This window comes from Falco rusticolus, chromosome 2 (assembly GCF_015220075.1).
Source record: "Falco rusticolus isolate bFalRus1 chromosome 2, bFalRus1.pri, whole genome shotgun sequence".
Taxonomy (NCBI): Eukaryota; Metazoa; Chordata; class Aves; order Falconiformes; family Falconidae; genus Falco; species Falco rusticolus.
The window spans coordinates 22,178,241-22,322,419 of record NC_051188.1 but is presented as its reverse complement, the minus strand read 5'-3'; the positions used below and the strand labels follow the sequence as shown (position 1 = coordinate 22,322,419).

Below are 144,179 nucleotides of genomic sequence, written 5' to 3'. Positions count from 1 at the left end.
CTAATGTATTTTTTTCAGAATCCCCTTGTTTTCCTCACTTTTCCATTTTTACGTTTGCTACATAACACTGTGTCTCACAGGCTGCTGTTTACTTAAGGAGAGATCGGTGTATTTTGCTCCAGAACACACCGCTACTAGGAAAAGCCACAGAAGCACTAGCTGTGGGGGAAAAAAAGAATCTCTAACTTAAAATCAAGCTGTGTAATGAATCTCCATATGAAATATCTATGGAATTAATTAAACATGATAACAGAATACTGAAAGCTGCCAGCTGAGTCATCAAGTAACAAAAGATGCCAGAGGCCAAGAGTGAGGATAACCTCCATGATCACCTAAACCAGATGTTACCTTCCCAGCCTCCTTGCTACCCTAATACATGTCAAGAATTCACAGGGTAAAATCTGCCTGAAAGCTTAATTCCCCCTCCTGTCAAAACTTCCTCAGATTCTGTCCTCTCCAAGCCACCATAGCCCCTAAATTCCTTGAGCTATTCTGTAACCTGGCTGAGCACATCTAGCATTCAGCTATGCATGCCCAACTAATGAGCAGGTTTATAAAAACCTGCTGCACTGTCATCTCATCCCTCCTCACACACACCACCTGTTTGCTGGCTCATCTGTTTTTGGGTTGTTTTTCCCCCATCCATCTGTTATGCCTTCCGCTGTCTTCACTGTCAAGCTTTGTGCTACATCTTTGTATGGTAACTAGCCAAAATGACAGCTGCCAGCACTGAGGTATTAACAAATTTATCAGTAGAGTGATAATAACAGCACCCTGGCCCAGTACAATTTTCACCTATGTCAGTTGAACTCACTTACCTAAAGGAAACAAAGGCTGGTACTCCAGCCTTTTCCATGTTCAGGATTTTTATTCATGGCACAATTAACTATTTCTACCATTAAAGAGGGCTGAATGGTTTTATTTGCACAGCAGTACATCTTTCCTGCACTAATCAGTAAAGCACTGACCTCTTGGTCGGTAACAGCAGACAGGCTTGCTTTTGCTCTGTGGTGGTGACAGCTCCCTGCAATGCTCTAATAAGCATGCTGTGACAACCAGTAATGACACCGTCCAGAAGACAATCTGAAAAACACGACGGTAATGTTAAAGTGAATGAAATATTTCACCCTGTAATCTCTCTACAGAGAACATAGCATTGAACCCACATCCAGCTGCATGCAGCTGTACAGGGCTGGGCTGGGTCAGTGCCTACTTTGGGTGTGCAGAATGCGGCAGGAAGCGAACTGTGTGTGAAGACTGGAGGTTTTGGTTCCTTCTCTAGCAAGCAGAAGAGTATACCACACACAATGGTATGCCTACACAGAGATATATTTAAATACGTCCACACAGGCGCCTACCTCAGTGTAAAGTAACTGGGGAACCAGCTGCCTTTCCTCCATCTCTCCCAGTCAAGTGTACATCAAACAGCCAAGGTGCCAAGTAAGCAAGGAGAATATTTATAACCCTTTTATCTAAAGGAGCTTAAACTATTGATATTTTCTTTCTTCTATACTCCCATGTTACATTTGCAGGAAGGAATTTCTCCTTCCCTGTGTCTGGGAGTCTTTGATTTATGAGGTAGCCATTTCTCTTAAATTTGACCTCAATTCTAAAGAATCTGACTGTTTGGACAGGGCTTGAAAAAAGCTAGAGAAGAAAACTCAGCCATTTCCTAGAACCAGTGTCCATCTAAGTGTTCCTCACAGCATTGGCTGTTGGTACAGCCAAGTAAATCCCAATTACTCCCTTACCAGCTCAGGAATGTATCCTACAAAAGCTGCATGATCAGGAAAATAACTATGACTGCCATGTTTAATGTCCTCATCTTGTACATGCCCATCCAAGGCACTGAATGCCAACAATCTTAAAAATAAAAAATATTCATTGGTTGATGGGTTTGGAGTTCTAGGGCAGCACTTCACAGGGGTCCTGCTCAAAACAGAATAAAGTGAGGGGGTGAAACAAAGAGCCTTCAGACTCCAAGGACTGGGTGAATTTTCCCTTACAACAATGTTGTGTTACATGTTTACATTTTTCACATAGAGCTATTGGCACTTTTGAAGTTCACTTTACCTCTTGAGAGCTCCAGGGTAGTGCTGCAGAACAAGAGAAGCTGGGTGAGTCAGGGCCCTCTCTCAAAGTCCTGGTTGTTTCAAAAAATTTTTGAAACAAGTTATAAAGATATGGAATGCTCCCTTCATGAAATGTTGCAGTGCAGACCATTTCCTTTTGATTAGTGAGAACATACAGCCTTTTAATACTTTCTTATTCATTCCATCTTGTTTGTACCACAGATTTCTATCACTTTTCTTATGAACCATGGCTCTAACTTAAACTTCTGTTTTCAGCACTGCTTTCATTCTCATTGTAAAGGCAAAAGAACAGATTGGTCTGTAAGAAGATGCACATGAAATAAAATGTGTTTTCCCTGAGTCACAGAGCTTTTTCCATGGAAAAAGTAGCTAAAAGCTTCTGACATTGCCTGTAGGTGCCTAATACAAAAGAGAGTACACAAAAGAGAAGTAACCTGCTCTACAAACTACTGGCACAGATACAGGTGTTATTCTGTGCAGGTATCCAAAATGCAGCACTAGGGTCAAATCCATATTTGCCTGCAGCTTTGCTAAAGTTACAACAGGAATGCTTTTGTCTCCTCTGTTTCCTTTAATTAGTGTCACATCCATTACTGAGCTGCAGCAATACTGACATTCCAGGAAACAATGTCTGGTTCTTGCTAATCAGTAAGAAAGCTGTAAATCTTGCAAGAAGATACTGGGTTTAATTTGTACCTATGGGATTCTGATGTCGAAATACTGGCCTTAAGTATCTGTTCCATGGGAAGCTACTGCTGCACACTAATCCTAAACTTATCAGTTGTTTAGCTGCAATAAGACAAAAAAAGCAAGAAGTGACATAATGCTAAGTGACATAGCACCCGGAATGCCATACCATATGCAGGAGTGCACTCACCCATGAAGCGCACACCAGTATTCACCCCCTACACAAAGCCTGTACTATTCCTCTACCAGATTCAGACAGCCCAGCTTTCCTGCAGATCTGCTCCCACAGACACAGAGAAAGTTATATGGAACAGCAACACAGTCTTTGAGAGAGACTTTTGAGGTTATCATCAGCTTTGTCACTTCATATATTATTTTCCTTGGCTGCCATGATTCATACTGAGACATTTCATTGAGTCATCTTCCATGCAGTCTCTTAACAAAAAAAAAAAAAAAAAAAAGAGAGAGATTAGATAAACTTAGGAAAGTTTTCTGCAGTACTTCCCCACAGCTTAACACATTTTTTTGATTATGCAGCTTCCTATCTTTGTTGCAAGGTGACGTGAGGTCATCACGGTCCATTCAAGCTGTCCGTGTTTTACCACATTCACTGCTGGAAACGCAACTCCAGAACACATATGCCCTTCAAAGTCCACGGTCAAGAGCAAAACCTCATACTGTATTTTGGAAGTCTCATTCCCTTTTTGATGTGGCCCCTCATACTGGGACTTCCAGGCTGCTCAGAGAGGTTGTTGGGTCTCCTTCTCTAGAGACATGCAAAACCTGACTGAACGTGATCCTGTGCAACGTGCTCCAGGAGAACCTGCTTTAGCAGGGGGTTGGACTAGATGATCTCCAGAGGTGCCTTCCAACCTGTGATTCTGTGACTCTTCACAGGGATGTCTGTAAGATGGATTACTGAGTATTTTTTTAAACTGCAGTAACAGAGTTTAGGAGCATGTCCTTTCCTTAGAAGTCTCAGTAAAATATATACCATTACATTTTGGTTTTTAAATAAGCCTGTAAAAATCTTTCCTATATCAATATGTAAAGATAGATATTTCCCATATTTTGTATGTAAACATCTTTCTAATATCAATTTGTTGGAAACTTATCTTTGGTAAATGCAAAAGTACAAGGAAGTCTCAACTGGACAGAGATAGAAGATCTCCTTTTTCCATGACATAAATCTTTATATTCATATAACTTCTATCACGATTCATTAATATCTCATAATTATATCCTCGTGGCAGCTTCCTGAGGCATGGTAATGCTGCTGCATCCACATTAGAGAGAAGGAGCTGAAATACTGAAAGACTGAGGATCACCTCGTTGGACTTTAAGTCACTTTGTCTAAAATCACGAAGAGAAAGAGAAGCAAGCACTTTCAAAGGGTCTATTCCTTCCTAAGACAAGTAAAATGAAATTACTCACAGGGATTACCTAACCCTAAACTAGATACAGAGAGAAACTGGATGGCTGGGAGATGCAAACACTAACTTTGCTCCTGCACATGGGGAATTACTTAGATTATAAAGACAGTATGCAGCAAAACATGATTTTGAGCTTGTATTTCTCAAAAGTGAAGCTCACATATTAACTACTGAGGAACATAAAATAGTGGACCAGACACTAAAACACGCATTTGCCTAAAAGCTCCTTTGATGGATTTGATGCAATAAGGAAATTATTAAATGAGTTTAATCTATCAGTAATTCTATAACACAGCTATCACAGATGCAGAGCAAAGTAGTTTGAAAGTGCTGGGTGGGCGCAATGAGAAAAATTATTACATATAAAAATGGTAAAACTAGTGGCAATTCTGAATACCACAAACAACTTTTCAAAAATATAGGTAGAAAGTCATCAAACATGTAGATGGATCATACGGCTTTTGAATCCACTAGAACAAAAAGTCAAAAACCAAGGTCAAAACCAGCCTGGGTTTTTGGACTAAAATGTACAATCAACTAATACTGCATATTTAAGGAACCATCTGGTTCATTTGTTAAGCATAATTTCACTTGTTTTCCTTTACTTTGCTTCTATTTCCTAAAAATATTCCTCTGTCACAAATCTTTCCTGGAGTTTCTGTATGAAATGTGGCAGCTTTCAAGTAACACAAGGGCAGGAGAAAGTGAGCTAGCATCTGAAGAGAAAGGAGAGAATGAAGCCACAAGAGTACAGTTGGGTTTTAAGTATGTTACAGCCATCTTATAAAATTCCCATCAGTTTGGCTAGTTACACTGTGGTTTTTCCATAATGTTTGAGTGGGGTTTTTTTCCAGAAGAAATGAAGTGTAATACCGTGGATTGTGTTCAAAATCAACTGCTATCACTGATTTCAGTGGAGTCATTTGGAATGTAAAGCTAGTGAAGAATTTTGGTCCGTCTTGTTCAGCTAAATGAAAACAGGTGTTTAGAACAGACAGAAATGGGGTGGCCAAACCATAGGTCTATTCAAACTAGTATTAAATGTATTCCACATTCTGGAAACCAAGTTGCAGCCAAAGTGTTCTGGGTTTAACATAGTAAGTGATTTTATTTATTTCACTTTTGCAACAGTTTGACAACATCCAAGGTATTTGGTCATGAATTGCAGATAAAGTTCTGGTTTCTGCTGGGCTTGTTTTTGTGTGCTGTGCTGCGGCTGGGAAATCTATGAGGAAGATCCTTTCCTTTTCTCTTTTTTTCTCTTTTCTCTTTCCTCTTGTCTCCTGTCTCTTCTCTTGTCACTTGTCTCTCATCTCTCTTTTCTTTTCTTTTCCAAACCTGGATGTTTCCCAACATTTGTATTCATTCTGAAATCAATTTAGATTGATTCACTTCTAATTGGCCCACTCATATATCTACTAATTTTAAAAGGAACTGAAATACTTTAAAATAAATATATTCCAAGCATTACTTCACTTGGGTAACTGGTTTTACATGTTGCCCAGGCAATGAAATGTCAAAGCACTGAAAAAAAAAGACCAAAGAAGCCAGTCTGTGGAATCAATACACAGCTACACCACAGCAGCTACAGAGCAAAAAACAAGTAACAGCAGAGTGCTCCTATGGTTTTGATGAGTAGTTGCAGGCAGTATGTCAATACACTAGCCATACAATCTCTTACACTTGTTTTAACAAGACGGAAAGCCATACAAGAATATTTAGGTCAAATAAATAATATATATCTCATGAATAGTACAAGTCAGTGGGTGCATACTTGGAGGTTTCTCTTTAATGGACAACATTTGTTTCCTGAAAATGGATGCAAGTGTGTTTTAACGATTTATATCAAGATGTGCTGGTGTTGGCTGGGGTAGAGTTAATTTTCTGCATAGTAGCTAGTATGGGGTTGTTTTGGATTTGTGCTGGAAACAATGTTGATAATTCAGAGATATTTTAGTTACTGCTGAGCAGTGCTTACACAGTGTCAGGGGCTTTTCCGCCTCTCACCCCACCCCACCAGAGAGTAGGCTTGGGGTGCACAAAAAGTTGGGAGGGGACACAGCCAGGACAGCTGACCCCAGCTGACCAAAGGGATATTCCACACCATATGATGTAATGCTGAGCATAGAAATAGGGGGAAAGTTGGCCAGGAGCTGCTGCTCAAGGACTGGCTGGCCATCAGTTGGTCGGTAGTGAGCAGCTGGTTTTCATTTGCATCACTTGTCTTTCCTTGGTTTTCTCTCTCTCTCTCTCTCTCTTTCTCTCTTTTTTTTTCTTCTATTTTCCTTTTCATTACTACAACTACTACTACTACTATTAATATTATTATAGTTCAACCCAGAAGTTTTATCACTTTTATGCTTCTGATTCTCTTCCTCCTCATCCTGCTGGCAGGCGAGCGAGTGAGTGGCTTTGTGGTGCTTAGTTGCCAGCTGGGGTTAAAATGTGACACAAGAGTACCATTAATTTATATTATGTTCCTGATCTTTCATATACATATCTAGAAGGATGCACTTAGCAAAAAACTAACCAAACAAAAACACCAGAAAAAATAAAAATCAAGGAAACATATTCCAGGCATAAATTAAAATATACTGGGTCAGTTGCTGGTTGTTAGATATTTTTCATAAGCAGGGCTCTTACCAACTCTTGTCTAGCTACTGAACGGTGCAGGATTTTCCTCTTTCACTAGCATCAGCTCCAAATTCATCCTGAAACAAAGACTAAACTTAAGACAGAGTCATCAATTAAAGAAGAATATTCAGAAGACATTGCAAGTTAGGAACCAAAATGCAGAGAGGTGGAACCGTCCAGCAACCCAAGTCCAACAAGTGTGCATTCCAGGTCCTATTGAATATGTAATTATTGATTCTTTACATTACATCATACATTTTCCTATATGTTATCAACCACCTACTACCAGGGATGACCATGTGCTCTCTAACTCACTGCTTTGCTTAATAATGCATTTACTCTATCTTCTCGTCTCACTTACTACACTTGTCACATTTCAAGCAGCTAATTACAATCATAATTGGGGTGCCTTTCAGACCAGTATACATGCCTCATGTTTGCCAGATGGTAGATCCAGAAATCCCTGTCTTGTGTGTACTCAGCAAAAAGACAAAAACACAGCCTACCCATTTTTGAAACCCCTTGTAGATCAATGTTGCATCAGCATGTCACTGAGAACTGCCTTGGTCTACATCAAGAGAAGATAATTCTGTTCAACCTATTTTATCCCAAATTTCCCCAAAAGCTTCTCTGATACCAAAGACCTCAGACAAAACAATACAGGCATTATAACCCACAAGAAGTGTTTTCTTCTGCAACATACCTATCTGAATTTTAAGAGTGTTATGACAAGCGGTGGCAATTACAACTTCAAGGTCCTGCCATTGGATTCACCACTGAGGATGGACACAGATCTAAAACGTGTCTGCAGCTCAGAGTTTCCCAGCTCCTGTACTCACAACTTGTCCTGCTTAGCACACAAGGTAATCATGGAGAACCAGGCTGGTCTCAAGCTGACAATGAATATCCATAAAACTACTCAAAAACATTTAAGTGGAAGAAATGCTTAAGCTAGAATGCCTACAGTTCATGGCTTGGAGCATTTCTGCCACAGGAACACTACAATTGCAAGGACATAAACAAAGGTATGTTTACTTTTTTCATACAATAGCCACCATACAGGAATCCAAAATCTTCTTATGTTGCAGTTGATCAGCACTGTACTTTTCCATCTGGCTACTTAGCTGTCTTCTGTCCTGTTTCATGCACTATAAACCATCACTGTGCCACAAAGTTTAGAAAGAAGAAAATGGAAAGAAGAAATCTATCAGTCATTGCATCCATAAATGGAGAGAGGATTATCATAGCTTCTCTTCAGACCATTTCTGAGGTGGTTATTGGCACCTATAGCAGTTCTCCTGGGATCAGCTGAAACCTAATGGGTTATAGCAGCCTTTGTAGCAAGACTGTTAAAAACAGAGCTAAACAAAGAGACAAAGATACAAAACACAAAGGTAGATTCTTCAGTGCTGTGAATGGGTTTGTTACAGAGTGTTAAGCTATCAGTGTGGACTAATTTTACACAAAGGCACTGGAACAGGATTACTCTAGATTCAGAAGTGGTGCTTTCCCCAGGGAAGGCTCCCAGGAGAACCACTTCCGATGGCTTTTGTCCCACCCTCTTCCGTCTCAGCCCTGGGAGGGAGTGCTATATATCCACTCCTGCCAGAGAGAGAAAAATGAGAGAAAAATCATTCTACCACGCTTGAAATCCCCAAATGCTTTTAGTGGTTGTGATTTCCCCAGTGAGCAATTTTTAACAGAATGAGTGGATAAAATTACACCACAAACCATCAGACTGAAGGATAGAACCTTCATCATAATCAAGCACCATTCTTGCAACCGTTTCATCTCAGGGATTCCTTGAATATTCATTCCTCTTAAAGGCAAGGGACAGAGATCTCTGAAGGACTCTAAATACACACTGTATGCAAGAACTCCATCTACACTTTATAATAATATTGTAATAGAAACACTGGCTATATTTACTGAGCGAGTATTTACTGTTCTATTAGGGTAAGTCAAGGCAGCCCAGTGTTCTCAGTTACATGTGTACAGCAGCTGTACAGTTGCACTGTTACACCACCGCTGTATCAGCCCCGAGTCCCCTACCAGAACTGTGGGATAATTAAATACCAGTCAGACACTGAACCCAAATATGTAGAAGTGACATCAAGAAGTTGTAGATTTATAGTTGTATAAATGAAATCATGATGAACCACCAGCTCTGCTCATCACCCTTTTCCCCCTGATCCTGAAACCTTCTTTCTAGTGTTATTTTTTATTCATATGACTGCTGTGAATGATGATTGCTCTTATAAATCTTCACAAGTTCAGATACTTAATCACACACCTCCTGCATCTATGACCAGGGTAGCAGCCCTATAGACCTGACTTTTTAAGGGCAGCTTTCAATTATCAGCTCTATGGTTGCATATTTTACCATCCCTCTTTTCTTTCACAGTTTCTAAATGTCAGATGTATAAAACATTTGACATTTAGGGAAACACTAGCAATATAACAACTCCTCCAAGTTATGACCATGCACTAATTTTTAGACAACACATGCTAATAAGCATGTGATTTTCAAGCCTTAATTTCAACCCAAATACACATAATTTAAAATCACCAATTTAAAGCATTTAAAATTTAAATGAGAACTGTTGCTAGTACAAAAAAATTGAATTATAAGCAGGATCACTGAACCAAAAATATGAGTGAGTATGTAATTAGCGTGTGTGCATATAAATGCCATGGTAAGAACTGACACCGGTTACAAATAATTGATTTGTGAATAGATATATTCTCTGTGAACTTCAGAAATTTGTAACTCAAAATCACTGTCATTACAGAGACTGGTCATCTTAGCTCAAAATATTTCTATGGATGAATGAGCCATGAAAATTAATCACTTCTATGGCCACAGAAAGAGGTTGTTCTGGGTCACTGTGCAGATAGTAAAATATTAGAAGCCTGTGATCTACTTTATAATTCATCATAGGTTATAGTTAGCCCTACAGATATTAAAAATCATTTTCTTTCTCTTCCTGAAACAGAAATTGCTCTAGAGACCTCTGCAGCTACTGGAGTTTAAATGCCGTCCAATAATTTCATTAGTATTTGTCTGTAAATGAGAAAAATTTTGAATAAATTGTTTATTAGTATTTGAGATGGGCATCCCAAAAGAAAATGCATCAACAAACCTAGGTCTTAAAATTTCAGTATTGCTGCAATCACATGGAAATTCAGCATAAGTTAATCATTATCCGTATGACTAACAGTAGAATTATTCTGAAATACTTGAGTCCAGCAGTGTACTCCATGGATATGCAGTTCTTTAGCAAACATCAGTGGATGTTGTGATAATGCAGGAAGGCCACAGTTAATGTCTAAAAGGAGGGCAGAATTTAGCACGTAAACAAAAATCAAATCACAAAACAAATGTGCCTGTTAACTGTTTTGCTTCAAGAGACATGAAAAGAAACATGAATATCAAGTAATATATCAAATCATCTCCTCATATAAATTAAAGGTTCAATCAAGTTTAACACATAAAAATAAGTAACTAGGCAGATAAAATTTCACTGTCTTTACTTCTATTGTACATGACATGCATTAAACAAACTTCATTATGAATACATCCCTAATCACTGCATTTTTAGGCCTGTGCTAAAGGTATTACTGTAAAGGCTTTTCCATGATTCTAAACAAAAAACCAAATTATTTATTTCTCAATGCCAAAAAGTTATTACCAGTGCCTTCTATTTTTTTTACCACTTGGAACAATAACAAAGAATATTTTCAAGCAGTGAAAGAAACCTAGCAACATTGACTTATTTACCATGCTACAAAGCAATATAATATTGTCTATTACAAGTTCTTACTAATTTTTATTATGTTTTTTCAGTACTTAACTCTAGCAAAATCCCAGTTCATACATTTGTTGCCCAAAGAGTCAGTGGAATCTCCATCACTGGAGATACTCAAACTGGACATGGCCCTGGGTGACCAGCTGTATGTATCCGTGGACCTGCTTTGAGCTGGGGTTTGGTCTAGACACCTCTGGAGGGCCCTTCTAGCCAATCTGATTCTGTGGCTGATTTCAAGGTTTCTAATCTCATTTTCTGACAAATTATTACCATTAACAAGTCATCAAATATCTGTGGAGCTGCCCATGCAATCGGTCTTGGACCGTGAAAGATGCAAGATGATGCTTTAATTCTTTTTGATCATAAGCTAAATTAAGTCACATACCTTCTCACCTGGATCTAAGAACAGGGATGTGGGCAGCTAGTGCATCTCAACTGACGAACAGTAACTTGACAAACTGTTGCTTGATCATGGTTCTCTCCTCTCATAGACTGTTGAGAACAAAGACAACTGCACAGCAGAAACACCAGTTATGAATAGGCAAACAAGACAAAAGAAAATGTCATACATAGTATTTTTAAAGGGAAATTAAGTTAGGGATTCAAACAGGAGGGAGTTGTGGTCAAAGCATCAATGAAAAGTACATTAGTAACATTATTCTACTACCATTTGTTTGACAGAAGGGTGGAAGTGATGAACATAAGATCAGTCAGTAGGAAACAGCTACTCCTTGTTACTGCACCTTTGCCTTTGAAATAGAGTTCTGGAATTAATCAAAAAGTTAAAAACCCACATGCTGGCATTTGATTATTTGTCACTGGGATCATGCTCTGCTGTCTAACGTCCAGCACCATCAATAATAGTTCTGTCTAATTTGGTCTGTACTAGCCAAATGTGAAGATGCTGCCTAGACAGTTAGGTAGTAAAAGCAGTCAGAGGAACAGGAGGATTCTGAAGAGGCTATTTCATTAGATGCCACATTAATTTTGTGAAAAATACAGAAAAGTCTAATTAAAAATTGATGCTTTATAGAAAATAAGAACACTTTTGGAAGCATGATACACCAAAGTTAAACATAACAAGTATATTCAGCTACTTAAGTGGCAGGTAGGGAAAAAAATGCACTCACAGCACAAAGATCAAGTAAAACTCAGAAACTTTTGAGATTAATAGCATTTAGGACCTAAAGGTATCTTTGGATCAACAAGTCTGAACTCTGTAAGACTTCATCTAGCAATTCTTATTGTTATTCAAGTCGAATAAATCAATCAACAGCATTAACAAGTCATTAGAAAGGGGATAATGAGGTGGTGACATAGATGTTTTATGGGAGACATCCGCCAAGTGCCAAAAGGAACACTGGAAACTATGTGTAGTCAATAGGTAGCAGAGGTGAGCTCCAGAAGCTCATCAGAGGTGACAAACTTTTCTCAGTTCTAAATGTAGCATTTCCTAAAGTAGTTTGGAAGAGAAAATAAGTCTCTCATATTTGAACTTTGAGAGGCCAGAGTCAGTGGAGGGTTGTTAAGAAAGGATTAAATCATTCTGAGCACTGCTCTAGGAAAGTGACCTCTGCAAGCAGCATTCTGGATGGATACCAGCTGGAGAAGGCTGCATTTGTTGAGCTTGGATAGAATCATGCTTCAGTGATGAGAGACTAAGCAAGATCCATCACCATGCAGGAGGTCAAGAAAAGTAATATCGTAATCTAAAGGCCAGATTGAGTCTGAATGCAAGGAGACAAAGAGGTCTGAATTAGTTGGAGAATAATCTCAGAAAAATAGGTGGGATGGTGATCAGTGACCAAGACAGGAAGTAACTGGGAAAGTCAAGTAAGGAGTGGAGACTGGATGTGTCAGTCTACAGCAGTTTTATATCATTACTAAATGAGCTTCCTTTTAATAAAGTGGGCTGAAAAGTTTCTGCTCCTGTGCAGAATTCTTTCCTTCACACATACAGACCCTAACAGATACACACACACGCACGCACACGCACACGCACGCACACTCACACACACACACACGTACGCACGCACGCGCGCACACACACAGACACACACACACATACACACGCTCTCCTTCTTTTCAAAATGAGTAGGTGAAATAAAGCAGATTTTAAGTTGTCTTTGTTGTGATGCCTTGACAGAAAACTTAAAAGCAGTTCTTCTACTGTTACTCTATTAATATGCTCATATATGGTATCCATTGCTGGTATGACAGTAAAATTATTAAGATTTGAGAGGTCTGGCTAAGTTTATTCTAACTAAAAGATCATTCCTTTCAAGTAAAAGCTAATAGTGATTGTTTCCAACTCCTCACTTCCCCACATCATTAACTATGATTGTAGTTAATAAAGCTTGTCTGACCTGTCCTAAATTGTACTTGCATTATTACACACTTGGAGTCCTCAGTCTCTGACACTGTTATTAGCAAATAAGCAATACAGAAAGGTGCTGTCATTCAGAGTGTAACTGCAAACTTTTTATTTCTAGTGGATTTGTCCCAGAAAAAAATCTTTCATATGATTACATGGATTAAAGTGGAGCATCCCTTTCATACATATGATAATTCTGCAAAAGACATGTTGGATCCGTGAAGAACTTCTGAGTTATTTTCCTCTTTGACACAAAAAAAGCTAGTCAAACTCTTCCATCTGATGGATTCTTCCACCAACCAAGCTGATAGTTAAACCCCTTTTACGGAGCATCACATGTAATACAAAGCAGCCATCAGACAATAAAGCCAGTATTTCTGCATGAGGAGTGGATCTTGTTGGACAGCCCCACCTATCCAACCTCCTCACACAGCTGACATTTCCCATGTCATGCACTGCAATACATTTCACTTGGATAACTTTTTTAATTACATTTTTGAGTTTACAACCGTTTCAGGGGTACCATGCTCAGGTCATAAATGCGTGTAGCTCCCATTTCTTTCTTTTGCAGCCTGATCATCATAGGGATTACATAGTTTCTTAAGACACCATGACAGCATTGCCTGCAACAGTTGCCAGTTCCTACATTCAAATGTAATAACATATCCTTAAGCATTGTTACCACAATTTCCACCAAGGTGCAAGTGTGAGCATCTAAACCATCATTTATATGTCACAGCAATATAGTCACTTGGCCTTCTGTCAGGGAGGTTGGTTGTCTCATCTATTATAACTGAACACACTTTTCAGAAATGTTCTCAGAAATATTCCTCATGCTTTTAAAAGCCATGATGCCCATTATGTCATTTAAAATAACTAGAATTATCAACATCCCTTGAATCATTTTCAACTGTGGGATATTACTTTGCCGGCAAACAGAGCAACCAAATATAGCTGCAAGCCAGCCTTTCTACTTAAGCATGGTCAGGATAATGGTTTGTAGTACAAACATTTCCCAGGATAAAATACACTTTTTAGCATTTCTTCATTACGTTTGTCTTGTCTGTTCTAAGAACTCTGAGAAGTGAGCACACTGCCAGTGTCCTCTGTGGTCTTTTGAAGAACTTCAAGTACTTTGTGGTGGCCTAAAGCAGCTCAGTGCCTCTCACATTCATCTCACGCTTTATTTCTAGTTAATAAATTAAGACTGTTACGAAAGCACTTTTTGTAGATGTAATCAAAAAATATCCAAAAGCTGCACAAAAGCAGAAACAAAGTGCACTGTCCTTGGTTCCAGAATAATCCAGCCATGATAATTCATCCAAAAAAAAAAAAAGAAGAGAAAAAAGTTACTTAAAAACATATGCAGAAGAAGTAAAAAAAAAATCAGTACGTTGTGTGAAAGGAAGCAGGAAAGAGACAAAGTAGCTACCAAGAAAGCATGAGATTTATATGCAGGGAAACATCTCCCCAGTACAATTTTGACAACCTTGGATATTGAGCTATTTATCAAACAGGAAAGAAAGAAGCTCACTAGCATAGGACAACTCCTCAGAGCAGCCTTGGCTACTGAGAGAATTTGGCACCCAAGGGAAAAAGATTTGTTTTCAAACATCTAAGATCATCACTGTATCATGTTATTTTACCTGAAGGATTTTATTCTGGCTTGTATTTGATAAGGGCATCTTCTAAAATGGTATTAAGAGGAAATGGAATCATTACTTGCCCTGGATGTCTTGTTCCAGTGCTTAACTATCTTGCTATTAAATGTTTGAGCTTAATTTTGAATCTGAACTTCTCTAACTCCATCTTCCAGACGGTACACCTATTTCTGTTAGATTCAAGAGCCATGCAAAACCCTGGTGAAAGTGTTCTGTAATCCAGTCATCTTTTGATGTTCTTTTAGACTAGCGGAACAGAGTAACTTCTAGAAATCCTCCACTCTGAGACATTTGACGTTTTATCATGTGTTCAGCGTAATTTCTGTGACTCTTTCCTGCATTGTCTCTTATTTTTTGGTACCTTTTAAAACCATGCTGGCCTGAACTGTATCCAGCTTTCAAATATTGATCTCATCAGACTCCTGTGCACAAGTAATACTACTTCCCTGTTTCTGTTCATGATTCACCTTATATCACAGCAACCTTCTTGGTTACAGCTCTGCACAGGGAACTCATATACAACCAACTGCTTCCTGTGCACAGTCAATGCTTTCCAGTACTCAGTCTCCCATGATGTAGGTATGACTACATCATCTCTTCTTAGAAATACAGTTATACGTTTAGCTGCATGTATTAAAAAATAAGTTGTCCGAACAAGCTGTGTGACCACAAGGCTCCCTTCTCAGTGCCTTGCCTTCCTCTTCATTTACCATTACATCCATCTTTGTAACATGTCGATGCTTTGCCAGAGTCCTGTGGGTTATTGAATAACTGAAAGTCTGGCACAGGCTCTGTTGGAAGCTAATGTTTTAAAAGGTTGTAGCAAAACAGGTATTAATCCCCCTCATAAGTATTTTAATGAAAATCGGCATTTGTGTTATAACAACATATAAGTACCTTTCCAAAAACTGTTGCCTCTGTGGAGGAACAAAATATATCTTCTGATTGTAATAACATCATGTCTGTGTAACGACTTATATTCTATTAAATTGATATAGATTGGCAAGTATTCTTTTATTCACAGTTGTCTTCCTTTATTTCAGAAATGGACAAAGCACTGATTTCGGGTAACAGAATAAACTCAGATCACTCTCTCTCTAAGCCTTACTTCAGTTACTCTCCTAATTGTTTTCAGCTTGCCTAGCATTTCAGAAAAAAATGAGTGCAGACTTCAACACTTTGTTCACCAATGGGAGAAAAAAAGCTTAAAAAAAAATGGCAAAGAGGAAGGAATTAAAAAGAAGTGACAAACACATTTACAGAACCTCAAGTCACTTCTCACTTTGCAGGAGAGAATCCTTGATTAAAGGCAGGTGCAAGCTAGGCAGATGCATTCATAGAAAAGATGGATGCACATTTGATAGTGAAACTTACCCTATTTTTATTGCTAACTAAAATATTTAATGCTCAGCGATAGATAAATTACAGAGAAAATTTCAGGAACAAGGTAACTGGGCTCTAAGTACTTTAGCACTGTGTATAACTCTCTCAGTATAACAGAAAAAATACTGTAATTATTCTTTATGCATTTTCATATAGAATTCAATCTATATGTTACTTTGCTGCTTTACTGGATATTTGTTTCCCAACAGATTTTATGCTTAATAATTTCATCTTTCAAAGTTTTTAATATTTTTCTGAAATTTAAAATTCATATTTAATACTACTGTGGATATTTAAAGAATAGTTTAAACAAAAAGCCATTTTCAAAATGCACACAGGCTGCTGCCATATATTTGTGTTCTTCACACTTCCTTTATACAGCTAATCATTACTACCTGCAAGACTTTTTACTAGAATACGAACTTTCTTAATATTTTTATTTAAGTTGCTATGAGACTACGTATGGACAAAAATCCAAAGGAAGAATAACTCTGGGTAAGAGTTTAGTGAGGACTGTCACTTGACTAGGTGCCACTTCAGGGTGGTTTTGGTTACATGGATTAAAGCCTAGGAGCCTATAAAAAGGGATTGAGAAGAGAGGGTGCTCAGGAAGGAATAAGAGAGCCATGGGCCCTGCTGGATTTTCTGAAGGAAGGCCTTCTAGCTGGTAAGGCCCCAGGTGAAAAATACATTAATGTGTTACTTAAGGATCATTTTTTCCTCTTTGAATTGGCTGTTTGGTTTATGTGGACAGCTCTATACTTACTCACTAGGTAAATCAGGATGTGTCCCAAAGCCTTGATGCTCCTACTGTTCAGAACAGGAAGTCACTGGGCCAGGTGATGCTTTGCACCCCTCGGCTGTATGAACAAGCTTTCCGTTCTTGGCACATGGGATCCTGGAAGCAGACTTGCCACTCAGGACATGGCTGGGGCACAGCCCCGGAGGAGCAGTCCCCACGTACTGCTAGTCACAGCTACCTGAAGGGAAGAAGTGCACATGCCTGAAGTCATCCAGACCTCCTGGACACTGCAGGCCACAGACTGCCTGAAGAATGAGTAACTTTCAAACTATGCCCTGAGACAGATAACAGCACTAGACTTCACAGCCGATGCCTCAGCATATGCCAATATTATGAAAAGTCATATTGTGTTACCTGCGATAGGCCAGAGTATCTTTGCTCATCACCATGACAGTCATAGCATCAGACAGGGATCCTAGCTCGGGTCCAAAGCCAGCACAGCCAGACCTCTGCTTCCTGTTCCAGCACCAGGCTGTTCTGTGCTAGCTTGAGGGCCAGCAAACATCTGTATCAATCAGCATGCTCACAAGAGAGAGACAGAAATCAGTAGCAAGACAGTGGTGCAAGAGCTCTTTAACTACAACCCATCACTAATTTTTGCATCTGTTAATCTTCACAGTGCCTAAAAGGAGATCTTCCTCTAAATTACAACCGTTCTGTATTGCTACAGGGTGAAATCCATGCCAATGCCATCTGCCCTAATGATGACAGTCCACTATCTCACTAAAAAGCGACAAACTGGCAATACAGGATACAAACATTAGCTTGTTTATAATGTGTTGTAATTGGAACAGAAATCATTCACAAATTAACTAAGTGAATAAACACAGCTCTCCAAAGTCCTAAATTGAAATATTTAATTGAAATGCTGGTTTTTCCTATTTGTGAAACAAATAATAAAACAGGATGAAGAAAAGCTGTTGTATTTTTTAAAGCAACTGTTCTAAATGTAAGAGTGAAAGATGCTGAAACACACCAAACATAGTCTAGATCACATGGAAGTAATTGTTACACTGTCACATAAGAAATCAGTAGATAAATCAGGAAGGCAGTGACCAACAGCAAGGTGATAACCGTTTTTAATCCTTGTTATAAAGCAGGAGGTTCACCAGAGATATGAATGAATTATCCTGAAGCATCCAGCAAAGTTTCCCAAGGCTTAGCACAATGGCTGAGCTAGACCTCAACGAAGGATGGCACCACACAGGCTTGTTGAGAGCATTACTCCACAATGGAGAAGGAAATCGTCCCTGTAGATTCCAGACATCTGCCAGGGTCAGATTTTCCACAGTGCTTTAGGTATATAGCAGTGTAAATGACGCCAAAGCAAGTTTTCTTAAAATTGCCCAGGCTCTTCTAAAGACCAGCTCATCCCACTATTCTGACATGTCCTGGAGGACACATTTCTCTCCACTGACAGTATAGGGGACCTTGGGGAACCATCTTCTGCATACAAACACCTACGTCTGGTGTCTAAAGCTGTTTGGTGTAATTCGCCTGACCCAACGACTTCTATGCAAGTTCAGTTTCTAACTCACTAGAAGTCCCACTGGCCTGCCTGCACTATCCAATATGTAAGAGCTTTGCAAGTCTGGCCACATGTCCCTAATGTCACCCTCTGAAGATGGCAGGCATCCCCATGCCCAGGCTTCTCCAGCAGGCTCTCTGCACGCTGTCAGATGCTACCTGCTCTAGATCTGATACTGTGCATTGTTCCCTTAAACATTTTATACTATATTTTCATTTTCATATGGTTATTATGAATTATAACCACAGATTCACAGAATGGTTGAGGCTTTAAAGCGCCTCTGGAGATGGTCTGGTCCAGCCCTGCTGTTTGAAGTATGGTTAGAGTAGGTCACTCAGGACTGCGTGTTTTTAGTATCTCCAGCGATGGACACCCCACAACATCTCTGAGAACTCACCGCTCGATCTCATAGTACTGGTAATTTTTACTCAAATCATTTTTAGGAGGCCCTGCTGCAAGCGAAAAGCCAGCTGATGACTGGAAGACCAGCAAGGGGCTTGGTGGGCACAGCATCGCTTTATTTCATGGCTTTTACTCTGCGACCACCCCCTCACCAAGGTGCACAGCTGCTGTCAACATTCAGCTGCCACAAATTAGAAATAAGAGTCAGGAACGCAGGGCTGAAGGGAGGGCTTTAACTTACACTCGTACCAACACCCTCGTCGCCCAAACCCTCCCCAAACCCCCATCGCCCCCTTCAGCACCTCAAACCCAGGGGCAGCCGGTCCCTTCCCCCGCCCACCCCGCGGGGAGAGGCCCGGGTGGGCTGAGGGGAACGATCGCCTCAGGGCGGCCGCGGCGGTACCTCAGGGGCGCTCGCGCGCGGGGGAGGGACTTGCGCAGGCGCGCGCGCACGAGGCGAACTCCCCCCACCCCCCCACCCCCCGCATCCCCCCACACACACACACCCTGCGCGCGCGCGCAGGGGGCGCGCACCTGCGCTGCGCCCTACGGCCCCGCGCCGCGCCGTGAGGGCGGCCGGTCCCGCTGCCGCCTTGAAGGGACCGCGGCGGCCCCTCTGTTCCTTCTCCTCCTCCTCCTCCTCCTCCTTCCTCCGACCCGCCGGGGAAAACCCAGGTGACCGTCGCCGGGGGTGCGTGGGGCGTGTGGCGGCGGCGGCGGTGGGGATGTGTGGGGGTGTGCGCGTCGAGTTTGTAAGTTCGCAGAGAATATTCCCCAACCCCCCCCCCCTCCCCCCCCCGCCCTCAGCCCCAGCCCGGGCGGGGTTTCCTCACAGGGGGTCGGTGAAGGATGTCCCCCCCCGCCCCCCCTGCCCTGGCCGCTCCCGCCATGACCAGAAATAACCCCAATTTGAAATCGTGGTTGCTGAATAAGGGGGTTTCCACCGCCCTGCAGCCGGCCCCCACCCCAGATGGCAGCGCTTGGCGGGGGGTGGCGGTGGGGGTGGCTGTGCTGTGGGCTTCCCCCCGTGCCTGTGCCTTCTTCCCTGTGCAGGTGAGGGGAATTACCGTTAAGATCACCCAGCCTCCATGTGCCGGCCCCTTGACAGATAATCTCGGGCAGTTTTAAATATGTTTTTCCCCTCTGTTATTTTTTTTTCTTCTTTTTTTTCCCTATTGTCACATTTATGTAACAAGTGCCTGTCTGCACGTTAGATTGGTGTTGCCGTCTAGGGCGTTGCATGCTCTGGGGGTGCTGCATCCAGTGCTGTGTCTGAACATTAAAAAAAATGTCTTTCCGTTGAAGAAGACAGGGGTTAAAATGAATGAAGATCTGAAGGTTAATTTGAGCTGGCTGCCTCAGGATCATGTAGAAGCCAGCTCTACAGAGAATGCCTCAGCCACAGGCTCCTCCCTGGTTCCTGTCGTAGACCCAGAGCCAGAGCTTTTGGTAAACCCCTGGGACATTGTCTTGTGTACTTCAGGGACCCTTATCTCCTGTGAAAATGCCATTGTGGTTCTTATTATTTTCCATAATCCCAGTCTTCGTGCCCCCATGTTCCTCCTGATAGGCAGCCTGGCGCTGGCAGATCTCTTAGCGGGCATTGGATTGATCATCAATTTCGTTTTTGCATACCTTCTGCAATCAGAAGCTACGAAACTGGTTACGATTGGACTGATTGTTGCCTCTTTTTCAGCATCTGTTGGCAGCTTGCTGGCTATTACTGTTGATCGTTACCTCTCCCTGTATTATGCTTTGACTTACAATTCAGAGAGGACTGTCACTTTTACCTATGCCATGCTTATATTGCTCTGGGGAGCATCTATCTGTATTGGACTGCTGCCTGTAATGGGCTGGAACTGCCTCAGAGATGAATCCACCTGCAGTGTTATCAGACCACTCACTAAAAATAATGCAGCTGTCCTTTCGGTCTCTTTCTTGCTTATGTTTGCCCTCATGCTGCAGCTCTACATTCAGATCTGTAAAATCGTGATGCGCCATGCCCATCAGATTGCCTTGCAACACCATTTCCTGGCCACTTCCCACTATGTGACCACCCGAAAAGGCGTTTCTACTTTGGCCATTATTTTGGGGACATTTGCTGCTTGTTGGATGCCTTTTACGCTCTATTCTTTAATAGCAGATTACACCTATCCTTCTATATACACCTATGCCACGCTCCTGCCAGCTACCTACAATTCCATCATCAATCCTGTAATATATGCTTTTAGAAACCAGGAGATACAGAAAGCACTTTGGCTCATCTGTTGTGGCTGTATCCCTTCTAACCTGTCTCAGAGAGCAAGATCACCCAGTGATGTCTGATTGGCAGCTAGGAGGACGCTCCTTAACATGTTACTTTCCAGACATTCTTGCGATGCTGTCTTTGGTTTAGATGCATTCATTAAATGGTGTGTGATGGGTTCATATAAAAACCACAGGATGCACTGACCTTTTTATAAACAGAAAACCCCAGTGACAAAAATGAATCAAGCGGTTTAAGGGAGATTTCCAAAATCAAAATAATCAGTGTTCTTACAGATTTATGGTGTTGCTCAGGGCCTTTTGTTACATTACCCAGACTTTGCCATGTTTGCCATGATTTTACATTAAGTTTTCAAATTAAAATCAAATGGAAACAGCATACCTCCTTTGAAATTGTTTATGTGATTTTGAGTTTAGTCATACTGCATGTTACAGTCTGTTGTCAGGATATTTTTTCCCTCTTTAATTCTTTTTAAAACCAGAAAAGAAAAAAAAGAAGAAAAAAGAAAAGAAAACCCAAGTCCTGTTACCCCATTTGTATATCATCAGAATACTCTTCAAAATAATGGCCAATTGTACTGATTTATATGGTATTTATTGTAATAATCTCAGTGCACCAAATTTGCTCTAAGTGAGGAAGTACTTGTATAGCGTTTTATTTCACATCTCGGTATGAATTAGCTTGATAATTGTTTTAAAGGGTTACCTGTTCTCTCCTGAGTTCTGGCTGGATGTTAAAACAGAAGATATGCTTTGCCTTCCTTTTGAAAAGTCAGCCATATGTTTTCACTTAGATATGGGACATCAGAGCTCATTATACTATTAATTTTAAAAGGAATTCAGGGGGGATCTTCGAAACTGATGAAACAATGTGGCCTCTTTTGGCTATGCATTTGTAATAGATACAACACTAACTTTCTCAGCCAAGTTTATCTTTTCAGAAGTGCATAAGAAAATATCTAATAAAATAACATACAAATTGCTTGCAACATGTTTTTAGCATCTATGTGAAATGGTTTCCCTTAAGTTTGTTACCAAGTCAAAACTATTACCACTTGCTTTCAGCGTTCTGTGATATAATTTAAAATACTGACATTTATAAAATCTCAGAGCATATCTGGTTCATAATTTTATGCAACCAGGGCTGCAACATGAAACAATATTTTCTTTTCTGTCAGTTTCATCCATTACAGATTGTGATTCTTCACACTGTACACATGTCAGTTCGTTATAGGGTGATAGTTCTGGTCTGAAAAGCAGAGCTTCCTCTCATGAATGGTTAAATTTCAAACTGCTTCTAACCTTTGCTGAAGCCACATTAGAATGCACTAGAAATAAAACATTGTTTTTTAATTTGAAGGCTTGATTGTCAGAGAGAAAATCTTCCTGGCAGATGTTGTCATGAAACTTAAGGTGTACCCCAATGTCAGTGCATGGGAGTTTATAGTACCACTTCCATTAGTGTTGATGGGAGCTCAATGTGTTAATGCCCTGGCGTCAGTAGGAGGTTATGTTCTCTTGAATGTCAAAGTCAGCATACTGTATTGTTGCTTCAGTATCTTCCATTACAGTTTTAAAAACCCCAACAAACTCAAGTGTAAAACTAGCAATATTTACAGTTCAATGAAAAGAATATGCCTGTATAGTGTAGATAGTAGAGACAACTGTGTTGCTGGTCTGAATTTTTCCAAATGGAATCTGTCCTTTTCACATGGACATTTGGATGACTGTAGCTTTTTGTGGCAAAGTTTCTGTGACATTAAGAATCGTATGCTATACACAAAGCTGGATCTCAAATGTGAATGAGTTGTATGTAAACAAGGCTCTGTAGAAAATTTTATGAGCAATAATTGATTTTAGTTGCAATGCTGGGCTCAAATTCTATTATTGGTTCAACCTTCATGATATTTGGCTCATGCTTTGTAATCTGATTAGTTTAATAATTGCATGGCATGGTCCAGTAGAGCTGTGAACTTGCAGCTCCCTTGGCTTCACTGCAATTTACAGATGCTCAGCACAGTTAGACTGTGACCCCTGCTCAGTATAGGATATTGGTGTTCTTTATCTACTTCTGAATGCTAACAAAACTCTAGTCATTGCATTTTATTATGAATTTTTGTATAAGAAATAATCACTTCTTAAATAGCCATGCTATATGTATATGTGCAATTTTGCAAGTATGCAAAGCATTGAGAAGAAATACCAGTAAAAGTCATCAGCTGAATAATGTAGAGAGGCTGAATACTGTAGAATGGCACTTTTAAAAGCAAAAGATAGGTTAGTCATGCAGAGTTTACACCACACCTACCCCCTTTTCTCCCCCATTTATTCTTCTGTATCGAATTGCTAAAAGGTGTGATGAAGACAAGCAGCTACAACTGTGTCCAAAATTGAGTCCAGAGGGCAACTCCTGTTTTGCTTAAGTAGACCTGTTCTCAACCTCTTGGATAACCTCACAGGCACTAGTGTCTTTCTCTCCACAACACCTGTGTGGGCAGGAAGCCAGAAAAAAAATTATATAGGGAGAGATAGTGTCATCCCCTCTGCTCATGCTGGTTTACCCATCGTCCTTGTCATCTTCCTTGCTCTACAGGCTGCTCAAATCCACAGAGGCTCTCCAGAGTGCTGGGAGAGCTGACCTTTTCCTTGTGGCAGAGCAGAGAGATTTGTAATTGGAAGCTTCTCTCCTGAGGAGCAGTGTGAGTCAAACAGAGGAAAGAAGGATTAATTATAGAAGTCCCACAAAGCTAGCTCGTAGGGATGTGATTTGCCCTTGTTTCAGGAGTAATGCATGGTTACCTTTCACCACAAACAGATGACAAACGCAATTTATGCCTCCCAAGCTACTGCTGTGACTTCTAGTGAGGATGTTGTCTCTTCCAGAAGTATGTTCTTAAACTGAGACTCTGCATCATAGGCCAGAAGACCCTTGTGGAGGTCAGTGACACAGGTTTGCCCACAGCTGTCAGGCAAAACTTCTAATATGGTTTGCAGTACTGGGCAGATGCTATATTACACCCCCGTGAGTTCTTGGGAGCAGGGGCAGAGCTGTGGGTACAAAGCTACCTACCTCACTTGCACAAAACAAATGCTTGACAGACAGCCACTTCTCCGACCCTGCAGAATTAAGCAATTCTCTGTTGTCACCTCAGAATTACAGTGTAGCTCCTGGTTCTGTATGATGAGGTGCCAGTATCCATCCAAGATACCTCTGAGACTGGCAGAAATCCAGCCAGCTTGCAGGATTCTGTCTTTTTGTTGTCTCATCAAACAACACCTGTGTGTAAGACTAGGGCTGTTAGATTCACAGCTCTATGTACAGTGAAGTATCTTTCATATCTCCATTGTAATGGCAAAAGAATGCGTAATTTAGTTTAAAGAATTGCAGTTAATTTTTATTTATTAACATGCTTGAACCAAAGTTAGTAACAGGTTATATCTTGATGGGAAAAATATACTGTAGTCAGCTTTTTCATATATTCATCCTCAAAGCTTGAGAGAGAATTTTAATTTTTTTCAATTATTATTTTTGACCATTTCTCCTAACAATAAGATTTCAGCAATAAGAAGAAATACGTATTTAGCACAAGAGCAATAAAGTCCTCCATGTTGCGGGTACCATAAACTGCTGAGTAAACTTAGAGCAACAGAGAGGATGCAATATATTTTTTAGACAAAAAATAGTAACTTGCATAAGGACTTAAAGTAAGCAGAAGTCTTCCCTTGTTAAGTAGTTGCTATTGGACCAATGTGGGACACTATTTCTGGTTGGTTTGTGTTAAAATTATTGAGTTCCTGAATGGGATTACTGAGCAATAATCTTCTACCTTAGTTCTTGGATCCTGAATTCATGTTATTTGCAAGAGGGACTTAGGTACTGCAGTGGAGATTTTGATTCTTTCATTGTTTGGCATTTAGTTGTGCAGCATTCTATGGATGTATTTGTTGCGTTCCGGATTTTCAGTTGTAGCTTAATACTGAGAATACTCTTCACCAAACAAAAACTGAGAAAATCCAAATTTGTCATGCCCATCAAGATGGATATGATAAATGGTGATAACCCATTCTGAAGGCAGCTTTGCCTTTAAAAGAGCAAGATTATGGTGTCATAGAAGAAGACCCTCACCAATACCAAGGGTATTTGGAAGCAAGCTGAAAGGCCTGCTATTGCTGCTATATCTTCCTACCGTGGACACTTAGTAACCTAGGCAGCTGCATCCGTCCTCTGTGTTCAGGGGCCAGCTTTGAGGCATCTTGGAGTCACTAAAATTCCTCCATGGACAGCAGTGAACTTTGACTTAGACTAGCAGCTGTTCTGTTCCCAAAGGGTTATTTTTCTGTTGCCTCATTTTCTTAGGGATTGTTTAGCTTTTAAGAAATGAATCCACAAGTACCTTATTTTTAAAAGTGATGAGCAACCTGCAGAGTGACTGGAAGTTGGGATTAAATAGCATCACTACAAATCAAGTCCCTGAAACATAACCACACACTCATTACTTACAAAAATTATATATAAAAAAAATGGTTCTTTAACATTCAGAACCATATTTGCAAAGTCTTGACCCTGACTTTTATGAAGAGAAAGTATGCATGGTCTGGTTTTTATATGTACAATAAATAAAGGAAAATAAGAATTGGATGGAGTAGTCGCTACTTAAAAAAACACCAGCTATTCTGTCACTTTAACTTTATCTGAGATACCAAATGGTCCTTGAAATGCCAATCAACTCTGGCAATTTTCTAGAAATTCCTGAGTACCTACAAGTCAGTGTTAAGCTTTGTAGCTAAAGTAAGAGGGCTAGCATGGTTGCCAGTGCAAAACAATTTGGTGTAACAACTCTGCTGTGAGTGAGCAGGAATAAGAACAATATACCTGCACACTAGCTGTAGACAGATCAAGTCCTAGGTGTATAGGAATAGCATTACTTTAAATTGTACTGCTGTAAGACAATACCAGATAGACTCTCACTGGATATGGATCCTATGTTGTCAGAAATCAAGAATCTTTTAAAGTGCTACTTGCTAACTATTCAGGAAAGGGTGTTGTGGTGGTGTACTTTTTGAGAGGGATCAAGAATGCAGCTAGATTTATGAATGAAGTAATTAAGGATTATGTTACCTACATGTAGATTCATCCCATCTCTTTGGGAGAAGGTCTGAGAAAAATTTTAAGGTTTTACTTGGCTGCCTTTGGGAGCAGCCAATTCTAGAGCAAGAGGTTGCTCCAGTACATACATTCAATGCAGTAAATAATCTTATCAGTCTTTACATATTTACTAAAAGGAGCAAATAGCTCTTTTCAGTCAGAATTGTTGATTGATAGATCAACATCTTTTTAATAATACTGTAGGAGACACTTTGTGAAAACTGATAACTTAAGTGGAAAACTTAGAAAAACAAATTTTTCCTATGCTTAGTGTATTGCACACTTACTGTATTGCGTGTTAGCAAAAAGCCCTGTAACTTGGCATTAGGTGGCAAGGCTACTCAAAAGCATGTGAAATTCAGTGCTTAACCAAAAAAAAAAAACCCAAAAAACCAAAAACACAAGTGCAGATAACAGTGCATTACTATAATTGGGAAACACAATTTTAAGTAATATTTCAATTTCCTGACTTTTTTGTTCTGTTTTTTGAATGCCATTATATAAAGTGGTGGTTTACTTTCTCAGTGCCACGTTTAGTTTGGCTTGGTGGTAGTCCAGAGATGTGCAATGGAGAAAAAGTAAGATATCTCAAATTCTGCTTATAGAGAGGGGGACTAAAAGGAAGGGTCATGATTTATATGTCATGGATAAGTAGTAGTACAGAAAAGATACATTAGGTGTGTGAATCTCTCACATCTGTCAGTAAAAAAATGGTTGGATTCACAGTAAACTTGAAAGGTCTCGTTTCCGGAAATATTTTTCCAGTAAAAAAGGAAATTACTCCATAAAACTGGGTGTGCTCCTGGCTTCTTCAGATCAAGAATATGCAATTTTAATGGATCAGAAATCTGGATCAACTGCAAGGATATCTGCTTTCATATTAGGTAGATGATGAAAGATGAGAATGGAAGTCTTTATGGTTTGGTGAATCAGCCAGGTACACTCAGTGCCTGACCTTGGATGGGAATGATGCTTGAATATATGCATCCCCTGTGAGAAGGTTATTTTGAGCTGCCCATTTTGAACCTTACCCGATGTGCACAGAGTAGCTGAGAGGAGCCCTGTGGCTCCTGTTGTTCTGGGGTGTAGTGCAGCAGTCCTGTGTCCCTGAGGCTGGCAGTATTGCTGTTCCTGTTGAACGGTGTCCAGAGAAAAGAGAGGAGGAAATATGCACAGAAGTGAGGTCCTGCTTCCTTGAAAATATGACCTCATATGTTTTATTCGGAGTATTACTTGTTAGCACAGTCTTACATGGTTCCACTTGAAATCAGAAGAGGTTTTTTGTGGAAAAATACTGAAAATAGAACCAACAGCAGATTATTTTACAGTAAGTCATTATGTATTTCTGTTTTTTCTGAGGACCAGCTGAGTCTGTAACTTTGCAGTAACTGTTTTTTGAAAACAATATACCTAAACTAAAAACTAAAACCAAAAAAAGTCCATGCTGCAGTTTATTCACAAAATTATTGTAATCTTGTAAGCCAGACAAGAGGAAGCAGTTGCATATTTCACCATTACACAAATTTCTTCTAGAAGAGAAGGAAAAAAAAACAAATCGGAAGGGAGGTGAGATGAAACCATATTGCAGTTAGATAGTGCATCACTGCTGTGATGCCAACTAACTCAGAGTAATTGAGAGAATAAAAGGCGATTTTCCAGTGGAGGTTCTTTGCAAATGGGTTGAGAGAGGAAGACTCATTTTAAAACAAAGGTCAGTTAAACTTGCCATCCCAAACTCCTTGAACTGGCTTTTAAGGAAATTGTCCTCACCTCCCCAAACCTTTTGTTTTGGAGTCTATGTATGCCAAGGCAATTTTTACAAACTTGCTGACATGCTAGATGTTTAACTGGACAAGACAGTGTTATGGGTTTCCTCCTCTCAGGGCTTATGTCCCAGAACTAGTGAACTGACTGATTTAACTGATATCTAAGTAAAACAGACCTTTCTAAAAAGCATTGTACTTATGGACATTCACTGCATGTTTAGAGGCTTCATGAAATTACTGGTATAGAGTAATTCAGCTGATGCCTATACAATTACAGGGTTGTGGGGTTTTTTTCCTTTCCTTTTTTTTTTTTTTTAATCTTTTTTTCTCCCCAGTAGTAGGATGCCTGGCACAGTCCTTTTTGTTTCAAGACAAACACTGGTTTATGGTTGGACTCTGATCTTAAAGGTCTTTTCCAACCTAAATGATTCTATGATTCTAAGAACCTGCCTCTCATAAGTACAGTGCTACATTCTTAGGTAAAACCTTATTTACAAAGGTTTTAATAGTTTGTTATAACCCTTTCAAATCTATCAGCGGCACTTTTTCGTTGAACAACTGTGGTGAGCCTTTGCTTTACACTGGAAATTTATGAGATGGAGGGGGGAAGCAAGTGAACTGCTACCATTTTCTTTACACTGGTGGTAGTCTTTTTCCTCAACCCTTTGATCCCAACCATAGGATCTACCATAATATCTAAGCACAGGTCTAGTCTTGGTTTCTCACGGAAAAAGCAAGTCAATACTAGCTGCACATGCTGAAAGCTGCATCCTACAAGGATTTACCTTAGAAAATGGAGGGGCCTTCCACTTTTAAGGAATAGATGCCAACAAAATAAATTTGTTTTTTAAAAAGCATAAACTAATTCTTGAAAGGAAATACCCATGTGCAGGTTTAACTTAAAGAACTGAAGTATAGTTCTATTACATGCTCAGTGGAGAAACAGTTTCTTATTTGCTATGCCATTAAGTTCATTATTATGAACTATTATACGTAAATAGCAAAATTAAATACTTAAATATAATACATGTACCTAATTATTATGATTATTTAGTTTACTTTTTATATGCATGATATGCTAGATACCATGCTGTCTATCTTCAGTGTTGTCATGGTCAAAGTGTAACCTCTCTGCTGAGGCAGTTTCATATGATTAAAGAAAAGCATTGCCAAACTTGTATGAAGGTTGCAAACACTGAAAGATTCAGTGATAAGTAATTAATATTTCAACAAAGACAATCCAGAGGTTTTGGAAGGGAGGTGAATTCTCATGTCTTTAATTTGGACAAATCCCACTGCCAGCTTTGGGATTAAAGGAATGTGTTATATGGCCACATATGGGACAGAATACAAGCAACATATTTATCCTAGTGTGAGACTATGTAACAGTTACATGTTCCTGCACACACTGTTCCCTATTCTCTCACTCTGTCTCTCTCTCTCTCTCAGGTGATTTTGTAACAGGACTGCACAGATCGTGAGTCTGAAGAGCTGTCCACACAGTCATATGGCACAGGTGCACCTTTTGCACTGGCTGATGCTAACCTGGGGAATATTAAAATATCTAAAAAATCTTACGCATTTATTTTTAGAGGGTACATGAAATACACATATGCTTCAGGGGAATTCTAGGAAAAGGGACTAGGACCTTTAAGATTTAGGGCCAAGTTATGGAGCTTTTAACGCATTGATTACTTATGGTCCCCACAGAATTTTCCTTTTACTTCAGTGTTTGCTAAGGTAAACCCCATCAAAATAATCAGGAATTCAGCTTCTACTGCTTTTGGGGAAGAGATATTTCATAATATGCAAAGGAAAGCAGCATGGCCTGGCCCTTTGAAAACTGAGATAACCACCTCCTGAAAGGGATGTACTGTTGTGTACCCATGGAGCACAGCGAGTTGTGCCCTGTCCATGGGGTTTTGTTTTGCTGCTCCTTGGTTGCCCTCTGGCAATGTACTCCCTCAATATATGAGCAACACTCCGACCACCTTGTGGTGCCTCTGCTCCAAAGGGCTCATGAGAAAACAGCACAGAGGTGAGGCTTTTCTACAGTGTTGATTGCAGGGTGAAAGCATGCTGGGTTTGGAAGGGTGCTCTGCTCTCAGCAGAGAGCTTTCTGAGGACAAGATAGAAAAAAAGTGAGCCTTCTTCAATCATGTTCCAACCAAATTTCAGCTCCTTTCTTTTGTATTTCCCTTTCAATGTAAACAGAGACTCTTAGCTGAGGAGGAGAGTAACTCATTGCTAGGACTTAGCATGCTCCAGCGTGCAGCTTTTCACATGGCAGCTGTGCCAGAGCAGAGCTGCTGAACATACAGTAGTCTGCTTCTGAACTCAGGGCTGGTCCCACAGGTTAAAATGTATAGGAGGAAAATGCGGTTTTCCAGAATGTGGAAACAGTATGTGTGATTTGTGCCAAAAGTGTGGAATGGGTATTGCAGCTGAAGAGGCAGGTAAATTGCCTAGATTGCATATACAGCAAAATACTTGGGCAGTCTCTAGGGTTACTTGCCTGTGCTCAGATGCGTTTTCTGTTGAGGCGGATAGCAGTCCCGTGTATGTATGGAGCAGGAGAAGAATACAGACTTTTTTGTTTGGCCTCAGACGGAGACCATCAAAGGAAATGGGCGTTCTTATTTTTGTCATTATTTCAAAAAACAGCCATATTGAACCTCTATCCATTTTGCATGTCTACATCTTTTTACTCTTTGGGGCTAAAATCTACAGTCATGTTGTCCTTTGTTTGGTCTCAGCTTTACTGTCTCACTAAAACCTACAAAAGTTGATTGTAAAAGTGTTTACCAAAAAAAAAAAAAAAAAAGACATTTCATAGAATAAAATGTTATAACTGTGTCTCTGAAATAAAGCTATAAAACTTTGCATTTAACTTTAGGCCATGAAATCTGGAATACTGTGGCCTAGTAGAACCACTTGTAATTTTCTAGACTTGCTACTAGACCCTACATTTTTGAATTGTCAAATGCAATTTGAAATAACCGGTGGTTTACCATGGTCATCTCATGAAATTCTCAGAGAGAACTTTTCCTAGGAAACATTGTACAATTCATGTAAACTCCTGATACTACTGACTGCAGTGTGATTCCATGCTGAATTCTAAAAGCTTTAGCAAAAGCAGCTGCATGGAGGTAGTTCTTATGCTACACATCTCATGAGGAGCCAAATGGCTTTAAACCAGTGATTTAAATTCTGCATGTTGTGCTTTTCATATGAGAACCAATTACTGGTTTAGTACATAAAAGCCTGTGGTTATTTCTTATACTAATTTAGGACGGTTTTTTTTCATTTAACTGTGGCTGAAGTTTGAACCATAGCTTGCCAGTATATGAAGTAATTTTAAAAGGAAGTGAAACATCTTTGCCTCAGTTTCCCTTAAGCTTTGGATTGCAACTACAGAGTTTCTTGTTGTATACAAGATAGTCATTTAATGCACTTTATTTAAAAAAAGGCACAAATTATTTTGTTTATAAAATGTTACAATTGCACTAAGCTGTTAGAATCGGTTACTAAATATAAACTGTACAGTTTTGTAGTCAACATTGTAAGTGTTTAGTCATAAATGAATGAAACAATTACATGTTTCAGTTAAATGTTAATTTTCTATGTGGTATATGTAACCATAAATAAATTTTCCTTTCTAAAAAAGAATGGTTGTCTGCTTCATTTCATTTAATTTCATATTCTATTTCAAATGATAAAACAATATTCTTTCTATAAATATAAAATTAAATATGTTCCAGTGCAAAGAGATGGCAGATGACACTAACTAAACTTGGGGGATTAAATTCAGGTGCAAACTTAAGTAGATCCTCCACATCCACTAACACCGCAGAAGGATACCAGGCACTAGTTTTGTACAAAAAGTCTGAAAGAAGAGCTAACAGGAATTCTTGAATGAAGAGTTATTAATGAAAGTCAGGGTGCCCTTCCAATCTGCCTTTCTTGTCCCAGTTAATTTACCTCTACTGTAATCCTCTTCTAACACACGGCAATGTATTGTCATTGTATATGCTCAGTTTTGGGGAACCAAGTTGACTATGGATATACAAGAGAGTCTGCACTGGGTCTTGCTAAATGGATGTAAATATTTACTATCTGAGTTAGTGATCATTAACTGGGAGAGGTAAGAGTTGAAAGGAAGTATGTTAACCTGGATTATATATTTTTTTTTTTTAGAAGTTTGGTCCTGATCCTTCTATTAAGTAACTGCAAAATCAGATACATCATCAGAGTTCTGTTTTTCTATTTGACTGTTATAGACAGGCTAGAAGAAAATGGTGGAACATCTCAGTTTCCAAACTAATTTTCTTTTTAAAAAACTGTGTATTTTTGTTCTTATGAATTGTTTTCTTGAATACCCAGCTTATTTTCCAAGCATACAAATTGGTGGAATGAGCTACATCTCTAACTGTGAAACTGACTCTTCCATACTGTAGCCAGTGAAAATACGACTTCTGAAAGAAATTGGCCAGCGACTGACAGATAGCCAGGTGAGTAACAGAGAGTGAGGCTGATTCCTTTATACTATGCAGGACTACAGTCCTGCAGCTCAGGTGTATCCTGGAGGAGATCTTAGTAATGTTTACTTCTACCAGACACAGCTGTCTTCTCCACCTCTCACATCAGATATTTAGGCACCAGCCATTTTATCTAGAAAAGAAGAAATTGGTATTGTGGTACATGGGCAGAGTCCCAGTTTGTGTCTCCGCAGTTAAACTACAGTCAAAAGGACTACAGCACAATGGTGATCAGGATGTATTTGATAAATGGTTTTTGCTTAACTAAACATGAACTGCAATTACACAGTATAGACCCTTAGGAACTATAAGCCGTCCAGTCTACTAAGCTGGAAAATGAATAAAAATTAATGGGAAAAAACAATAGAGAGGGAGGGAAAATAAATGTTTCACCTAATGGAGAAGCCAATGTTGAAGTCATGTGACCAGGACTATTTGGGGATCTCTTTGGGCTTAATTGTGGGAGCCTAAAGTAGGACGATCAGCTGCACCTGTTTTAACCATATGATGTGTGTTTAATGTAATTTTGCAGTCAGGAGAACCAGGAATGAGCCTGGAACAGGAGAGGCAGAAAGCTCAAACATCTTGGTGTTGCTGTGTTGGTGCCACTTCCACACCTGACAGTGTTGGCATCAGCCTAACAGCTTCCTATAGAAATATTGCTAAGAAGGCAAAATGGCTGGCCAAATCAATAAGTAGAATAGTAAAAACCTGCCAAAACTAATGGTACTGAGCCAGAATTCTAAAGAAATTCCTTTTAAAATGGTGGCAGCATTAATGGCGTTACAGAACTGGTAGGTATCCTGGCTGAGTTTTTGTTTAGTGCAGATAACGTCCTGCTTACAAAGCAATCCAGCGGTATCACAAGCTCAGGAAACAGCAGTGTTACTAAAAGAAGTGTTTTGGATTAACTGGGAACTTCAGGCATTGGCAATGCTTAGACCACCCAGAAACAACTAGTTTGTGCCCCCTGCCAAATGTATAGCTCTGTATGCACTGTGGTTGGATATCTGATGTGTCAACTAAGTTTGGAACTAAGCAGAGGGTAACAGCAGAATTTTTAATAATGGATATACAACAGAAAACTTCTGTGGCCAAAAATAAATGTTCAGTATATTTACAAGGATAAAATAATTGAAAGCTGTCAGGACATGAAATAATTTCCATACTACAATAAGCAAAAGAAAGTTTCTTTGTATGAGGCCCACAAGCAGAAATTAAGAGTGTAGTCCAGTGTTATTCTTTGGCGCAAGGAGGCTTGGCTGGAGCATTCCAGGTGCATGTGCCTGTTCTTGCATTTTTAAGTGTCTATAGTTCATGTCAGAGATGAGCTGCTGGGTTAGGTGGTCATTTGGACACAGTGCAGTGTATCTTACCTTCTTACTAAATTCTTATGAATAATCTTATTTATAGCAGGATATCGAAGAGTGTCTACAATCTCATTGCTGTTCTATAGCAGGAATCTTTGGTGTCTATGCAAAGTGTGAGGCCTGTGCAGTTAACGAATATTTTACATTCATCATTAAAAACTGTATAGGTAATACCATCAGTCTGGCATGTATGACAAAGACAATTCCATTTGCAGGTACTCAGGCTTTTGAAAAACTCCAATTTATATACACCTTTTAAAGATACTTTGACATGGTCTAGGATCATATGGATCTAAATAAATTTTTTTCCTCTAGAATTGCTTTTGAAGCTGGCAGCTCAAACCTATTTTTTTTGTTGTTTTTTGCTTTTTGTTATTGAAATGTCACCTCATAACAGAAATGCGCCCTGGGGTTGTTACACTGCATTCCTCTGACTTGGATGCGAGCTGAGCAAACCCAGTGCTTTACAGCACATTACAACCGATACTTGGTTATTACGTGGCAATCAGCTTACCTGAGCAACTTGCGCTTGTGGATTTTATTGGGATTTTGTTCTTTCATATCTGCCAAAGTGTTTCACCCCCTTATTTTGTGCTAATTGTAAAGATGGTGGCCTTTCAATGGAGGGCATCCTTTATCTAACATCAAAAAATATTGTAATGTACCAGGACACTGTCTTCCTGTCAGTGGCCTAGCAGAGTGGGTTTCATCTTCGTTTTTTATCATGATGTATGGGGTTTAAATGATGCTTGACAGAGAGCCTATATAAATACGTTTTTAAGATGCATTGAGTTTGCCATCATCGTCAATTTGAGCTGTCAAGTTCAAAAGCATCTCTTGTGATTTCCAGAGCAAGGATCATCACACTCCAAATCATTCAGCTTACAAGGGGAGTGCAGACAATGTGGCAAGCTAAGGTAGGAGAGAGCCCGTACAACTCCAGTTTCGGGCACTAGGTGGGTCTAATTGAGAGAGAGAGGATTTCAAAATTTCAAACTAACCTAAGGATTCCCCTTGCTCCGCTAGATATTCTTACTCTGTCACCTTTGCAAGAGGCGTGACAAAGAGGAGGCTGGTCAGGAAGCCTTTGTGTTCCCCTCTTCTCTTTTACATGCCATCCATTGCTACAGCCTCCAGTTCTCATTTCGCTTTTTCCAAGAGCTGGCCTTTCTCAGTGGTGCCACTGGTGGTGCAGTGCAAGAACATCCATGGAAGCTACTGTTAGCCAAACCACGCATCTCCAAGGGCATCAGGCAGGAGGAGGAAGCATTTGCTATTTGCCAGTTTAAACCAACAGAAAAGTATGTCGTTCCTGACATTCCAAGACCCACTGCTCTTGAGAGACAAGCGAGGGCAAGCTGCTTCTTCATTCCCGCTGACCAAGATGCAGGGGATTATTGCAGAGGAGGGGCCAGTCCCTGCGCTGCATGGCAAGGTAGTATATGCTACACTGAGCCAGGGCCACGCAGCAGCAGCTCATCTCTCTCAATGCTTTGGCTCCTTCTGCAGCCTAGTTTCTTATGGAAAGAGATTCCAGGATTTATTGTCAATGTTGGGTTCCCAGTCCTTTCAGACAGCTTTCTGGTGGTGCTGCTGGTGGTGATGGTTTTATGTCGTGACTCCTTAATGCTTGGTTCATTTCATTCATCATGCTCTTTCTGGACAGTTGTTAGTTTGCCTTCTATCCAGCCACAGCTTATGCACAGCCTTTACAGAAACACTGTTAGCCTTGCCAATAGATGCTTCTGGTCTTAAACCTGCAAACCCCTGTGCCTGCTATTACAGTGTAGTTCAGGCTGGTTCAATTTCAGCAGCTGCATGTCAGCTTTGGGACCACTCTCCTAAGCCTCCCACTTCCCCAGGAGCAGCAGCAGCCCTCCTCAGACGGCGACAGCAATCCACCTGTGCACCCTCCAGAGCTTTTGCTAAAATTGGCCATTTCTGCCAGGAGGCCAGAAGTTCCTGGGATGCTGGTTGCTGCTGCTGTAGTTACCATATCCCTGAGGCCTGGGAAGAGTGGGGTGTGAGAGGCAGACAGCAACAGGCACTGGTCAGGGAGGCTGATTTTTCTTGCTTTGTGATACCAAGTTGCAAGCAGGTGCAGGAATAGATATTTACTTGTCCAGGATATGTTTGCTGCTCAGACATCCATGGTGCATCTCCTAGAGGGAAGAGTCACCAGGCTTGTTGGGTATGTGTCATAAGCTAGACTTGTCTCATGGATGTGCAGCTAGGCTGTGCTGGTAGGAGTAGGGCCACAGCAGACAGTCATCAGCATTTTGGTTTCCAGTTTGCATCAATTCAGTGGTTTTTTTTCACTTTACACTGAATTTGTCTTACTAGGGAATGCTGTGTTCTTCAGAGATGAAATAAAGCATCCGTCAGAGCCCGGTAGTTTTCCCTGTTCTCTTCAGTGTTTTTCTGCTTCTACTTGATTCTATTAGAGGCTGCTTTAATGAGCAGTCATTAAACGCATGCGTCTCTCTCTCTCCAGAGATCTAAGCAGTGGAATCTCCATCATTTCCGCTGCTTCAAAAAATGATGTAGTGCTTTGTTTTAGTCAAGTTAACAACAGAACAAAATGCTTCTCTGTTTTCCTTTCAGTCATCTCCCCTTCAGCAGTCATTTTCAAAAAGACTGTTGCTTTTTCCTCTGCTTAGAAGTTATTTTTTACACCATTTAAAAGACAGATTAATCATATGATAAAGGACTTCCCTAAGCACAGGTCTTTCCCATGTGTCAAAATATCAGCAGATTCCGTATTTAACATCAGACACAGCTGCGCTGGAGCCATAGGTGAAGTTTCCTCTGTGAATGTGATATTATATCACTGTAGAGAGTGCTTCCTTTTGGAAAATTGTTCTGAGACAAAAGTCAGCACGGCTCTGACCCCCGCAGTGGAAATCAGCAGCAAAAAATCCTGAAGAGCAGCTAAGTACCTGTAAAGATGCTGCTATACATGGAAAGGTAGGGCTATGTATAGAATAATTCAGGCCATTTATGATAAAGTAAAAGTATTGTTTTCAAAGATACAGAAGCTTTGGCAAACACATATAAAGTACTTCAAAGCAGATGGCAATATGAGCAGGAAAAGGACATAGCATGCACACAGCAAATAATACAATGTCTGCTGCTCTTCCTTCTTGCTTCCCTGACTAAATGCTTGCTGTGAGAATGGGCAGATAAGACTAGTGCTTTCTTTCACTGTGAATTTGCAGGATTAATGCCTAAAAGAAATTACAGTGAATTTAGCATCTTAAAAGTTCTGAACGATTTCCACTCCTGCCAAAAACTAGGTTCCATCACATTACCTGCATGTCTCCCTGACAGTAGCTTATATCATCTGGAAGAGTGCACCACCATGTCGCGGTTGTAAAGCTTAACATAAAATTACCATGTTGTCAAGCTTACAGTGTAAAACAGGCTGGCATCAGCCTTCTAGTGATGCAGAAGCAAATAGTAGCATAAAAAAGAGCCGGTAACTTGAAAGGCTTCCAGTTACAGGGTAGGGGAAAGGTACAGATACTTCATGGATTCTGTGGAGCTGTCAGGCCTTGTGTGCCATCTCCCCTTGTGCACTGTAGACATGTCGCCAATCTGAACCAGTGAAAAATCCAAGGGGAGATGCAGCAACTGGGAGTTTGTGGTTAGTGGATCAGGCTATTAGAAGCCCAAGGTTTACTCGACCCATTGAAACTTACAAAACCCCTCATCTCTAATAGGGTTTTACCAGATGCTTGCTAACACAGATGAAGAATGGCTTCATTTTTTCCTGGTGAAGACAGAACCCAAGAGGTGTTTTGCAAGCAGCGTCCATTGGTTCAGCTGCAGCAGAGGTTACTATTTCATGCAGAAAGGTCACAGGCCATCTGCAGCCTTCTGAGTCAATCCTTAAAACTCCAGCTAAAAACCACCTAGCAGCTGTATAAAGGACTGTAATTGCCCCCGGGTTGCTGCTGACTATGAGAACCAGAACTAGAAACAAAATCCTGCCCAGGAGAGATTACGGGTTTGTGGCTGATGGCAAAACCAGAGCAAATGTGTGAGTAGAAGAGCAGGACTGTACTTCACGTGCACAGCATCATGGCTAGGATATGGTTTCAGGAATAAATGGGGCTGAGCTGGTGCATGTATTATGTGAGTGTACATCCTCTATACGGTGAACATTGTAAAAGAGCCCATGCAGTAACGTGGAAACCTCGTGATAGCTTTGCTTTCCCTTAGTTCGCCATCAGAAGAAACAGAGATCTGGGTAGCTAGCTGGTGAGGTACGGAGATGACATTTGAGATGACTGTGAGACAAACAGCTGGGGGGCCAGCAGGGCAGCTGAGAGGGACCTGGCTTGGACCAGCCTGGAGGGAGAGGTTTTAATTCTGATGCCTGAGCTTTGAGCTAGAGGGAGGGCAGACAGGTGGTAAGAGGAGGGCACAGTCCTGGGGGTGCCAGTAGCTCAAGACAACGTCTTACCAGTCAAATTTAGCAGATGAGATGAATAGAGAGGAGCTGATGGGAAGCCTCTGACATTTATGTAAAATGTATAGACATCTGTGCTTTTATTTTACAAAGGCTTTTGAATATTCAAATTGTCATCAAGATAACTGGCCTAAGACTGCTCAACAAATCAACATCACCTTCTGCTGCATTTTGTGAGCACACACCTGTGTGGAAAGGTAACAGTACTGGTAAGTCATAGGGGGTTCCACAACAGCCTGTGAAGAGACACGGGGGGAGCTTGGTTTATTCAGCCTGGAGAAGACATGGCCTCACAGGGACCTGGAGTGCCAATGGGGAGATTATCAAGGCGATGAATCCAGTATATTCAGTGGTGCGTGGTGAGAGAATGAGAGACAACAGGCATAAGTGAACCAAGTGAGGTTGAGGCTGGGTATAAGGAGAAACCGTTTCCCCATCAGGACAGTCAGACAGTGACATAGGCTGGCCAGAGAGGCTGTGCAGCCTCCCTTGGACGTTTTCAGGACTCTACTGCACAAAGCTCTGGGCAACCTGGTCTGACCCTGCTTTGAGATGGAGATTGGACTAGAGGCCTCCTGAGGTCCCCTCCAGCCTGAGTTATCCTATGGTCTTCATGGAGAATGAGACACAGCTGTGGGTATCCAACCCTCTTACCATCAGTCCGTGGAAGGCAGACCGAGGTATAAAACAAGGCAGTTTTTTGGTTTGTTTTGGGTGGGATTTTTGTTGCAAAGTTTGATCCAAGCTGTCCCACAGCGTCCTAGTAATCTTGAGTCAGAGACCCATACCACGGTCCAGAAAGTTTAGACCATGACAGAGCAGTAGTTCTAACAAGGAGGCAGAGGTGAAATATGTCAAAATGTCTACCCCCAAAACCAGTGCTTACAGCATCACAAAATAACTTGGAGTGGGTGCAGTGCTTAATGCAGTGCTCCAGCTGCATTTTCAGACCGGCTAAGTCTGAAATACTGGAAAGTATTCTCTAAGGAGAATAATCGCTGCTGGCTGCGCTCTTGCTAATGCTACCCTCCATGTTACATCGCTTCACAGGCCACCGCTGCCTCACATTCAGCTTGCTGCCCACCGGGACCTTTCCAGCCTGGGCTGATGCATGGATTTATTCCATACCAGGTGTAGAGAATTTGCATGAGGTTTCTGTGAGTCTGTTCCCCCAGTTTACCAGCATCCGTGTGAACAGCAGCCCTGCCCTCCAGCTTACCCATCCCTCCTCCGAGTTTGGTATCGTTTGTGAGCTTGCATGGATCCTGTCCTGGCGTTCAGGTTACCCATGGCAGTATCAGCCGCAGTGTCACCCTCTGAAGAATAGCTCTTGTCCTTAGCTGCCGGCTGGATTTCAAATTGATGAACCTTTGAGCCTTCCTGATAGTCCTTCCACTTTTTCCACCCACACTGCATGTCCACCTATCCACTCCCACTTCCGTGTCTGGCCACTAGTATCTCATGGGGAAACACCATTGAAAGCCTTGCTAAAGTCAAGGTAAATAGCTTCGCTGCTCTGCCTTGTCCCCACAGCCAGTTTTTCCACCATGGAGGTCATTGTGACCTTGCTAAAGCTGTGCTGGTGGTTCCTGATCACCTTCTGGCCCTTCACGTGCCTGGAAATGGTTTACACAGGACTTGGTTCAAAATCTTCCCAGGGACTGAGCCTGTAGCTCCCCATGTTACTGCCCTTTTTGAAGATGGGCATAAAAATTGCTTTTTTTCTAGTCACTGGGAAACTCCCTTGATTGCTGTGGCTTCACAAAGATGTTAGAGAGCATCTTCATGCACTGACAGAAGCCTCAAATTTCCTCGGCACCTGTGGGTGCCTGCTGGCAGGACATCCTTAGCCCTGAATTCCTGGAGTCTGTAGCTCGGAGTTGATACGAGGACAAGGCAGACAAATTTAAATGGTGCAGCTTGACACAGTGTGCCAGATATTACTGCGTGCCAATACCTAGTGAGTTTCTATGCCACCCGTATGATGGCAGGGTGCCTGTGCACACTGCAGGGCATGAGCCCAGGGGCTGCAACACCGTGCGATGAGCCCAATGGATGCAGCTCTTACCACCATGCTTTGAACCCAGCTTCTCTTGCAAGTGTGAAGATGGAGAAACCAGCCCTGGGCAGTAGAAGAGCCAAAGGCTTTTACCCTGAAGCCACACTTCAAGAGTCCCACAGCAGCTGCAACCCTTTGGCCAGATCAGAGATACTCCTTTTCCAGACAGATGCACAAACACTGTGCCCCAACAGCAAGTAACGCAGCATCACTAGACAGGCTGCAGCCCCAGCAGAGCTGCCCCAGTGCTGCTGTATGTCACAGTACCTGCTGCACAACACCTCCTGCCCCTGCTCTGAGCCAGCCCTTCAGGGGCAGGTTTGTAACACAGAGCCTCTCTTGTCTGGGAGTGACCTTCCGCACGAACAAGCTCTTCTTCCCTCTTTCTCCTTGCTCAGCATGGCTGCCCAGCTCTGGCAGGAGGTGATTCTGATGATGTCTCTGGCAGGAGGTGATTCTGATGATGTGACACAGTGTGTGCAGGTCTCTTGCTCCTTTAGAGCAAAACCTAATCAGGCTTTTAAAAAAAATATTGCCCCAAATGAAAAATTCAACTAAATTTAGAGCAAAGCTGTCACAGGAGAAATACGGCTTGGTCCTCCCCAGGGCCTGGAGAGCTGCTTCCCACCAGTCCCTCAGCAGTGCTGCTGGCTCTCCCATCCTTCTCTCTCCTGCTTTCCTGTCACCAGCCAGTGACAACAGAGGACATTTGATTTGGGCCCACGGGTTACATCCGTGCATCAGTGTTCAAAGAAGGACACACTTCGAGAATGCCCCTGGACCAGGTACCTCCAGCCACTTCTTCATAAGCCGAGTCCTTGAATGGGAGGTGATCGTGGCTTTTAGTTTCACACTGCTGAGATGAGACGAGCCCCAAATATTGTGACCCAGCCTGTTCCCGTGCTTGTAAAAGTATGTTTTAACATAGTCTGAAAAAGAACATTTATGGACAGTTGGGAGGCCTGACAACGCAAGTTGCTTTGCTTATCCAAGGAAAGCTGAAAAGTGACATGAATATAGCATTATGGGAAATACATTTGGAGAAAATAAGATAGATCAGAACAGCAGAAAGATCAGTTATGGCATGAGGCAACATTAACATTTGGATTCTGAGTGGGAGAAGTCTCTCAATACCATTAAAAGCGTATCCTTTGTGAAACCAAATGGCTCACGGTCACTCAGCTCCAGCCCAAGTTGTAGGCGTAGTTCAAGTCCTCAGGGCCAGATCACCTGGAAGAGTTAAGGCCAGGACTTTGTGTCTTCAGGGAACTTGGCACAACATACCCTGGTCTTCACCTTAGATTCATAGATGGCCTATGCTTAATACAAATAAAAACCCGTAAAGATCAATCACAATTACCAGTTCACCTTGATTTATTTTTCTGCTTGAAATAATCCGGGGATATCAGTCAAGTTGGTGGTGCCTGACCCATAATGGCTCTGACATTTGGCTCTCTTATTCACAGACTGGAAAAGAACCAAGCACGTGTAAGTAACTTAAAGACCTAAGGCTGAGGCACAAGGAGAAGTTTGCACAATTTCTGGATAGAGTGAGCCTTCTAGTCTCCAGGACTACCAACATGACATACTCAAAACACTGAAGTCATGGGGAGGTGGGGGCAGAAAAAGGAGGAAAAATATCCTACTACTGCTAGCATTACCGATCAAGCACTAATGTCTATGAAATTAAAATGTTCTATGGCAGCTGGTGCTTTGCTAAACTAATATATATTCCTTAATACTATTTTCCATATTATCTCTCTAAGTAGAATTTTGCTGCAATAATATAATAAAATAATACACATCCACGGTTTATAGAAATTCCTGTTCCCTGCTCTAGCTTGACAATGGATCAAACGACCTGAGTAAGTGAAGTAACAGCCCATTTGTCACTGTCCCAGACGGCTGTATAAACCACCTTCTAGGAGTCCTGTTGAGAATGCTTCTGTATCGGATCTTAGGCTTTTGTCCTGTTGAAAAGTTTCATTGAAAGCCTTGACTCTGCAACGAGAAGTTGTTCCTGACTTGCGTTATGTGCATTTTTTAGAAGTTTTCACAGTGAAAAACGTCTGATGGATACCTCCACGTAAGCCACCTGGACTGATTACAACAGGCCCACCACCATCCTGCCCAGCCAAAACCTGCTCACCTGGCAGCTCCCATCTCCATCACACTGGGAGAGTAACATTTCTGCAGGTCATCTGCAGTTTGTGACTAAACCCTGAGTCCCAACTCCTGAGTGACGTTAGCCCACTCTGAAGCACAACAGAAGTTGCCCTACACCAAACTCTCAGCAGCTTGCCCTTGGAGGGGTATGCAGCTGCTGGAGAGGTTCATCTCTCAGCCTGGGGACGGGAGGAGGCTTGGCCTGGGTTATAAACTGTGCCAAGTTTCACTTTAAAACAAAAACATTCCTTCCTAACTTTTCACGTAGAAAAGAAAAAACCACACACACAAAACTAAAAAATGGCCCTCCCTGCCGTTGAAGCCTGGGCTGTCTGACCTGGGTTACTCTGCTGGCCACCAAACCTCTTTTGCTTTGGGTAGGAGGGAAGTCTCTGTGAGGATGCAGAAAGTGAGACCTGGGGTGCGTGTGCTCACATCACTCTGTGAATACTTGTGGAAGTGAAAGTGTGTGGAGAGTCCCATCCTTGTGTCGTGGATTCCACAGCAGAGACTTACCAACAGAGAAAACGTGAAGATCCAAATGTACCAGAAATAGCAGCGCGCACACATTTACATCCGTCCATAAGGTGAAGGCCATCCATCACCATGCTATGCCTCAACAGGAGCTAGAGCAGCTGAGGAGGAGTTCCTGAAGGAGCCTGCTTAATACTGGGTTTTCCACAGGTTGTGTCTATGCAACAAAAAGAAGTATAGCTTACATACGCCCAGCAGAGTTGCGTATGCACTAGCTGGGTGTAGCGTACCTGCTTCCTACCTCTGGTATAGCATGAAATCTGGCATGAGCTAATACACCCTGCCAAGAAGCTGATCTTAGGATGCACCAGAGCATATTCTCACTTGAAAGACAAAGAAACTAAAATAAAGGAAGAAGATTTGTCTTTATGAGTACGGCTCCCAGGACAGCAGGGCTTTTCCTCAGCTCTACAGCACCAATAAAAAGGAATTACAGAAACTACATTACTAAAATTATCTTAGGTGCGTGCATATTCCTGCAAGAATTATGAAAAGATTAAAACCAGAGCAGCTAGTTAGCAGCGCTCGCTCATCTAAAAGATTTGCCTGCTGATGAGAGACAGATACTCTTTGTGTAATTCTCTCAAGCAGAAGCCAAGCACCGGGGGCCGAAGGAGCCCGAAGCTGCTTTGGGGCAGTCCTGGCACGAGCGCTGGGGCAGAGGCACCCTGACCACTGCCCAGGAGGACTGTGCAGGACAAGCTGTGGTGCCACCTCCCTTTTAGTCCTGGTTTTCTCTTCTTTGTCCGTGCTGGCAGGTATTCTCTTCTCCCTTGTTTCTGCTTGCTCTCTGTCTCCTGCCAAAGTAGTTCAGGAATTAGCAGGGGATGATTTTTGGCCTCCTTGTCATTACATTTAATTAGAAGACACCCTTATTTGCTTTGCTTTCACTCTCCTGCCTGGCAGAGTAATTTGAATTTCACAGGCCTTGTTGAACTTGCAGAATTTCACTCGGGTCTTGTTGAACATCTCCTACCTGAAGTGAGCAGCACAGAGAGTCACGCTGAATGGCTTGGCAGCAGCAGCTGTGGCACAGCCAGAGCCAACAGCTGAAATAACACCTGAAAAGTCTACAGGATGGTTAAAAATTAACGAAAAAAAGAGAAATGCTGAACATGCGGTTAGGCTTGGGCTGTCAAAGTCAGTGCAGACAGGGAGAGAATCATGACTAGGTGGCACACAGAGAACAAACCAAAGCCCTGAACCCCTCTCCAACGTAAAGTGGTAAGAAATTTATAGCAGTGGTACCATCTACCTTTGTTCATAATTATGTGTGTGCCTGAAATATCACTTGCCAAGGAGCTCAGTTCTTGAATCCCTGCCTCCTCCCTGAATGGTGCAGCAGTGAGGCAGCAGTTCAGTTTCCACACTCCATCATTGCGCTTTGCCAGTGCTGCTACCCAGACTGATAACTTGTACTGGATCCCCTGCTGGATCTCCTGCAACTTTTTGGGGTTTGTTGCATATTTGCGACGCCAATATCATAACAAATCACCTGCTTTCAGAGACCAGATAGCTTTGCAATGCCATTCCCCTTGCTAGCAAGTTAATAATACAGCAACTTTAGGTGCTCAGATGAAGATGATTACAAACACAAAATGTGTGAAATAAATCGGGTTTTTCAGGAACAGTTACCTTGTCAGTGAATTCTGAATGCTAAAAGCTTTTCAGATCTTTGCCATAATAGTATGGATCATGTGGTACCGTTTCAGTTTGCTCTTGACTTCACTTTTGTCCACGCCTATTCTTAAGCCATGCTTCCATGGCTGAAACTTCCAACCTTCAGTAGTTACAAGTGAAATTTGATGCACACAAGCTTTTCTTCGGTCCACTCCTAAACTGATCCCAAATGATGAAAATTACTAGAGGGCCAGGAAAATCCATACATCATCAGATGTGTCAAATACACCCTCTGTGGCAGGTGTGTACATGTGTTCACCCAGCACAGGGCAGCCTCTCAAGATCAAGAAAGTGCATCTTCACTAGAAGTGAATGAAAATACAGCAAAGCACGTACACATCGAATCCTAGAAGAGATTCATTGCTGAAAAGGTTATTTAGGAACAGAATGATAAAAAGAAGCCTGTCTGCTGTACTTTTTGCCACCTGTTCACACAAGGTTTTTTTAGTCTAGTTCACTTCAAGAAACCGCACTCATCTAGCACAGCTGAAATGCAAATACAAATTAAAATGTCAGCCCTGGAATTTGTTTTGGCTAGAGATCTACAGAGATAGGAAGATACGATAATTGTACAATTTTCAGACTCCAGGCACTTCAATAGACTTATCCGTGGATAAAATGCAGTAAATTGCCTTGAAAGAAATAATTCATTGAAATAACTAATTAAATGGGCTGCATCTTTAAAAAAAAATAATATTACAATCTGTTTTCTTTTCTATAAAACATCAATCTGTTTAATCGAATTTGCAGTATCTAAAGGTTTCTTCCATATTTTATTTGCCTAGATAGGTCACAACCAAAAAATCAAAGGACATCCCCATTACGGTATGAGAAATAGGGAATGCAAAGTAGACAGAGGCTTTAAACGCTGCAGCAGAGACACAGTGTTACAGAAGAAACAGCCTGTCTATACAGGCATATGTATCTGCTGTACACACAAAAGCTGCATTACAGGTTATTAACCCAGCTGGCTCAGGACTTTAATTTCTATTCTCCAAGAAATTCTGAGAAAACCTTAGTCTAGAAAAGTCACAGTTCTGAGTAATTCACTTAGAAACCATTATAGGTACTCTGAAAAAGGAAATTTTTCAAGCTATTAAAACGGCCTGCCTGAAAAGCCTTCCAAAATTTCATCGTGCACCCAGCACTACCATCCCAAGGGCAAGCCCCACTGAACTCTCAGTGTTCTTTATAACGTGAGCTAGCGGACAACACACAGCAACCCACAGCCGTCTTTGATTCAAGTAAGACATGGAGAAATGGGCTCTGCCTCGGGTTCCCAAGACCTTTCCCAGCAGTAGAAGAGCTCTGGGGTTCCACTTCAAGGCATAGCAACGATTTGTCTAGGAGGCACAGACACCCCTGCCCATTTCCCTCACGCACTTTGCCCACCTTCTCCAAACCATGCTTGCCCTGCTTGCAGCTTGTCCTTTAGTCGACTGTACCAGGTTTTTCTGCTTTTGGTACCAGCAATCCCAGCTCCATCCTTTCAAACTCCCCTTACCCCTCCATTCCCAGCTGTAGCCCCCTTGCCTAGCTGTTCCCCATCCCTTCTTGGGCAACTAACCCTACTTCCATCGTATCATGCACCCATTCTCCCACTCCCACGGTTCTGTCATCCTCCTCCCCCTACTTCAGTCCTCCCACACCTGCTGGCACTTCTTGCCTCTTTGTGAGTCAAGGTATAGCGGATTTAAGGCAGACCTAACTGGGCTGTGCAAAGCTGGTTAAAACCAGAGGAGGAAAAAGTAATGTCAAGAGTCTGAGTAAGGTTAATCTTGGACTAATGACTGTATTCATCATACAGAAGAGAGAAAGAGCACCGCAACTTGGACTCACAGAAGCTGCAGAGATCCAGCCAGGTATCATCAATAGTGCAACACATCATGTTCACTGCGCTTTGCTACTGTGAATCACCATAAACTGCACAGCGTAAGATTTTATGTACCAACTGTGGGCATTCAGTCAATTTTAATTGTATTTCACATTGTGAAAAGCCTTTGGAGAGAGGCATTGTTCTGATGGAAATATTTCTTTCATTGTCACCCTCCTCGTCTATTCAAGATCAAAGCAGACTGCAGAAAAATAGAGCCTGAAGAACAGAACGGTTGAAGCAGATTGTTATACGGCTCCTGTCAGCTCAAAGGAAAGAACAACAAAATCAGGTGGCAACACCACCTTTCTGAGACACCGTGCAGCCAGGTGCTGTGGTTGCCCTAGGAGCAGACCCCCTCCAGAAGCAAGCTGGACTGGGAATCACACCCTACGCTGTCGGGATGCACCGGCAATGTGGTCTTTGCTGAGGCGGCTGGGTTTAATCAGAATCCACTCCCTGCTCGATACCATTACAGCATCAAATCGAGTACAGTTTGCCTATGGCAAATCTCTCTGCTCATGGGTGGGCTGCGAATTAAGGGAGAGCCGAGGCTCCTGTTCAGGCAATGGTGCTGCCCACCAGCTACCCCTCGAAGTCAAGTTAGGCTGCAGGGATCACCTTTTCTTTTTGTGTTTATACACCACCCGGCATTGCAAGCTTCTGGCCATAACCTGAAACACTAATAAAGCCTGCAACATATTTCTTGTTCTGAAAGAACAAAAACCCCAGCTGGAAACTGCAGATATAATCAAGTTTATTAAGAAAGGAAAAAATGATCCTTTTTATACTATTAGTATTATTGGCTTGTAATCTCTTGATGCAGTTTAGATATTATGGAGTTTCAGATTTAATATTCCACCTAGAGGATGATATAAAAGCCACTATTGATTTCCACTCCCTGCAAGCAGGCTTCATCTCTATGTAAATTAAAGATTCTAGAATATATTTCACAATATAGATTAGTTGTCATTCAAGCATTTATCTATTCTGATACAAGCAGGCTGACTTATTGGCCAGTTCCAGACAATAATGCACCTAATGAAATCTGGTTAGGCCTTTGTGCATTAACACCTAAACTACAGACCCATCATAAAACGTCCTAAGGGAAATTTGGGATGGATTTCTTATGAGAGAAGGAGTGGTGTACACAGCAATGCTGTAAAAAGCATCGCTCACCATCATTGTCCCAGGGGAAAAACTATCCCCTTTCTTTTTACGAGAGGAGGACAGGGGAAGACACTGACATCTTCCATCTACTGATTATTCAAATCCTTCAAATATTTGGAGACGTTCCAGAAGACAGACAGACAGAAAGCGAAGCGGCAGCGTAAACGCACTGTGTTCCATACAACACCCCAGCTGCCTTCTCCCCCGACAGCACACCTGGGGGAGTGGGGAAGGCCGGCACTGCCAACAGCTCTCCCCGTACCGCAGCGGAGGTGTTTCCTACATGCTCTTCCCTTACTGACCAGGAAACACTTTCTCTGCTTCCGAGCAATGGCAGAGGCAGTGGTGGGGCCCAGATCATCCGTCATTGTGCTGGGGAGGGGAGAGCTTAGCTCCATCGTGAAGGTCCTTTTCATATATGGGGAGAGGGTGGGGTGGGTGGGTGTGAAAAATATTACCAGAAGCACCAGGGACCACATCAAGCCCCGAGCAACTTGTCTGACCTCAGAGCTGACCCTGCTGCAAGCAGGGTGTTGGACAAGCAAACTCCTGAGGCTCTCTCCCGCCTGGATCACCCCGCGAATCCTATGAAAGAGCAGAGGAAAGGCTTCCTGCTAAGTCTCATTTCCACCACCCAGAGGGGTACTGGAGTCCAAGGAAACAGCATTAACTCTTGCTGCTGAACGTACTTCCCTTCTTGGCTAGGAGATGGGTTTCCAATGACCTCCCCCATCCAAACCTGTGCTTGCTCACACAAGAAGGGAAAATCTTAGGTCTGCCAAAACCTCACCCTGTCTTTCCAGTCCTTTTCTCAAAGGCAGCCACAAAACTCTTTCCTCCTCCTTGGAAAACAGCCTGATCAAACCCAACAAGGCCCTCAGATTGTTTCTCATTAGGTTGCTGATGGGCATTAGAAAACCTCTCAGCATTGTGAAACCCAAAGCACATCCCCCAGAGAAGAACAGCCAAGGTTTTCTAGCTTCATCTTAGGCACAGCTACAGCCATCATAAGTCCAACGATGAAACCTGCTGTGCAAATGCAGTCTGTACTAACTGTTTATTTAGTGATTTTTATCACTGTGTAACTGAGAAGCAGAACAGCACACCCACTGCTAGCCATAGCATCCCATGTAGGAAGAGGAACTTGCGCCATTTTTAACTGAAGCCCTGTGCTTACAGCAACGCAGTCGGTGAGCAGAGATGCTCAGCAACCCCACGGCTCAAGCACACAACTGAAGGCAACGGCCACAAGCTGACACACAGGAGGTTCCCCCTGAACATCAGGAAACACTTTTCCACAGCGAGTGACCGGGCACTGGCACAGGCTGCCCAGAGAGGCTGCAGAGTCTCCATCCCTGGCTATATTCAAAAACCATCTGGACATGGTCCTGGGCACCCAGCTCTAGGTGGCCCTGCATGAGCAGATGACCTCCAGAGTTCCCTTCCCACCTCAACCCCTCTGATTCTCTGAATGAAAAGCTTAAACCAGCCAACATTAAGCTGCTGCGATTCACCCCCCTCTCCCAGCTTCCCTGGAGGCCTCATCTTCATTTGTGCGAAGTCACACCACCTCACCGCTAGGGCAGGCTCAGAGGACTTGTGAGGACACTTACAGGCAGGAGCTCAGCAGAGGTGTAGTAACTTCCTCAACTGTCATATCTTGTCCCATCAGTGCTTACATCTTCATGGCAGTTTTACATTTCAGAGCATCTCTGCCTTGTTCCAACTTTGTCAAGGACTGGGGGACTCTGAGCCTCCAGAAGCCAGCACAGCTGCACACGTGCTGAGGTTCTGCTGTACACCTGCTTCCACCGCAGTCCCACTCGGTTACCGAGAGGGGAACAAACAGTTGAAAGATCTGCAGAGGACAGTTCCCATGGTCTCGGTCCTCCAGGAGTTATCAAATTAGTAGAGCGGAGCTCATGTTAGATCATGTCTTAATAGCTGGGTTTCTCTTATTTCAGCGTGCTTGTCCACGTGGGGCAGTGCCTCCACAGAAAATGGGTTGAAGAGAAATCATTTTATTAAGATGATCAGCAGTTTTAAAGACGCTGCAACTTGCTCTGCGGTTGTATGGAAAAATAAAGGCGTTGAGGGTTTGGGGAATAGCGAAGTGCATGAACCTCTTTATCTCCCGCCCAGGTTGTCACACAGCTCAATTTCCGTTAGAACAAACTCTCACGATTGCCCCCTTTGTCCACTGGAGGTCAGTGTCCTCCTGCAGAAAGCCCGTCCCTGCGGCACGGCGTGCGGCGGCGACAGCGGCCCTCCAGCAGCACCTCGTTTCCCTGTCAGAGGATCTTAAGGCTTCGGATACAAGACAAAGACGGGAAGCTTCGTGCAGGTCCATCGCCGCCAAAGGAAGCCCTCTCCTCAGACATCCCTTCCCGATCAAGCCTACGTTTTAGTAAGGTCACACAAAGACTGAAGGATCCTGGCATTTACCGCTTTCCCAGACGCTAAGCAGCCTTGAGCAGGGCGAAAGCTGCCAGAGCCCTCGTGCAGCTCCCCTGCCGCCGCTGCGGCGTTGTAGGAGCCAAAGCCTAGCTCCCCTCTTGGGGAAACAGCATCTAGTTGGGCAGGGAATTCCTGACTGATGAACAAACACGTTCACGCTTTCTGCACTATCTGGCCTTGTATTTGAATCAAATACTAAAGTATAATTGCCAGCTGATGGATTTTTTACTATCCAGTTAATCCTGCTTGGCTTGTTTGCCGGGATGTGCTCCAGAGAAGGCGCCTGTTTAGGCTGCTACACACTCTGCGTAGGAGATGTGCTGCACCACATTGCTTTCGGAAACACTCCCTCGTTAGCAATGCTTCTTCAGCAACTGCCAACACTTCGCGAGGCGTTCAGTGCATCAAACGTGCTGGTGTACTGCCTCTCGCTCAAGCTGAGCAACGCACGATGCTGAAGGATGACAACAGGAGCGGACAGGAGCGACAGCCTGGTGGGGAAGGGTGAACAGCCATGAATGCAGAGCTGTTGGGCAGTCACACGCAGATCACAGCCACTGTTTAGGCACTGTCCATACTAGTATTCTACTCTGGATCAGAAGCACCTCTGAAGCAAATCTGCTCGTTCCCATTTGCCATGCTTTGATTCCCATTGCAGAGAATTTGACTGATCCCTCGCAGGCATGGCTAAGCGTGAGAGCTGCTCTCACTGCAGCAGCAGGCACTGAGCTCACGCGAAGTGAACTCCTGAAACCCGGCTAATGCTGACCAGCACCCGCTGCCCCCTGCCCTACAGATTCTCTCCCTTTGAGGTCCACTCCAGGGTAACACGGACGTGGTCTGACCAACTAGCTGGCATCATGGCTGCTTAGGCTGCAGTTTTGCCTATTTCCAGTAGGACCTATCATCCATAAATCTCAAGGCAATCCCAGTGGAAGGAAAGTAACACCACCAGGGACCCTCCTTGCCACCTTCATCTCTCTGGTTTGGGCACCAAACGGAAGAACTGAGACTAAGTCTGACGGGGTGAGACAGATCCCATGCCATGTATCTCAAGACCTGGAACTTCGAAGTTCTACATTATTTTCTTTAAGTTCTGTGCTAACAAATTAATGGTGCCTCAGATACCTTCAGTTCTGTCCTGCCAAGACGGCTGATGTTCTCGGAGGGAAACTTCACTCTTTCCATCCCACTACCCCTCTATTTCATTCCACATAGGCTTCCTGAGCCAACAAATTTTTCTAGATCCTTTCTACAGCACTGGGATCCCTGCTAGCATTCAAACAGATGGGTGAGAATAAATGGTTGCTGTCCAAAGCCCAGAGAGAAGCAATACCTGCAGCAGGCTGGTGGTCGCAGCAACCGTGCAAAGCTCACACCTGGAAGCCTTAAAAGAGACCTGAACTTTAGAAGTATGCTTTACCCACATAGTCCTTAAATATACTACCGCCCTGAATATGCCTGTTCTGCTTTCTGAGCGGAAAACATTCCCAGTTCACTGGACTGCTTTAGTAATTCTTGTATTCATGAATTTTAAAAAAGACCTATTTACTATTTAAATGTCAACTTAACGTCTATTCTAATCGGGTATCAAGGCCAGCAGCACTGCCAGTGCCATTTGTACTCTCAGGTCTCAAGTGATCAGTGAAGGAAATAAAAGCTGGAGCAGACAGATGGCTGAATCAAAGAGAAAGGTCATTACATACTGCAGCTGATAAGGTGAAGAGAATAAAACGGGGAAGGTGATCTTCAGGGAGAAGGTTAAAACTGAGCCTCGCCATTCAGAGGATGTTTCTGTATGGAGAGAAAATAAAACAAATACAAAAGAGAAGTATCATCAATTATTCACTGAAAGATCTCCTACTATTTAGCACAGGAAAAATCCCGGCCTTTCTCTTCTTCCCCAATCTCCGTCCTAAAAATCTTTATTTCCCATATAAGAGACAGAAGAAAGTCACAGATCTGTGGTGCTGTTCTCCCCATTTAAGTGAGGCATCCTGTACTTGAATGCTTTTTCTCTGGTAACACAGTAAGAAGCAGAACGTTACAGCTGGACAACTCCCATGTCTCTTACCTTAAATAATTCTAGTTGTTGGCAGCTGCCTCACAATTTGGTGTATTTTTACTAGGTTTGAAAATCTCTAAAGTGAGGAATTATCTCCTCTTTCGGCAAGTACAAAGTAAATCTATCATGCCATATAAATAATTCATATAAACTCTAGAAACACAGGAAGGAATATAGGTCAGGAGGGGCACCACAGGAGAGGGATGGAGCATCCTGTACTTAAAGAATGTGGTATACCTAAATTCAGTTTCCTAGATAGACTACTTAAAGAATGAAGATGGCTGTTAAGTAATTTAAAAAGCAAAGGGTGACTTGACAGTCACTGGCATTTTTTAACAGAACACCGAGGTTGAACAAAAATGAGATACTTCGGGGGGGGGGGGGGGTGTCAGATAAGGGTTTGTCTGATGGCAGTCAGTTGGGTACAAGGCAGCTATCTTGCCTAGCTTTCTTGAAAGATTTGTGAAATGTGACAATGGTGGTTTTCAACAGTTATGACAACCAGTGACTGGTTACTGGGAGAAGCAAGGAGCCAGCAGGATGCATATATTTTAAAGTAAACTCCAAATACGCCTAGGAACCTGCGACATCTATAAATCAAGATCCAGGTGTACGCCAGTATTTCAATATACACATTGCAACATAGCACTGCACACACTACATACCTTAATGTTCTGTTTTCACAGTCAGATTAAATATTTTGATGAACCTATACAAGAGTTCTTCACAGCAATCCAAGTAGTTCCCTAACTACTGTAACCAAAACTTCTAACCCTTTGTTAGAGCATTCTAACCCTTTGTTAGAGCAAAACATGCCATAAACAGAAATCACACAGAAATAAATTTATGGGGAAACTTCTACAGTCTAGAAACTGTTAACTTCCATAGTCATTCTGAGAATGAAAAAAACAAACAAACAAAAATCCTTCTTCCTCAAATACAGAAATAATATTTACAACGTAACAGCAATCAGAAGTAGTTTAGCCAGCTGCGTGAAGACACCCTAAGGAAAGTTTTAAGGAAGCACACTAAATTTGGAAGGAAACCCTGAACAGAAAACCAAACCAATCCAGGTATAGCTGAAAACACCACAACCAGAGCAGACAAAATTAGCACAAACAAATCTGAAAGTGTCCCAAGCGGCTGGAATGAGCTGTAACTTCAGAAAGATTCACATTTCATCACTAAACCAAACCTATGATAAACAATCCTGCCTGATAAACCATCATCCCGCTTGGTGGAGGAGAAAGGCCCCCTACCTGGCAGCGGCACCCCTTGTAACATCCACTACACCAGCACAGAACAAGGACCGACCCAAGCGGAAAGAAACAACAACAGCCAGCCAAACCGTGGGTCCTGCTGGAGCGGGGAATGGCAGATCCATGGCTGGTGACACGCAAACTACCTCTTAAAAACCAGGAGGAAAAGACTCAAGAGAAGGATGCAGAGGGACAGGCTGCGGGTCGAGGTCAGCTCTGGGCTGCTGCCTTCAGGAGAGCAAATGCATTTCTTTCTGCAACGGCTGATGACTGCGTCCAGTTTGTGAAGGGTGACAGGTGGTGGGCGCAGGCCATTCGGCAAGTCAAGAGAAAGGCAACTGCTAAGGGATGAGAAAATTAAATCCACTAGAGAAATAAAACATTAACAGCAGTGATTCTCAGAAAACTGAATAAAGAATTCATCCGGACTGGCGGACACCGAGAGAGTGCCCGATTTTTCAAGGACAGAGAACACGTATTTCTGCCATCCCCTTCAGTACAGCTGGGAGGACTGCTGTCAGGAGGCAGATGGGACAGCACCCAGTATCAACCAGTACCAGGGTAGCTGTCAGATTCCCGGCCCTCTCTTCCTCCCTTTAGCCCAGGCGGCACCAGCAGTGCAACTGTCCAGCGGGGCAGAGAGCTCTCCTGGGAGACGACAGCGTGTGAGTGATTGAAAATGCTGAGTGGCCGGAAAGGCTTGTCGGAAATAAGCTGTTGAGATCTCAGAAACAGTTGCCCTCGGCTCTAATCTCCAAAGCATGCTGGATGTGACCCCTCCTCACCAAAGGAAAAGCACACCAGTACTCCCTGCTCTGGCTAATCAGATAAGAACTTCTCTGTCTGCAGCAGTAAGAATTAATCTCCAAAGACACTACTATATTTAGCTAAGAATCTCTTTGGAGCTACTTGTTTTCTTATGTAGCTGAAAAGAAGCCTCGTCCAGCACAAACACAGGAGACTGCTTTCCACATGTAGGCGCACGCACCTATGTCACCCACAGATGAGAACACATTTCTCCAGAGAAACCTACGGGTATTCGACAGCACACGAAAAACCATTCTTTGCCTCTATTACTAGAGAAAGCAAACATGAAGTTCCTTCTCCCTGTTTTGTACTTAAAGGACTTTTTTTTTCCCAGGGTTCTCATTCTTTCTCTTCATCTCTTTAATGAAAGATGGTGGTCAACTGGAAACCCACAGTCCTTTAAAGTCCAAAGGAATTGGGAATGGTGTCAGTGATGAGCTCAAGTCACTCCCGGCAGACACCAGGGCCCGAGAGATTCTAGCAGCGATCATAATGTATTTTCATTCCCTGTGTATCACTGAGCACACTGACACTGCTTAGGTACCTGAACACAGAGCTGCCTCAAGATGCTGAAAATCCCTGGACTTGTGTGTGTGTGCATGCGTGTCTCTATGTACATATTTATGTCAGAACACTTCAAACTCAGAATTAACAATTCAGGCTGGCTGCCCCACAGGACAAGAATCTTTCCCCAAAGCAGATTACAGCAGGTTGGATTCCTGTTTATTTGGTTTTTCAGGAAGAAAAAAGTGTAACATCACCCTAAAAATAAATAAATAAATAAATCAATCACTGTCAAAGCCATCTTTGGATAAACTGTTACAATACTTATTTTACTCCACTGTTAGGAAATAGTACCTCAGCTCAAGATTGAATTCATGCAACTTTAGCTTTCAGCCACAAGGTTCTAATGAAATCTTCATCAGGTTTGTACTCAATTCAGTTTATAGTGAGATTTAAAAAAAAAATTTAGAAATTACACATTTGCTGTATCCTTAGGTATGCTGTTTCAAGCGGAAGGGAACACCTCTTCATTACTACAACAATGCCCGGCACCTGAGAGAGAACACAGCTGCAAAATACCTCAAAAGAACCAATCTCCCGAGGCATCAGTTCCCTTCCTCCCAACTGCATCTGCATACTGCAAACGAGCTTAATTTTGAGCTTGTTCTGAGCAGCACACACCTGTCTTACAATAAAAATTTTTCTTCTTCATGCAGTTCATCTTAGTACAGAGAAACCTGAAATACCTAAAAATCCAACTCATGTCGGTTTCATTACACAGAAGGATTTTTTTAACATCCAAAAGACAAACACAAAAGCTGTAGAAGCAGTACACTGAGAGATCGTCAGTCCTAACTCCAACCAGTAAATGAGCAGTTACAAACGCTTTACCAAGACAGCCTTTGAACAAAAATAGCAAGCTTGTATGTTCAGTTTCTATGTAGAATTTATGTCTTTGCTGTAAATTATCTAAGTTCAAATCAAAGATGGAAAATTTCAGCAAAATAAGAACCGAGCACCAGGGGGACAGGAATTTTCAAGGTGAACAGAGTAAAGACTAATTCACTTTCCCAGGAAACAAGAAGTATAAGATGCCTAAACAAATCTGTTTAATTTACCATTAGGCTACTATATTACACAATTGGTTTATGCAAGTTCATCCCAGTATGATGAAAAGCCTGTCCTGTCACCATACCAGGTTTTAACCTGACTACAATTAACAGATCCAATTAAAAAATATTCTTCTAGTAGGCAGACCTGGGTTTGCATTTTACAAAATTGTGCTTGGTGTCATTAACCTACAAAGACTCTTTCTTACTAAAAAAAGTGGGGAAGGGAACTTGCTAATACATCGCATACATTCTGCCATGTTCTTTCTGGAAGCAAAGTTGCTGTTTAATGCATTGCACTGAAAAATAAAAATTAAAGCTGCCTGTGAGGAAATTAATACCTGTTTACAGCACCTAAGAACTTCAGCCTGGAGCTTGAATCAGGGTTGCAAAAGAACAAAGTAGTAAGCATGTTAGGAGGAGCAGCAATACCTTAAAGAAGTCTGGTTTTGTAGACTCCAGCCTCTATCCCAGTAAAATCATGGTTCCTGGGATCACAGGTAGCACTTGGAAGCGTTACACTTTCATTCCCATTATTTATCGATAAGGGATAAGGATTTTGCTATTAATCTTACTAATCTAAGGAAAGAAACACAGGGGCTCAAAAGTGAGATTTTATTCATATTTGTTACTTACAACCGAAAGTATGATAAAACTGATAAAACCAGCCTAGAATAACATTAGTTTACGTCACTAAATTCAATTCACATTTTATTAATAAAATATTGAAAAGAAAATGACAACATTGCAGGTCCAGAAAAACAGGTTGGCTACTATGACAGAAAAATCTACACAATCTTAACTGGTCACAACTGATAGCTTGTTTAATGTTTATTATTTAAAATTAACACAAATTGCAAAATTTTAGACACCCAACTCCTGTGCTCATAAAATATATCTTCTGTCATATCAAATTTCAGTAGACTGGAAAGAATTTTTTGCTGAGATATTTCATTTCAGCACGTATTAAAAGAATACTGAGCGTATTGTCCCTACCTATACGGCGATGTAACACTGCAGTCCCAGTTGCACTTTTAGCCTACTAGTCCAAAGAAACATTTTGCAAGCCACTGCGCAATCACACCGTGGTAAGAACAAACCATCTCATACAGTGATGAAATCCACCGTCATGCTATGGCCTAAATTCTGTCCTGTGTGGTGGACACACAGACCTCGGACTCCAGGACACAAAATGAAGCAGGCAGCAGCTCTGTATTTTAAGGCAAAGACAAAACCAGCTCCAAGCGAAATGGAGATTAGTCCCTTCAGCTGCCACCGATTACCAAGAGCTGTAGCTGCTCACCATTATGCAGAGATTGGTCCTACTTTACGTGGTAGATTTTAACACCCGCGTTGAGGCAGCATGTTACCACCCCAAAGACAGCCACCACAGACTGAAAAATCATATGCAAATTAAACAGCAATGCAGTAGCCAAGAGTTTGCATGCAAACATCATGTCAGACTTACATTCTCAGGACTAAAACTGTTAATCATGTAGAACACAGGTTAAATAATTATCTTCCATTTCTCTTTTTATTTTACATACTTTTTTTTTTAACAGATGGGGCCTCACAGAACAAAGGAGCTTTACCAAATGTTAGACCTGGAATTACACAGACTTCAGTTACAAAGATTAAAACTGTAATCTGGTAAGGAAAGAACTCTTCCCCTGCTATGAATATATTTTTTAAAGCCTCATTAGGCAAAGCAGCAGCCTGACTCAGTCCAGGAGAGAGAAAAAAAAACCCAAACCCCCATTTTTAATACCATACTGCGAAAAAAGGAATTGGTTTTAAAGAAAACAGACAGCCAAAGCAGACTGTATGACAGCAACTGTTCCTAGGGAAGGAGGGGAAAAAAAAGTGTGTATCTATGGCATAGTACCTAAACAACCATTAAAACTGCTTTAACTGCTGATGTTTTATCAATGGGATATACTGGGAAAGAAATACATTCAAAGTAATAGTAGTTTTGAGTAAACATGCTACAGGAAACCTAAAACGACCTGTCATGTACATGTACAAATCAACAACAACAGAACTTATTTACAAACATCTATACCTACAGGCATAAAGACCAAGTTTAATAGTTGTGAAATGGATCTGATTGCTAGATCTGGACTGTTCCAATCTTTAGTAATAACAGAGTAACATTTCTACACTGCAATAACCGTATGGCTTTAATCAGGTCTATCCTGAAGTCTTTGCATCTAGTTGATCTGTATCATAAAACTGAACAGCTCTACAGGTAGTTTAACTTTCATTTGTAACACAGACATGCATTTGCAGCCTACCTGAGACACCCAGCACCCTACCCAACAAGCAGCCAGCAACCTTAGAGCTGGTACTGTTACAAACCTATCCAGTCTGCTCAAAAAAAAAGAAAGTTTATTTTGGATCACGTGGATTCATTCTTCAAAGCATATTTCATCAGCTGCTTCATTTTTAAGATAAAAAGAAAGATTATAGAAAAACAGTTCTGTATGCAAAAAAACTAAGCCCAGAAGTGAATAAAAATAGACTAAGGTGGGCATAATTAGTAACTAATAAAAAAAGCTAAGTCATATTTATGGAACTCAACACTTCACTCGGTCATATAGTTAACTGCTCTCAAAGACTAACAACCAGACCAATTCACAAGTACCTAAGTTGCTTACATAATTAAAAGAGTAAGACGAAAAGTCAAAAAAATATATTTTATCCCTTCGAGATCAGGAAAGTAAAATAAAATGCTGGTTCTGTAACAGTGCAACAACTGCAGCATATTTTGCACGCAGCACATGATTTGCTACATTTAGTGGCACTTAAGTATTATGCGGTAAATACTGAAAGTAAGACAAGTTTCTGATCTGCATAAGCATAATCACATCATTATTTACCAGAGTTGCTAAGCTACAGCATTCTGAGTAATACCAATTCAATTTTAGCACTTCGATCACTAGCCTTAATACATGTCAACGTCCTGCTTTACATCTTGCTAAGGAAGCAGTCACTGAAGCCAAGGATTTAATGAACTTGCCACTGGGCTTGGACCAGGTTCAATCTGACCAATCGTTCTCGTCAAACTCTGAATCGTCATCAGAATCACTGTATTCCACGGCAATGCGTCTTGAAAGGATGGTTGCCACATCGTTTCCAACAGGCTCTCGCTTTGCTTCTTGCTCACGTTGCTCCTGTACCTTTTTCAGCTGGATTCCTGTAAAGACAATCACTCTGAGACAAAGTTTTCTGCACAAGAGATTTTACATTTCATATTGTTTACTGGTGAGTTTTGTCACAATATATTCTAACAATATATTCAGGAAAAAGAAGGGAAAAAAAATCATTGAGTTAGAGAGCTTCCCTAAGCAAGGAAGGGAAGAAGACAAAAAAGGTAGATTGGAATCCATTTTCAGAGCCTGAATACTTCTAGACTTTTAGAACTGTCAACAATATGTTAAAATATTCAAGACTGTACAGGTCCTTTTGATCCGAAGATGAAAGTTTTCGTAATTGTATTTGGAAATACCATTAGACCCACAGCTCCATATTGTAAGCGAAGTCAGGAACAGCCATTCATCAATGGTGAAAGAGTCAGCGGGCTGAAGCCTGCTGTTGGGATAACTCTGTTGTTCTGAACAGAAACAAAAATCCATGTACATCTACCGGCTGCTTTATGCAATGAACACAAGCACTGTTTTCATTTGATTATGTCCCCACAAACACTAGCACGTGTTTGTCAAAGCTGCACATTTAGGCATTAGAAAAAGATTCAAAGACAGGGCTGACAAATGTTAGCTGTGTGGTACCGGTGGTTAACTAGGCTGTCAATGACATTTGCCCAGGCGGGAACAGAAGCCATGAAACTCAGATGACTGGAAAACACAGTGCTTTCATTGAAAAAAACCCACAAGTATCTGAACCTCACACGCCTACTTACCCATTCGAATGGCAGCAAGAAGATCGCTCCGTGCATCACTTACTGGCGGCTGCGCAGGCTCGTGACGTTTTGCCTCTGTAACTGGAGGGGCATGCATTGGGGAGGAAGAGAGGGACGAACCTGCTGCAGGAGGGCCTGGAGGGGGAGGAGGGGGACCAGGAGGAGGAGGAGCAGTGACAACGAGCCCACTAGAAGGAGGAGGATGAGTAGCTGCGTATGTAGAGCCAGTCACCAGTCCAGAATGGGAAGGCGGCACAGGAAGCTGAAGGGGACTAACAAATGCAGTTTGTGCTGAAGGAATCATAGGGGGAGGAGGAGGAGGGGGAGGACCGGCAGGATTGTAATAATCCACCATCTGAGCTGGAAGCATCCTATATAAAACAGAACAAAAACATTTAATGCATTGAAAGTTAGGCCTTACAGAATCATCACCCCTTAAACTGCTCTCATTCACCCACCCTCAGCTAAAACAAAAATCAAAAGGAATTTAAACTGCTGAGTTGAATATGCAAGTGATTATAAACATATGAATTGTCGATTACTGGTAACACATTGAGATTTAAGGCAGATGACAAAGTTAAAGGTAGTGTCCTTTCAGCACTCCACGAACAAAGTCAGATTTTTATCTTAATACTCTTGCCTAGTTAAGTGTAAAGTTGTATTTGTTACTAAATCTCTATCTGTGAGAATATTAAGTACGAGGCCTATGACAAAGAAGGGACCAACAAAAACTGTAGACTACACGTATCGCTTCCACAGAAGACCAAGTGTTAGAACAAATATTAAAGAGATAATAAAAGATGTAGGCACGGAGGACAATGGAAAATACGAATGGGAAGATTTACCCAAAGGTATATCATGCATCTCATGTGCTTCTTTAGTGAAGGTTATCAATTTAAACATTATTTAATTAAATTGATATATTTGATTGATACTTTGAGGAGGAGGAACAGGGAAAAGCTAATTTCTTTGTTAAAATGTCATTAGAAGGATTATTGAGCAGAAAAAATGGGAATTAATGTAAGAGTTATGAAGTCGGTTAAGAACTAGATATAGGAGATGGGAGTTGAAGGGAAGTTACTAATGACATTCAGTGATACATGTCAATGTATGACAACTGTGATACACTGACAATGGTCATGTACCTGGGGACTAAGCACAAGTATTTCTGTTATAAACTGGAAATAACATAGAAAATGCAGGTTGGAGCAGTCAATCATAGCACAACTGAGTCATCTACAGCATGATACAGTCATGAATCAGGCAAATGCTACCCCCGGACGCATCGAGTGAGGCTGAAAAAACTTGGCTTGCTTAGTTTAAAGCAACACAAGCAAGAATGATTACAACTTTTCTGGGGTTACAGCTTGAAAGCCTAAACTATTTAAGCAAAAGAACAGAGGCACAGACTGGTTAGAAAACAGGTGTTTTCTTGCTGTTGGAGAGCAAGTACTCTGGAGAAGCCTTCCTTCAGAATGCATTCAGGTCAAGTATCTACATAGGAATTTGATAAACTCATATCTGGAATTATGGAGGTGTCTGTGGCAGTAAGGCATTCAATCTGCATCTGAAGGAGATCCCTTCCAACTGTTATAAGCCCCTTTAAAAAGTCATTTCAGGGATTCAACATGGACTGCCACATTCATCACATTCAGCAATACTTCATCTGCATGTTTCCTGAAGTTCAAAGTATTATTCAAATTATACTATAACTGTTTTCCACTTTACAGGAAAATTATCGCCTTTTTAATATTTTACAAGTATATTGATTTCACCACATTCAATGCATGGTTCATCATTTCTGCCTTCATTATTTCTTCACTTAATTTTTTATTCTGTCCTCCCCAGGGAGATAACTAATGTCTTTGGGGTCTTTTTGTGTGTATGCATTATATGTTATGATGGTTATGAAAAACATGCAACCCTCTAGTTCTGTCAAGAATCCACTGGAATAAATCAGGAGTTTTACCCATATTCTGCTGGTACCACAGGTACTGAGCTATGTTGGCCATCTGAAGGCTGGGGTGGAGGTGGAGGTGGTTGTTGAGGTCTGTTTAAAGTAGCATGTCGTACAGTGGTGGAAGGTGGTCTGTATTCATGCTCATGGCTTTGGGATGCTGCCATGTACTGCGGACCATCTCCTGTTCCATATGAAGGCATTGCTATCTGCTGATGGAGGGAATGATTCGGAGTAGCAGGATAAGAATAATCTGTAACATCAGATGCATGGGACCTAAAATTAAAGTAAATGGATGCAGAACAGATTATGTGAGTGTAACCGGGCATTATCTAAATAGCTCACAAGAAAAGCTAGGAAGAATGCAATCAGAACTATTTTTCTTGCAACAGGACTCCCTGATTATCAAGCACCATTCCCTTGTAAGTCCACAGAAAGCACAAGAGCAAATGCAACAACAACAAAAAAATCACAGTTCAGTTTAACATGACTTGAAAATAAATTAGTCTGACAGGTCAGCATACAAGGACTGCAATTGAATGTTTTCAATATTTCAGCACACTAGCTGCATGCAGCATGTCCTTCTATACTGCAGACTTTTAAAAAGGCAAAGAAACATTTAGAGCTTTCTCCAGATTTTAGAGTTCTTCAGTAGCCACAAAGTGGCATATTGGTTTTGTCAATGATTTTGACAGTCCATTGTTTGAAATCGTAATACTTACCAGGCCTGCCTTAAGTTAACAACGGCAGTAGAAAAAGGAAAGTGATACTGCAAGCACTCACAATTATGCAGAAGAATATATTTTACCAAAGCAAAGAAAACCAATTTCAAAAGTTAGAAAATGCTTTTTATTGTGTTTGCACAATTAATTTTGCTGGAAAGGCTTAGAGAAACTGGGAAATGTAAATATTAGTTGAGCAGAGAGTTCATAAAGATACAAAGTCTAGGATGCTCTGTCAAATAAGCCCAAGAGAGGGAGCAAAAGAATCTCTTCATCCCATTACTGCAAATAGTTGGTTTAGTAATGAACAATCGTGCAGCCTGGCTTTTAGTGAACACAGTAAACTGATGCACTTATCTGTAAGACTGGAAGCAAGGTAAGCAACAAAAAGCCAGGGCTTTGAGTAAAACAAAATGACAAACCCTTTGGGCATTTTGTCCTCTTTCATGCTTCCTGCCTGTTCCATTTTCTTTGCGTCACTCATGAACTCAATACCCATTTTCCTTCTCTCCCACTCTTCTTTTCTTGTTCTCACTTTTCTCACATTAATTTGCTGGTTTCTGTTTGGATTCAGCTTGTGTTTCTCTCTCTGAAGCACAATAAGTATAACAAATAGATTGTAAATTGCCAGTCTGGACACCTGAATGTCAACGTTTAATGCGTAAGTTTTACAATTAGCAAGCTAGAAGAAACATGAGCCTTTTTTTCACTTTAGCATTAAAAAAGAATCACAATATAGCCAAATGCATTTTTTTGGGACCTTATAGATAAAACACTGATCGTACAGTAGCTGTCAGCATAAAAATGGCTCTGAAACCAGTACTTACTTCTACATGTATGGGTCTTTTCTGTAGCTTAGTTCCTACAGCTAAGACTACCCTAAGATAAAAATAGAAAGCCTTTCTTCTCCATCTCACCACCACTCACAAAATTAATCCTTCATGCATGTGAAACACAGATTTCAGGACTCAGTCACTGATATTTGATTCACTGAAATTTATAGTTCTCTATACATCATAAAATTTGAAAAGCTTATATAAGTACAAGACAAGCCATACCACAACATCTGTATCGAATATAATAACGCATCCTACAATTTCTGCTTAAAAAATTCTACAGGTTGCAAATATTATGGGTATTTGCAAACATCCAAATACAACATGCTGACATTGCTGGGAGATAAAAAAAAAAAATAATCACTTCAATTATTTAGACTCAGGAATCCTGGAAGCAAGGTATTAAGGGTAGAAAAAGACTTAAAATACGTGAAACAGAACTCATGATGAAAAAAATCCACGTCCTGCACTTGACAGTTGAACATCAATGTAATTTTACCATGTCAACCTATGGAAAGTTTTGTCAGTCTGCAATATTTCATCAAGACTAACAGGAGTCAGTGTTTTGCATTAGAAACTGAAAAAAAAAAAATCGGTCATTAAAGGATCTTAGAGAGAGTGGGTCCGAATATATTATTTAAACAACAGCTGCAATTTAATTTTTTTGTTTCAATTACAGTGGACTAAAGAGCCACACTTTTTCAGCGGTGGCTACTTCCTCAAAATAGCCATTCAACAATTTAAACACTAAATTGTCACACACTTTTTCCAGTAGATTCTATTGATTCCTAATATTACTGTTAGCAACTAACGATGACAGACCAAGGAAATAAAGTGGGAAAATCCTCTAGTGAGACCAGCTTAGTGAAAAAACTTCTGTGCACACCAGGATTAGGTAAACCCCACTGAGCTCAAAGGGAGTCTCAGTCAACAAAGATGAATTCTGCTGTGTGCCCCTGAGCAGAGATCCCTGCTATTTCAAGCAATAACGTTGCATCTGGTTTTGTAGCTTGCTTTGTAGACAAATTTTACATCAATAAAGCTGAACTATTCCCCCATTAAAGCATTCTGTTAAAAGCAAAAGTATGTTCAACTGAGTATATTAAAGAAAAGTACTTATTAAACTCTCAGCAGTGTAACGTGACAAACTAGACACGAAGAAAGAGGTACCAACATCATCTGGCAGACACAGACTTAAATGCTTTTGTGACTACAACTACTCATGATCAAATATAAAGCATGCAGCAAAGACTTATTTCACTATAGTGCATAACATTATGATGACAAAATGCCCATCTGAAGCTGAGAAAGAAAAAAATCATTACAGAATTTTATGTTATTTATGCTTTAAAATGACTTTGAGAAGAACTTTAAAATGTGCATTGTACGTTTTGTCTATTCTAACTATTCCCAACCTGTAAAAACACCTAGTTCTACGTAGTAGTTCTGAACATACAACTGTGGTATAACAAACAGCTTTGCTGTAAACAGACCTAGTATCTGGGGACAGTGATCCCTCGGAAGATGCTCCATGGTACACACTTTGAGACAACCTGTTGTCAGGTCTAAGCTCTTTGTCATATGCCATCATATTCCACTCCTGGCGTCTGTTCCTGGCTTTTCTAACCTTTTTCACCTCACGGGTGGTGCCATCTATACGCTTTTGCTCCTAATGTTCAAACAAAAGAAATAAAGCATGCAAAGAGAGAAAAAAAAGGAAAGGAAAAAAAGCTGGTTAAAATGCAGTTAAGAGTGCATGAAAATAAGACCAGATTTACAGATAAAGCCAGCAAGTCCATAAAATTTCTCTGCACTGAAAATGAGAGTATCTCCTTACTCTATGAACCTGTGAGTTCTAAGCAAGACTGCTGCTTTGCCATTCTTTAGGATGCACATGCTATTGTGCTGCCAACCTACTGTTTTTCCCAATATGGAAATGTGACCGATTTAAAAAGCTTAAGTTTAACTTCTTCTGACATTGTATGTCATTTATCTAGACCACCCCGAAGCACCTGTAATTTCCTTCTCCTGAAAATCAATCTTACGAGAGTATGTTAAATATGCTCAGGGTTATTTTGGTTATTTGTTAGGGTCACAATCACCTGAGGCCTTAGGGAAGTATGGAAAAGGAAAACACTTTCCTATTTCATAGCATATGTGAAATTATTTTCTGTTTGTTTTAAACCTCCTCTCCCTTCTTACATGTGATTAACTACCAAAATTCCTCCTAGTTTTTCCTCATCATTGTTTCCCGTTACCTTATATAAAAATGAATGACACTAATCCTCTCTGCAATGTGTCAGCAATATTCAGGCCACTAATATATTATAGCTTGATAGCTTCATGACAGATCATTCCATTTAGTTTTTTCTATCTTTCTATATAATTTCAGGCTCAGTATCAGTGTTTAGCTATCAGTAAGATCTTCTAATAGTGGGACTGAATACTTTCACACCTTTGAAATGTTGTCCTAACCTAGTTCTGACTACTCAGTATGAATATAAAAACCATATCGGTGCTTCACTTTTATATTACACGTTTTCTCATTCCAAACTGAGAAGGGTATTTATGTGCTACTCCTTTTCTCAACACGTACGAAGGTGTTGGATTTTTTTTTTTAATCAGCTTTAGAGCTGGCTGGCATCTTAGAATGCTAATTCATAACTAGGTTAAACGTTTTATCTATTATATTGCTAATGGGCTTTTAGCTGCTAGAAAAATAGTTTCTCAAGAAGCAATGATACCGATATTCTGAGAATGCAGTCATATTCGATTATATTTAGGGAAGAGTTTCGTAAAATGCTGATAGGCAAACATTTTATGGTGGATTCTCTACCTTCAAAGTAAGGGATAATAGCTGGAAAGGCAGTCTTGCCAAAAGGGGTGGGGGGAGTACTTCACAGATGAGCATAGGTATTTTATGGCAACTGTCAATCACCACCAAGTAAGTAATTCTGAAATAATGTATTTGGCATTATGCAACCAACAGAAAACTATCAAATGGCTTGCTTGCCCTTGTTTTGGATCTCTTGCTTGTTCATGCATGTCCATATGAGGGACCTGCTAACCTGCACCTGCTAACATTAAGAATGACAGAGGAAACGTCTTTTTGAAGTTCAGCATCCAAATGTTCTGACAACACTTGCTCATTCCTGGCCCCTGCAGTGAGATTTTTATCTGATTCATGTTAAGTAAAGATCATCACTTTGGTTCTTAATTGCTCCCTATAAAATCACCTTCCTCCCCAAACTTTTTTAAATCACACCCTTTTTTATCCAGGTTATGCAAGGGTTTCGTTTCTCCTTTAGTATCTCTTCTTCACATCAAAGTTTCCCAATACAGGAATTGGAGCAGAAGGGAGACAGATTGAGTCATGCTTTATTTTAAATGCATGAAGTTTTGCTAACTGCAATGGTTAAATATCACAGAATGGTCAGGTTGGAAGGTGTTTCCCCCCCCCCCCCCAGCTAAAGCAGGTTCACCTAGAGCTGGTTGCACAGAGTTGCATCCAGGTGGGTTTTGAATGTCTCCAGAGGAGACTCCATAGCCTCTCTGGGCAGCCTGTGTATATGCCTGTTAAAAGGGTTTATATTTGTCTTTTTCATTTGATTGCTTCAAAATATAATTTATTTTAACTTCTGACTTTTATTCTGTTTCATTTATTAAGATTTTGTTACTAAATCCTGACAGATTTGAGAGGAAAGGACAAGTAAGCCTTTTAACTGAAAATATGCTTTAGTCTTCACAGAATAGTAACTCCATCCTCTAAGGGTCACAACTCTGCATTTCTTTCAAGTTTCTAGATAAAGTAAATAGCCACCTTTTGAGCAACGTATGATGCTGCTTGAAAGACAATCATTTTGATACAACTTCTGTACAACCAGGAGTGCTTACATGGTTGCTTACATATAATCACCTATTTAAAAGTTTGGTTCCAAAGAGATTACTGTATTTTTAATAAAAAAGGTAAATACATATACATGTGTAAACAAACAAACAAAAAACCCCCACAAAGCTAACTCTGCTTTTATTGGATCAGATTTCAGTTGGACAGGTTGTTCCAAACCAGCATCTGTAAGCGTGTTAATGTGTGAGTATGCTGGAAACCTTTTACTCGAACAATACTAAATCCTACTGGAATTAATTTTTGGACTAAACATACAAATACATCTATAAAACATTTAACTCCTTCCAAATCAGTGAGGCAGGCCAATTACTAGCAGCTGACAAAACTATATATACACCTCTGACTACATATACCTCTAATAGAGTAGGTTTAAGTTGTTCCAGTAATACTTTAACTACCTTGACAAACAATGGTGACAGCTCTAGTTTTATTACCTAGGGCAATGACAGTTCTAGGGGAGTGGAAGCCTTTCAAAATAACTATAGTTAGAAATATTTCTTACAAAAGTTAATAATAAGAAGAGTTACTTCCTTTAACCAAGTGTAATAGAAGCTGTGGCAGACAAGTGGATACTGTAGGTTAAGGTAGAAAACACATACATGGTTCAGCTGTTGGCAGGAAATTATTTCAGCAAACACAACAAACATATTAGAGCCCTCGAAAAGGGTTAAGTTTGATATTCGCATCAAGAGTTAGCAAATGATACTTCAGGTCTCTCAATAAAGAATTAGAGCTAGTAACAAGGTAGCTTCAGTGAGTATTTGCAATACTTTCAAAAAAATCTGGAAGCAAGAGCCTAGAGTGTTTTCCCAACTTCACAGATTTCCAAGATTCTATCAATCACAAGTCATCAGGAATGATTTTTGAAATACAAGCCCTCCAAATTTAAAGACTTCTACTACTTTAAATAACTACTCATTCCTCAGAAAAAATGGGGAACAATAAAAAGCAAAGTTAAACAACCTACCTTGGGTTAAGCAATGGCTAACAACTGGTCTACTATAGTCATTCCATTCAGAACATTACAAATACATGCAAAAGTCAAAACTAATTTAATTGAACTCCTAGGCACTGATCTAGATCTACTGAGAATCTGACAGTGAAAAAACCACAGAGACTACACCACAGATTTTAAACTTAAAAGATTTAAAATTACAGTTTTCTTCAGAGGAAAAAGTTCACCTGAAAGAGCCAGATCAGAGAAAGCCTCTGTTAGACTTCTTCAGTTAAAGTGAATACAGAAACAATAAATAAGTATGATATTTGAAGGCAGGAAAATGAAAGTTCTGACAAACCTTCTGCTGCAACAGCTCAAGCATTTAAGGCAAATTACCAAAACAGTACTGGAAAACCGATTCTCTAGTGCAAGGAGTACTCTCAGGCTTCACTGACCACCTGAAAAATTGAGACTAAAAACATTTGGTCAGCTGAGTCGGACTGCATTTGCATGTCTAGTTTATAATTTACTGAACAATACACATCTATTTCACCTGCAATGTTTCTCAACAACATTCATATTTTGTGCTTCTGTAGAGTACAAATTGCACAAGGAATTTTCACTTAGTAGATTTCAAATTAATAGATGCTCTGGATTCATTCATTCCTGGTCACTGTTATCGTAAGGACAAGAAGAAAAGAAAATAACTGACTTCAGCAACCTGTGGAATGAATGGTGCCTGAAAGACATCTCACCCAAACCCTACAGCTCTCTACAGGTTTCAGAAGATAAAAAGCTCATTTGCACACCAGCTTCTAGAAAGCTAAAAACCAGATTTCTTCCTGTCAAGTGACACCTATCCATGCAAATTCAAACCTATGCAGCTTTTTTCTTAGTAGGTCTTGTTATATATTTAATCAAATAGCACTTCAGGTAGAATTTATCAAGGGGTATTTCTGTGATGTGTGCCTATAATCCTGCATGACTGGAACTGAGCATATTTTACATCTGGTGTGTAGACTGTAATAAGACAATTAAAATTACAAAAAATACACCATGGATGGAAATAAGTGAGATGTGTTGCTTAAAATATAATCTAAAAGCAAGTTTATATATATAGTGGTTCTGTAAAAATATATCAAAGAATTTTCATGCAATATTGTTAAAATTTTTTAAAGCTCTTGTATTTTTTCCTTTTTAATATTAAATCAGAATATTATAAAAATAGTACTAGTTGACAGTTTCTTTTTATCCCCCTCTCGTGAAAAGATCTAAATTTGAAGGAAAAAGGTGAGAGAAAAAAACCCAAAGGGGGCAGTTATCCCTATATATTTTTTCAAAGAGAAATACCAAACAAAATCTAGAAAAAGCAACTAAACTAGACAATGAAAGCTGCTTTAACTATTTCCAATCTTTTAATCAGCTTTGTGACTTACCATATAGAGAATATAGTGGGATTATAACCTTGCATATACATTTATATACTATTATACAAATAACCAGGTGAATATTTTCCAATACTTTACTTTAGACAGTAACTTCTAGTGAAAACATCTACTCAGCTTTTCCAAGTCTATTTAGTATTTCAATACTGAAATACCTGTCAAAACAGAAAACATTTTTGATTCATACTCCTAACGGGAAGACCCAATTTATTTCTTCCAGAACTCTTAAAATCATGGATTCACAAACTGTTTTAGTTAAACCAAGTCTTCACGTTTAAAAATGCTGTAGTCAGAAAGTTTTGCCTAGCAACAGGAACAAGGAATTAACAGAATTTTATAAAAGCAGAATAGTAAAGCTTCCCAGTCACACCCTAAAACTTGATTTCTAAGCAGGTGCCATATATATCGGCATGCATATACACATGCATTATACACATAATGTATATACACAAATATACATTAGCATGTATATTCACGTATTAGACGTACATACATGTGTATAATACATGTTTATATATGCTGATATATTATGATACCTGCTAATATATATGACAAAGGTATACACACATTTTTGTATGTATGTGTGTATGTGTACTGAAAACTAAGTAGCTTCCATTTTCTCTGAGCAGTCTGTGCATCATCTGGATTCCTTTTATTTTAAATCCCTTATCTCTCACTGAACCTATATAAAAGGGCACCTTCTGCCAGATAAGATAGGCAGTCGTTCCTTCAAACTTCCCTTCTTCACTTTTTATTTTTCAGAATTATCTTAAAAAAAAAATCTTTAAGTCCTCAGATCTGATAAAAAAGTCACTGCAAAGAAACTGCAGAAGTAGCTACTGATTTCTTCATTCAAAACTAAAATCCATTAAGAAAATCTTGATTGCATCAGAATACAGAACTTGGATCAAACCGCTAAGATATTCCAGGACTGAAAACACTTTGCTATGAAAAACCCTTTTTTTTGTTGGAAAAAGAGGAAAGAATATTACTCCTACAATCTACCTTTTCTTGTTGCTGAACCCCAGAATAATTTTGCTGTGTGTTACCATCTTACTAACTTTAACAGGTATAGGAAAGAGTCACTATCAGGAAATTAAAATATCCAACAAATTTTTGGATAAGCTTATGTTTTCCTACAGGAGATGATGCTGCTGGATAAAGAACTATGAAAACAAAGGAAACCATAATTCAAATTGCGCCTCCGCTTGCCCCCTCGCCCCTACCCAATCACAGTGCCTTTTTCTAAAGCATAACAGGGCCATTTTGCTGAGTACTAATAAGCAGATACTGGCAAAGGATAACAAAAAAAACAAAAACAAACAAACAAAAAAGTATCTTGGAAGGTAACTACAGTACTCCTAAAATATAATTTTCCAACTTTTTTACATAGATCACATGAACTATTAAAACTAAACCAACTGAACCTACAGCCACATAGAGAGGAACAGTCTTTTCATGCACACAAAGTATGACCTAGAAGTTTTTATGCCTGGACAACCATATACAAAATTATAATACATACATTTGTTATTATGCTTCTGCTTTTACCTTTTGTCTCCTCTTTTCTTTTCGCTTATCTTCAGTATCTTGTAACATTTTTTCTTTCCAAAGATCAAAAAAATATGAAGGATCAGTATAGAACTTCAATCCATCCTTCTTATCATCCCTGGAAATACAGTAGAAGAAAAGCTAAGAAAATACGAATTAGTATTTTTCAAACCAACAAAACTCACCTTTGATCATCACCCAAGCTTCACCTTCTTTTGCATTACAGGATGACTGTTTGCCAAATGCATTAAATGCCACTCTTGGTAGTTACAGCTTACTGTTGGTTTGATTCATGCCAAGAATTTTAGGGGAAAAGGGTGGAATCCCCAGCCCTTTTTTGGCGGGATGGCATGCTCCCAGGCTGTGCCTCAGCAGCCCTTAGCAGGAGCTGACTGGGCTCCTGCACCAGCCTGCTCACCAGAGTGAAATTTGCTGGTGCTGCAAGAAGATCAGTGACAAGACAGGATGTATAGGGGAAAGAAGAGCTTAAGAATGGAACTCAACTGTCTCAAAAGAACGGGAAAAGGAGTACTTGGCTCAATCCAGACAGGTCTGAGTACCTTCGCCCTTATGAGAGGAAGCACAAGACAGCTGCTATTCTCAGTGGGAATCTTCTAACTAGGGGAAACGCTAGGAAAGGGGTGGCAACTGAAAGGTTGAATCCTACCAGACTATTCTAGGAGGATTTGAGACAGAGTTCATCTGGGCTTGCCAGCTCCAACTGGCAGCAGGAGCCAGGGACACCCAGACTGAACAGCCACAAAAAAAAAAAAAAAAAAAAAAAAAAAAAAAAAAAAAAAAAAAAAAAAAGTATGCTATCAAATCCTAATTTGACCCCATGACCTGGGTATAGGGAATCTTCTAATATCCTAAATTCCTGGAAAGCAATAGGTGTAGGGGGAGTCAATATGGCAGGGCAGCTGGCACGGTCCAGACAGCAGTGATCCCAATCTAGCTTGCTAAACTGGTGTCCTTCAGAGTCAAACTTTCAGCTGTGGGTCCTAATTTCTTCCTGAGCAAATTCTGATGGCAGCTGAGCATTGATTTCTACCAGCAAGATCAAAAGCAATGGAGATCCAGCACGCAGAAACTTTACAACCACTGCAGCAGGGTACAGACAGCAGATCTTGTATACTATTTGGTCATACAGCCGTAACATTCTTACTTTTTGTGTGCTAGATCTCCTTGCTACAAATGTCTAACCTGCTGAAGGTGGTACTGGGGCCACTCTTCCACCCCTCTGGCTTTGGTCGGACTACAATTTGAAATTCATTTAAGTTTTGTCCAAGGCAAATACAAGTAATTATGATTCAGCAGGTGTAAAGGACTTAGCAGAAAATATAATTTACGTAAATTTCACTAAAGTATCCCTAATAAAACAGGAATAACAATAAAGGTCACTGACAATGTCATCCAGATACATATTAGGACAGAGCTCCCCAGAACAGCTGATCAATAACAACTCTTACTAGCTGGATGCCTATAAACAAACACCACCATTGTCTGTAGCAGCAGCACAAAAACATGTCCTTCAGCTACAAATCTAACAATTTTACTTTCCAAGTAAAAGCTCTTAAAATAAAATACACTGAAAATCCTCTGCTATGTCATTCTGAAAAAAGGATCAAATAATCTACTGCAGATTGAGTGCCTGCTTTACACAGACACCTCACAGCCTAACACCTCTCAAAAATTGAAGGGCACAGTAAAAACATGCTATCCACAACTCTTCAGATGGACAAATTACACTCATTTCATGAGCAACAATAAACTTAAAGAAAACAGGAGACAAAGTCCTGCTTGCTACTCTCTAATTCACCAGTAAGTAACGAGGAAAAGAAAAGGTAAAGATTGTGTGTGCGCACATGTGTATGTTGGGGGTATGAGAGAGAATAGAGGAAAGGTAAAAGCAACAAATCCAGCTTTCTGGGTAAACAAAGCAAGCAGTTTAGAATATTATTTTCTTTTAACTTTTCACATAATCAGTGGCCCTCACTCTCTGATCCTGTGCTGCTATATGACACTTATTCTGAAATATGATGATTTTTGTCAGGTGCAGCTTATAACTTTTAAGTATGATACCAGCAATTTCTGTTTCCATGAACAGGGCAGTCCCTGAAAAAAACAAATCTCGACAAAGAATACAGTTTTTCCCTCCTAACGTAATTAGTCTCTGCATACAACTAGGAGATACAGGGCAAAGTACAAGAACATAAACAATGAGTATTTCCATACCTATAAGGTGAAAGAATATTCAGAGGTGGTGGTTTGTCACTCTGATTATAAATATCCGCCACTGGGTTAGGAATGCTGTTCTTTGAAACTACCTGCTGATCTTGAATAGTTGAGCTTTTGAATGCTTTTTTCATGTTGATATCCTGTAATGATACTGTTAGAAACAAAAATATATTTTACAGGTCTGAAATTAACATAAGTGGATAAACGAAGTTCATTTTCAGCAAAATACAGGAGGAAAACTGAAGAATTTTCCTTCAGTAGATAATCATGATATTTAAGTGCAAAGCTCGTAAGAAATACCATAATAAATGAGAAACAGAATCATAGAATCATTTAGGTTAGAAAAGACCTTTAAGACCATCAAGTCCGACTGTTAACCCAGCACTGCCAAGTCACCACTAAGCCATGTCACTAAGCATCACATCTGCACTGTCCTTTAAACGCCTCCAGGGATGGTGATTCCACCTCCCTGGGCAGCCTGTTCCAGTGCTTGAGAAGCCTTTCTGTGAAGAAATTTTTCCTAATATCCAATCTAAACTCTAAACTTCCCCTGGTGCAACTTGAGGCTGTTTCCTCTTATCCTGTCACTTGTTACTTGGAAGAAGGGACCGACCCCACCTGCCTACCCCCTCCCTTCAGGCAGCTGTAGAGAGCGATAAGGTCTCCCCTCAGCCTCCTCCTCTCCAGGCTGAACACCCCCAGCTCCCTCAGCTGCTCCTCATCAGACTTGTGCCCCAGCCCCTTCCCCAGCCCCGCTGCCCTTCCCTGGACACGCTCCAGCCCCTCGACGTCCCTCCTGCAGCGAGGGGCCCGACACTGAACCCAGGGTTCGAGGTGCGGCCTCACCAGTGCCCAGTCCAGGGGGCGGTCACTGCCCTGGCCCTGCTGGCCACACTGTTTCTGACACCAGCCAGGACGCTGCTGGCCCCTTGGCCACCTGGGCACACTGGGGGCTCATGCCCAGCCGGCTGTCAGCCAGCACCCCCAGGCCCTTTCCCACCGGGCAGTTCCCAGCCCCCTGCCCCAGCCTGTAGCGCTGCCTGGGGCTGGTGTGACCCAGGTACAGGACCCAGCACTTCTAAGTCTCATTTGGTCCAGAACTTCACTTAAAATAATGCAACCATGGACTGTGTCTTGGAAGATGATGCAAGGATCCTGCCACATGTAGATGTTCAATAATCTCCCATTTTAATGAGGTTTAACCTGGACTTCTAATAGCAGAAAGACTGGCTTCAAGCCTGAAACACAACGTCTGGTATTTCTCTCACACAGCACATTTTATAATTTCATATGGTATCCATATACATTCAACCTCATTCTAAGTTTAATTAAATTATGTCCTCCCCAATTTCCTGTGAAAGAGTTCCATACCTTTTACTATAGTTCACCTCCAAAATCTTTCCATATAATTTAAGATCCCTTGATCTTAAATATTCTTCATCTCTCTAGAGAGAAATACTACCTTCTTTATACAGTCCAGTAACATACTTCCATTTTATCTTTTCATGTTCACAATTCTGAGGGAAACAATACCAGGCCCTTCTTTATTTTTTTTTGCGCCAGATAAAAGGTTTAAGTTGCTTTTAATTGTTCCTGACACTTGTAGCAAGACTTTCTTTCATCCTTAATGAAAGGAGAGCCTAATTTTCCCATGTTGGAGGGACCATTGCTAAAAAGATTCAGATAATGCCAATCACAATTTAAAAGTGGTAGTAACCTCTCCACATTATCTTCCATCCTCAGGCAAACTGAAATACAAGGTTTTGTCTGCAATTGAACAGAGCACTGAAGTCCTCACCGGTTTGTTTGCAATGGCACTAACCATTTCTTGAACCAATCCAACTGTTTTACAATGGTGTAAGCTGTAGAGTAGTGCAAACAAAATGCACTGGCTTGTTTTCTTTTTATACACATTGACATTCCACCTAATTTCTTGCCCATTTATCTAATTTATCAAGTCTCAAGAACAAACTGAGAATTTCATATGATAACTGAACAATACTGGGCAAAAAAATAACATATCAATGACCTGCAAAAAAACCAGAAAGGCATGAATTCTGATAGAGACCCTGTAAGGTACACTGTTATCCTTTGTCACAATGGAAACTGTATCCCACTCCGACTTTTCTACCCAACTATTTTTGCTGCCTGTGCTGAGGTCTTGCCTCTCACCCCAAGACCACTTAGATTCTTCTGCAGCTTTTCAAGCAGCAAAATATTAGAAATAGAACATTTAATTCCAAAACATCATTCTCCCACCTATGTCATCTGAAATATCAAAACATAATTTTTGAGAAACTACTTTCTACTTAAACCTGCTTATAAAAGTAAACCAGTAAGGTATTTCAGGCAGTTTTTTCAGATGCATACATCTGAATTGTTACATTCTTGTTTGAAGAAAGACATTCAAAAGAGCTCAAATCCCATTTTTCTGGAGCTTTTTAGTGTAAGTTACTTATATGCCTTTGGAAATTTAACCTGAACTATTTTAAAGGTTTTTTTTTCAACTATAATATTAGGTATATATAAAAATACTTTTTAAGTATCTAAACTGTATATTAGTTATATCTAAGAGTGTAAGAAATCACTGATACAATTAAACCCAAAGGTGTTTTTTTTAAAAAATCAGCCTAAAAATTAGCAGTTTACTTAAATGTCTAAGCTACCCAGAAATATATTTAGTGTGACAGTATAATGAATTATAAAGACTTCAACTTTTACAGCAGAACAGCTAGTAAAATTTCCTACTGACACTAAAGTGACAGCAGTTTGTATATATATAGCTTACTAATGTGAAAGACTACTAGCAATGCAAGAGTAGTAACTGCTGTCAATTTAAAATAAAAACTAATTAAATTCTCAGTCCATACACTAGTTTCCCCTTCCAACAGGCTGCTTTTAAATACTCTCCAAAGTATGGAAACTGGCCAGGAGGTATTGCATAATACAAATGAGACGTTAAAAAAAAAAAAGAAGAAACAAAAGCAAAAGCCTCTGATGAGGACTGCTTTTTCAAAAATGTTGGACTTGAAAGTCATGAGGATTGACATCACCCACCTTCAGCACAGAGCAAGTACAATGTATGAATATCATCTAGTTTGCTCATATTACCACTACAACATGCCTCAAAAACTAAGCTGAACAGTGACCCCATATAGCTCTTGACCTCTAAGACAGCAAAAGAAAGGTGCTAGTATCAACTGCGACACACTACCTGTTGACATGTTTAAAAACCAGAAAAAAATCAGATGTAATAGTTTTTGGATAGTAACAAGCTAAAAATAGAAGGCTAAATATTACACTATTGAATATCAACAGTAATATTTAATATTGGCATTAGTAGTATTAAATATATATAACTATAAAAATATAAATATTAAATAAAATATAAATACTGCTATTTAAATATATCACAAGTAGTATTAACTACTGAGTAAATATTACACTATTGTCCTGATGTAACAAGCTTTTACATTTTCTGAAAGTCAGGAATCACCTAAACAGGGAGTACAGGCAGTGACTGGCTCAGACATGTAACTGAACATGGAAGCAAACATGCACATTACAGCTTTTAGAACGAGACAGAAACATGTATTTTACTTACCCAAATAATCGCTTTTGAACAAGGCAGTGATTTTACTTAAATCCTTTGTTTTTACTGTGCCTTTATGAAGTGAATGACCAAATACATAAGCAATTGAGGATGTAACAGCATTTTAAAGGAAATGCTGTTTCTAACGACTAGAACCCCCAAGAGAATTTCACTTACTTGATGTAAACATGAAGTGTCTCACAGTGATAAAGAGTATTGTAAGATCTCAGATGACTGCAGAACAGACTAATACAGTTCGTGACCACCCTACACTGAAATAAGTAAGTAGATCTACTGTCTCAAACTTTTTCCAATATTCTGACTTATTTCCAGTAAGGTCTAGATTTACTGACTTCTGATTTATTATGCCTAGAAACTAATCTTTTCCCCTGTGAAAAAGGCAGCTTAATGGCTCCATTACTATACAGGCTGCTTGAAGCAACACTAAGTAAAAAATGAGGACAGTTCTATGACTTGAGAATATTTTTTCTCACTCTGCTAACACAATTTTTCCCAGCTTGCCATACTGAAAAAACCAAGATCAAATACTGGTTCAGGATTACTTTGAAAAGACAGAGATTGTTGTGTAATTAAATACTGTGGTTTTGTCAACATCACTTCTGGCTCAACGCTTTCATGCAATTACCTACCCTCTTCTACTGTTGAATCCAGCTGGGTAACTTTGACAGCAAGGCGATCGATTCTGTCTTGAAGGGAATTTGCTCTGATGTAGAAGCTGTTGGCCTCATTAAACAATTCACCAAATATGTCTTCAGCATGTTTGCCTGTGTAAGAAAATAGACAGGGAAATCCCTTTGCTAAAGGCTTATAAAACATAAGACAAATGGCTTCAATATTATGAAGTTATAATAAAACACAGTAGCTGTAGGATTGTAACAGCACAACTTGTCATTCAGCAAAGTTTTGGGCAACAGATTCTACAAGTCTCAAAATATACCAAAAACGCTGCCTGAAGTCTGTTCTCCTGGACATTCTGGTTAGCCTTCAACTTAAAAAAAACAGTGAGACTTCCAAATTTTAATCCTTATGTAGCAGAACCACTGCCAACTGACATATAACTGATCATTAAAACCTGCCTCTGTGATGAAAATAAAAGGCCCAAAGTTACTGCTGTCTATAAAAGCTTCTGATGTAAATCCTTCAGTCTAAAACCTTACAATTCACAGCCATTAAGATTTAATTATGAGCATAAGCACAAGCCTACACCAAAATGGAAGGCAGAATGAAACAGATAAAAACCAGAATCCTCATGCAAGGCAGCCCACTTACTCTCCAATGACTGCAGTGACAGCCATATTCATACAGTGAACATTCGTAGAGGAAAGACAGCATTTACCCATGGCCAGCCTGGACTTCATATACCACCTAAGAGCAGCCTACAACCTTTTCAGCATCCCTTTCAGCTGCCATGTTTCCTTAACCACTATAAGAGTGGATAGTCCAGTTCAGATCTGCAGGCTGAAAGTGCTACAGTGGACAGGAGTGCCACGTGATAAACTCAATCCCCTCTTGGTCCACGGAGCCTTGAGCATGCCCATTCCTTTCCTAGATCCCCCACCTCCCAAAGTACTAGGCATCCTCATCCAGCTCGGCTTTCCTTTCTGCCTCGGTATGAACCTCTCAACCACTCCGGATCAGAATTCCCAATTTAACACTTATCCTACCCCAGAACTTCAGCAACAAATTTCAGATTCCACTCAAAATCATTACTCCTGTTCACTCAACTGACAGCACCTACTTATGTCTCAGTCCCTCCTACCCAGATACTGCAGCTTCATTTAAGATCTCCCCTCCACAATTTCTGCAGCCAACACCCCTCTCAAGACATCCACACTCCATCAGTTCTCCGTGCAAAAAGGAAAATCCTGCCTCCTGCATTTAACTATGTTTGTTAAACAAAAATAAATTTTAAAACCCAACTTCTGAATTAAACCCATTTTGTTATGTCCTATATCAAGACAAGTCTGAAGAGCAGAAATGGAGAGGACAGGGAAAGTGAAACTTTGTCTAACAGTTGGAACAATATGGAATATGTGGTAACCACTTAAGCAACAGTAACTTCCAAAAGAGCAGCAATTGTTGACATATGAAGTTAGGTCCTATAATCAACCTTAATATTTTACAAAGAAAAGTACAGAAAAATGAAAATCCCAATCAAGATGCCATCCTGTGAACACCTACAGACCATAATTCAAAATAAAAAATAGCCCAACTTAGGAAGTCGACAGAGGCTTTTCCTTTCTTTAATCATTTACTCAGGGGCGAGGAGGAGAACACTAGTACCACTAACCAATACCTGAAAGCACTGTTTGTTAATCACAAATTAAAAAAAAAAAAAAAAAAAAAGATTGACTTGCCTTGGGTGGAGGACCTTACCAGTAATAGATTTCTTCACTAGATGGTTAGATCAGCCAATAACTAACCCAAAAGGGTAGATATTTTGGTGTATCCGATCCCTGCTTTGTATGTATGTGGAAGGTGGAATGGCAAGGTGTGCTGCCTACCTGCTCCTAATCTCCTCCCCCTCCAAAACAGAACACAGAACAGCTGAGGCTGAAAATCATCTAGTCCAAGTCTCTGCTCAAAGCACAGTCAAACAGAGCAGGCTGCCCAGGACTGTGTCCAGTTGGGTTCTGCATACTTCCAAGGATGGAGGCTCCACAGCTTCTCCGGGCAACCCATGCCAGTGTTCAACCACCTTCACACTAAAACCATTCTCTAAGTGCTTGTCAGCACCTAGTTGAGATTCAGTTATAATCCCCATTTGATTTAGTTGCTGCAAATGAAGAGGTTATTCTGAGCTATGGAACAAATAAGCTTTTCAACTTTTCAGCTAAATAAACAAGATTCTACATTCTTCAGTCACAAGTATTTGTAGCTCAAAACATCAATAAATTTTAATGGCTGTTAGTTTATGTTAATATATTGAAATCAGCCTGCTGAAGGACTGCTGCATTTTAAGATTAAACACAGTACCCCTAGAGAAGTCAAGCAGACAGGGCTTGCTTATCAGTTATCTTTCAGAAGACAAGTTGTGATGTTGATTTGTGGGAACGTACTCTTTTAATATTGTATTCTATTTGGATTTTTTTATAAAACACTTGCTACTCTAAAACAAGTGAAAGACAGGTTGTCAGTCTCCTGTCAGTAAAATCAGCTACATGGTACAGCAATATTAGACATATTACTCTGATTAACATAATGCAGTAAGTTTCAGAAATCAAGTAATACTTCTATAATGTTTTCTACATTACCATCTTTTCAAATAGATTTTTAATAATACAGAAACAAGCCGGGGGGGGGGAAACTATCTGACATTACAAGTATGTATCTTTCTAACCTAAGAGCCCATTTTGGTACTATAAGACAGTCATTTAAAAGCATGAGGTGCTTCCCAACATAGGGACAACCTAAATATCAATTTTAAAAAACACCAAAGGAATTAGTCTCTCCTTCCAAGGCTCCCTCCAGCCACAGAGGCAGTTGAGGGGAAATTTAATCATGACGCTGCCTCACCAAATCCCCATTCTCGATAGGTTTTAATGTCAATTAACAGAAGTGCCTCTTTCTAGCACTTCCACACATCATCTTCACTTCTGTATATTTGATTGCTCACAAAATACATTTCCTGGCATTGTGGGACCATTTCTGGAGATAAGTATTTCACAAATAATTGAAATACCTCTACCCAAGTTCTACAGTAATTACATGAAACACCATCTTGCCACACCAGTTTATAATGTCTCTAGCAGATGCTAGACACCACCTGAATTAATTACAATTGATTTTCACATACTGTGTAAGAAGGTGTGCATTAACACATTGAATACGTTGCACCAAAGGAATCTTTTGTCACTAGTCAAGACGCTCAGCGCTCAACAGAAGAGGAATTCAATAATGGCACTGGCTTATCTGAAGACCAAAACCCCAACACTGTTTATTACTTTAACTAGTTTCCCTTCACATATTTTAGTTTTAGAAGTACAGCTTTCCTTTGCATTCTTTGTCCCACAGCACAATTACATGGAAGAACACATTCAGGTTAACAGAAAAATTTACAGTGTATTAAAACTCTTGAGTTTTCCACACCATGACTATGCTTTATCAAAAAGGTAAAGCAGTGTCATCACCTGGCATTCAGGTGTCAGTTCTACAGGACACTGGAATAAAGGTGACACTAGGGCTAAAGGCAACCAGCGCTGCACTAATGCTCTCCTCAGGGTCCTAGGTAAGGACTGAATTGTTCTGCAGAACTAGCTGGTGTTTTGTAAATCAGAATTCACCCTGGACATGACTGTTTTATCACAACATGGAGCAGAAGACAGTGATTCCACCCACTCATTTGTAACTGGATTAATTAGCAATAGAATCATGCTCCCCACACACTTTTTTTTAAATAAGCAAAAGTGGTAGGCTGTTATTGACCAGGTCTTGATTCTTATCTGCCTACTCATAGTACCTCCAGCACGATAGCTAATGCCAAAAAAACTAACTTCCCAACTCAACCTGATTTAGCAGTGGTAAAAAGCACAGTGACAAAAAGCTGGATGCAGTGTGCTCAGGCCTGCATGCAAACTAGTGAAACTCTGAGCCGATGGCCAATCTACCCAGGGAAACACTCGGAGGCAAGCTGGTGGACACTGCTCTCTGCATGAAAGAAAAAGTCTTCCCGGTCCCCACACCACAGATCACACTTCCACTGTTTTATGTTGTACAGCAAAAAATGTCTAGCAACACTTGCATATGGGTCAAAGAAAGTAGCTCTGTACCCACGTACAGATGGTTTATACCCATATAGAAATAAGATTTCAACCTGACAACTATCTGAATGAATGGAGAAGCCAAAGATACAAAAATATTTAAAGACTCATGGAAAGCAAAGAAGTTAAAGAGTAGTAAATGCAACTTGAAACACAATGAATATGTTAGCATACAGACTGAAATCTAATTAGGAAAATCTCAATAAAGGAGTACAATATGCAGTTTTCAATAGTCTTCAACAACAATCAGATGTAATTTATTATTTCTTCTCCATATATAGACATATGCAAAACTCGGGAACAAAACCATGGTGCAACAGATCCTGTTGCAGAGAGTGTCCCTCTTTACTGACTGGAGTCCTGCAGCCATCAGACCAAGCTCAACTGCCAAAAGTAAGGGAGTATTTGGTGGAAACTTCGTTCAAAGCCACTGCTCCATGACTGTTTACTACGTAAAGCATCATGGTAGTTACAGGTACAGGCTGCAAATGCTCCCAGTCCTCTCCCCAACAGATTCTCTCCTAGCTGGTGATGAATCCCTTAAGTCAAGCTTTTGCCTTATATAAAAGTGCACAGTTTCATACAGAATGCTGCTCACTCTGCCTGTGCTCCAAGCCAGCTGGCTGCAAACAAACCCAAATCGGAAGACATAATAGAAAAAAGCTCCACTGAGCACATTCCTTTTGGATAGAAACTTGTTCATGTCTCCTGAAAAGAGCAGAGGCAGAAGCAAGTCCAATTTGTATGCAACAGCACAGATCTGTCAGTTTTTAAAATCCGCACTGAACTCACAGTGCAACATTAAAAACCAGCGTGACTGCAAGATAGACCTGTACTTGCTCTCTCTCTGTTTCAAGCTGTGGGAACACCAACAAGCTCTGATGCTGTCAGCAGGTCATACTACATTAGCTCCAGCACAGCATTTTTCTGTGATCATTTCCTTGCTCCCCGTTGGCTTGAAATACAGGCAAAACAAATGCTGTCTGCAGAAGAAAGCCTCTGCAGACATGACAGATTTTAGACTATGGACAAGCCTGGTGGTAGACTTCGCTCGTTAAATACCACATATTCATCTATTAAAACAAAGGACGCTTTTATTTGCGTAGATCTTTAACCTGACTACACAGACTTATGGTGACCGAAGAAATCTGCTAAGGGAAAACTGCAGGATATGGATTGTGTAAGTAGCCAGTTCCTCGGCAACAATCCTAAGCGGATCTGAATACGAAATGTAACAGGCAGATTAGACCCAAGACCAAACCTGGAGAAATGAAAGCTAAACATTCCTAGCAAGTCAGACAAGTAAATAGTATATTATCCATACTTTCACAATTATTGTACAACACTAAAATGAGGTCTTATCAGATATTCGTGAATGTAATTAAGACGTTAGCCATTCTTCTCAATTTTTTGAAACTTAAGTATCTCAATACTGAGAAACTACCTGATAAAACAGTAAGTGAAACTCAATGACAACACAAATTAACTATAAATAACGTTGGATACTAAATCAGCAGCTACTGCTCAAGAAAGATCAGAGAATCACTTGGAGACTTCTTTGAAAATATCAACTCAATGTTCATCAGCAATCAAAATTTTATGAATCCTTAGAGAACTAATGATAAAACAGAAGAAGTCTGTTTTGGTTACGGCCCCAACACCCCACCTTAAAAAAAACCCAACATACTCTAACTTACACATCCAAAACAGAATTAACGATGATCAGAATACAAAATCGTTTCTACCCAAAAAGATAACTAACAGATCAGGACACTCCAACCTGGAAAAGGTATCACTAGGAGAACACAATAAAAACTTACCAAAATTACAAATGATTATGGAAATGTATGAGATTAAATCACCTTTCATTATTTTTCAATATATTAACGTTATTCTGGGGCATTTGCTTGGGGTTTTGTTTTTTGTTTGTTTTGTTGGGTTTGGGAGGGGTTGGGGTTTTAGGGTTTTTTTGTTTTGGTTGGTTGGTTTTTTACACACTTGTAAATCTCAGAGAGCCTTTTCTTGTATGAATTTCAAAATACAGAAGAGCAATGAAGTAGCATTATATTATTATAACAACTAAGTGGAAATGTCCTGAACCATAATTTTGCTATTTAAAACAAGCCATCTTAAAGCTTTTTAATTTATTCAGTTTTTTAGCAGGAATCAAATACTTGCAAGAAGTTACAGATACTTACTTAAGCTGCTTAGCTGGCGTATGATAGCAGCAAGGGTACTATTTGTTACACATTCCAGTTCACTTGTAATTCCCTCTGGCAGAGCTCCTCGGCAGAGATGCCGTGGTTCAATGTTCCTTTTCACCAAAGGCATGGCTCACAACCTGGAATTTACAGAAAAAAATGAATTATATTTACAAAAGTGAAATTACGATCTATGAATCTGTGTAGCATACATTCATTTTTTTTTCTACAAAATATACTTCAGCTTTCTTCTTTTAAAGCACTTGCTTCAGCCTTCCAGCTGTAAGATAACTTGTAGAATTCCAACCAAGGCACTGGAGTCACGCACTCAAGGCAGAACATCACAAGAGCACTACAGATAAGCACAGAGGATACAGCCCACGTAGATAATGTAAGATTTTTGCCTTAGAATTGGTGTAAGAATTACTGCATAGCCAGACTTGTGCTACAACACCAGAATCACTGGACTTCAGTGCACATTTGCATTTATAAAAAACTGGCAGTCCCCACAGGAATGGCAGGAAAGATCGCTGTCTGGAGCAAGCTGGCTTGCTGCCTCGACAAGCAGGCCACCGACAGACTGTCCGTGCATTACAGCTCCCTGGCTACATCAGACACTGACCTACCCTCACCCTGACAGTTTCCAGCCAAAATGATAAACCCGTCTGACAGATAAGGACAAGGGCCTCACAGGAACAGGCTGGGTGCAAATAAGAAAGAAGCTGCAATGTGAGAAAGATTGTTTTCCACAGGCGGTGCTGAATGACAATCTGAATGAGGTAAGAGGAAGCACTGAACAGTTTGGGAACATGCCAGATGTGGCAAGACATACGTCTGAGAAAAAGGTTGTCAGAACTGGTTTTCCTGTAAAAATAAAAGAAAACAAATACAAAAAGAGATCTCAAAGCATTACCAAAGGGCACAATGGCATAGAAAACCCTATCCTGCAGAGAGCAGCTTTGAGAGCAAGGATGCCCAGGTGGGACAGAATTCCCCGAAAACAGAAACAAGAGCATGTAATATAAAAAGTTCTCCAGCAGTTTTCTTTAAAATGGCATTATCACAATTATGAGTCAACTTGATGACTGTTTTGTAACACTGACAATTCAATGTTCATACACTATTTAGGAATAATATCCTGTTTGAAGACCATGTGGCACCAAAATTTTCTGAATGAGAAAGTGTTACCAAGGACCTAAGTTCATTTTGAAAAGACTTGACTGAAAAATTTGATTTTATTGCACTAAAGCAATTAATGTAACCTTTCAACATCTCTAATTAAAACCACATCAGTAATTTAAAAGACCTTTTAGCTTTTCAAACGTTGCACAGTAATTTTTGTAATGACTTCCCTCCAAAAGTTTAAAATATTTTTTCTCAAGAATATTACTAAAAAAATTAACAATTTAAGTAATCAGCAAAAAACCAAATTATGTAACTGTAAGATTATTTCAGAACAAGCCAGGAAGAAACAGGCTCATGACTTTTAAGCTATAGTCTTCAACTGTATTTTACATCTTTCTTAATGAGACACTTTATTCAAATATGTCAGAATTTGAGGCCAGCTGAGTTTGCTAAATTTTAAACAATGCATCAGAGGTAAGAGAGGAACATTTTCTATTAGACCAAAAAGCCAAAAAGCTTCTTGTTTCTGTTCTATGTTTTCATATTCCTCTACAAACAGATGCATTTTAAATTATTACTGAATATCCAATGCAGTCAGTTCTCTGAACTTGATCAAAAATACGTAAAAACTGGAAATTCATGATTATCGAAGAGTAACACCACACTGCAAACAGGCTAGCACATTGCAACTATGGAATAAAAGTAATTTATAAAGAATTGTTTCACTGTGCAGTAACGTGTTCATAAATATAATTAGGAAGTAGTAAATTAATCTGAGCACAAATCAGTGCCAAAGCATCCAATTCCAAATCTTGGTATTACTCAAACACATAAGCTACAATTGGTTTTCTCTAACATTAACAACAATGTTGCACAAACTAAAGGCACAAAGACTCCCTACAACTATGACAACAGAATTCCTGAAATATTTGTGAGTGATGAGACAATTCATAAAACAGTCTTTCCTTGGAACTCATGCTTCTGTGCAATTCATCAGTGAAACACTTTGATGAACAAGGCAACCATTCTACTGGGTTTGGGGTTTGTGGGGGTTGGTTTGCTTTAAGACATTCACGGGAATGTGTTTTGCTACACATGTTCACACCTCAATTTAATTTTTTTAACCTATCTTATTTGAATTCTTACACAAAAACACCAGAAGACCAGCAGAATAAAGCCTAGTTTCCCCATGCCTTTCTGTAGGGCATTCTCAGAGCTGCCCCCCCTTCTTACCTGTTGCAGTTTACCTGACTTTTCCCCACCACCCCATGCAATGTGCTGGGGCCACTTGGAAGTTGGCTGCACCCTGCTTGGCTAATTGCCTACTACCTCTTGAAACTCCTACCACACTGGGAATCATCAAATGCCTTTCACCAGAAACACTACTTTAAGTCCCTTCTCTACATCATGTTCTTCCTCACCCATAAAAGCTAACGTAAAGAAAACATACAACTGCCGTTTGTTTTTCATTTTCTCACCAATTCCTTATGAAATGGTCCAATGTGTTCAAGAGCTAGCAGGGAAGAGACAGACTGTCCAAGATGTCCCATTTCTTTGAAGAGCAGGCTAAAAAACACCACAGTGCTGGTGGGGGGATCACCAACCTTCATTTTTTAATGCATGATTTAAATTATTCTGTCATCTCGTTTTGGTGTGAAGTTGAATTACAAAAGGTAAACTAAACACTAATGAGCAAATATATGCAACAGATTAAGCAATGCATTAACTGCTTCTGATCAGAGGAAAAAAGAAACACCACAAAAAAGGCCTGCAATTGCAATTAAGTTTTTTCTAATTTAAAACATTCAACTATCTGAATCAAACACAGACCTATTCAGCTACTAATCCATTAATAAGTAAAAAAGCACTTGTTACTATGTGCCTACTAGAGCACAACCACCCTTTTCTTCACCACACACAAATCAACAACCTTTCTTGAAGAAAATTCATGAGAAGCGAGGCTAAATTTTTTTCAAAATATATGTAACAGGACATTAAAAAAAGAAATCAAGACAAAATAAGCCTCTGAATTACAGAGGCTTTGTCAGGCTCAATAAGACTTCCAGGTAGTATGTTACCACATGCAGGAGAAAATAAATAAATAAATAAAGAGTTGGCAGTGACAGTTTCACTGCCTTCTACATTCGTCCCACCTGTTTTGAGTCACACTTCAGCCCCTGTTTATTACTAGACATAGATATTCATTGTGATATTGCCACCGAATTAACTACTCTGGCATTTGGTAAAACATACTCAATATTACGACACAGGTTAAATAACTTCTGTTCCCTTTCATTCCCAACCAAATGGAAAACATAAGGCAAGTAAGTTGGTATTATTTTCAAAAGCTGCATCAGTTCAGAAGATTGGGACCCATCATAGTCGATAATTTTCTTACACTTTTTACCCCAGCTAAGTATGCAATACAGTCATAAAATTACAGCCTGGATAAACAGGTCCAACTCTGCTCTCCACGTGGAGCCACCTATGCACAACACAGCTGGCTTTAAACCACCAGCTGCATCTGGCACAAGAGATGAAGGATACAGAAAGATGCTATACTGCATAGATAGAGATATATAGATAGAGAGATATATATATATTTAACTGGCTGCAGTAGAAATGTATGAGATATCAGACCAGAAAATTAGGAACAGGAGTCAAAACAGGAAGAAGAAAACTAAGAGGGTGAGATGTCACTTAACATCTCACTGAATCCACACGTGCTTCATTGGACATGGATCAGACAAAATCTGGCTGGACTGAACTATGACTGGAGCAGAAACGGACGTGGGTCTCAAAATCCTGCAGGCATCAGCAACTGCACAGCTAACCTAACACGATTTCCACACACATTCTTAAAGGACAGGACATCAGAAGCTTGAATTAGCTCAGACCATCCCACTAAAAATTCACATTAAGCATGTTCCCTCAGTATTCTCGCCTCCCTTTTTCTTCTCCCTGCCCCCCCTCCCCCCCCCCCCCTTGTAATAACTTGCATAACTGTCTTTTGTTTTAAAATTAGAAGGCACTTATTCCAGTAGTTATTGCTGCAGAGGCAAGCAGGGCACAGAAAGACATAATCTAAGCATTTCTGGTTTTCTTTCCACACTTCCCCTGCAGTTGCAGCAGTATCACTCCAGGTCAGCATGGACCACCTTCCTCTGGATAACAGCTGTCAAACTTCTGACATGCAGTTTAACATTGCCTTGGCAAGTCAGATTTTAAAAAAAAATAAAATAAAAGAAATTCAAGCAGAAAGCAGATGTACAGTTACAAACATAAAAGACTACAAACACAATGTACAATCTTTCCAAACAGCAGAGCACTGCTATTATAAGAGACAAGCTGGGTCTTCAAGTATTTGAGCAACTGGCAAAAACTCAAAGCACCAGCTGTTCCCCAAACCTGCCTGTTGCCCTTCCACATCCCCAAAAAGGCACTGTAATTTGCAGTAGCACTAAAAATATGTAGTTGAATTTCATGGTTCTTTAATATTACAATTTCTTTCTATATTCACTAATGCCACAAAACGAATGCCAATTCCTTACACAGCCCCTCTACTTCTGAATGTTTCTTTATTACATTCAAAGACATTGTTCAATCCCTTTTTTAACCTCTTAAGATGTTTCTTCTTATATCCTCTAGTAAAATATAACAAAGCTGAATATTTTTAACCATGAAAAGGAGCTTTCCATCCATTATAAATTTTCCCTGAATATATTCTATTATTTTCAGGAAGCTTTTGAGACTTTCATTGATGAATCTCACAGACCTCTATAAAAGAAAAGAAGCTACCATAATTCTCCTTTTGTGGGGAAGAAAAACAAGAGATGGATTGAACATGCAGCTTATCATAAGTGATACACCAGATGGGATTCCATTCAAAATTAAGCACCTAGATTAGTAAGACTATATATATATGAGGTCAGTGTCTGTACCATATTGAGAGCTCAGCAGTAGCCCGGGGAGCAAATAAATCACTGCATCTATTGATAGATACGAGAATGATAGTGAGTTCTGACACCTCGTGTGTAAGCTCTGCTTTGAATCTAAAATGGAATTTCACCTCATCAAAACCAGAGAAACACTATCCATTTCCTCACCTCTAGCCCCACAATCAAATTACACTACCTCTAATCACACTGTCTCTATGCCTAAAGCATTTCAAATGTTTGCAGACAGTTAATTTTTCCCATACCTAATGTCCTAACACTCAGTTCAACACACTAAATGTCCATCTCTGCATGGCATCCAATTTGGTAACACTGCAATTGCCCCAACTTCAAAATTTGTGTATGTGCTAAATAGGAAGAGAACGGAAAGTGAAGATGAAAGACCCCAAACAGAAGTTTTGGAGATGCTCTCCATCCCTTTTTTTTTTCCACGGCGTCACTATTACCACAGATCTCCCTGTCCTCCAAAGCCCCTCATCCTTCACTACAGGACACAAAGAAAGGGCTACACAGACAGCAGGCACTGCTCTCCTCTTATCTCAAGGGAAAGGAATACACATGCCTTTCATGTACGTCCCTTTCAGTTTTTCCCTTGTCCTAAATGACTGGGAACACAATGTTTCTGAATCTTTCCTACTTACCATCTGCGGAGGTCATTTACTTCTGTATCAGTAATGACAAGTTAAAAACAAATAAATTTGACCTAGCATATAGTCTGGAAATCATTATTTTCAGTTCACGATTCATTTAATGTCATTCATGTGTACTTTTTAAAGTTTGGGGTTTGTTTTTTTTTTAAACTGGCTTCATTCTAACAGAGTTTAATTCCACATTTTGTACACTGCAAAAGAATATAAAAAATTTAGCCATCAGTTGTTGTATAACACTGCTCCAATGCCCCAGATTTCTTTAATATTTATCAAAAAAGCATCTAAACATGACTGATTTTTAATAACGTCTGCTGGTTATTCTAATTCTATCAAGTATGTGATTCCTCTCACAGCCACATTACTATGGAACAAATATCAAAACAGAGTAAAGTTTTACTAAACTTCACAATTACACTTTAAGTACCAAGTACTTCTATTACAGCTATCCCAATGTAAGGGACAAACAGTGTAATTAGTGGTTAATATACAGGTTTTTTCACATTTCCCCTAATATTTAATGCAACTCTCTTCATTTTGATACTCAGCTCGCTGAAGCAAGGGCACACATTAGGTTTATGCACAAAGTCTAACAGAATTCTGTTCCTTAAGGATAACTAAAAAATCAAGAACAATTTTTTATCTGCAACAGTCTTTCAACAAGACAATGCACGTAAAGTTAAGTGCCTAGAACATGTCCACCTGAAAAGAAATAGCTAAAATTTAATATATAGCCAGCTGTCAACATCATTTCCACAGAACTTCCTCCCGATGGCTGGATCTACATGAAAGGCATGACAGTCAAGGCTGGAATGAAAAGATATTTTTTCTTCTTAGCATCAGACCACCACTCCAGATCTTCCTCTTACATCATACCAACCTACATATTAGCGATGATGAAATGGGCACAGAAACCCCTTAAGCAATTCTTTTGCTTTAATAGAGCTCTTATTTTAATGTCTATTGCTATGAGCTATTTCTGAAGGTTCACCAACTTGGAGGGTTGCTTGCTTTCTTTGGCTGTGTTTTGGTCTGTGCTGAGCTCTTCAGGGCAGATTTTATGGTCCTGTGATATTATGAAGGAAATCAAGACATTAAGCAATAACAAAAGAAAAGACAACAGGGAGGGGATGGCGTTTGGTTTTGTTTATTAAAAACTTAAATATATTTTATGGATCTAGGCTTCCCTAGCCAACCCTCCACATCTCCAAAAACCCCATAAAAAGCAGAACAAAAATTTTGAGTCGCTAACTCTGCTTACCCTGTGGGCCTCCAACACAAAAAGTTTATTGAACCATTAAAAGGGAACATATTAATTTAGAAATTTCCTCTAATTAAAAAGTCAGGAGAAAAGAAAGTAAACTGATCTCCACAGCACCAAACACTGACATTTACTATTACCTTAAATTTAGTTCTCATCAGAATTTCTCACTAACATTAACAAGCATACACAAGACAAAGGTCACTGATGCAGGAAGAAAAAGTCCTGAGAATTATTTAACGTGAAATTAAGTAGCTACTTATATTAGTGTGGACTCTAATATAAGAGAGGTTTTTAAATACTACCAGCAATTATGAAGACAAGTCAGAAATCTGTGTTATTTTCTCTAAAGCTTGCTGCATTTGGGGTTTTTTTTGTGTCTTTGTTCTACAACCTCATCTTTGTATTACCCATTGACTGTGGTTCAAGAAGATACTCATGCATCTGCCACACTGTAACAGACTGAGGGACCACTCTAAAGTTACTGCTTTAATTTTTTTTTTGTCCCAATAGAAATAAAATATTCCAAAACTACAATCCCAACACTAACTTTTCTCCATCACAATATTTTCCCCCAGAATTTTCTAAGGAAATAAAAATCTTACTATTATGAAACAGAGGCAGATTATAATCAGTTTCACCTTCTGCTCCAAAATAAAGGATCTTATACATGTCATCCAACTAAATGGCTTCAGCACTGTTAAAGGAAGAAATAAAGATATTTCTTGGTCTCTGCTAATGAAGCAAACATATAATCAGTAGCCTAACTGAGGTTACTGCATTGTTTTATCCCCATTTCTGGACATACAACTATGATTCTTTTCAGGCCCAACTAAAACATATCTAAGGAATATAGAACATACTTATGGACTGTCACTTTTTCCTGTATTAATTTCTCATAATCCAAATTTATATTTACAGCATTTTGTCACACTGCCCAATATGCAAAAAACTTTGCCAGTAAATTAGTTTGGCAATTTTTTTTTACCCCTGTCACTTGAATCTCTGCAATTTCTAAAGATGCCTTAAGACTTTTATAAAAATACAGGAAAACATGTACACAGTATATTTTTACGTTGAAGTATTTGGTTTTAAACACTAATATTTACTTGACTTCACCACTCCATTTCTTTGCAGGATAAGCTCTTTCTAGAACATCTGTGAACATCTCCCGGCTAGCTTTAGCCTCTCTTCTTCTACTCATGTTTATCTTTCCTCTGAAAGCTGAGATCTTTGGCTGTGCCACTTTCTTCAGATTCACCTTTTCACTTAGATTAGCTCACTACAGTAGTAGTTTCAGGTTTTCAGCATCTCATTATTCTCAAGCAGCCTTCTTGAATCTAATGTCAGATTTTAATTCCTTAAAATTCTTTTCATGCAAAGAAACACAAAACAATGGGAGAAAAACACCGTGGTCCCAACTGAAGCTATTTGTTAAGCTTTTAATAAAGATTTCCCCTTCACTAACACATTGTAATCTTTCTTGGTACACTTAATGTTACTAAGATTATCTATTTAAGAACAAATTTGCTTACCTGAAATCTAATACTGGTTCACAGACTGCACAATACAACAGCTTGCTTTACTGAATCCAGCCTTCCTGCCAACATCAGAACCACCCACCCTTTTCTACCCATCCTGTATCAGAACACGGAAGATCCAGGACAACTTCACACATGACTGGCATCTCTCATTTCTAGGTCATAAGATGCCCTTTCTCTAACCAAAATTTTGTTTAAGCCAAAACACTAATCACACTTTCTCTCAAGAGAAATAAGGCTAAAGGGTACTAAAGAAATCCAAGTGATTAAACTGGAAAACAGCCACATGTGGTATGCTTGTTGCTGCAAAAAAAAAATCAGGGAAAAAAAAAAAAGTACATCAAGAGCATGGACTAAAAAACTCTGGGAAAACGTATACAGAAGCTTTTACACAAATACGTCTACTACCTGACACTGCGCTAAGGGTAAAAGGTGGCTAGTGACATCAATATAGCATACTGAATAGGAAAAAAGTTGATTTCTGCCTTTGTGGGTCATGTCCAGACTGACTACCACTGTTTATTATTTTTTCTATATAGATCATTCTTTTCTGTCTTTGTTCCATATCCACATGGAGAGCGTAACCACACACGCAATGACAATTCACATTGCTGCTTTCCAGTGAACAAGCAGTGACCAGTTTAAAGTATCAACAAAATACGCCGACACATTAATCTTGTTCTTAGCGTGATGGCTGCTCATCCTGCTCATAGTCCCTTCCAGATGGTTCGGTGTGAAAGGGATGGCAGGATGGGGAAGAAATATTCCATACTGTTCTGAACATCTGTTCCACTGTGTTTATACATTAAAACCAACAAAAGCCTTACTGCCACTATCAATTTTACTATTTTAACCTAATACTACTAGGCTAACACCAAATATAGCGTAAATGTTGTAAGTGTACATGAGAAAGGAAAAAAGTCTTTTCAAGTCATGTAACAGCATCTGGCTAGTTTTTGCTATCCTAAGAATGGACTTGTTTCAATAAGGAAGTACTTATGCTGCACTGAAAACACGTTTTTCTTTCATATGGCCTTTCTGGAAATCTCTATTATAGTCCAAGAATTTATCATCATCTCTTCTCCTATTCAAGCAAACAGAACTGAACTGAGTCACCACTTGTTTCCCTTCAGTTTTATTCATTTGTCTTTACCGAAAAGATACACACTATGCATTTGTTGGAGCTTATTTCAATTCTATTTGAACAGTTTTGCACAGTAACTCAAAATATTTTCCTTGTACATATACAGAAATAGTGGTAGCTTTGGGGTTTTTTTAAGTAGAGTTGAAAGAAAGAAAAAGATAAATATCTTGCTACAGTATACAGTCTGCCTAACATTTACCCTTTAAAAATACCATCTCTTGAAAAAAAAAAACCCCACTGAGCCAGAGCAAGGAGAAGGAGCTCTGTGTGAAGTTAAGAAAGAGAAGGAAGCAGCACCCTGTCCTACAGCACAGCAAAGACTTTAAGACTGATCATCCCTCGCTTTTGTATCATCTTGACATGTGCAAATCATACGGCTGCTGAACCGTTCAGCTCTTTCTGTTTCAAATAACCAATGACTACATGTATGAAGACACAGAAATATTGATACACTGGTTGGAAAAGTGACATCCTGTAAAATCTCCTTTTATTTTAACCTTTAGGACCTAAATGGTAACATTCAGTGAGAAGTATAAACTAGATGAGGTCAAAAGGAGCGAAATCACAAAGCAGCAATGAACTAGTTGGGTCAGAAACAGATGTCCACTAGCAGGTCAAAATGTTCCAGATGTCATAGGCTTGGATCTTAATCAGCTCTGAGCACAGAGCTGGTTGTGTAGACAGAGCCACAGAATTCTCGCTCTCCATAGCCAAACTCAGCAGCTCAGATATCCAAGAAAATGTCTACAGGCCACTCTTCCAACAACCAGTAGTATTCCCATGAAATACCTGAGATTAATATAGCCTTGAAGGAAATCATGGTTCAAACATCATGCAATGCACTTCCATCGCTAGTGATTCCCACCTATTTGGCACCTCTTAATTTTTCCAGCATAGTAATACCACAGGGTAATAAAATGTAAACAATTAAAACCAAAGAGAACTGCTATTTAATGCTATTACTTAACAGTCAACCATACCAGGATATTTCCCACCTAAAGAAAGTTTCTTTCTTGTTCACCACCTGCCTATTCCAGGATCTTTTTGGACTACAGGCCAAAAAGCATCATTACAAACACAAATTCCTTCTTCATCCATCTGACAGTTAAAATAAAAGGGCACAGAGTGGCTTTTCGTTTCCCAAATTACTACAAACTACTGAGACACTTTTTAAGTGTGATTCTTTCAACATAGCCTCTCGAATGATAGCCTTACATATCTCGGGAGTGCTTACTTACATACATATATACACTATATATAGCATATATATTTTGATATATATACAATATACTTTTGGATATCCAAATGGATACACATTCTTCTAATAGTTTAAAGTCACATTTTTATCTACATTACAGAAGTTGAATACTTCTGTAACACAAGAATCATTACTGCATGATATTTTACACTAAACGATTTGATGCTGGAACAACTTGTAACAGAGTATTACAGTACAGTCTGTAATTATAAACAAGCCATTTCTTAACATTTCGGCTACAATAATGCACAAATAGATGCTGAAGATCATTTAGAGCATGTTTGTCCCAGCATTCCTCCTTCACAAACAGGAAGTGTTATCAGAAGCAAATGCCTTAATTACTTAAAGAAAACATAAGTTGCAGCTAGGCCTTGCTGACTTACATTGATCCTATTTAAGAGAGCCTTAGTGGATTTAAAGTGCTTGAAACAACAGCCTGGGTCACAGCCCATGCGACAAAGGCTGCCCAGTAAGGCCTCCAGAGCCCACCTGCAGTGAGAACATGCCACTCAGATCCCCAAATGACCTCAAGGTAAACCAGAAGCAAATTCAGTAATTTGTTTCTCAGAACTCAAATTAACCCTAAGTTGGAGGGGAAAGCACAAAATAGATGAAGTATCCCCTTCATGTCCGATATTACCCATTTTACAGCAGCACACAATGCTCCCTATTTCCCTTGTCTGATATTTACCACTAAAATCCTTTCAGAACAGGATTTTTCGGGGGCGGAAATCTGCTCTTAAACTATTTTCCCCATAGCAGTTGATCTAAAATGTCACAGGGAAGTGTTAAGTTCTCATAGTTCAGTTAAACCAAAATCTAAAATGTCATAGGAAAAGTGGTTTTTTATAGTTCTTTTCCATACCAAAAAACCTCCAAAAGTCATATATCCATATATACACAAGTACACAGTTTGTGTACATATATATTCAGTATATACAGACATATATACACAAACACACATTTAACATACATATGACACTCTGCAATGATGCAAGAGAGCAGTAACTAGGTCAAACAGTGAAAAAACACTGTGTACTATGACAATTCAGTATTAATCTTTGCCTGCCTCAGCTCCTCATATGCCACCTTCATTCCCAGTTCTCAACAGGCAGGACAGACTTTCCCACTGGGAAACAACTGCCATGATGCTTTATTCTACTACCACAGTATATCACAATCCTTAAAAAAACCTTGCAGTTAAGCAACTCCAATGCCCACCTGAACAACCAGGTTCTTTGAAATCGCAGCAGAAATTTCCTGGCATGTAACAGGAAAAACACAGGCAGTCCATAAAGATTTAAATTAATACAAAATAAATCAACATCCCTAAAATTCCTCAAGGTGGAGCTTCCCAGCCACCCACACAACGTAATTTCAGCAGGAAACTCAGGATTTCCCTAATTATCCTGATTGTGAAACTAATACCAACATTTCACTTTCCCTACATATAAGAAACCTGGAAGTGGCAGCTAGTCTATGTGGGGGGAAAAAAACAGATTTATTTTGGGTGCATTTTACAGAAAAATTCAACAAAATATTTTGGTTTTCGATCCAACAGCTGAGTCTAAGTGAATCAACATAAAAATTACCAACTATTTTCATCCTGAGCCAAGCACACCATCTGTTCCTATGCTGTCCATCTTCTGGTGGCTACTTTACTACAGCATTATGACAAAGTGCCATGCAATCAAGGACTAGTGCATAAATCAAGAAAGACTTGGAGTGCCAAAAACCAAAATACACACCAAACAACCCACCACCCAAAAAACCAGCACAAAGCACAAGCAGCCTTACTGAGGTCCACCATTAACAGTCAAGTATTCTGCAGCTTTCTGCTGTGGTTATTTTGCTCTGGTGCCTAAGGATGACTGAACTCTGATTAGAGGTTTTCCCAGGTTGAGGATGCTTCTCTTATCTTTCCTATATTTATCTGGCTGTGTACGGTAACTTGAGCACTAATGATGCGATTTCTCTCTATCAGGTAACCTTCCTCTCTCTCCTACATGGTTAACATCATCTAGTTAATCACAGAAACCATTCATGTTTGATGCACAAGAAATTAGCAATCTGTAATTTTCCAGTTCATAGAATAAAGTAGTAATAGTTACAGATGGCATAGCAGAACATCTAGTTATCAGAAGTACAGGAGCTCCATATACCCCGACAACTGAATCACAAGCAAGTAGCACGGGGTCCAGAAGAAATCAAGATGGATCATAACCTTTTTCCTGGCCTTATCGATACTGAAGACATTTTTAAAGATTAAGTTACATGGATATATATTCACCAGGAACAGAATACCAAGAGAAACAAAGCTGCAGTAAAAAAACCTGGAACACACTTGATATATCCAGTATGTTAAGATATGAAGCACATCAAGACTGAAAGCAGCTGCATCTCCCCAGACATAAAACGTTACTTGTCCTTGTGTTTCCAGCTCTCTTGTGACAGATTGTCCCTTTTACTAGTATCCTGAATTCAGATGTCAAAGTTCTGCCCACCATTAATTTCCTAATAATTCAATGTATAATCCTTGTCTCAGGATTTTTATTTGGGTTTTGTTGTTGTTGTTTTCTTTGGGGTTGTTTTTTGGTGTTGGGTTTTGGAGGTTGTTTGGTTGTTTGTTTTTTTTTCTTGGGGGGGGCAGGCAGAATAAAGCCTAAAAATCAATGTCAGGCATTAGTAAAAGTAACATGGTTTGATACAGTAATACTGGCTTACAAAACCTTATTTGCAGCATTAAAAAGATTTCTTCATTACACATACAGTAGCTCCCACTACAAGACAAATAAGCTACTATAAAACCACAGTGAGTCTCAGACCAAATACAGCAGCTAGTCTTCTCTAAAAATCCCCTTTCAAGATGCAAAGGCTGAAAAGTTGTGTTCCATGAAATCTGGCATTGTATCAACAGATCTCCATGGAGCTAGCAGGGTGGAAGTGCTCCAGAAAGCAGCTTCAAGGAAAAAAAAGCATTCTTACCACTAAGTATGATCAATCACTAAAGAGACGCTCAAGCAATGCTTTTTCCCAGCTAAAGTCATCAAATCTTAGCTATGGTTACTGGGGATGCAGAGGTTACCAATGATAATACTAAGTAATTTTTAAAGTCTGCTTTCTTCCAGCATTTCTAATCAGTACATTTAAATACCCTTTGTGGAACCTTTTGTAAACACATTTTTTTCTGCCTTTCTTCAAGACATATATACACACACATATTTTAAGAGCCTATAAAATTTCAGAACCTAACACTGAACTTCTGAAAGTATCCTACTGATTTACAGCTATCTCTAATTCTCCTCTTTTAGTCAATGCCAAGTGTGGGTGGGTTGAGAGGAAAAATAGTATAGTAGTATAATGTGGCATAATAAAATCAGAACTGAACAAAATACATGCAGTATTATACAAGAAACAGAGCACCACCATCCATGACAGGTTTTCCACTTGTGGACCTCTGGGGATGTTAAAAGACTTCAAAAGGAATTAGGAAAACAGCAACTAAAGTTAAAGACTGCATTGGCAAGTTGTGTGGTACAATAGCAGCAGAGACACCTGCAGAGCAGAACAGTTGGTGCTGATGATCCTGTGTCCATCATACATGATTTTTGGCAGGGAAGCAGGGATATTTGTTCCCAGCTAGCTCTCTCCTGTTATCATGGCCCATTAGATGCTGAACACCATCACGTATGCTCCTAGAGGGCACCTTTTCATTTTAGACTCATCAGAAAGGGAAAGAGTGCATATACTCCTCAACTGGGGAATTTGCATCATAAATATACTCCTGGATCCAAACCAATAGCATAACGCACCCTAAAATGCCTGTTGTCTTGGCATGTTTTAGTTCACTACATAAAGGTTGAAAAAAGAACAGTTTTATTTTGTTTTAAGTTTATGAGGACACGACTGAAGAAGAGGCAAATACTGGTTGGAGAAAAAAAAACACAATCATCTTGAGGCTGAAAACCTGTCCCATAGGACTTTTTAATTATGGCTGCCTCCAATATTTACCAATGAAGGCTCCACAGGAAAGCAGGGAATGAAGACATTTATGCACAAGAGTCAGAGCTTCATCTGTTCTCTCTTTCCCTATAATGGCACTCAGTCATTCGACACTTGGGGAAGGAGCTCATCTTCCTCACTAGCTGGCAGTCAGCCTCATACCAAACTCCTGGCAAAACAGCCAACTAAAAACCACTGAAACAGGAATGGACTGCCTAAACCTAGCAATGCTGCAACTGCAAAGTACCATCAGAAAGCCTGTTACAGTAAGGTTACATAATACCTGCATTACTACAGTGTCTGTACACCTAGACATTAAATTTATTCCCCAAACTTGAGAAAGGCAAGAAGCAGCATTCTCAATCATACAGTCGAGAGGCACAAAGCTATTTGATAATGCTGGCCAGCACACAAGGCCCATAGAAGGATCAGAAATCGGACCTAAATCACACCAATGCTTAGCAACAAATGCTTAAACCACAAGATGAGCTATGTTTCCTTCTCAGAAGCAAAATCCAGTCATTGCCTTCGGATCCACTCCACTTAAAGTTGTGCTTTTTAAGACAGCTGTAAAGCCAACCACTCCTTGATTCCTTTCCCCATTCCCTGTTTCAACATTTGTTATTATAGCTGCTCCTGGCTGAGCTGCTTCCAGGGCTGGAATCAGCTTGGAAGTAAGCAGAACAGAAAAGAACTCAAAGCAGTTTATGGAATTACTGCTCTTACAGCTGAGACCACGCAAGTAAGAACACTCAATCTGCTTCAGCAAAAGGAGAGAAAAAAACCAAACCACAAAAACCCCAAACAAACGGTAATTCAAACTAACCTCCCATTTCATAGTGAAGCAGGACAGAGGCATTCAAATGACCAGCTAAGATATTTTGTTGTTGTGTAGATAAATAGCAAGCTAAGCACAAGTGACTACCTAAAACGTGGTAATAGATCTGAAAGATTAGTAACTGCTTTAGTAACTGCGTTCTACAAGAAATGGCATTGATGTTCTCATAGAAAGAGGAGTTAACTCTAGCCAGACACCAGAGAGACAAGATCAGAACCTCCCTTTCTGCTCCCCCTCATGAGGAACGTGTAGGCAGTGAGGTCACCCCTCAGTAACCTCTTCTCCAAGCTTAAACCTGGAATCTTCAGCTGCTCTTCATAAGTCATGCCCTCTAGCCTTAGTCCATCTTACTGGTAGGAATACAGACCTATGACACTGAAGAGCTCAGAGCTGTTGCAATTTTCTGTCACCCTCTGCTGCCACATTTCCCAAAATCACGTAGGAGGTCCCAGGAAATTCTGAGATGATCAATCAAATCTTACTGAACAGAGAAAACAGATTACATTTCTTATGTACTACTTCAGGCTCAGAGATATCTCTTACGTCCCAAGGACTCTACTACATGATATCTAATGCATGCATTACAAATTCTGTTTACCCTGTTAGCCATGTAAGTACTTTATGCCTGCATCACCTCCATCTTTTTCAGAAAAAGATACTTTTGGTGAATCCTAACTTGATATACATTGATTTCTGTGATTTATTTACAAAAAGTAAAAACAGCATATACCCATAAATATTTAGGACCAAATTAATATTAAAGCATGAAGTATTAAAGGGTAATTTTTAAAATAAATATACAGTACTCTGAAGGAGGAGGGTGGATAGAACCTCAACAAAAAATTGGTCTCCTCAGGAAGTCACCAATCTGATGAAACATACCATCACATCTTAAGAAAAGCAGTTGCTCTTAGCTCCTGGTAAATTGTGAAAGTCCCTTTTTTCTTTTCTAGGAAATTAAGACTGAATCAAGGACAAATCACTGGGCGGGGGGGGACACGACACGGGACATATTCTATGTTTTGGATCTAAAAAGTCTTAATTCTGACAATTCATAGAGAACAGAATGTTACTTATTTCCCACTACTTTAATCATAAATATCATAAAATAGTGCACAAAAAGACTGCATGTTGAACTGATCACATTCGTATTTCATAATTCCAGAGAAAAACACCCATCTATCAAGACAGCAGCCAAACACCTGAAGAGAAGCCTCACAGTTTTATATTGAGTTTTTTACACTGTGTTTTATACAGACATTATGTCCTGCCCACATTGTAGAGCCATGGTCCAACCTTAGCCTCCTTTACAGGAGCCCTACTGACAGCGCTTTCTCTTCTCCTTCGCTTCTAGCACCACAGCTTTTGGCATACTCTCTACCCCCATTGCCCAACTACAGCAAGGCAGGCTGTTGTGTCCTTCACACATCCTACAGCTGCTTTCCTCTAACAGACAGTTTACTAGCTCAGACTGGGCCTTGCACACCTCACTTGGCAACGGTGTAACTCACCATCCATTTACAACTAGACAACTGGTCTGACAAGAGTTGGAGCCACTGGTAACTAAGGGCAGGGGTATAAACTAATGCTTCCAACTACCCTTTCCCCTCTGCAGTTTTACATTCCAACGTTTGCCTACAAGGCCTGCTTGGTACAAAACTTTGCTCTTAACTTTATTATTAGGACTGTTTATTAGTTGTAGACAGATTCTAGAGACTGTTGCTTACTCTCACAAAAAGAAGTGTCCAGTAACTAAGAGTATGCAACTGGGTAGTTGCTCTTCCATCTTTCCTATCTGCTCCCCACAAACATCCCAAACACCCCTCCCATTGTCAGGGTAAAATATCGTATTCAAATTATTTGAATATGAAAACTCCTCGGACAGGCACCATAATGTGTCAACTCTTTCCAATAACCCTCAGGACACCAGCTTCTCCCCCAGTCCCAGGGGAAGGGTACCTATTTGGTACTTGCTAGGTAAATGCTGACAAGCTACAGATCAGGCAGCTGTCTGCAAAGATTCTCAGTAGGTTGTTTTTTTCATTTGGTTTGGGTTTTTTTTATTTTTCTTTTTTGTTTGGAGGGTGTTTGTGGTTTTTTTCAAGTATAAGAAAGCCCTTAATACCTATCTTTAAACTGTTTTAATGCATAGCTGAGGCAGCTACATGAAGAAGGTAATGGCAGCTTCCTTAACCCTATAAATATACAAACCGCACATCAAAAAAAAAAGAGGAAGCTTTACAAGTGATGTTTTATTTACCAGAAAAGGTATATGATTGCAATGAGTATTGCTAAAACACACTTAAATTTTATTCCTGAAGTCACAGGAAAGGGCAACCATCTAGATCCTGATGATCACTGTAGTCTCTTGAAATTACTTGAAGAAAGCTGTTTGAAATTAATTTTAACATCTATTTTCCAAAACATGTGATGATTTTCTCCACTCCAGTTCCACAGTAGTCCTGAAGATTGCTTCAAATCATTTTGCATATTGGACAAAAATACTTTCAATATTGAGCTATTACTAAATTGTTCTGAACAAAAGTTTCACAGAATCACAGAACAGTCAGGGTTGGAAGGGACCTCTGGAGATTATCTGGTCCAACCCCCTGCTAAAGCAGGTTCTCCTAGGTCAGGTTGCACAGAGTCACATCCAGGTGAGTTCTGAATGTCTCCAGAGAAGGAGAGTCCACAGCCTCTCTGGGCAGCCTCTTCTAGTGCTCTGTCACTCTCAAAGCAAAGTTCTTCCTCATATACAGGTAGAACTTCCCGTGTTCCAGTTTGTGCCTGTTGCCCCTTGTCCTGTTGCTGGGCACCACTGAAAAGAGCCTGGCCCCATCCTCCTGACACTCACTCCTAAGATATTGGTAGACATTGATAAGATCCCCTCTCAGTCTTCTCCAGGCTGAACAGGCCCAGCTCTCTCAGCCTTTCCTCATCAGGGAGACCCTCCAGTCCCGTCATCACCTTTGCAGCCCCCTGCTGGGCCCTCTCCAGTAGTTCCCTGTCTTTATTGACCTGAGGAGCTCTGAACTGGACACAGCACTCCAGATGTGGCCTCACCAGGGCAGAGCGGAGGGGCAGGAGAACCTCCCTGGATCTGCTGGCCATGCTTCTCCTGATGCACCCCAAGATCCCATTGGCCTTTTTGGCCACAAGGGCACACTGCTGGCTCATGGGCAACTTGCTGTCCACCAGAACTGCCAGGTCCTTCTTTGCAGAGCTGCCTTCCAGTAGGTCAACCCCTTGCCTGTACTGGTGCATGAGGTTGTTCCTCCCTTGGTGCAGGACCTTCGTTGAACTTCACCAGGTTCCTCTCCCCCCAGATCTCTAACCTGTCCAGGTCTCACTGAATGGCAGTGCAGCCTTCCGGCCAATCAGCCACCCCTCCCAGTTTTGTATAATCAGTGAGCTTGCTGAGGGTACCCTCAGTCTCTCCATCCAGGTCATTGATAAATAAGCTGAACAGGACTGGACCCAGCACTGACCCCTGGGGAACACCACGAGCTACAGGCCTCCAGACAGATCTGCACCATCTAACACAATCCTCTGAGCTCTGCCATTCAGCAGTTCTCAATCCACCTGTCCACTCACCTAATCCACACTTCCTGAATTTACATATGAGGATGTTATGGTAGACAGTGTCAAAAGCCTTGCTGAGGTCAAGGTAGACAATATCTACCACCCATCCACCTCTCTCTAGAACTAGGTGTTCTTTCTTAACACAAGTACATTTTGAACCTGAACATGCTGAAGTCAAAGCAACAGAGGGAAAATTAAATCCTAGAATGCTGGTGTCCAGGATATTTTTGTATTTCTTTAAATGACAGAAACAAAGATGCAGAATTCTGAAGTGAACTTACTATAAACTTGCCTCCATCCCAGCACTGCAGTTGCTGTTATACTGGTGATCAAACGTTCCTCTGTGAAACGCAATTATTAGTTTAAAACCCATAGAGCTAATGAGGTCTCACAATCCATGAGGAATAGATTGTAGCCAGCTGGCTGCCGAGCAAAAAGCAGACCGCTCTTGCCACCTCGGTGATGAGGCTCCAGGAGGCAACACTGTGATTGTTGGTACCTGAGGCTATTTGAGAATCACCAGCTGACAAAACTTGTGCAACTGCACAGGAGACCAGAGTTTTTGCAGACTGACAGGGTAACACTAAGCTCAAACATGCTGACTGATTCTCAAAGACTGTCATTAGAGGTTATCTATGACTACATGGATCTTCCCCAAGTTATGTAACAAACCTATCAATACTTACATTGCTCTTAACTACACTTTAAAATAGTCAATGCAATCTACAGACTACAAGTCCCATGTATAGAAAAAAACAAGCCATCAGAGACTAATCTACACACAGCTGAAGAAATTTAACTAATCACTTTAAATCTAGAAACTGATTTAGTTAATCATAGTGCAGGCAACCAAGATTTAAACCTCATCTTCAAGCAGATCTCTATGCACTAGTTGCATAATTCAGAAGTGAAGTTATGCCAACCACAGAAAAAGTTCAAAGAGGTCAATGACTGTGTGTGTTTGCAGTATTGAAGTAGCACTGAATTTCCCAGTCTCTGGCAGTAATAATGAAGAATATTGCTTTATGTGTTCATATCACTATGTTGAAAACATGATGGGCATGCTATGGCTCTCACAGCACAGATGCTAGTTTTACCAGGTTAATCCTCCTATGTTAACATTATGCACATTCCCAGATTGCATGTAAAGTCCCTCAACTCCATACAGTCAAGTCCAAAAATGTAAGTGCACGCTGAATAATTTAACCCAAGACAGGCAAGAGTTGAGCCCAAATATCCAGCCTCTTCTATTATCACAAAGAGAAAACAAGAAAAGCTAGGAGAAAATGCATGCACCTCTTAAGATCAGAATCTGCGATTAGAATTCTCGATCATGTTTTAAATCAGTCTCTCCCAAAACCAGTCCCACCTCATTTTGGCTTTACCATTTGTAATGCAAGGATTCTGGAATACCTTCTCCTCTCTCATAGGCCTTTCTTCTCCCCAGGGTACTATTTGGAAAACACTGTTGTGTCTCTCTCCCCTCATCCAATGCTATGTAATTGGTGATCTTCAGCTTTACCTTCCACCATTCTCCAGAAGATTATTTCTCCCTCCTGCCCAACCCATCTTTGACACTCACTCGCTCCTATTCTGAAAAGCTTCCTTCCTTCAGGGAAAATGCTAACTTAAGTCTTCAGATAAAAATTCAGAGGAAGCTTTTCCTAAAAAGTTTGTTTCAAATCTGAACTTAAGTTACTAAATCATTCTATAATTTGCCAGCTACAAAGCATAAAGGTTATGTGACTGAAGAACCACACAGTACAGGCAAGTCTTTGCAAATAAGTTTGGTTTAACCCTGACTAGAAGTATTGAAGTTGATTTCACAATATAAGCATTTCTAAAGACTGTTCCAGTTTTATTCATACAGAAATCACAAACATAATTTTAATGTCTTTCTTCAAAATATGTAAATGAATATGCAACATTTTTATACGCCAAACTATGAACACATACTTTTTAGATCTGCTTGTATCTGATGACAAAGGAACTCTTCAGCTGGTCTAGTGAATTGACATTTGGGGCTGGTAAGCATCAGGGTCCCTTTTCAAGCCCTGCATTTGGGATTTTCTTCCCAACTACATGCTCTCTTAACTTTCTTTGTGGGGGGCTCTTTTGGAGCTTAGTGTTGCAGGATTAAAATGGAACTTTAAAAAAGCCAGTGCATGCTACTTGAATGGAATGGCATGTAAAGGAATCTGCAGCTTGCACAAACATCTAATAATTGTATTTTGAGCAACTTGACAACTTTCGGGGTGTTTATATTAGCAAAACACACTAGGAAATCCAGAGAAGCATGACAAGGCACAATTATAATGCAAGCGACAAAATGAATGACTTGATTTAAAATGAAAATTCCTTACTATGCATGCAAATCAGGCAAATTAAGTCATTTAACTATTTAATTATGACTTGTAAGTTCAGTTCTTTGAAGAAGAAATTTAGAAAGAAAAATATTACCTTTCTGTAGAAATCAATCATTATTTTAAATACAAGCTTATTTTGTTGACCAGGTGGAGTTTCCAAATTGTATGTCCTATGAGAACATTTGTAATACACGAGTGATCGGAGTTCAACAAAAATTTAGAATATTATGTCTACTAAAATTAAGTTTTAATATCTTTTTAAAATCAAACCCTGATTATTTTCAAGTATGTTCAGCATTGTATTGAAATACCTTTCAGCTACATTAAACTCCAGACTATTAAACAGTAGATACCTTTCAATTAAACTCTACATGAAAGTTGTGCTTAACCTGCACAAAGAAACAAAATATTTGATAATACTACACTGAGTATGAAAAAATACCTCAAAATAATTTTTGAAGTTCTATGAACACATACAATTAGGTAAAATATTCCTACACATACATCCTTATTCCTGCAGCAAGCAATCTCTACAACCTCCCATGAATGAAAGCAAACAACGACGTTTCTATGTACCATGAAATGAAACAGAAATATGTGCTGTAACAATGGTTAAGCTTACAATATAAAAAAACATAACACTGGAAGTTAGAATATGACAGTTGTGACTTTTAATCTCAAAAGCAGAAGAGGTCTGTAAAGCCAGCTACTAGAGAAACCGAAGTCTGAAGGCCAGACACTGGAGAGAATTGGGGTCTATAAAAGTCAGCTACGGCACTGACCACAGATATCAATTAGCTACTGGAGAGACCTTTGCACACACACACACACACCTGCACACACACTATATGACAACAGGACACATATTAAGATGAATAATTCTCACATTTTCATTGGATTAGTGTATTGCTGCTTATTTAATGATCAGTAGTGAAGCGTATTTTCAGTCTTTGATGTGCCCATTTGGTTTAAAAAAATTTTTGCAGACTACTTCCTTTCCCTGACATACTTCCTCCACCTTTGTAATTTATAACAAATGATCTTTTTTTCCAAACAATTTCAGTATATAACCATAAAGTTATTTTACCATTTAAATGGGAATTGCAGGAAGGTCAGAAAGGGGAAAGGTCTGTATTCACATTTCTGTGTGCACCATATTGCTTCTTGATCCCTTTATCCCTCAAAATCAAGTTTCTTTCTTGAAATTGTGAATGCATGCATAGAATTTCCCAGAAATCCTTTGTTTTTCCTCTAACTTGAGGTGTGATCTCTTTCAGAACATATATGCTGACAAGCATCTTGAATATCATCAAGCACATAATCAGCATTCAAAATTAAAATAAGCATACATGAATTTCAGCTGAGGGGAGACAAAGTGTGCCAGAAGATCACAACCAGAGTTATAGCCAGTCAGCTCGAGGACATAAGCAAAGTCAAAAATATCCTAAAGCAGTGCTGCATACTTTGCTTTTTTCAGACCTTGAAGCAAGCATGGCTGGCTGCAGTTTCTGCCAAAGGCAGCACTGTGGCATGCAATGCAGGAAGGAAACAGTCTCTCCTACAAGTAGCTAATACTACTTTTAACCTCCTCATCCTCTCAGAAGGAAGAACAAACCTGCTTTCCAGCTTCTTCCCCTGTTCAAAAGGTTTATCTTTCCCACTGCAGAACCAGACAAACTGCAACCCCCTACAAAAAAAACACACACACACCAACAAAACCAGCTTTATTTTAACAAATTTGTCTACACTTTGGCAGTAGTCCTCCATTAGCACCACCCAGCGTGGCCCACATGTCACATATTAAAGGAAGTGCTACACAGCTGTTTTCTTACTTTTCGAACAACACAACATATTCCTCATCTAAAGTCTGTGGTGTGCATGTTGCAGCTGAGCCAGATTGGGGAGGTTCAACAAAGCTAGTTTAATATCAATAAATGTAAATCTTTCATTATCCATTGCACTTTGAGGCAAACAGTCAAACAACTAACCTCAGCAGATTTAATTTAAATCTCCAAGACAAAGCTCAGCAAAACACAGATTATACAGGGTGAAAGTTATTAACAGATGCAAATTTATAAATCCAATCTCTCATGAACAGCCATGAATAAAGTAAATTTATTTGTTTTCTACACAATAAGATTAGCGTTTACATTATACTAGTCTCCTGCATTAGTAGTGCTTTTAACATTTGTTTCAGAGCCTAATACAGCGTATCTTCAACATCACAAAAATATAAACCTTCCTCCCAATGCTAACTCAAAACCTTCTGGTCAGTTTCCAAACTCCACCACTGGTCTTCAGTTCAAGGACTTAAGAGTTTTCAAAGCTATCTGGACCAGATTCACACAAATGCAAAAGTAAGTGACAAGGTACATTCAGTAAGAGCTCCCTTGAACAGCTTACCATTTAAAAAGGAGTTGAAAGTAGTCCCTTTATGCGTTTTAGAAGACAGCTGTTCTGTGACTTGCTAGCACACTCAGGTAGCTTTCTCTGCAAAGACAAATTCAACTTAGCTTTTCAAGAACAGAATAATTGAAGATATGCATTAAAAATCAGGTTCGATGATCAACTAGAAAATTAAAACATGCATGTGTAGAATCTAGACATACTTTTAACTGTTTAGAGATAAACGTTATTTCATTATAGCTTAAATTTTTTCAAGGTAAGAAAATAGCTTGTATTATTTTATAACCAATGCCCTCTTTTAACTGGAAGTATCTACAGGGAAGGTTACATTTACCCACTTTTAGACTGTGTGGATGTAAAAATGTGACACAATGATCTAAAGTAAAGCATAAAAAAACAGGTTTGAGAACCTTACATATTTCACAGTAAATATTACTAAACACAAACCCACTAAAACACACACACTAAAGCAATGAGACTCTCTTGCAAAAGCTAAACAATGTTTCCAAAAAAGTACTACAGATCCTAGAATCAAGAGGATATTCTGACTTATAGATGACCATTTAGTCATACACTAATTTTTTATAATATTTTTCGTGATTAAGGCATAGCTGCCCTTTCTGCAAGTACTGTACAAAGATGATCTTCTAAACCAGATCATAGGAGACTAATATTATAGCCATATTATTCAAGGTTGCTCCTATATATTCCTTGATGGAACCTGATTAGGCATTTTAGACGACAAAAATTTGTCAGAGATATTAAAAAATCTTCTCTATTTCAAGGACATGTATAAAACAGGATTTATAAAAAGCCAAAGCGCCTAGAAGAGCAAGACACTGTTAGGAGTCACCACACACAGACTCCTCCAAGGCAAGAAATCAGTAGCCTAGACAACACCTCTTGCTCTCTGTCACCACTCTTAAGTTTCCTTTGCCCTCCCTCAAAATATTAGACCTCTGACATCATGGCACCCCACCTCAATTCCAGTAAGCATTGGTGCAGTGGCCACCTATTCCAAACATAGCACTGCCCTCTAGTTAGCCTGCTACCAAGGTCTACCAGTTGGCCAAGGCCTTGGTCCTCACTTCAGTGTTTACATACTTACAGAAGGAACTGTTCTAAGTTAGACATTATAAAAGGCTCAACTACATATCATTTACATTCAGAGGTCTCCCTATCTTATCACCAGGGTAGATGTACTATGTGGGGAAGAAGGTGCCTTCCAAATGCTGCTTCACAATCCTGACTGAAGTTGTCAGACAAGATCCTATTAACCTAAGTGACTTAACCAACAGTGACTTCTGCAGGTATACCCGTGGTTCAGGAAAGACTAACAGTGCTTTCAAGTAATCAGCACTAGATTGAAAAACACTACAGAATAGATGTCATGGAACACTAGCCTAGCACAAGGTGACCAGAACTTCACATTGAACTCAAGCCTTTTAGGTACTATCAGGGTGGCTGAAGATGTATTTACACATTACATTAGCCTCAGCAGCAAGGGCACCTTACGATGTTCTCAGTTTCCCACCTTAGCTACTCATTGCTGCCCACGCACTGCAGTTCACTGCTTCCATCAGTTACATCAACAACTGTAGTGCAAGCACTACATGAACAGGATCACCAAATCCATCCTGTGATGGAGGAACTCTCCACTCAGGTCAGCAGTATGTGACACCTATAGAGGGATGGGAAGGAAGCCAAGAATTACCACATGAAGAGTGAGGATGAGACTCACACAGCTTTCACAGTGAAATGAGATCAACTATCCTGACACATATTCCAGGGGTTAGTAAAAAACCTTGGCTAAAGACACCAAGACACAATCAATGTCAAGTAGTTTTGTATCTTTAAATCAGAATTTTCTGATTGTTTGTTAAATAAAATATTGAGAAAAGACTCACGATAAGCCAGAGAAGAAATGCTGGACTCCCTCACTGCGTGTTCTACATTTAAGATATGTAGTTATAACAAAAAAAAATATTGCAGATGCACACAACATGAGATATAGAAAAGAAAATGTTTCAGTACGCCATTTACAGTCCAGCAATATCTATATACTGGCGTAACAATATACTTGCTCCCTTTTGAATGGATTCTTTCTTTCCCATAAAATCTTCAAGAGGAAAGAAATCCCAACAAAAAACATTATAAAGGGATTCTTACTCATTACCAAGAACATCACTGACTCCTCTGCCAAGTGCCCCCATTTGACTCATTCACTAATTCACAGAAAGTACTGAACAGTTTCAAGAGGGTAAGATTTTAGAGAAGCAGGATGTATAATGCTGACTTCTAGTCAGAAATGTGTATTCAGCTGAATTATGTTTAAAATCAATGTTGTAAAACTTTCTAAACAGGACTCCTAGAAATGAAGGGATTGTACAGAAGCAATTTGAAGATCAAGCTGCATAACTTTTACAGAGATTGAGGATTAAAAGCATCCAAATGGTAGGTCATCATTAAAATAGTGAAAAAAGGATTTTATTTTAAAATCTGCTTTCTGGGGGAGGGGTTATAAAACATGGTTTCATATATGGAGATCCAAAGCTTACTAGTGTAGTTTGAATTACAAAGTTAACCATTTTATCAGTACATAAACACACAAAAAGGAAGTGCTTTAAAACTCCACTTCCTGTGTGTATTCAATCTTGAAAGCACAAAACTAAAATTTTGGAAAGTACTGTAACTTTACAGCAGACATGTGGAAAACCCTGACAGTTTCTGGAGTCTTCAAAGAGCAGAACCACACACCAATTGGTAGGTAGGTCCCACTTGGTCTTAAGTACTACTACAGTGGGATGGCAGCTTTTCTGTAAGAGCCATACAATTACTTAAAACCAAGGGACCTCTCAACAGCCCATCCTAAGCAGCCTTCCTGAAACTGACCAGGACAACTAGAGAGTTTCTTATCTTTAAATTAGGCTTGATCCAGATCCCAATCTTCAACTTGGGCACACAATAGGAACAACATAAAGGAATAGAACTCATGTTTTCCAAGTAGTCTTTAAGACAACTTAGCTTTTCAAGAACAATTTAAGACAATTGCTGTTGTCTAGCTTCCACAGACATCCAGAAACACAGACTTAGTTAGGACACATGCTGTCCTTGGAATGTGGAAAGCTACCTGCCCTCCATCAAGCCCTCAAGGGACAATTTCCTACTATATCTTTCTGAGAACTGCTTTGATGGTCAGACTTGGTCACAGCATCCAGTGTGTCCTCTACCACCAATTCCTTCCGAACGGGGTGAAGATCTTGGGAGTTTTCCTTTAAAACACAGGCAGATAAATTAAAAATAACCAACCTGTTGTGAGGTACCTGGTATCTCTTTTACTCATTTTCACCAGCGGATTACGGTACAAATATTCACTGCTTGACTTGAGTAGAGCAGTCCTTCAGTATTGGACAGCGGAGACCTATCTAAATTGGAGGCTGGCAAAATCCTAAGCATTGCATGAAACTTATCTGAGATTAAACATGATTCTTGGAGATTTTGCAATCTACAAAAGACAGCCCATCACGCTTATGAGCCAACTAGTAACAGCACTGGTCTGTCAGACATTCTTGGCTGGTAAGAAGCATGGTAGCATTGACCAGCCCCAACATATTTCACCTCTTTGGCACCTCAGTGGTTAAAAGGCTTGCCCAGGACAACACGCTCTTCCTTAATAGTCAGCACTGATTCTTTACTGCAAATGAAGCTAAGCATAAAGACAAGGCTATACCACAAATGACTAGTACCAACCACAAGAGCTCTTCCACTCTCTCATCTTCAATACAAAATTAAAAGATTTTCCCATCACTGACAACAAAATAGACCTAAATATCCGAGAAGGAACAAATTTCAGCTGGCATGTAAGTATTAAAGTGTTTTCAAGCACTGGAAAAGGTTTTCTAGCAGCATTTACCATCCCTAAATCTTCACATGTAACAATCCTATCTCACAGTACAAGTCTTCTGTACTATCAGCCTGCTCTTTCTCCCAGTATAACCCCATGCTCTTCTGCAGAAGTTTATAGTGTATACATCTTCACAGAAAGGGAAAGAGCTCCCTCCTAGCTCAACTTGCAGTGCCCAGAGATGTCTCCCTAGTGCTCTACACAAAGAAATGCTTCTGGATTTACATCAAAGTGAAAATCCACTTGAGTAACAATACTAAAAATGGACCTTCCTCAGCAGACAGCGCCTCTGTAATTTCAGTTTTTGTCCTCCCACCCAGAGGGAGGATTATATACAGTAACTTGTCAGTTAAGATTTAAGAACATACTTCTTAAAATAAAAAAGTCACTCAAATTCTGCTTTCTAGAGCATTCAGCCTCCTTTCTTGTGGTTAGCAGATACTGCTACAAGGCATGAACATCTAGACAGAAGCGTTATATAAGTACCCCAAACAGAAAGAAAACCTGTGGGCTCCATTAGAAGGATTAGTCCAAGGCTAGATGATGGGCCAGACAGAGGTACAGGCTTTCAAATTAGATGCTTCACTAAAAAGAAGTGAATATGGTGACACTAGCAATACAAAAATAACTGTCAGAAAGCTGACAGTCAACAGTCAAAGCAAATAGTGGACTGCACCGTATCCTGAACAAAACTTAAGATTTTATTTAGCTCAAACTTCTCCATAAGCAGTAGGGGGTCAAGCAGTTTGCACCCTACTGTTTCATAAAATTACAGTGAAGTAGCAGAATAAAGGAAGTATGAATTAACACAGGACACAGAACTCCACTGAAAAGTGCTCGTCAAAGTATCACATGTACACATATATAGCACTAAAACAAGACACTACCTCTGAGATTGATAAACGAAATTTAGTGGGCTTCAGAATGCCTAAGAAAAAAGGCAAATCAAAAAGAACTGACATAATATTTAAAAAGGAAAAAAATACTGCATCTATAAAGTAGTGCAACAGGGAAGGAAGCAGCAGCAAGGTCATACTTAATGGCTCAGCACTGCCACAGCCAACAGCCAGATTCAATGCCATGGAATCAGAATTATGTAGATGGTCACAGGCTGGATCAAGAAAGCAGCTGCTCTCCCTAGCACGACCCATCCAGGGGCAAGATACTTACATCTGGATCTAGCCGATAGCAACCACTCACATCACTATGATTAATTCCCCTACAGCCTCCAAGTGAAAGAGAAATGGAAAAAAGAGAAAAGCATTCAGATTCAATGTTGGAGAATGAGAGGCACATCCTACACCCTAGTAGAAAAGAATAGTGCTTTGGGATATAGACTGGGGTCATGGAAGAATCTCACGTTCCCTGTAAAGATGTTCTCAGAGTCCACATCCTCAGTTCAAAAACACATGCGAGATAGGAAGCTTGTTTCCTTTGTAAACTTTCTATGATACCTTAAAAAGGTTTTGGTTGAGTGTTGGGTTTGTTGGGGTTTTTTGTTTGGTTTTTTTTTTGAAGTACATTAATAGCAAGATTAGGTCTAAAGAAAACATTGGACTGATAGTTGTTGAAGATGGTCATCTGACTAATAGGGATGAAGAAAAAGCAGAGGCATTCAGTGCTTTTTTTTGTCTCAGTCCTTAATAATACCGATAGGTCTTGGGCTGCCCAGTCCAGAGTCAGAGAACAAGTGCAGGAACAGCGACTTTCCATTTGTGGACACAAACTGTAAGGGACCAGCTGTATCAGCTGAATGGTCACAAGTCCATAGGGCCTGATGGGATTCATCCCAGAGTACTGAAGGAGCTAGTGGACAGATATTGTGGCGGGAGCCCTCTCAACCATCTACCAAAGGTCTGGGGAGGTCACTGCTGACTGGGAGCTAGAAAGTGTTATACCAGTTTACAAAAAGGGTGTGAGGGAAGACCCAGGGAGCTGCAGCCCTGTTGGTCTGACCTCAGTTTCTGGAAAAATTATGGTGAGGATTATACTGGGTACTATTGAAAGACATTTAAAGAATACTGGAATCTGGCACGGTCAGCATGGGTTCACAGAGCAAGCCTCGTTTAACTAATTTTATATCCTTCTATGATAAGGTCAGCCACCCAGCAGATGAAGGGATGGCAGCAGATGTAGTTCTTCTGGATTTTATAAGGTTTTTGATACTGTCCTCTACAGCATCCTTCTGGACAAGCTGTCCAGCTGTAGAACGAGCAGGTTTACACAGCTCTGGGTGAAGAAGTAGCTGAAGGGCAGAGCTCAAAGGTGGTAGTGAATGGGGCTACATCTGGCTCGTGACTGGTCGCCAGCAGCGTTCCTCAGGGTTCAATTCTAGGGCCAGTCCTGTTCAATGTATTTGCCAACAATCTGGATGCGAGAGTTGAATGCATCCTTGGCAACTTCGCTGATGACACCAAACAGAGGTGCGGCTGACTTTCCTGAGGGACAAGAGACCTTGCAGAGGGTTCTAGATAGTTTGGAGCATGGGGCTGTGGTTAACGGGATGAAATGTACCAGGTTCAAATGCCAGATTCTGTACCTAGGACGGGATAATGCTGGGCACAAGTACAAATTAGGAGAGGAGTGGCTGGAGGGCAGCCGTGCAGAAAGGGATCTGGGGGTGCTGGTCGGCAGCAGGCTCAACACGAGTCAGTCTGGCTGCCCTGGCCAAGTCGGGGAACACAGCACCCTGGGGTGCATCAAACACAGTATGACCAGCTGGTGAAGAGGCGATTATCCCGCTGGATTCAGCACTGGTGTGGCCTCACCTCAAGTACTGTGGGGCCCAGCACTGCACACAACTTCAGAAGGATGTGAAGGTCCTTGAATGCGTCCGGAGGAGGGCAGCAAAGCTGGTGAAAGGGCTGGAAGGAATGTCCTGTGAGGAACAGCTAAGGGCTTTGGCCTTGTCTAGTTTGGAGAAAAGGAGGCTGAGGGGCGGCCTCATTGCTCTGTACAGCCTCCTGAGGAGGGGAAGGGGAGAGGGAGGTGCTGAGCTCCTCTCCCTGGGATCCAGTGACAGGACACATGGGAATGGTTCAAAGCTGCATCAGGGAAGGTTCAACACTGAACATCAGGAAGTATTTCTTTACCAAGAGGGTGGTCAGACACTGGAACAGGCTTCCTAGAGAGGTGGTTGATGCCCCAAGGCTGTCAAGCGTTTAGGAGTCATTTGGACAATGCCCTTAACGTGCTTTAACTTCTGGTCAGCTGGTTGGACTAGATCAGGGGTCCTCAAACTTTTTAACCCACGGGCCGTAGTTTGAAGACCCCTGGACTAGATGATCACTGTAGGTCTCTTCCAACCAAAATATTCTATTCTTAATAAATGTTCTCCCATGTGTACATACTTGAGTATGCATATAGATATATATACTATTGCAGTTTAGTTCTCACTGTTTATAGTCTTTCATATCTACAGACACAAAACCTTTATGAAAGTTCAGTAAAAACACAGACTGGAAGGTATTTGCAAAAAGTGTGTTTTTCCCCCAGACTGAAAGTCTCAAAAAGCATGTAAATTGTTTCTAGACAGACATAGGTATCATACAGATTAATCATTAGTCACCATTTATAAAATTAAAATTCAATGGAATTAAACAGCTAGAGACTCTTTACAGCTGACCCATGGAGTTCAGTTAAGGACATTACTATGGAAAAAAAAATAAGGAAAGTGAAAAGGGAGGGAGACCAAGCATTTGACACAGGTGAAACTTATGTATTAATTATTCCATTTTTATACCCCCACTGGAGAGCTGTTCTTTATAAAGAAATTAGCATACACCAGTATTAACTACATGGTTCAGATTTATCCCAGTTTCTCAAGGGGTTTTCCCTCCCCCTATCCTGTTTTTAAAGGGCCAGTTGAGGCAGGTGGTTTTGTTTGTTTCTTTTGGGTCTTTTTTGTTATTAGCATTTTTACTTATAAGCCAGTTAAACTAAAGCAGTTTTTGCATGGATCTGTGACCTCAAATCTCATTCAATGTAGAGGAGCTTAGCAGTTTAGGAAGATCAAACAAATCACAGAAATCCAGAAGTATGTGAAATAAAGTCTACTTTTTCTTTTGAAAAGAAGGTTGAAGTGGCTTAAAGTCATCATGCCTGCCATTACCATAAGATTTTTATGTTTTTAATTAAGACTTGTTTTTATAAAAGGGAATTTTAAAACTACTTCTGCTTCACACTATTTAATACGGGTAAGGAAAACTATGAACTTCATTTCCCTAATAGCATAACCCATCCAGGTTATATACTGCATTACCATCAGACTCAACACCAAGCAGTTGATAGCAACTCAAGAGAACAGATTTGCCTGTTCCACTAAATATTCTCATAAATGCAATAAACCCTATTCTTCAGATTACTTCATATCACTTTCACAGCCATGTTTAGTACTTGGGGGGGAGGCAGTAGTCAGCTGTCACAAATGCAGCATTTTACAAAAGCAATTTCCATGAAGAGATTTTGAAACAATGAAAAAAATCTTGAACTGACAACCAAGTCTAAGAAAACCTAATTTTCTTAATACATACAACACTGTAGGCATATATATACCCCCCAGATATCCTTTAACAGTTCATAATAATGCAACTGCAACTATGCCATCCTATTCTTTCTCAGTTCCTTGCCTGTGTCCTTTCCTCAGTCTTCCAACAACCATAAAAATATCTGTTTCAACTACATTTTAAAGTTGTGCTCCCTTTGCCTTCCTCTATTAAAGATTTTGAAGACTACAAATAATATATTTTCCAGAACTACAGATTTACATTGCATAAGATGCAAAGTAGCTTGAATTTGGAAAAAAAACACCTTTAAACGTTTTGAAACAGTGGCAACCATTGCTGAAAGGCATGGGCTGCCCAGAAATCCACAGTAGGTTGTGGTTTTTTTATTTGAAGAGCAAAAACTATTCTAACACCATGTAAACAGGACTGGAGGCACTGAACATATCACAGGAGAGGAAGCATGCCATGTCCCAAAGCAATACCATGCCTGCCCAGACTGCAGTTGACAGCTCCAAAGCAATGTGTGGCTTACTGTCAGGAACAGAAGCAACCAGGTATTTCAGTTACTACTGACCACTCTGCTCTGGAATGAGGAGAGAAAGGACAGCAGAGAATCTGGTACAGCTTCAAATCCACATCTTCCCTCCTCTATACAGGAAAGCAGACACCACACAATGCTTTCTCGGGCTCCAGCTCCACTTCCAGGAGGATGGGGTAAGAGCTGCACAGCTGCAATACATTGCTTCCTCTTTCCTTCATTTATCAACTGCTTGGTGCGGCAAAAGGGCCGTAGAGGAACAAACTACTACCAAAAAGGGAGAAAAGGGAGGCTGAATTGAAAGTTTGAGAACTACTGATATTCAATGTGATACACTTCTGCTCAAAGAACACAAGCACAGGCATTGCAGATGTGTACAAGCTAGCATGTAAATCCGCAACAGATTGAGAACTTGACACATCATCTTTACTCTTCTACCACAAGCGACCTTGGTTTGTAATGCCCATGCAGCTCTTCAGAGGTTACCTCTATGACCACAGTGTGGTGAGGTGGTATAAGCACCACAATCATCTGAGCTGACCACTCATGTTATTACAGGTTACAGAATTCCTGGCAAATTCTACATTGAGTACAGTGAACTAAAACAGATCAACCAATGCGGCATGGAATCTTGTTTGTTTTGAGGTTTGCAGTTTTTGTTGGGTTTGGGGGGTTGTTGTTTTTTTAAAGCCTCTTATGAGAAACCACTCCTGATCCCACATAATATAATTTTTCTTTTACCTCACTACAGATGCATACTGGCTTTCTCACTGTAGCAACTCTTGTTGCAGATTACTATGGGATCACACTTTAAGGTACTATTACTGCCAACACTTAAGATTCTATTATGGCTGCAGAATTAACAAGCAGCATAAAGTGGCATTTCCATAAACTACTGGCAACATGCTTCTTGTCTCACTAATTTTACTGCTGCCATGCAGGTCTACCTTTGAAAAATCAAAAGACATCAAACTAGGCTTCATTAATGATTTCTCTCTCCTAACTCATATGGAAGAGCCAAGCTCAGATGTTGGAATTGCAGATACTCAGCAAGTTTTAACTTGACTGCCCTTGCATGTTTGGGGCATTCACACCAGTGGAAAATATAAAATTTGCATTTAAATATGCCTAAGTTTTGCTAGTCAACTATATCCTCGATGTCTGTCTTTATTTATTTATTTTTTTTTTTCTTTTTGAAGTCAAGACTTCCAGAAAGTGAGATTTAGCCATGCTGCTGGCTAAACACATAGAAGAAAACCAAAGAAACAAAACCTTTCACCTATCTCATTTTCAAGTATGACAATAGTACAAGAGATGCCCTGCCCTTGAGAAAGGCTTTTATTTAGGAGTAGCCTATTATCAGGTTAACATGTAAATAACTACATGTTCTGCACCAAATCTACTGCTTTAAAGAGGATCTTGCAACTTTAAAGTTGACAATGTAAGTATTACTAGGACTTGAAACAAATAATCCACCATCAGGACCAAGTAGGTAGTCACAGAGAGTGGGTATTTTCCCAAGGGAAAAAAAAAAAAACCACACACCACAGTAACAACTAATAGCCACACAAGAAAAAACCTTTGCCTTCATAAAGCCCACTGAAAGACTGAGGTTTAAGATTTTACAACTTGGATCAAGACAGCTTTCTAGATACAATCTTACTGCTACAAAAATAGCGATGTCCTCCCCTGTACACAAAGCAAAACAAACAAATGTAGAATAAGAAGTCCAACCATGCACTAGCACCAATCCTCCACTGATAATGTTTTGCTGCTTTCCAGGCAAATAGAACACTGGTTTTGTGCAAAAAAGAAATTAATTTGGATCGCACAATTAAGTGGAATTTTAATCTCAAAATCCTTTCTCCATCAGACTCTCATCACTTCAGGTTAGTCACTCTTTTATTCAAGTCATTAACAACTAGTAATATAATCATTTGAATAACAACAAAACGTACCACAACACTGTATAAAACTTTGGAGGATGGGTCAATGGGATCCCAGGTATCAGCAGACCTCTCCTTTTTCCCCTGCCAGCATTTTGTTCTTTGAAAAATTAACTTGCCCTAAGGAGAGTTAGGACTTGTTCTTGGGAAATTTAAACCCAAACAGACTATTATACAGAGTCATACTGCACCAGCAACAGGAACCCCCACAATACCTATTCCTACAAATTCAAGGCCTCTCTACCCCAGCACAGCTCTCCTCTCCCTCTAGAGGGATTATGGCACTTTTTTTAAGCCAAGCCCAGTAAACCAAGATAATTAACTAAGACTAAATTTTCCAAGTTCTTGTATAGTTACAATACAGCTGATAAGAAAAAAAAAGAATGTAGTAGAGAAACAGTAGCAAACAGACTTATGAGAAAAAAGTTTAACATCTCATACCACATGTACTTCTGAAGAAGTAAGCAAAATAAAAGGGATTAGCTAGAATTCAAACAAAAGCACATGAGAACACACAAGATGCATGCTTTCAGATTTCACGCACCTTTGCAGCTTACATTCTTTGCCAATTCTTTCTGCATAACAGGGGAACACTGACTTAACAACTGGAAGTGATATTATGCTATCAACAGTAACGTTCATCCCCAAGCACAACTAGCTCTAAAGCAATGTATCTGTGCATTAGGGGCAAGAGGTATTAAAAATAAGTAAGAAGTGGGTCAAAAGTAGTACTAGATCAGTTAAGTGACTTACAAAGCCTCTTCTTGGCTACCAAGAATCTATCTGGCAGACTAATCATTAATAAGGAAGAGAACCTCACTTTCTCCCAAGCCTGTCGAGTATCAGTATCTGTTCCTAGATAAAACTGCTGTAAGGCCCAATCTTGCATGAAACAGCTCACAACTAACACTGTTTGAGGGGGAAGGGGAGAACTGGGTAAATGCAGCTACTGCATCTTACGGGCCAGCTGTTCCATAAGCCACATTCTTTTCTATTCAGAATCACCAAATTGTTTCAAGCCTACGGAAATAAGTGATACTCAAGCTTGCCACTTTAAGCCAGGTTTGTTCTTTTAACACCCAATAAGAACTTGATATAAATCATGAAGTCCTGCATGCTTTGAACCAGAGAAGTGGATCAACACTTCATTATACACCTGCAGAAATGAGCAAGAAAGCATGGAAGGTATATTTCATAGTTCACTACTAATACCCTGCAAATTAGCTAATCCACAGTGGAATTTAATTATTTCTACAGTTACATTTATTTTAGTATTTTGTTCGAAGTGGATTTAGAAGACTCAAAATATACTTCTGACAAAAGAACACTTGTCCTTCAAGCTCTGTATTTCAGACAAGCTTTTGTTTCAAGGCTTCCTCACATATTTTAGTTATAAAACACCAGTTCTGAGCATCTTAAAGCTAATTAATAACTTTCAATAACCCTTAATTAAATTCACTGGTTTCATCCCTCTAGATCCAACACTCATACTTCCTACCCTCACAGTTATATCTCACTAATGTTTCCCACTCACTGTAAAGCACATGATTTTTCTCCATTCTTAGTCTATTCCTGTAGTTCAATGAACCCAGACAAACTTCCTTGGTTAACTGGGACTGTTCTGTGCTGTATTTATTGTTCTGTAATGAGGTATAAAGTTATCTTTGACAAACAACCCAAAGCTGTTCACCGTTTAGACTGTCACCCCTTAGGTTCACAAAACTTACTTCAATGTATTTTCTAATGCTTCATATTCAAAGGCTTTAACAGCCACAATTCTACCAAGATGAACCAAAGTGGGGATATTCAAACTACAGATTTATAGCCATGGGTGTTAGTTAACATCACAGTTACCACAAACGTAAAATGAAGACTTATTTATATCTGAAGCTCAACTTTCAACTTTAGCTTTGAAAAAACTTCAAAATATTATTACAGGCTGCCTGTGTGCTTCTCCAGAGCCCAGTAACTTGGCTGAGGAAAGCTCCTGCCAGGCTATGATTAGCATTTAGCAGCTTAAAGGCTAACTGTGCTTGTTGTTTCAACCTTGACAACCAACTGTAAGGACACATCATTAAACTTGAGCTTCCAGAAGCATTTAACATTTGTTTCTGGAAATCAAGTTTTATTACATGTTTTGAAAATAAAATCACTTTTTCCTCTTTTAGAAATCCATGATCATGCCAGACATATGCTTGTTTTCCAAACAACAACTGTTTAAAAGAAAGAATACTCTCTCTGATGTTCCTGCCAAAAACAACATTCTGTGGCTTAAAGAAATCTGATAGCAGACAGTTCACTCAGTTGAGGAAAGAAGGATTTACATTTGGCAAGGGTTTACATTTCATGCCTTGCATCTACTTCTCCCCATTTTAAGTTTCTTTGGGGATGATTGCGGCAGTGGGGAGAGTTTTTGTTGTGGTTTGGGTTTTTTACATCTCCAAGCATTTCGCTTTCTAAAAAAAGGCATCTGTGGGTTTCACCAGAAATGACATGAAGCAGAAGTTCATCACAATGCCCTTCTTACAGGAAATACTAGGATATACAAGACAGTTTGAAAGGGAAGTAAAAGACTTCAGAAGAAACGCACAGAAGCAAGTTTGCAGCAGGAGGAAGCAAAACAGAAAATTCAAACAAGGAAGTAGCATATGAAGAACACCAACAGCTTCACCTTAATACACAGGACAAGGGAGAGAAAGAGATAGATTTGCACAGGCAGCAAAAATAACCACCTTTACTGGACAGGTGGTATTTCACTGTTGCCTCCATAGTTTCAAATTGCAAAAGAGAACAGGTAATAAAAACATGCAAATTGGACTATTATTTCTGTACACTTCAGAAAGACACAAGATACGGATTTGATCTGCCACAGTATTTGACTTTGTCCTTCATTACTTATACATCACATAATTACTCACCGAAATAGCAACTGGATCATTTTACTACATAATGTAAAATATTTAGTCGACTTCAAGCATTTAAGACAACAGAAGTTCCAGAATTTTCCCCAGTCATGGAGTTTACTTGCCACTTCCAGGTGGTTTTTTTTGCAAATAGTTATAAATCCCATCGAGCAGAACCTTGCCGCTCTCCAAGATCCAGAAATTCCTGAAGGCTGCTAAACCTGCTCCAACATCAAGCCAGCTAGTCAGACAACACTTCAGCCAGCTAAGTGACCAAGAGTATCATCTCCTACAGGACAGCAGGCGGCAGATCCATGCAAGCTTAGAGGCCCTCAGAACTGTTAGCACAGCAACCAGAACAACATTATCACAAAGCACATACTTGCTATTCTACTGGAGAAGAAATTTTAAACAAATAACGTCAGAATCCCAATGATCTTAGAGTAGTATTTCAGATGCAGCTATTTCAGGCTAATAAAAATCCTTAAGGTTAAAAAAATCAACTGCTTATTAGTCCACTGACATGGACATTCTTATTAGCTATGTAAATCCTGCACAGAAGTTCAACAACTAGACATGAAGGTTTGTCTTTTACAGCATTATAGCTCAAGCTAGTAAATTGGTGTTGCTCCTAATCTTATCTACATCTTTGTAGAGAATTACCCACCCTGAATCAAAGGATGCTTGAAACTTCAAGATAGTCTACAAGAGTATGAGCAGTGTTTGATGACAGAGGCAAATGTTATAACTACATTTCACTTGAGGGCTGGAAGACTATACTTCAGTGCATTCTCAGACATTCCTCTTACAGGCATTTCTACCTCACCACTTCAACATTCAGGTATTTCACACTTGCCACGCACAAGCTCTACAACTTTTTACTTGCTATAAATATGAAGTGATTGCTACAGTGAAGATGCACAAGACCTGCAGGATTTGAAGAATGGAGAGATTCAAGAGAAGCAAGTTGGCTGAGCTGAAGGAGACAGGATGCCCTGCATGCAGAAAAAAAAAAAGAAAAAAATGAAGCTGCTCAAATGCTAGTTCCTAGTTCTTTCTAAAAAAGGTGGGGATAGAAAGCACATGACTTGCACATCTGCTTGTCGAGCATAGCCTGGCATATACCCTTCTCCTACTAGGCAGTAATCTGAAACTGTAACCAAGCCACTTGTATAACTGTACCAAGACATTCTCTTTAAACATGACTGAAGAGTTAGACCCACTCCAGCTTCTGAGTTGGCATGCAGGGGTCAGAAGGAACTGCAATATTCAAGCTGTGTAAAAAAACCTAGTAATATACGTATGAGAATGTCTCTAAATTTACCATAACATCAAACACAGGCTTCATTTGAAGTGATGTGTTTTCTCCACCTTTGCAGCTGTTCAAGCATTCAAAGCAACAGCCAAGCTTTAAAACGAAAAACAGTACTTTCCAAGGAAATAACTCCACAATAAACCTGTGCTGATGTGAGTTCCAGAAAATTTCAACATTCTATAGAAAACAGCAGCAAGTTCTAACTGCTGTAGAAGAAAGAACTAAAAGGCACACTTTCACTAAAGCCCCCCTTCCAATTCAAAAGTTCAAACTTCATTTTTTTCATTCACAAGTAATGAGGCAGAAGAACTTCTCAAAGAAGTGTTTCCAAAGGCTGTGTAAAGTTTCAAAATAAAACAAGCTTCCCAGGCATTGTCTTGCAGCACACCAGTCCCCACAGCTGCCTGTTAGGACAAAAGCAAGTCCACAGCAAATGAATGGTTTTCCTCAGCATCATAGAATACTAACCTTTTCCAGTATAGCCACAAGAAAAAAGCTACTGCAGAGGGAGGAGTGGGCAACAGCTGCATACATCATATTAACTATAAACCTCCAAATATTCAAAAGAGAATACTCCAACTCAGCTGGCCATTACAGTCATCAGCACTGGAATAAATCTCACCTCCAGACTCAGATTGAACCCCAGCCCCTATTAATAGCCCTGTCAACACTATCTCACTCTGCAGCAAGTGACAAGTGGATAACTGGTTAACCAGTCCATGGAAGAAAGTCCTGACTGTCACATTTTTTATAACATTCTCCACCTATAAGTACAATGGAGCTCCAGTAATTCCCAACTTACACCCACTGTCCTTCACACACAGCCTTAACATTATGCTCCCTTTGCCCTGGCAACTGGACTTGAATAAAACATTTTTTGAGATTATATATGTTTTTCAGTCTTCACTGATGAGGTGCTTTGTCACTTTAGTTTTTTTGAATATATCAACAATACAAGAAAGTATTTTTGCACATACCATCTTCTAAACAGCTGGTGAAACTCAAGTCCTCTAAGGCCTCTGAAATACCATTACATTACACCTTTCATGTTTATCATAGATTATCCTGAGTTGGAAGGGACCCAGGAGGATCATCAAGTCCAACTCCTGACTCTACACATGGCAACCTAACAGTTAAACCAGATACCAGAGAGCATTGCTCAAGCACTTCTTGAATCCTGACTGGCTTGTGGTCACAACCACCTCCCCACGGAGCTTGTTCCAGTGCTTGACTACCCACCGAGTGAAGAGCTTTGTCCAGATACCCAATCCAAACATCTTCTGATGCAGCTTTAAGTTGTGTCTCTGGTGTCTGGTGGTGGGGCATGAGAAATCAAGATCAGCACCTCCCTTTCTGCTCCCCATCATGAGAGAGTTGTAGACAGCAACGCAGTCATGCCTCAGTAACCTCTCCTCCAAGTGGAACAAACCTAGTATCCTCAGCCTCTCCTCATAAGTCATGCCCTCTAATCCTTTCACCATCTCCATTGCCCTCCTTTGGACACACTCTAGTAGTATCCTTCTTATACTGTGGAGCCCAAACTGATGGAATAAAACATACCAACAACCACCTCTGCCTTCATAACCTACCAACACATTAAAAAGGCTTTGTAAATCATGAAGAAAGCACACTAATCCTGAATATTACTGTATGCCGAGATCCAACTAACCAGCAACATGGAGGACAAGACACTAGAGAAGAACCAAGAAAACCAGGAACACAAGCAACTTACAGCATTCCAAGAAAAGCAGTATCATCCAAATTCAACAATAACAAGGAAATACAAGCGTTTTCTGAATGAGGAATCTTTAACATACTAACAGTAAGACAGTCCATGTTTAGTATTAAGAGATAGTCCCCTAAAAATTCAGGGCTCCCACTCAGGTAACCCAACAGGAAAAAACACACAGCAGCCCCTGAGCATGGTCATCCAAATACAGCTCTTCAACAAGATGCAGTGGCCTCTACATCTTACTAGTACAGCCCTAGCCCAAACAGCACCTTGTTTTAATAGTCAACTGTTCAACAAACAGCTTAAATATAAATAAAATAGTTACATGTGTTCACAGACAAGCCAGGCACCTGAAAACATGACATTACCTTAGAAAGACTGAAGGAGCCAATTTCAATTAAATTGCAAAGTTAGAAAAGGCTGCATGACAACAAAGTATTTCAGCATTCTTCACCTAAAAAACTACCAAATATCAAGCTTATGTAAAATTTCAAATATCTGAAAAAACTGTAATTGCTAGCAGCACTTGCTACAAATTGATTTTTTTTAATCTATGAATTTCATTCAGATCATGCATTAAACAGCATTTTCACTATTTATAGCTTAAACTTCCCTTACCAATTTTGAAGTTCCATAACCAATCAACACAAGGCTGACAGAGGACTTGAAATCACTGTAATATATATAGAACTCTAAAGCAAGTGCATATTCAGATACTAAAAAAACTGCTCCAAAACACAATAACGCATAATTACAACAGCCAAACAAACCTTAACTATTCATTTACACCAGCATAGGAGGAAACATAACCACTGCAGAAGTTTCAAAAAGTCTGTCTCATTTGACCTTAATGGTGTTAAGTATTTTTCATTGATGTAAGTTTATCTGTGTATACTGCCATGTAAGTGAACAATGCTTGATAGTTTTTCTACAAAAAATTACTCTATAGTTTCTGTATTGGGCAGACTTTCACGATAGGGATGTACAATAATAGCTTGGGCCAAAGAAACAGTGAAATAAGAGTTTTCATTTATGGAACCAGAGAGAAAACAAGCCAGGTCGTAATTCTGTGCACAAGGTTTGAAGATCTCGTTTTTTCTTGTCCGAAAGAAAAATACATTTAAGTCAACCTAAAACTCTGGGTTTGACAGATTAATGGAAGTTACAACTGCCTTAGCATAGGCTACTTCTATTTATATTGATTATGACGACTGTAAAACACAAACTCTGATTGGATTCAAATTACCATTGATACCTATACATACTTTATGTCACCAGCATTTGAAAGGTTGCATCATTCTGAAAACTACTATAAAACCTAAGTATCTACAGAATGCAAGATTAATTCAAAAACTAAAGGAAAAATATCTACATGCCAACCATGTTCTAGACATTTATTTTTGTTACATTCACCACTGCTTAGCCAACTATTTAACCCAGCACTCCATAGTCTGTATCAGTTCTTTCCACTACTTCTTACTAAAATACTCTTGCAAGGAGCCTTCTAGTTATGAATGAACCTACATGTTAAGTATAATCTCTTTGATAGCATACAAATGATGGGAAAACATTTTGCTCTATTGTTTTTGTTCTAGATTGACATGTTTTAACAAACATCAATCAAGTTAAACTTGAATAACAGTCAATTTTTTTCTGCTTTTAAAATATATTTTTTAGAATACAGAAGATTATTCAGAGTTGAAGCACAAGTAAAATGAATATTCAAAGTATTAAATAAATTTCATGTAAGATGTTCTATGCTTAATAGAAACACACATTGTCCCAATAACTTTATGTGGCTACCAAATCATTGTAAGAATAAAGAGGTGATATTTACAACCAACAGGTAGGAAGGAGCTCCAAGTATCTAGAAAGAGAGTAACTAAAATTCTGCTAAATGGAGAGGTCCACAAAAGAAGAAAATCCCAAACACATACAGGAATCTATTCTAGATCCAAAACACCATTAGTTCAATGGCTGAATAAGTACATGAAAGACTAATTTACAATGTGTTGAAATTCAGAACAACTCTAAATCCTTAACACAAATTTGTTTTTTTAAAAAAAACAAGCAAGCAAATCCAATAAACACTTACCATACTAAACAAGCCTTCAACAAAAATTTAACAGCTATCTCACCTCCCAAAAATAAAGAAATCAAGCAAGATAAGCTCCTAGTTTACAGCCGAATGAGCATGAAGCCTTCCATTTTGATTCCAGCTGCTTCTACAGAAAAATTTCTTAATTTCTTCCCAAATGTTTTGTTTCTGCTTTTGGCAGAGGAAAAAGAAGTGACATCTATCTTCAACTAAAAATATTTCAGTTATCCAAGTTTCCAAAAGAGGGGTGAAAAACAACAGTGCTTTTCCAGTTTAAAAAAAAACACCCCTTTTTTCAGCAGCTTTTCAGCAGGCTGGCTTTGGAACAATTATATCTAGATAACATAAGTGTAGAGGAAAGAACTCACTTTAAAGTTGAATAAATAAATCTGGTGTAACTTCATGTTATTTCGATTATTACCTCTAAAGGTAGACCAAGTTCTCAGGAGAGAATAAGCGCTAGCACAGTTCTGCTACATAGCTAAGGCTCAAGATGCCTCCGTTCTTAGTCGAGTCACTGATTTTCTTGCATTGCAGGTATCCTGTACATTAGACTTCCGTATGGAGAAGTTAATACTCACCCTCTACCTCTCTATCAGTTCCTATAAGAGAATAAACAATTACAACCTGTGACCCATAGTACTGCTGGTACAAGGAATCTTGTGAAGGCAGCGTACCATTGTATGTAACACTGGAAGGCATGTATTTACAATCCAATCCTATTAACCATCTTCATATACTGAATGACTTTAAGATTAGAGGGGTAAGAAAACCTGATAAAAACAACTTCTCCCCATCAGTACTGTAAATCATTATCTTCCTGCTAGTAAGGTAATTAACCAAACTACACATCATAACCCACCAAACACACACAGCCTGGCTAGTAACTTACACTACTAGTCCAATTCACCTGATATACAGCCTGTAGCTCAACACCCTACACAAGCAAAAAATACAGTCACTGTAATGACCGCAGGAAGTCCAAAAATTTTAACTGGAGCCACCCAGGAATTGGGCAGATACCAATACACCACCTTTGAATTGAAGAGGCCAAAGAGTGCTGTATTATACAACCTGTATCAGATTCAAGCTCAGTGACAAGACCGTATAAAGCCCACCCCAACTAAAGACACGCCTGGAAGAGCAGACTGCAATTAACCACAACAACATGTCTTGCTCATTCCCCACTAAAAGCAGTCAAGAGAGCTCTGGAAGACAGGGAGGACTTGAAAGAACGAAGCATACACCAAGATACAACTGTCCATGCAGGAATTTTAATCAAAAAGGGAGGACTTGCAGAGGCATGAAAGCTAATTCACTGTCCGAGTGACACTGATACAGTGAGCTAAATACTCAAGATACCATCAGCTCTTCTGGAATTCTTCAATAAAATACCTGCTGTAGTTTGGTTTTCAGAAATCCTGCCCTGCTAATCACTGTACATAAGCTTCAAAATAGCATTCCTATTGCCTGTAACACAATGCCTTTCCCCCCCCCTCTTTCCTCCATACAGGAATACTGACTGCAGACACTGTTATTCTTGTTTCAGAAAAATACACAGTATGTACCTTCTCATTGAAGAATAAAGTAAATAAACCTGACAAAGTAGTCATACCAAGGAGCAGATTATCTGTAAGAATTTTATATTACTAGTCTTAAAATCATAATCCTTTGAGGCATGTTGTACAGACAAGGCATATACTGAAAAACAAAGCAGGTTTAAGCTGCTATGAACTATGAAATGTCATATGTGTTGTACCATATAAATCAAACTTGAAGCCTCAATAACTTACCCTTTTTAAAGTACAAGGAATTCTATTTCTGACATAGAAAGTCATCTTTTATTACTTCCATGGACAAATAGGAAGATTAGCAAAGACTACAGTTTCAGTAACTATTGTGTATAATCAAGACTATTGTTTCAGTACCCGATTAAAAAAATGTCTACTTTTTTAGTTGGAGAAAATTGCCACAGAAAAAAAGAAAGAAGGCTCGCTAAGTTATATATTATTTCACATACAACAAAATCTGTGCTCACCACCCAATAACTACATCCATGTTACCACTAGCAACATAAACACAAAACTGATCTTCCAGCAGGCAGTAAGAGAAGTTTGCTTTGCACAACTCATCCCCAAAATTCAGCTGGAAATAAACGGAGCTTCAACACTGCTCAGGGGAACATGATCTGGTCCTGATCTCAAATGAAGAGCTACAGATAAAACTTCCTTCTTACAGGACTTCCTGAAAGCCACGTTCTTACTGAGTAAGAACGACTTAGGGCCTTTATTTTCGTGTAGGCAGACAGATGTCCTTCCATCTTGGCGTATCTTCTTCTGACGAGAACTTAAAGGCAAGAGTAAGCTGTAACTGAATATAATACCCAACAAAGCTCAGTTCCACAGCTCAAATACAGGGTCTAATCTTGAATAGTTAAGTTTGCGAGCACTTTAGCTTGTACCTTTATTAACAGGTTTTCAGCTTGGGTGTTAGTCTACATAATTATTCCATATCACATCAACCTCCATATGTAAAAGGCCACACGACTTCACATCTTGCTGTAGCATCCGAGAACATGCTGCAGGCTAAGAACTGTAGCCTTATTCCATTCCCTTCTTCAGGCACATACAGTATTTTCCATAGTAGCTAATCGTGTATCGGGCAAAGTCAAAACACCAGTCTATCTCCTATAAATGTAATACTTTTTGATTCCCTAAGTAAAGTTTTAAAAAGAAAAAGAAGAAAAAAAGGCCAGTCTTGCACAACAGGCAAGGCAAAACCACCTCCTTCTCATCCCCAGATTTAAAGCCTCTAAGTTCCTGGCGGCCTTCATAATTTGCCCCCATCTTTTTCTAATAGGAATACTTTCCCCTCATTCCCTGTAGTTTACAGAAGGGGCACAAAGAACCACAGCTAGACAGCTTTTTCCTGTTCCTGCACAAACAGCACACAAACTAAACCATTTGTGCTTTGAAGTATTTTCTATCAAGGAATCTCACAACTGCATCTAATAACCCATCACTCAAGGACTGGCCCCACTTCACAGACTGTTGCTCAGCCTAAAACTATCAGTCCTTCTCCTGTTAGTTATCTGCAGCGATTACTGAACTGTATCAGAAACCAGAAGAAAAATAATAAAAAAGGCATTTCTTAACTGTTTTCAGCTAGCATTAGACATTCGGCAGTTGCAATATATCCCTGTGTTCACACGGCTGCACTCACTCCGACTCCCAGCTTCTTCTCAGCTATAGTCACTTAAGAAATAAGTGGAAAAAACAATTAACCTGAAAAAAACCGTGAGCAGGGAAAAATAAAAACAAGGGGGAATTAAAAGTTCCCGAGCCGTCAAGGACTCCCAGCGCCCTTCAAAGCCAAAAGCGGTTATTTTACGTACTTGAAAACCGCCGGACATCAGAAGAGACTTGCCAGCGCCACGCTACGGTGCCGGGTCGGGGGCCACTCACGGGGGGTGCCACGGGTGAGGAGCGGCCCCGTACTCACGGGCCTCAGGGCCGTTCCCCGCAGCCCGGGCTGAGCCCCCGCGCCAGCCCTGAGACCCGCAAGCTCGGGAGCCCGTTCCCCGACCCCACGCCCTGGGGCTCCGCAGCCCCCAGCTGAGAGCGAAGGGGGGAAAAGGGAACGCGCCTCGCGGCCCCGGGGGCTGGCAAGGGGCCGAGGCCGGCAGGAGAGCTGGAAACAAAGCTCCAACCCCCCCGCCCCGGCTGAGGCAAGAGGGCCCCAGGACGGGCAGCTCGGCCCGGGCGGGAGGAGAGCGCGAAGCCCCGGAGCGACTCGCGGCTGCTCCCACCGCGGCTGTGAAGAGAAAGGCGCCGCCGCGCTGAGGGGGCTCGCACAGGGCAGCGGCGGGATTATCCCCGCGGGCGGCCAGAGACCGTTAAAAAGCGGCCGCTCCCCCTCAGCGCCCCTCCCGGCGGCGGCCGCCGAGCTCCCAGGGGAGGAACGGACCCCCTGCGCACCGCCGGCCGGCCCGCCCTCCGCCGCGGCTGAGGGAGACGGGAGTACGGCCCCGGCCCCGCACCCACCTGGCGCCGCACTCCGTCCCAGCCCGCGCCGACGCCGCTCCAGCCGCCGCCGACCGCCTTCGCGGGCTAAGCCTCCGCGCCCATCACCGCCGCTCCGCCCCTCCAGCCTCGGGCCCCGCCCCCTCGCCGCTCCTTTGGGCGAGGAGGGGCGGGGCAAGGTCCGCCAATGAAGGCCAGAGCTTCTCCGCACACATTGCTGATCGGCGTGAAAAGCATCCAATGAAAACGCTAAGAGGGCGGGGAGAACTGTCAATCAGAGGCCCCTACCTGGGGTTCGCAAGAGGCCGGAGCCGGGGCGTTTCCTCCCGCTGACCGGCTCGCCCGTCCCCTCCGGCCGCCAGCCCGGGGCTCGCTCCCGCCGCTCGCTGCGGCCGCCGAAGTCCCTGGGGTGTGGGGGCTGCGCTGCGGCTCCCGTCACACACACAGAGCTCCCATCTGGGGCTGTCACACACATACACGCACCCCGCAGATCAGAGCGCCCCTCAGGAGCAGCCACCTCGTCTCCCGGTGCCACAGCGGCCCCGGCCCCGGCCCCGCCGCGGGGCCGGCCTCCCCCCCGCTCCACAACAGGGGGCCGAGCAGCCTGACCCCTGTGCCGGCTGCCGGGCGGGGATCCCCCTTCCCGCAGGGCTGCGCTCCCCCCTCGCAGCCGGGGCGATGTGCGGGCGGCTGCGGCCCCGTGGCGCCTCTCCAGCCGCCCCTTCCCCACCCAGCGCCCTGGCCTCGGGACACCCATTCCCAGCCCCTCACAGCAACGAGGGTCGCGTTGCGCGTCCTCCGCGCTGCCCCCTCCCCGCGCTGCCCCCCCCCCCTCCTCCCCTCCAGGCCCCTTTCGGCCTGCAAGAGGCCTCCGCGCCGCCTCCGCCCTCATTACTGACCGCCACAGGCATCCACCCCACCACCCCCCGCGCCCTTTGCCTGCCCTGGCGACCCAGTTCCCACTGAATCCAGCTTCTGGACGTCCGGGCCCCGCGGAGATCTGTGTTTATAGGGGCAGGCACCCTAACGCCGAGGGGTCGGGGGGGCTTGGGGGTGTGGGTGTGGAAAGGCTAGTGGGGCCTTTGCCCCACTGGGCAGGGCGCATTGTGCGGGCTGCAGCTGCTGACCCAGCGGGAACAATATGGCCTTTCCTGCTTTGCCTGCGATGCCGTCCTTTGTGGTTATCCCTATAACGGGGGCTTTTGTTGCTGGCTGCAAAGCCTGTAGAAAAAAATAAGTCGGACTTTATCATGTGAATGAGATTTGGGGAGGGGCAGGGAGGGTAGAACAATCGCTGAACGAACTTTAATGGCCCAGGGCACTTCAATAAATAATCACGGCTGAGAGCAGAAGGTTATTGAACGCCATCTCGAGTCAATCATCTCTGGCAACTTACCCAACTCAAACCCAACTGCACCACTGGCAATGCGTTCTTGTGGCTAACAAAGCACCGTCCCCACTCCGCCTCAACAGCGAAGGTGCGGGCTCACCGGCAGCGCCTTTTCATGAAAAATAGCACGCAGCATTGCCATGAATTTGAGAAAAATAATTTGTATTTAAGATGCTGATATTCATGGTAAGAAGCAGCAGCAGAGAGCCGCTGCTGTAATCACTCAAGGTTACCTGGCCAAAAGCAGCATGCCGGCTTTGAAATGCGGAGGGTGACAGTTTCATGATGGCTAGCAAAGCAAACAGATGGCTAGCAAAGCAAACAGAAAAGGAGTCACTAAGTGACATAACCCTAAAATAAGGAGGCAGCAGTCTTTTTACTCAGCACGAGGGCTCACCGAGACAAAAATCATTAGAGGAAAATAGTCTCTAGGTTTTGAGAAAAAGCCATCTATTCAAAAGGAGAGTATTTTGCCTAGAACAGGTATGCAGCAAGGAAGAGGAAAGCTTCAGAGACTGTAAAATAAATCAGAGGGAAAATGACCTAGCATTGTTAAAACACAGCTGCATTCACGCGTGTTCAGTGTTGCTTTTTCCGTGCTGAAAATGGGAGCTTGAGGTTTGAAAAATATTAATTTCACACAGACCTAGCACTACCAGTAATTTTTTTCTGCTCCATCAATACAAGTAAGTAGCTTGTGTGACGCAAGGTATTAATTAACATTTATTTCATTCCAGCTGCTTTCCAGGCTCTTGGATTCCTTCTCAACTTTAATTTTTCTCCTCTGTATTCATGACATTTTTAATGCTATTTTTAATAATATCTGCATCTCGTAAAAAAGGAACTCAGGCAGACCTCTCTTACTGCTGTTATGACCTTGCCTTTGAATCTGCAAATAAGGCAAATCTGCCAAACGATTTGTATTCAATTCGCACTGAGTTTTCATTAAGAGAGAAAAAGAAAGGGGGTTAAATTATCTGCAAGGAATAATTGAATCGGCTTTTGTCCGAACCATTACTGTTTTTAAGTGAAATCACGCCTCAGAAAAGTCCTCTGAAGGCAGTAGATACAGGCTTGGACTGACACACTGAGAGATATCCAGGATTGATCTTTCTCCTATTAATTTCACTTGCAGGCAGAATCAGGCTTCAGACTAATAAAAAGGAAAGGATTATTGGAGACTGAAGCCAAGATGAGTTAGCAGAAGTAAGCATGACATTTTCTTGATATCTGCTTATAATATCACTGACTTAGATCAAATTTATGAGGACCTCCTTTTCTTGAATAGTTCATTTCACAAAAAAAAGGGACAACATAAGAAGAAACAATATTTTAAAAGTTTGTTACACTGCTTGTCTTTTCCTGCTGAAGAGCATATTTCATGATACAGAAATCATTTTGTCTTTCAGGAAACACAAAATTGCTGAATAATGTTAAAATAAATAGTGTTATGCAAATGATGTACAACACCACTGATAATCATTACAGCATCTCTGGTTATTAATGGGACATTGATAGGCCCCTGAAGAGTTTCTTGCTGAATCAGCTTTTGAAATAAATTGCTTTCCCTCCAGCCGCAGCCGCACCCCAGAGAAAGGGGAACCATGTCCTGACTGAGGTAATTGATTTAGGATAGCTAGTGGATACAGGCAGTGCACAACGTAAGATGCTTTATGAATTACTATGTCTCTGCTAATGGAGTTTATTTTCCATTAGTGCAAAACTATTTAGCCTTGATAAGGCTGTGTCTGTATTTCTCATACTATTCATATTTTCAATATTATTGATATTTCCATACTATTCATATTTTTCAGGAATATTTTCCTGAGGCTAGTAACTATTTTGCTTTTTTGTTTGTTTTCCTTTTAATATCCCTGGATCGCTGGAATACTGGAAGACTAGGAAAGTATATGAAAGCAAGATGCAAGCAGATCCTCAAAGGAAATATTAAATGTAAGTTCAAAGAGGCACTGTGTAATCAATCCTGAGAAAAAAATGTAGGGAAACAAGAACAAAAGGAAGCCTAATAACTTTTCAAGACAGTTACTTTCATGAACTAAACAAGAGTTGTAATTCTGCCAATTAACAGTAAGGTCCATTAACTGTAAGTCATAAAAACTATTTGCTATGCAAAGCACTCATATTTCTTTGCTGGCTCTGACACTTTGGTAGGGCAGTGTAGTAGGATATCCAATGAAGCAGGGACTGGTGATCTATAGCAGGAGTGGACACAGTCTCTTTATAGTTTTACAGCATTGTCAGTTGAACAAGCTCCCTTTATAAAAATAAACACACGGAAGACATGACTCCAAGTTCCCAGAGAGATTAAAACATTATACACAGAAAGCTGTAGTTTGTAATAGGCTGTTGATTTAGCAGCTGTACAATGCAGGGCACAGCTAGGACTAATGTGACGAAGCTAAGAAACAAGAACCACAGGGTGAATATCTATCTGAAAGAAAAGGTCAGTTCACAAGCATAGTTGGGTTTCTGCAAACATGACTGTGGGAAACGTTTCAAAGTGTGCTATACCAAACACATTTCCATCAGCTAAGGGTGAGCTAAATTGTATTTCTCCCAGCTGGATTCACTATAGCTGTATGCTTTTTACAAACCCAGCAGTCTTTTCCTAAACTTCTGTGCCTTGTTATATTATGACCACCAATTATAACAGAGGTATAATGTCAAAGGAGGGGGGCAGGATTCTTTTACTAGGTTCAAATAGGCTTTCCTGCATAAAAATACAAAGGTAGGGAATAGCTCCATGTTTCTCAGTGTCAGAGGATTTATGCAGCTGAGTTCTGGGAAGTCCCTAGCTGCTTTCTCACTCTACTGAGCCCATAAACAGACGTGGTTATTGAAAGATTTATGATAACTATGTTTGATTGCTCCCAGCCTGATATCCAATAGTTATTGGTATCCTTGTTCCATCGGATTTGTCTGTCTCTCTTGTAGTATCATGGGTAAAGTTTACCAACACATACTGCAATCATCCACTTCCCAGTGACTTTCAGCAAGAGATTATAATCTACCTCCTTTTTGTGCATTTAGAAACCTCTCTTATTATCCATAGAAGCACACAAAAGACTGAGTGCATCAGTGTTGTACTCCACTAACATTTTTTGACTTTGAGGAAGTTAGGGGGGGCAGTTAGATACAACCACAGCGTGAAGATAAGCTATCTGACCATCATGTGGCTTTGGCTTACATTTGAACCTTTGTGATTTGCCTTAAATTTGAAGAGACTTGGAATGACACATGGATGTGCAAAACCTCAGAGTCAAACCCAACCTTGTTCAAGATCTTGGAATGTCCCAGCAGCATTCCACCACTTTGGATGTACATTAGCTGCAGTCTATGGTATAAGGTAGGGTAAGGGAAGAATAATAAAGGAGATGGCTGTGATGAGATTGTTAATTATGTTAAATTATTTTCCATCTTTTTTATTCAACTATAAAAATCCTAGTGGATGCTAATAAAAAATACCCTCCTGAAATTGTTAGGAGGCATATCACATAGCAAACAAACATGGGGAGTACAATCAAAACTGAATAAAAATATAAAAAATATGAAAGCATCCCAGTGTTTCAACCATACCAGTATGCACAACTCATCAGAATAAAACTTCATGAGAACACCTTAATAATTGACTTCAGTGTCTGCTTCACAGGACTCAACTTCTCTATATGCACAGCCGTTTATGTGCCTGCTCTTAGATTGCAGTCTTTTCATAGCAGGGACACAATGTGTGTGTAATTTTGCACACAACGAGCACAAAATGCTTCTGAGCTTTCCCCAGGCCCAATGTAGGAGGCCTCCCCTTAGGAGTACTATGACAAGTGCACTGTTATATCCTGTTACATGGCAGGGGATTGACACAAGGCCAGTGAGACTGTCTCCTTTCCTTCCAGCACCTTGCCAAGAAGTATATTTTCCATTTGAGACACCCCTCTCCAACTTCCTGACCTCAGCTGCTAGACACAGCTGGATCACAAGTTAGGCTTATCCAGTGGACTTGGCATCTGGTGTCCCAGAGTGGAAGAAGCTGAGATACAAATGATTGAAGTATGGAGGTAAAGGTAGGAGAGCACCAGAAGAAAATTAAATGCATGAATCTCATATAGTTTGAATGAGGTGAGACAGATTTTTATTGAGACCACCTTTCAAAAATATATCTAAATTAATTGCAAATAGAAAAGTTCACACTAAAATTAAAAAGGGAGGGTAGTGATGCAGGCACGGAAAACGGGGCCAAAATGACATCAAGAGATCTCTCAATCCACCCTCCTGTGCCAAGGCTGGGTAAGTGAGAGAGATATAGTTATGGACTGACATACAGAGAATTCCACAATTTCCTCTTGCATTCCTGTCTAGTGTTTATTCTCAGAAGGTTTTTACTAATGTCTAATGTAACTCTTCCGTGATGTAATTTTAGCATTCTTGTGCTATTCACAATGGATGTGGACAACAGATGGCAATCTGTGATTATTTGAAAGCTTCTCACGTGTTTCCAGTCATCCATTCAATAAATTAAACCCCTAGATCTTTCATTCTTGCCTCATAAGACATGTTTTCTAATTCTCTGGTCTTTTTCCTTTCTTTCTTTTTGGGTTGCCTCCAACATCTGCTGAAGTTCACTGCACAGAACTAGACACGTAGCACTCAACAGCAAAGCCACATGTTTGCTTTTACTGTGATAGTATGACATAGTTGATTCATATTCTACTTGTGAGTCACTGTAACCTCAACATCTTTTTCAGCAAAACTTCTGCCTAGTCAGCTGTTTCCCATTCTGTGTTAATGCACTTGATTTTTCCAGATGAAGTGCAGACCTTGCATTCTCCTTTTTGAAGTTCATCCTAGTTTTTTGGACCAGCTGTCCCATTTGTCAGGATCATTTTGATTGCTGCTCCACCAGGTTTGTGACATCTGCAAATGTGCTAAACATACTTTCTACTTCATCATCCAGGTCACTGAAGTAAACACAAAACATTACCAAACTCAAGACACGTTCCTAAAGAATCTCAGCCAACAGTTTTCCATGGTAACGGTGAAGCTTTGATAACTGTACTCTGATTATTGCTTTCCAAATAATCTTCTCCAGCTTCTGAAAAGAATGTCATTCAGACATGTCACATAGCAATGTAAAAACCCTCTATCTATACCAACATTTTCAAGGGAGCTGCAGTTAAACATTTCCTTAAAATTCATGTTTACGTTAAAGTTGATAAGTTACCTTTTGTATCTAGTATGGAACATTTACATTGACACAAGAGACACAAAATGATGTTTCAGAATTGTCAGTGAAAGCCGGGCGTTTTGGACACCAGAGAGGCAGAAGTTGGATTTTCACTTACACAAGGTCCTTAGATTTTGAGCATCAGTAAGTAATTCGTATTTGAGCGTTTGCTGACATGCCTGAGGGTCAACATCACTTTTACAGAGATTGGAAGGCCTCCTTCCATCTCTAATGCTCTGAATTCTCACTTCCCTATGCTTCCCCAGTACCCCTGAGTAACATATCTGGCGGTACTGCGTTCACTGAAAATATCAACCTGAAGTTGAGCAGTGTGTTAGATGTTATTACAAAATTTTGCCTAGACTTTATCAGGAGTATGTTATTATCACTGTAAGGACTGGCCAATGATACCTGGTATGAAAGAGAGGGACTTTGGTAGTCTTCAGGGAACTTCAGTATCCCATTCTACCCCCGCAAACAGCTGTATTGCTCTAAATACATTTTTCCACCATAAGCCCTTCAAACGTTTCCTTCTTCAGCAGCTCCAGCCACTATCAATTGAGCTCCTCGTTTGAGCAGCCCTCTGGTGAAAGAAGATGCCTTCAATAGGGCAGAGGTGAATGAAGACCAAAATGGAAAGCAAAGTTATTTCCTGCTTCAGAGGTAATAGTGATTGTGGCTTGATCAAAAAAAGCCACTAGATACTAATTGTGAAAAATAATCAGAGTGAAAGTTAGATCTTCATCAAAGCATTAATATAGTTGAAATGCTGTCAGTTTGAAAGACCAGCTTTCTAAAAATAGAGATGAGTATTTGAAAATCAGCTGACTTTTTTACAAGGGAAAGCTTTATGCATAATTAATATGTCACTGGGGAAATTTTCAGCAAATAAATATAAAGCTAAACTGTTTAATTATCAAGATAATTTAAGTAACTTATTACTGCTTCTTCTGGTAGGACAGACTTCCCCAGTAGTCTGGAGTGTTACTGAAATCAACTAAAGCTGAAATCCAGCTGATAGTTTAAAATGTAGAGCTTGAAAACAGGGGGAAAGGGCTTATTTTCATAAATAGACACATTTCCTGATCTTGAAAATGACAGTATTTCTTTGTAATGAACTTTGGAAGTGCTATATTTATTGGATTTCTTTTGTGAAGCATATTCTTTCATTGTCCTTAACAATGTATCTTCAGCATATGAATTCTCTAGCTTTTGTTTTTCTTTTGGCTGAAGCTAATACTATTTAGCTGTATTTTACATTCAAAAGCAAGGGGAATCATACTCTTCCTCAAAACTCAATGCACATTTCATTATGCAAAGTTGAAGAGCAATCATCATGTTAGGTTTCCATCTTGCACATTATATCGTAAGCCTCCTGTTGTCTCCAATTACACTTGTGTACCCACAAAGCATGAAGCACGAGTCTCTTCAGATATCAGTCATGAGTTCAGTCCTCACTGCAAAGCTCCCTTGCCCTTGCTTTATTGCAGGACATTTTGGCTGAGCCACCTGTACTTTCTGGGTCAGTATGCTCATTTCTTTGCAGGATGAAACCTTATACGAAAGACCATGGAAAGTACCATCTTCTGCAGGTCTTATGTCTGCCTGAAAGCTGCACGGATGCCTGTGGTCTTCATTCTCATACACAATTCATTTACAAGTGCCCCAATGCACAAGCAAATCTTATCCATGTGCATGCAAACTGGAACAGGCAAGAGGTGTTGCACGGCACTCTGAGTGCTTGGTGTGTCAAAAGGAACAGGAGCGCAAACTCCCAGTGGTAATTAAGCCTTGCTGAGAAATCAAGCATATGTTATATAGAATAGGCTCTTTCCTGTTTTCCTTCACTCCTTCCTCCCTCAACCTCATTTTGGGTAGAAAGGAATCAAAAAAAATGAAAGGAGGGGAAGATTTTAAATGAGTCTTAACAGCAGCTTGTTAGTTGTAGGAAGATCTGTTGTTTGGATAACAGCATTAGAGGAAAAATTCTTAACTGATACAGGAGGGAAATAAAAGCAGCCACAGCAAGACAACAAAAACCTGTCAGAGTAAAGAAATCTCAGCCAACTGACAGAAAGGGCTGTTGGGAGGCTTTATGGGAGAAAGAGAGTGATAAAGTCCTTATGCAATGTAGATGCTCCAGGAGGCAAGGCAGAAGGGAGAAATAGAGGCTATTTGCTCGGGTTTTTTTAGATGGAATGGGAGATGGCTGTCTTTCCTACCATACATCAAACTGAGCTCCAGAACTCCAGGACAAAAACAGTTCAATACGGACTGTCTGCAGCTATGTCTTTTTGATTCTCCTTTTTCAACCAATGCCTCATGGGAAACCTCCCTCCACTGCTCCCCTCCCCTCCCAATCCCCCCCCCCCCCCCAAAAAAAAAAAAGTCAGTTTAGAAACCACTGTCATTACATAGCATATTTTCCTCATTATAAGGCACTTAAAGAACACGAAAAAGCCATCTGCTGTAACTTGGCTGCCCTTTCCATTTTAGGTTAATCCACATTTCTTGCTTTTTCATCATCATTCCTAATTAAATCCTCTCCAAAACAAATTTAGATGGTTTTACAATTTTTATTTAAACCTCCTTATTCAATTCCAGTCCCTTTGGCAGAACATGTGACAAAATCATCATATCTTATATGAAATATTTCTGCCTAAATTTTGTACCCATAACTGATCTTCCAGTTTTAGATTGATCACTGGGGAAACAAACGGCAAACTCCCATGTGACTAATAGCCCCAGCTTTACGCTGGATGCTGGACTACAATGGCATCATTGCAAACCTTGAATTTTAAATACTTCCTTGCATGGCATTGTTACGTGGAGCTTTCTGTTCACTTCCACTTTACATTTCTAGGAGGCTACTAGAAGAAGCTGTTGTATTGTGCTTTGTACAGTCAGAGAATTGCACCGTGTCCTGTCTCTTCAGGGGATGTTTGATTTTTGTTCTGCCTAGTTCTATCTATTATGCCTTAATCGAATAGAAAAGTATCCATGTGGAGAGCAGAATGATGGGAAATGCTTGCCCTGGAGTTCTAACACTGTCTCTCCTATTTCAGTCTTGTTAATGAACAGCAAAACAAAACAACAAGCCGACAAGTCTGAGCTTCTCTTAGATATCACAGCAGGCACATGGAATGGCTTCTCCCAGGCATACTGATCGCTTTTACCACATTTATAGTACTCTAATAAATGCTGCTTGGAGCCGCTCCAGGCGATTGTAATTAATTCTCAGTGGGATGCTCATAGTGGTCACCCCGGATCAGAAAGGTCAGGACTTTGTCTGTGCCTTTACAACATCAGTAAAAATTAAATACCCACTTTCCCCAAAGGTCATCACGAGCCGAATACACAAAACAATCAATCTCAATCAGTATCCCATTCCCTGCTGTTTCTCATTATTTCTGCAGTTATCCTAAAAATTAAAGTAACCGCATAAACAAATCAAAGCAGACGCCGTTTGCGGTGTTGAGCTAATCCTCTCTCCTGTGAAAGCAACCGATGAAGACACGGGCAGGACAAGTGAGAGAGCCCCCCACCGCCCCCGATCAGGCACGCGGAGAGCCGTTCACCTATGGGGACTCTGGCTTTAATTAATCTCCCTTTGCCTTCTTAGGGTGGCTAAAAGAGGAAAATCCAGGCTGGCAAACATCTGTTGCGCCGCGCACGCAGCAGCAGCCGCGGTCCAAGGTACGAGCCGGCGTCACCTGCCGGGAGAGGCGCCGGCCCGGCCGCCGCTCAGCACCATGGACAGGGCCCGCCCGGCCCCGCCCGCCCTCCGCCCGGCCTGGCCGCCCGCTCCCGGGGCTGGGGGCGCAGGGCGAGGGGCGGCAGGCTTGGGAGACGTGTCCTCCTGTACCGCACGCCCTGCACAGCCAGGGCTTCTTTTTCCGTAACTTGTCACGCCCTTCCTTTGAAAAGGGCAACGTGAAACTGGTGGCGAGTTTTCTTTCCGTTGTTCTCCCCCCCTTTTTTTTTTCTTTTTTTTTAACGCTGCATATCTTGGAGCCTGGTGGTTTTGCAGAGTAGGAGGGGGGGAGGAGACCTCAACGCAAGTGAAGCACAAAAATAAGGAAGAAAAATAGAGCAGTGTGCGCTCAGCCAAGAGAGGAAGCGTTGGCCAAAGTCATGCACAAAACAAACGCTGTTCTGGACCATTTTAACCGCTCAGTTACTCAAAACTGATGTCTTCCTCAGGGGGAGAACATCAGTCAAATTTTTCTCAGAGACACTGGTGTAAATCCAGGTGTCTCTCACTGTCACTGGTTTCTATTCCCAGTTTCAGACATCAGATTTGACCCTAGTGATTTTATTTAGAAAATGTAAATTTTACAGTAAAAAAATTTCCTGCTTTTTCTACCGTATTGTTCCTTTATCTGACAAATACTGGTTTCTTTCACTGGCCTGGTGGAAATACTGAACACAATATCACTTCTTTCAGAAACCCTGTAATTTTGCTTGTAAACGTCAATTCTTTGGCATGGGAAGGGACAACCTTAGGGCCAAGGCAACCAAGTTGGCTTAAACAAGTGCAAGAACAGTCTCCAAAGACTATCAGGCACTGAGTGTCATTACACTGCTAATTTCCCTTGGGACACTCTCCATCTTTGCTCACAGGCTTCTCACAAACACTTCCAAAGTCTTCATCTCAGCCTCAATCACCTTATGCCAGTCTCTGCCTCCCTCTCCTCCACCCTCTCCTCACTTGTGTGCATCATCTCTCTCACTTTGCTTTTCTGTTTAGTCACTGTGCACCCCCATTAAATCAGCCAAGGAACAGAAAGCTCAAGCCTCACTGCCTTTTCCGCACTGCCCCACTTCACTCAAAAAGCCAGGGAGCCAAACTAATGTGGATGCCATCACATCCTACACAATGTTTTCATTGTATTTGACTTACCTCAACTGCAACTCATTGGGCAATTAAACTCTGAACAGTATAATCTCAGTAGATCTTTGGCTGCTGCTGAAGTAGAAATGAGAAGAAATTATCTGTCTTCAACTTGTACACAAGATAATTTCATTTTCCATCAAATAGTGGGCTTGTGAAAGATGCAGACAGATGATGGACTCTGGCTAGTGTTTATTATATGAAGTGCAACAACTCCTGTGATGCAGCCCTCCCTCTCTGCTCTATATATCTATTGATCCCCATCACATAATTAAATTGTGGACTCTGAAAGGGAAAGCCATCTTTCATTTCAAGTGCTGATCAGCATCTAGCCCACCAGGGCTCTGAGCCCTTATTAGATCTCTGGTAATACTGCAATGCAAATAGCGAGGGAGCTGCATCTGCCTGCTCACTAGCCCCAAGACTCCATGCTTGCCTAATGCAGAGGATCTTATATATCCAATAACACAATAGCTGGAGTGACAGATCATTACAGAGCTATTGTGCCAGAAGTGCTGTTATGAGTATAAAGGATTGAGCTGGTTATTAATCATCTCAAAGCATTTTACAAGGGCACAAACATAAATCACAGCACTCCATCCAGTTGGGTAATTACATTCTGCCACAATAAATCCCTTCTAAAATTTCTACCAATAATAGTATTTTTCACTTCCAGTCCTAAACTTTGTGCTTTGTTGCTTTATACCACTAAACAGCTGATGTATTTCTCTTCTAAGGTGATCAATTGCCTTCTATGGAAATTCAGATGTATACAGAGCTGCACTATATTCTTTCTGTAGCCATCAGAGAACTCTATAAAGCCCTTTCTTCATATTAAATTATGTATAAATGCACAATTTTCTTACTCTGAAGAAAATACATTAATGATGTTTAGCAACAGAACTCTTTAGGCAGCCTTTTTGAATGCCCAAATGGTAAAAATTGACTCCTAAATCATATTTATCCCACGATGTCATCAAATCCAAAAGCAGCCAGGCAAAAGAGAAAATAATCTCCTCTTAATGCACCTTTCAAAATCTCCACACAGTTTGGACAGTTCTGAATATAAAATAGCAATGTCATTTGCAGCTGGCTATTTATTATTTAGTATACAGGGCTACATAGCTGTGCATTCCTTTATAATACATGAAGGGAGCTTTCAATTAGTAAAGCAGGGAAGATCTGGCCCTTTAGACAGCCACGCTTGAGGACGTTTGAAAAGCCTTCCTGAACCACACTTTCTGAAGACTTACGCTACTATTCATAGCTACTACTTAGGATTTGTTCCTCAGAGAGAGCAATTTCCCATGGCCACAGTAAGTGTTTGTGTCCAAATGAAAATGACATATTAAAGCATGCCGTCCTGGTAGCAGTGCAGGTCATTTCCTTTATTAAAAAATAAATACATAAAAATCGCTTGCTGGTTGCCTTAT

At 40.5% G+C, this 144,179-nt stretch overlaps 2 protein-coding genes across 9 annotated transcripts; one reads left to right on the top strand and one right to left on the bottom strand.

The window, feature by feature from the left end:
* Positions 1-19,964: 19,964 nt before the first annotated feature.
* On the top strand, positions 19,965-28,255 carry GPR12 (G protein-coupled receptor 12). Its single transcript, XM_037378455.1, has one exon. It carries the CDS (start codon positions 20,127-20,129, stop codon positions 21,129-21,131), a length of 1,005 nt encoding a protein of 334 aa, XP_037234352.1. The 5' UTR covers positions 19,965-20,126; the 3' UTR covers positions 21,132-28,255.
* A 28,394-nt stretch (positions 28,256-56,649) lies between these two features.
* On the bottom strand, positions 56,650-131,322 carry WASF3 (WASP family member 3). Of its 8 annotated transcripts, XM_037378091.1 has the most exons (13): positions 131,245-131,320; positions 130,357-130,485; positions 109,795-109,941; positions 108,258-108,344; positions 107,470-107,541; positions 84,132-84,274; positions 77,803-77,937; positions 73,558-73,711; positions 71,323-71,440; positions 64,976-65,151; positions 61,937-62,200; positions 59,968-60,338; positions 56,650-59,244 (listed from the first exon to the last, which is right to left on the bottom strand). In XM_037378091.1, exons 6-13 carry the CDS (start codon positions 84,262-84,264, stop codon positions 59,087-59,089), a joined length of 1,509 nt encoding a protein of 502 aa, XP_037233988.1. In that variant the 5' UTR covers positions 84,265-84,274; positions 107,470-107,541; positions 108,258-108,344; positions 109,795-109,941; positions 130,357-130,485; positions 131,245-131,320; the 3' UTR covers positions 56,650-59,086. The 8 variants fall into 8 exon arrangements, with proteins under 8 accessions (XP_037233988.1, XP_037233983.1, XP_037233987.1 ...); XM_037378086.1 differs by lacking the exon at positions 107,470-107,541; XM_037378090.1 differs by lacking the exons at positions 109,795-109,941; positions 130,357-130,485 and having other exon boundaries at positions 131,245-131,322.
* Positions 131,323-144,179: the final 12,857 nt, after the last annotated feature.

What these genes read in the sequence shown, in the direction of transcription:
- WASF3 (XM_037378090.1), bottom strand. Translation starts at nt 84,264, where the DNA reads ATGCCTTTGGTGAAAAGGAACATTGAACCACGGCATCTCTGCCGAGGA. An exon ending in ACGCCAGCTAAGCAGCTTAA is followed by an intron (nt 77,938 to 84,131) that starts GTAAGTATCTGT and finishes TTTCTTACACAG; the next exon opens with GCAAACATGCTGAAGACATA. An exon ending in AATATTCTTTCACCTTATAG is followed by an intron (nt 71,441 to 73,557) that starts GTATGGAAATAC and finishes CTGTATTTCCAG; the next exon opens with GGATGATAAGAAGGATGGAT.
- GPR12 (XM_037378455.1), top strand. Translation starts at nt 20,127, where the DNA reads ATGAATGAAGATCTGAAGGTTAATTTGAGCTGGCTGCCTCAGGATCAT.